This window comes from Anser anser (genome assembly GCF_964211835.1).
Source record: "Anser anser genome assembly, chromosome: 1".
Lineage (NCBI taxonomy): Eukaryota > Metazoa > Chordata > Aves > Anseriformes > Anatidae > Anser > Anser anser.
In genome coordinates this window covers 34,485,736-34,629,914 of record NC_139720.1, presented here as the reverse complement: position 1 = coordinate 34,629,914, position 144,179 = coordinate 34,485,736, and the positions used below count along the sequence as shown (strand labels likewise).

General features: G+C 37.8%; 2 protein-coding genes and 2 long non-coding RNA genes across 6 annotated transcripts in view; 2 read left to right on the top strand and 2 right to left on the bottom strand.

Moving 5' to 3' along the window:
• LOC310888586 overlaps positions 1–33,643 on the bottom strand; it is a 34,281-nt gene extending 638 nt beyond the window's left edge. Inside the window, exons 1-6 of one of the 2 annotated variants that reach the window (XR_014575949.1) lie at positions 30,120–33,643; positions 25,649–25,792; positions 22,249–22,311; positions 5,831–6,036; positions 3,540–3,642; positions 1–809 (exon numbers count right to left, since the gene is read on the bottom strand). The exon at positions 1–809 is cut by the window's left edge and continues 638 nt beyond it. This is a non-coding gene — a long non-coding RNA (uncharacterized lncRNA). Of the gene's footprint in view, positions 810–3,539; positions 3,643–5,830; positions 6,037–9,117; positions 11,341–22,248; positions 22,312–25,648; positions 25,793–30,119 lie in introns of those variants that run through there. The other variant, XR_014575950.1, reaches the window with a different exon arrangement.
• Positions 25,788–40,209, top strand: LOC310888587. The gene is made up of 2 exons (XR_014575951.1): positions 25,788–25,883; positions 36,754–40,209. It is a non-coding gene; the product is annotated as an uncharacterized lncRNA (long non-coding RNA).
• Positions 40,210–49,746: 9,537 nt separating this feature from the next.
• Positions 49,747–68,314, bottom strand: LOC310892793 (uncharacterized protein; the record flags this gene model as incomplete). The annotated part of the gene is made up of 6 exons (XM_083821028.1): positions 49,747–57,463; positions 65,159–65,245; positions 65,885–66,011; positions 67,588–67,646; positions 67,729–68,156; positions 68,280–68,314. The coding sequence occupies 6 exons, from the start codon at positions 68,312–68,314 to the stop codon at positions 57,303–57,305; spliced, it is 897 nt and encodes a 298-aa protein (XP_083677154.1). The 3' UTR covers positions 49,747–57,302.
• On the top strand, positions 68,079–111,698 carry LRIG3 (leucine rich repeats and immunoglobulin like domains 3). 2 transcript variants are annotated; one of them, XM_083815387.1, is made up of 19 exons: positions 68,079–68,512; positions 75,919–75,990; positions 76,223–76,297; positions 91,047–91,181; positions 91,817–91,960; positions 94,280–94,423; positions 94,733–94,876; positions 95,298–95,441; positions 96,886–96,966; positions 97,651–97,722; positions 98,102–98,173; positions 100,464–100,627; positions 103,872–104,192; positions 104,758–105,039; positions 105,652–106,104; positions 106,318–106,476; positions 107,545–107,688; positions 107,767–108,042; positions 110,960–111,698. In XM_083815387.1, exons 1-19 carry the CDS (start codon positions 68,313–68,315, stop codon positions 111,202–111,204), a joined length of 3,327 nt encoding a protein of 1,108 aa, XP_083671513.1. In that variant the 5' UTR covers positions 68,079–68,312; the 3' UTR covers positions 111,205–111,698. The 2 variants fall into 2 exon arrangements, with proteins under 2 accessions (XP_083671513.1, XP_083671514.1); XM_083815388.1 differs by lacking the exon at positions 68,079–68,512 and adding an exon at positions 68,694–69,342.
• The last annotated feature ends 32,481 nt before the right edge of the window (positions 111,699–144,179 follow it).

Sequence of the window (144,179 nt, the reverse complement as noted above, 5' to 3'; positions counted from 1 at the left end):
CTGACAAAAATCTTACCTGTAAGAGCTATGAATATTAATATTTTGGCTTTGGAGCAGGGAGTGTTTTAGATTCCTAAACAGGTAGTGAGCTTCCTGTTTAAGTTTTTCTTTTTTTGTATATATTTGTTGTTTTTTAAAAAAGATCCATTATTGTTTTTCCATGCCACAGATGAAGTGATAGTAAGAAATTCAGTAACATGTATTTAACAGCTAAATTTAATTTAAATAGGGGACTATAAAACTAAGTAACCAATGGGGGAAACAGATTGTATAAATATTATATGTTAGAGTTGCATAATGCAAATATATAATTCATGTGCCGTATGGGATGACATAATGTGAAAGCAGGATGGCTATTAAGTTGCTGACAGATTTAGTTTGTGTCCTAAAGAATGAATTAAAAAGTTCTTTGAAACTCTTAATATTACCAATATTTTCACAGCTTTCACATGCAGTGTATTACAATTTCTTCTTCCTTTTAATAAAATAATTGAGGTATCACATAAATACACAAGAAAAACACATTTCTAAGAGGGACTAGACATATAACTGCAAGACAGTCTGCAAGTTTTAAGACCAGTTGAGACCTTTATATCATGCATTCCAGCTTCCTGCATTTGCAACCCATTAAGTTTTACCCCGTTAGTTTATGCTAAGGCCAACAAACGGAGTTAAACAAAAACATTTTTACTTTTGAGAGCTGAAACAAGTGTGATCTCCCAGCAGTGAAAAGGAAAGATGCAGGTTCCACCAAGGCCTGAGGCTTCTGAACAGCAAGGAGCTCATTAAGTAAGGGATGTACAGATGATCTGATCGGGATGATTCATATCCCATGCCACAAAGGAAAGAAAATTACAAGTAAATAAACAACCTCTCCTCCTCAATAACAAACACAAAACCGTGAAACAGCAATAACAAAAACCAATAGGCCAATCTAGTCTGTAAAATCAGAATGTAGTACTGGTTCAAGTCAGGACAATCAGTTTGAGCTCTGACATATGGATGGACACCAGCATTGTCCAGCAAACTAGAAAGATTCCTTATACATTCTCTGAATTTTAATCTGACCTATCTTGCAGATTCAAACTAAAATGTGGCCTGACAAAGCAACTCAAAAATACAAGTAAAAAAAATGATGAATTTCCTCTTGCATATTACTGCCTGAAATACTGAAGCATGCTATGCTTGATCGTAATTATTGTCATGTGTTTTCTGTGGACAACGCCAACTGTATGTTCTCTTTTGACTGCTAGAAGAATGGAAAGAAGAAGGAAGTTCCCTGAAGTGCAAAATGAGATGTCAAGGCCAAAAGAACCATTGTGATCACCTCACTCCCCTAACCCCTCTGACTTTTCCTGACATAGATTTTCTTCAAGAAGTTTAACTTCTTGTCCTTAAAAACAAACTACAATCTTGTTCTAATGATTCCAAGTAATCTAGTGTCTGCAGCCTTTTTGCTGTAAGCTATTTCCATGTTTAACTACTGTTAGGAGGGCACCTTCCTTTGAAGTTCAGTTTGACTGAGCCTTACTTTGCTAATCCTTGTTACATTTTTCTTCTCTTTCAGTATCAAAGTTCTCCTCAGTATCACCTGAACACAGGGAATGTCTTCTATGAACTAAGAAGTTCACAGAAACTGTGCTCCTTTTAACTTATATTATAGACTTTATATTCTCAAGTTTCTCTTCAGGAGTGTTTGATATTTTTAATATATCTGCATTCTTCTAGATTCTGATAGCACTGATACACTAATCTAATATAACAGTGCTATACTAGAAGTAATATTGTTTGTCTGCTTCCACCTGGTACTCTCTCTTAAATAACCAAGAATCACATGGATCCTTTTTCGTCATAGTTTTTCATTAACAATTCACTCATACTGAGGGACATTAATTGCTCTGAATGCTCAATTCTTATGTGTTTCATTGCTTCCCAAGGCTGTTTCCTGTCCCGTTACGCTCATCTGCAATCTTGGTTCCCAAATACCCTCTATTGCATTTTGATACACAGAAAAGCTTTTGGCTGAAACACAAACATTTAAATTATACATAATTCTCTGTAATAGTAACTTGCCCTAGCTCCTCATTATTTTTCATCTTACAAACTCTTCTGCACCTACTGTTTACCATGAAAATTATGATTATCTTCTTGATAACCAAAATAATAAATAATAATGATAAATAATAATAATAAATAATAACGTAATAATAATAATAATAAATAATGCATGTCCTTTATACCAAGAGCTGATCCCTGCAATACCCACTACTTATTTCATTCAGTTAAATGATTTTGTGATAACCAAAGTTTGGATCCAATTGACTCCTTATTCTGTCTAAAATAATTCTAAAATCAATGTGTCAGTCAGAGTTCTACAAAGGCTTCTGTATTCAAAGTCAACCTTGGGTGAAAACACCCTAGATATTTACAATCTGAATCTGAATGTGTATCACCACCGACAGCCTGGAGTGATCTATAATTTCTGGTTCTGAATCATATTTGTACAAATCTAAAATAACTTCATAGACTTCAGTGACAAGTATGAGAATAGAATCTGGCACAAAGTATGTACATGGGCCTAGCTGTAACAATAAAACTTTGGGTAGAATACAGTCTAACCAATATTTCTGAAAATACACAGAGGGAAATACAGGCAAACATAATCAGGCCTGTCCAGATAGCAGTATAGTCTCATTAAGTGATACATTTGCATTTTCCAAAGAGACAAGTGGCAAGAAATAGGAAAAAGTAGGTAGGGACCCTATTTGGAGCCTAGTCTTAATAAACTGAATATCTACTGCAAACAGCATATTGGGGGCACCATCCAGCCTCTGCGTAATGTATGCTCAAAGCGTACACTCATGGGAGCAGGAGACTACAGTTTTTTTTCAGGCTGTTTATGTGGCATCTTGGACACATGCCAAAGAGATGATCAGGCCATGGAATGATCTGGCTCAGTGTTACTTCCAAGTGAACCAAGAAGCAGCTGAAATTGTGACAATCACAGCCTGAGCATCGGTTGTGAAACTCCACTCAGGTTCCTTCTCCATTTCCTTGAGTCTAAGTATCCCTATGGCTAGGAATTACAGTGAGTTCAAAAAAAAAAAACAAAAACAAAAAACAAAAACAAAACACAGCCTAAGCAGAGCCTAGAACTTCTTAGCCTTTCTGTGAGTGGTTTGATCTCTGCAGCATTTGCACTAATTCCTAGCAATTGGGTTAAGCAGTGGTGGCAGTAAGTGGACTAGATTTCTGTCTGGACCTTAGTTGGGCTGTATCTTGATATTTTAAGGAGATTGTAAATTTAATATACTTTAGCCCTGAAATCACATCTATCTCAAAACCAAGAGAATGAGCTGCATCACTTTATAAATACCCCACTCCCCCAGAGGCACAGATTAGGTTAGTGCCATAAACATCTTACCATCTAAGCCACTTTTAGTCACCTTCTTGTAAGTTTTTTCAGCAACAAATGTTTTCACCTGATAATTAGATTCTGCATAGCTATAATTTGCTACCCTATATTAAGTTGCACCTACCTGCATTTGGTACAACACCCACCGTAAACTTCTCAGTGCTCAGACTCAAATCCTTAGCACCTTTAAAATAGTGGGTAGATAAACCAAATATTACAGCTAAAACCTGTAAGGAAAAAAAAAATCTGTTAGGTTGTTCAAAGTATAGGCATGAAGGTGCCACAGATAATATAAAATTACTAAACCACTGCATTATAAGTAAAATAAGAAACATTTAGAGCTAATGCAAGGATTTTCTGTTCAATACACAAAAAATTGTGTAGTGTTCACTGTCCAGAAACCCACATTTTCTCCAATATAATCTAGTCTTCATGTGTTATGGGACTTGGTATTATACAGCACAGAATTACATAAACTAATAATTAAGTCTTAAGATTCATATGTAGAAAGTGAACTGTAATGAGGAAAAAGAAGACAAAAACATCAAGTTTATTCGGGATCCAAGTTCTATGTCAGCATCTGAATTTCACAATAATGATTGTTATCTCAAATATTCTGAATACACACCCTGAAATCCTCACATTTTTTAATAGGTTATTTTTCAAAATCCCCATCTGGCTTTGCCATTTTAAGGTCCTCTTTGTGGTAGTAGAAAAAATGATTGTAAAATTATGCTAGAATTTATTTCATATGCTGCACATGTTGTTTGTTTTTGCTTTATCTATAAATGTTTATGTATATCTTTCATCTCTTCAAAAAGGGAATGAGAAGATTTGACGAGCGTGCCTTGAACCCAACTGTCTCCTGGTACAATGAAATATGTTGCCAAGGTTTCCTGGGAATACACCACAGAAACAGATGAAGATAATGTGGTTGTGTATTATGTGATAATGATTATTCTGACTGAAGTATTCACCCCAAGGTATGCTTGAGCATCTGTTGTTTATTTTGGCAGGACATTGCATTTGTATTTTTAAGATATTTAAGTGGGTGAACATATTTCTCCTTAAAGACTATCAAATTGGAAAAAACTAACAAGCAGCACATGGGATTATATACCAGTGATGACAAGGAACATAAATCCAGGTGGGAGACTTACTTTAGTTCTAACACTGTTGATTGCCATAGGAACTTAGGAGGTACATTTGAGAAAGATATTAGTATTGACTTTGCAAAGCAATGAAACCACTTTAAGTGTGAGTCTTGTGGCTGTAAAGGCTTATTCAGTACTGTTCTTCTTTAACAGTAAGGCTGATAGATCACTAGTAAAGTATAGTAGGGTATTTCTATCATATGACTTCTTAAAATCTGATTTTGATAATTTTCCAAGGCATTGCATAAGAAATTTTATGCTATATGAAGTTGATTGCATGGTAAACTTTTTTGACCTGCATTATACAGAAATCAGACAAAGTGACAAAATGGCCCTTTTTTATCTGAAAATACAGGATGTCTGAACCATGTATGATTACAAGTCTACCAACTATACTAAACATAAATATAAAAATGGTAGGTTGAAAAAGCAGTTCATGACTGTAAGTGGTTTCTTCTCGTTGCTTGAATGACTACAAATGTAAACATTGTACTGCACAAGCATCACACTCACATCTAACTCTGATTTCCAAATCTCAGTGTCCTCAAAACTGTCCATTACCCTTGTGGGAAGAATTTTCTATGTCAGTCCAGTTTCACTTCAATCTTTTTATGGAGCTCAGCAAAGCCCTTCAAAGTAGACACTGGGAAAAATTACAGCCACACTGGCTACACTCCTTGGATTTTTTTATTACTTTATTTTCCCTGCTAGTTTTATCATTGGCAATGGACATTTTTACCAAAACGTTTTTCAAAATAAGAAATAATAATAATAATAATAATAATAAATTGAAGCAAAGACTAAGCATGATGTAACCAAGTCTGTTAGAGGATTTACATGTTCCATCAAATACAGGTTTCATAGGAATTGATCCAACCTTAGGGATGAGCTATAGGTAAAAATTTCTGAGTAGAAGGTGGCTTAGTTTGTCTTTAAGGATCTCCAGTGATGAAGATTTCACAGCTCCTCCAGACAATCTACTTCTGTACCTCAAGACAAAAGTGTCCCATTCACATCCCCTTGCCTCTATTCTAAATAGTTCTTGCTAAAATGAAAGTCTATATACCTACGCAGGTATGCAGAGAAATGTTGCTCTTCTTCCCTTTTGCAGCTGCGTTAAAAGATTTTCAAACATACACATGGGTACCTCCTTAATTTTTCAAACTAGAAAATTTACTTTGTTCAAATTTTCCTCTGAAACATGGGGAGAACTTTTGTGTTCTAACCCTCTAGTCATTCTTATTGGCTTCCTATCAGTTACCTCAAGCTGATATAAATTTTTACCCAAAGGCACACAGAACTGGAATAGGGTTGTCCACATTATACTTGTTGGGTTTTAGTTGCTTCCACTGCAATTCTTCGTGTGTCACAGGGTTTTGACCAGTCACCGCTGGTGGCTCTGTTCTCAGTAGTTTAAGATGTTATTGGTGCCAGTTGCCAGTCCCACTTTTCTTCCAGCAGTAACACCTGTAGCAGAATTGGCAGATGAGGATGTGTCTGCATCAACTACTCTTCAAAGATGTATGCTGAATTGGTGCATGGCTTTTAAATGAGCAAAAGAGGGTCCATGCACAAAAGCTGCTACCCATTATGAAAAATGTTTCCCCCCAAAACCACACAACTTAGATATAAAAACAAGTTTTATAAACAACTCTTTCAACAGACTAAATCATACCTAAATTCCACCTGATCTGCAATGCTGTGTCCAGCAAAGGTCAGTTGGGCTCCTGTGGTCTAACAAAAATGGCCTGATTGATGTTGCTCCCCCACAAATCCGTAAGACTCTCTTTCATCTTACTTTGTGGTTAGCTGTCTGCTATACCCATTTTCGTTCTCGGTTCTGTGGTCTCTTCCCCTGATTCTTGGGAAAAATTATAGTATTTTCAGAAAGATTTAGTTTTTATTTCCTTTTTCTGATGCTTCAGCTAGTAGAAGATACCAAGGGAAGACTAAAAGAAAAGGGAGATATACAGTGATACTTATCTCAAGGAGGGTATAATTCTTTTTAGAATGACAGTGGTTTTCACTTAGCATCTCTATAACTTCATTTACACATTAGTTGTTAAGTTTTCTTGACACTTGTTCACAAACATTTCACTTCCCCTTATTCCTTCTGTGATGCTCAAAGTAGCCTCAGCCATGATCGTTTGACTGCACCTGGTTTCTACAATTAAGAGAGGAAGCTGAGAAAGAAATTTTCAGGACCCTTGAAAATAGCAAGAGTGTATATGGAGGACAAGAGCAATAAACTCCAAAGAGCTTGGGATAGTGAAGACTATTTGGGAAGCTGGAGAAAACTAAGAACTATGAGGATGTTTGCACTTCGTTAATGGAAGAACAAAAATTGCTAATGGTCCCTACAGTGTAAGTTCTCCAAACTCAGCTGTAAGATCAATGCTTACAGCTTATGTAGGCTGAACCAATCACACTGGAAAAAAAAAGATATTTTGAGACCACTGTGCTGTGGGCAGTAAAAATTACTGAATCCCAGCTAAGTGAGAGACTATTTATTGTCTTGCTTCCACCGTTGTTCTTATTCAGCATATTTTGTCACATTATTAACTATGCACAGATGAAAGCTGTTCAGTGGTGCCTGGCAAAATCTCAAGCATCCATGCATCCAGAGCACTAAACACCTGACTCCTAGTATTTGCTGACACGTTGGGTTTTAATACCTTGGGGCATTTTGACTGTGTTTACAGATAGGTAAAGAGGCCAAGCACTTTCTGCAGGCCTGAATACACAGAAGCAAATGTTTCTTAAACTGAATGTCTTTTTTTTCCCTCCCCCACCCTGCCTTTTCAGACTCAGTTTTTCATTATGAGGTTATGTTTCAAGAAAATGAAGATTGCTTAACAGGATATGGGGAAAGTTTGTGGATATTTTAGTTTGGTTTATTATATTTTGGAAAACATAGAGATGTCATTTGTTTAGACTTTGTAAAAACAACAGAATTTCTTAAAAACTGAAAGGTATTTTTAGAACCAGTTTTCTGGACTGAATATCTACCCTGAAATCCTTTAAAAATATGCTTCAGAGTGATTAAGGAGTGACTAATCCTCTTACTGTCTATAGCATAAAAAGGTAAACATAATGAGGGTATACTGATTATTGATTAAAGTAGAGCAAACTCTTTTAGAGGTCATCACCATGATTTGTAATGTCACTGCAACAAACCACAGTTGGTGATTTTGGTTAGGTCTGTTCCTCTTTCATATGAAGGAGGTAATAGAAATCATGTCTCTGCTAGCCTGGTTTACCATACCACTTGAAAAAAATAATAATAATAATAAAAACGTACATGCAATATACAAGGTGGATAATATGACATAAATGAACACAATAAAATCCAGTCCAGATAAATAAAAACAGAATTGCCAAGGCTTAGCATGCCTAGGCATAGAAACTATACACTTATGCCTCAAGAGAGTTATTTTCAAGTTAAAATTTCAAGTTCATGCAAAGGCATGGAAGGAAGCCTAGTATTCAAAGTCAAAACTTATTTTTAATGAAGAAATTTCCCCCTCTTGTCAAAGACATCTTGAAGGTCGACATATCTATGAAACAGAAGTGATACTTACTGTCATGTACTCAAGACAAGCTCAACCTCTGCTTAGGATCAGTTTAAGTGGGCATTATATGAAAAGCTTAGGTCTTGGTAAGTCTTTTTGAAAGCCTGGTCAGTCGGAGTTTCTTGCTTCTTAACACTACTCAAAATCTTAACTGTAGTTAAGGTTAGGTAAGAGCCAAGCTCTTCTGAAAAGCTGATTTGAAGTGACTGAGAACTACCTTTATCATTCTGAGGATCTTATACACTTATTGACAGTATTCAGAACTTCGCTGCACGTTAGGTGTTTGCTGAATTTCTAAAGGACCTAGAACATGTGCACACCCCTTCTCACTCATGCAGGAAAGCTCTGAGACAATTGGGGAAATCTGAAGTAATATATGAATACCAGAAGTTAAGCCTCATTGTTATTTGCTTATCCACGAAAACACAATTGTCAACATTGTACAAGTTGCCTTTTTTTTTTTTTTCCCTGCAAACGCAGGTGATTCTTGAATTCTAAAAGCTGAGAATTTTGACTCATATGACCCTTACAGATAATTTCAGCCTTCTGACCCAAGCTGAAATTAGTGTAAACTTTAAAGCAAAAATAGGCAAAAGTCTCATGAGGGATCATTAATTAATTTCATACTTTTGAAAGTGCTTTGTGTTCATTACGAGATAGCAGTTAGAGGAACATAAAAATTAACAGTAGTTTCTGTAGCCAAAATAAGTGAGGGGCTGTAGCCAATAGTCTGAACCACACATTCCCATGCATGTTCATTGTAGTTTCAGAATGGAAAACAAGGACACTGTAATCAAGGAGGAGGAGGTTAAAGAGAAGTGTTTTAGTGGGAACAAGGGAAGATGGATGACAAGTGGATGAAAAAAGGTGAGTGAAGATTGAAGACATTTTGCAGTAAAGAATAGGAAAGATTCCTGCTGAATCACTCTGTTTACTTCTCTCTCAACACCTTCTTCAAATGCATTTGTTCACTTACCAGTTGCAACACACTTCTCCAGCTCATTTGTCGCTTTACTTAGCTCTCTTCGCATTTGGCTCTGATCAGCCAAGCTCCCTAGTCAAAACTTCCTGACTCACTTTCACACAGCAGCTTAGTTTCTATAGTGTAGGCACACCACAGAACAAAAGCCTAAATTGATAATCCCTCCTCTTCACACTTCTCCGTGAAGCTCTTCAGCTCTGAAACTAATGCCTTTCAACCTACATAAATGTCTATTTAAGATCATCATATATGTATGATCTACTTGACCTAAGAATCCCACCCCAATCTCAGAAACTCCAGATCACTGGGTGTTTACTGGTATTAGCCTCAGAAGTTTTAGCATGCTAGATATGAAAAAGCAGAAAGAGAGGATGGGCTCCTGCCGGGCACTGAAGTGAAATAACTTCATATTAGTGTAAGTTTCTTACATTGAAACCTACACATAGCAACAGTAGAAAACAATTTTTAATTAATTTTAAGTCTGCGCTCTTTGTGGTTAAAGAAGGAAGAGAGCACCTGTATCCCTCATTGAAGCTATAGTTTTCTACACCAGCTGCATTACATATTAGTTACATCATCTGTAACCACCATTTGTAAGGCTCTCATTTACTCTGGACTTTCTGGGTCATCTAAACAACTAACAAGCCTCAGCCCTGTCCTAGCAATCAATCACTTGTGATGTTAATGTCTGGTTATCATGTATGTAACACTCAAAATAGTTTCATATATAAAACAGCGCCAGCTTTATATAATCCCTTTTATGTAATTAGATACTTGTTTTCAACCACAGGCAAAAATTAATCTCCTCCCAGTAATCTGAAGTAACTGGTATAAATATGCCTAAAAGATCAATGAAACTTTGGGCATTTTGTGTTTATTTTCATTTCTTTTTGGATGAATCTTTTAAATTACTGATAACAGAACACTTCCTCTGAATGACTTTGCTAAACAAAACTTCAAAATCAGTCTGGCTTGTCCCAGCAGGAATGTTGGGAAAATGTCCACAGTAAGGGTTCAGAAGTATTAGGGAGGATATGGAGCACAAAGAGATATGTACTAGAAAAGAGTCAGAATATTTTTCCTTTACTGACAAACTCTTCAAAACCCTTTCAGGTAATCCTAGAGTTTCAATAAGCTCTATTGATTTAAGGAATGATTCACACTTGGACTGGAAATGAAGGAGCTTTTAAAGTGCAATCACCAAACCCATATGGTTTATTTCACAACATCTTACTGCTCAACTTTAAAACAAATATAACTCGAATCACAATACAATGATGATTGATGTTTTTCATCAACGCCCAATTATCATTCCATCATGGCACAAGACTTTAAAGCAGAGTGGTCTGAGCCAAGTAAAACACAAAGTGAGCATCTGAAAATCCAGATCTGTGCTCTTACAAAATAACTTACCAAATCACATTTATTATTTTCTAACATGTTAGGTCATGTTAGTTGTATATGGTTGTACAAGATGAGGCATTTATTTGAATCTTATGCTAAGGGTGCTCGTTTCACTAATTTCTGAGTGAGCATCATATCTGCAAATAGATTTTGGTTTTGTTTTAAACAGGGCTTGATCTAGAATTCTTCTAAGCATTGGTGGGATCTGTCCTCAGTTCTTTTTGATTCTGCTGGACTTGTCTTAATATTGAGCATTCAAGAAGTTATCTACATATGTTGGTGAATATTTCATGATCAAATCATTACAAGTCCAGTAAAACTCCCGTTAATGTGCAGAAAATATTAGAATATGTATTGTATATTAGATAGATGAAGAGAGAGAGAGAGACTAACACAAAACAGAGAAAGAGGCATCTCTTGCTGTTTCTCTGCAGTGTCTGACATGACTTGACATGATTTTAGTTGGAAATTAAATTCCATAATTCAGAAGTAGGTTGTTTGGGGCTGATTTTTTCAACATTGTGCAGTAATGGCAACAAAACGATGGCACGTTATGTGAATAGAAGGAAGTGGTTTATACATGCAAATATATATATATTTTAAATATAGGTCTTAAAAGACATACTAGTAATCTATGCAAATTGTTACACTATCGTAGGTTCTACGTTTCTTTTAAACAAGATAAATGCTACCACATTTTCAGGCTATGTGTTACTCAAACTTTACAGAGCACAGTATATATTTTGTCCTCAATGCTTGTAAAAGAACTAATATGCTGTTTACTTAATGAGCACTTCATATTCATCTATAATGCCATCAGTCACCTCAGGTGAACATAAAATCAATTACCTAATAATGATATTCAAAAATAATACATATTAATTTAGAAATAAATAATGTTTTATTCTTAAAAAAAAAAAAAGTGCAACTTAGCTAAACAGCTAAACGCGGAATAATAACCAAAGATGGAATTTATCTGACACACTTTGCCTGATACAGTTATCATAAAATGATGGCATTTTAAAATTTCACCTGCAAAAAGGATTTTGGTTTTGTGCTGCAGTGCAAATTATGGTATCTCTTGTACTGCACTTCCTAATTCTCAATTGCTGAGTTGAATTACAGATATTTGTTGGTTTATAGCTTTTTGTGAGAAGAAAAGAGAGAAACATTTTAATTGGGGGAGAAGGGAGGCATAATTTTAATGCATTTGATCTTTTGTGGGAATGAAAATTCTGAAATAAAATGTTTGCTTTCCAAAGGTGATTTTGTTTTTCTTAACAAAAAGCAAAATTCTTACAAACTCCAAAAAGGATATCATTTTTTTTTACTTAGTTCGCCATTTAAATCAAATATGAGTGATTTAGTAGTGATTTTTTTTTCAAAAGGCAGACTTATTTACTTCTCATTTTCATTGAATTTTCATTTTCATTGATATCTGTTTTAACACATTTTTTTATTCTAACCAGTTCTTACCGAAATAAGTAATTTTGCCTCTTGATCCGCTAGAAACTTTTCTTATAAGATTGAATGGATTCATATATTTAGATAAAATGTCTTCAGGTACATGCTCCGTAGTCATTAGAACATGTCATTACAGCATCAAAATAGACAATATGACACATACTTTCTGCATTTAGGCACTTGCTCTTCTCTGATAACCATTTACAGCAGAAAAGCAAATGCACTTTTCATGCAGAAGTTTACAGTGATGTTCTTGACTATGCACTTGGGTAACATTTTGTGTCCAAACCCATTTTGGTTTTGAATTTTGTTTGTGTTGTACTTCCTATACGTTACCTTGGGGAAGAGAAGATTAAAGATAATGCTTGTTAAGTTTGGCTTCATATCTTATGAAAACCAAAGTGAATATGATATATTTTCCCTTAGCAACTTTCGAGATTTCTTCAATGATTCCCAAACGCCCCTTAATACCAGTCTGGTAGTATAAAGTAGACTTAAAGCAGAGGCATATAGAATATTCATTCCCTTTAAATACAATTTGCATTGTTGGTGTCATACATAGTGTAAACAAGAAACATGTCCCAGACATCTTGTTTCCAACAGGACTGATTTTTGTTATTTGTTCAAAATTGAATACAAACAAAATTATCATTAGGAAAGATAATTTTTTGACCTAAAATAATCCTATAAGCTAACACTAATTGTTATGACTCCATTTGACTTATACATACACCTTACTAGATGTTTACTCATACTATTCACCCTGTTGAAAATAACTTCATTATGTACAGGTAACAATTCATCATTAGCCACCAACTAGAAATTCACGAGAGAGTGCGAAAACACTCTACATTCTGTCTGGTTGCTTGCAAGGTGAGGTTGCTTGCGGTATGAGGTCTATCTTAAAAAGAACAATTCAATGTCAGACTGAATTTTGTGCCGTGCTGCAGTCCTGAATTATAACAGTAACACATGCCAACCCCTGTTCTCTTGTTGCAAATACTAATTCTTCTCTTTGGACATATCATCACCATAAAGTGATGTTTCAGCTGGTAGCTCCCAAGCCAGAAGCTGTGGCACTTGCAAGTGTGAGACACTAATAGAAATTTGCTTTTTTCTGCTCTTATCTGGGATCATGAGCCTAGCAAATCATATGTTTGCTTTCCTGCCAGTGCCTGGTTTGAGATAGATGCAGAAGACAGCACCCCTCTGAGTGAAGCTCATAACTGTAACCAAAGGTGATATATCTTCAAAAAAGCGTGATCTGCTAATTAGCAGCAAAACAGACACAGACTGAGTAGTGAGTAGGAACAATTATCTGGTATTAAATTATTTGCAGGAAAATTGTTTTCACTGCCACTGAAAAAAATATATATATATTTATATATGCATTAGAGCTGTTACAGATATTAGTTCTCAACCCATGGTCAATAAACCATAGGTGAAAACACTAACCCTCCCACTCGCCCTTTTTTTTTGGTTAAAAGTTAAATGATGCACTGACACAAAATGATGAGAATTGTTTGGACTCATCTCTTATGCATGCAGTAGGAAATAAGATTAACCACCCACCTCTTCTTCCACGCTAAATACTAATGCTTATCAAGAATGGGGAAGAATGCAGACACCCCATATATTCACATGGGCTACAGTTCATCCAGAGCCCACAACATTCACAGGCAACAGTTTTGCCTACTTTCTTTCTGGGATTATTTGCTTTGTAGGCACCTCAGTTCATGTTCCTGGCCACTCAATTTCAGCTGCCATACATACCTATTGATGATGTACCCTATTTGGGTAGGACAGGCATACATCTCCTATCCAAGATTATTATTAACTAAAATGATCTAAATTTCTAATTATAATTTCTAATTACAATTTCTTGCAGTCTGCGATCAGGCAGGTGCTGAATTATGTAACGAATGCATATGAATACAAGCTAATTAGCGAATTTTCAGATATGTCCTTTCTCCAGCAGGTTGAATGTTGTGGCCCAGCAGACCATGGTTTGCAGTTAGTAGGCAAAGGGAATTTTGAGTGGTGTCATAATACACAGATGCCTCCTGGTACCACCACCACAGGTCAGCCTTTATCTGCTCTTTCTAAGGTGCTGCACTGTCTTGCATCTGCTCTTTGTGGAGCTCTATTGACACTGCAGTAACTGCAGCTTAGACTGCATCTACACAGGGCTCAGATAAAGACCCATATGAAAGCTATAGGCTGTTAAACTTTGTCTTGTATCTAAGTCACTGTAGTCTAAACCAGGTGTTTCAGTCAGTGTCAGGCAGATGTCTGCCTTCCTTAATTTTATCTGAACTGGCAAAGCTAGAGAATCTATTGGTCCTCATGTTGGTCTGAAGATATTTTCACTTAGGATATTTTCAGGACTAGTTTGAGTGCTAATTTTTCAGCAAATATTGATGTACACCTTTATATTTCTATTGCCACTACTTGGGCCAGATTTTTAAGAGGGGTTTACATTCAAAGATCAAGTCAATGGGTATGAGTGATAGCAAGATTACTATATAAAAAAGTGTAAAAAAGCTTCAATGCAGTCAGGCCATGTTCAGGATGTATGAGGAAACCCTATGCAATACAAATTTCACAATTTTGTACAAATACAAATCCAGTGAACTGTTGCCGTATAGCATGAGAAGGAACCGTCGTCCTAACTCCATGCTGCCCATTGCATGCCGCTGTTTATACAGTACATGATCTGAGGTGAGACATTAGCATATTAACACAGTTTATATTCTAGGGCACGTTTACAGAAAAACAAAAAGTAGGATGGAGAACTTTCAAACTGCTCAATGTGCCAATCTTGGCCACAATTTCCTAAGATTACTCAGTTCATAATTGCACATGATAATCAACACAAAATTAAATATCCATATTGCCTAATTACATGTATATACCATAATGGCATAATTAAGATACCCAATTTTACAATTAGAATGTGGCATACTTAGTAAACAGCTTTTCAAAGCTTTATTTCACTCATTTCAAATGACTTCCAGAAAATGCAAATTCGCACACAAGATACGGTACATTGCAAGAACATTAAAAAATGTTTAATAATGCATATTCACAAGGGGCAAAATTAAGACTTAATATGCATACTTGACTACCTTTGTCTCGGTTTTTGAAAACTTAGCAGTACAACTTTAATGTTCTGTTTTTACGGTTTATGTCTGGTTGCTTAAAATAAAGCTTTTGGCTTTGTTTTTTTCCATGCTTTACAATGGTGTAACCAGTCAGGGCTGCTTTTATATTTTCTAAGTGTAGACAGTATTATTTTTCATAAAAAACTGACTGACCTGAGAATTGTCACTTCTAAGCAGAGGTGAATTCATGTTAAGTACACAAACGCTTATCTTGCATATTGTTCAATCTTGTGTTCAGTGGATAACTTTCTACTTTCAAAGATGAATGATTTTTGCAACATGTAAAATCCTGTATCCAGGATTTTGTATATAAAGGACCAAATCTTGTATTTGATCTTGGAAATCTTGCCATTGATGTTACATATATATATAGGTGTATATACATATATATGTGTATATATATGTATATACACTACCAACAGCAGACTTCCACAATTAAAAGCAGCAGCATGCATCTCAAAGTTATTTTCTTCCAGATGCGAATAGGGGGTAAAAAAAGGCTGTTCTCACAGCACTATACCTCAAATTTTTAAAACTCAAAGACATAGCCAAATCAAAAAATAACACTCACATTGTCATCAATGTCCATTCTTTAATCATTTTTTTCAGTATCTAAGATAACCAATAATTCAAGAAATACTTATACTGCAGTAAATATCAATTTTCCAGTGTCTTCTCTTAGAAGTAGCTGAATGCTTTAAAAATAAAGAAAATAAATAATACTTTAGGGGAAAAAAGGTTTGGAAAGTGTTATCTAAAATAATAGATGTTTGAAACTGTGAGATTGACACAAGCACAGAACCCAACATATAGGTGCCACTAGTGGGTAAACTGTCACTAGAAGATTAATAACATATTGTGATTTTTCAATCTTTCTCCTATGTAGTTCATTGGACTGATTCCCACGAGATATCTTTATTTGAACTTCCACAATTATTTTAGAAAAATACCAAGTATTGATTTAAAAATATTGGTTGAAGAGTTGTTGACTGTGTACCTTGGGAAGTATCTCCAGTGACTAATTGTCCTCATTCTTAACTATTGTGTCTACAAATCTAATTTGATTTTACTTGGATTTAGCTTCCATACATGGGATTGTATTATAATATTTGTCTGAGATCACACAGTGTACAAGTGAATACAGGCCTAGGTAAGTGCCTAGTAAGAAGTGAGTCATATAAGGCCAAGGTATGATTCCTGAGGGATCTTGTTTCAGTACAGACAGACAAAGAACAAATTTATATTATACTTACTGTTTTAATCCATTGCACATACCCTATATTAATATTTTCTCATTCAAGTTTCTTAACAAAAATGTAATATTATGTGATACTGAGTGATATATCACAGAGGTCCAAAACTTCATAACATTTGTTTTGATTAAATTTATGACCTCATTAAAACAAATGGATTATGCTATTTTGACAAGATCAAATGATCCTCTTGATACTCTTTTGATTGTTTAATGATCAGTATTCATCATTGAACATTTTATTTAGTCTGTCAGATGTCTAGCTGCTTATTTAAGAATTAAGAGAACATAGCTAGAAACACCAACTTTATTGCAATTTCTGAAAAACTTCATGTTTTCTCAGACTTATTAGAAAGAAACAAGCAGACTATAGGTATCACTTGAAAAGATCTAAGATGCCAACTACCTATAACATTTTAATTGATAATTAAAAATCTATAATAGGACTTGTTTAATAATGTCTTTATATACAGCTGGAAATTAAAAGAATTTAATAATTATCATATGGAAGAAATATATGAACTGTTGCTTTTCCTTTTTTTTTTTTTTTTCCCCAAATGCGGAAAAGCAGTATTTGTCAAACATACTTTTCTGCTTATCAATTGCATAGTAATCAAAGGAAATAAATATTCCCCTTTCTTATCAAGTAAATTTACCATTATGGTCCAGATGAAAATTATATCCCAGTATGTGTCAGCAATGTAAATATCCTATTACTCTGCATCTGAAGGACTAGAAATTATGTAACTCCCAAGTGCTTTCAATATTAATGTAACTAAATGAACAGCTACTGATAGCAACTCTCAGTCCTGTTTTGTATCCTAATTTTATAGATGAACATAAGTAGTAATTTTTCTGGATTTAAAATATGGAATTCAGAAAGACTAGAGACAGAATTCCTGGTTAGCTGCTAGCAGTAACTGAAGCTTACAGAGAAAGGCATGTCTCCATGCGGCTGATATATTTCTTTCAGTAGCTGGTACAAGAATAAAAATAATGCAAATTCAGAATTGTGCAGGTTAAAAAAAAAAAAAAAAGTCTTCTTGTTAGGAGATGGATGATTTCTTCTTCCTTCATGTTCAGACAAGTCCCTGCTAGCTTCAGACTTACTTTAAATTCCTTGGAAATTATGTAATAATAGCTTTAGTTCCCACAACTGCAGTGCAGTTTTAACTAGAAGATCAGCTCAGCAAAGCTGCTAAAATGATTGTACAAAATTTGCTTGATTTGCCCCTAAGTGACCTGAACTTCACAGCTCTGTGTAATTATTATCATCAGGTTTTGGCATGAAGTTCCCACAGTGAAAACTGCTGATAGGCTTATATGTGATCTTAAACAGTGTTTTAATAGTGTGGAGTTTTCCTAAAGAAAGAATTAGCATTGGCTGTGCTTCAGCCTTTATCTATAAGGTAAGTTGCTTGAAAGGTCTTCTTTTTCAAACTGGCATCATGCCCAACTTGGAAGAAAGCATTTGAAGAGGCTTGGAAATTGTCATACAACCACGTTGTTGGCATTTGCGCATAAGCACATACATGCACGGTCACATGCACTGGTGTATTAGCACACCTCAACTGATCATTTGCTTTGTTGCTGATTGATTTGCTATTGATTTGCAGCATGCTGTATTTGTTATTTTATTGTTAGGGTTATACCAGAAATATACTATTTTCCAAAAACAAGTTGTATAAGGGTATATATCAGAATAACTGGGTCCTTCTCTATGCACTGGTAGAAAAACAGTATGATTTATTGGGTTATCCATGATACCCTGAAACAGATGATTAAATTGTGGATCATTTGTGGATTCTCTAAGAGAATGGGTAAATTAGAAAAGAATATGTATTTTCTTCACTACCTAACGAATGAGAAATAAACTGCTTGTGAAAAACGGTCTGAATTTAGACATTCTGGTCATTACAGATTCTGTGATGTTTGAGACCAAAGATGGAATGACTTCATATGATTTGCTGTTCCAGAAGATAGGTTCACTTGGCTGCCATGCTAAAATACAAAAAATGTCCTATTCCCCATGTCACAAATATATAAATAGCAGTGGATTATGTTTCAGAATTTAAGTTGCATTCCTGATCACATTTCAATCATCTTTCATTGATAAAATAGCAATTATCAAACTAAACAGACATTCTTCCAGAATATCCTGGCTACAGTCTGCTCATTGCTCTAAAGTAGAGTAGTTTTATATGTCAACACTATATTGCACTATGCCTTATGAACAACTATAAAACAGCTAAGTCCTGTCAGTTCATAGCTTGTAGATGTGCTATAGAAATAGATCCTAGCACTATGATATCCTGATCACAGCAGAGAAAGCAAAACAGCATTCATGGCAGCATTTCACTGCAAGGGAGCTGTCAGCCTTGGAATCACACACACTAATTTCTTCAAAACAGTTTGGTGGCAGGTTATCTTTTTTCTCCCTCTATCTGTCTCTTTCCAGCTGCTCATAACTCTCCCTTACTGCAGGAACTTCCTGTACTTTTTCTAGCCCTGATTTTTATCCCACTCCAATCAGGAAGATCTAGGTTAATTGGAGCAGGTTATATGGTGACTTGTGGGCAAGTTGGATCATCCTTGTCTCTAAATTGGAGAGACGTAGATTTGACAGATGGGATCACTTGGCAAATAAGGAATTGGCTGTGTGGTCATGCTCAAAGAATTTAAGTCAGTGGTTTGATGTCCAGGTGGAGACCAGTAACAAGTGGTGATCCTCAGGGGTCAACATTGGGACCAGCGCTGTTTAACATCTTTGTTGGTGACATGGACAGTGGGGTTGAGGGCACCCTCAGCAAGTTTGCCAATGACACCAAGCTGTGTGGTGCAGTCAACATGCTGGAGGGAAAGGATGCCATCCAGAGGGACCTGGACAGGCTTGAGATGTGGGCCTGTGCAATCCTCATGAAGTTCAACAAGGCCAAGTGTAAGGTCCTGTATCTGGGATGGGGCAATCCCAAGCACAAATACAGATTGAAAGCAGCCCTGAGGAGAAGGACCTGGAGGTGTTGGTTAATGAGAAGCTCAACATGAGTGAGAAATGTGCATTTGCATCCCAGAAAGCCAACAGTGTCCTGGGCTGCATCAAAAGTGTGGCCAGCAGGTCAAGGGAGGTGATTCTCCCCCTCTACTCTGATCTCATGAGACCCCACCTGCAGCCCTGCATTCAGCTCTGGGGCCCTCAGCACAAAAGGGACATGGATGTATTGGAACAGGTACAGAGGAGGGCCACGAGGATGCTCAGAGGGCTGGAGCACCTCTCCTATGAAGGCAGGCTGAGGGAGCTGGGATGGTTAAGCCTGGAGAAAAGAGGACTTGGGGGAGACCTTGTACCTAACTACCTTCTAGCACCTAAAGAGCACCTACAAGAAAACAGGAGAGGGAGTCAGGAAAAGCACACAATGTACAGAAAACTACATGTGGTCCTGCCATAACCATTGTAGTCTCTGTTGTGCCCTGGCCCCGGAGTTCCCAAAACAGAAGTTAATCCATGTTTTTTATAAGCAAGCAAGAACCACCTTTTCAAATTTCCTAACAATAAATACACTGAGAAGGCAAAAAATGGGTGAAAGATATATGGGTATTCAGACAAATTCAGGTTACAGCAAGGAAACCAGCACCTCACATACAGTCAGAGGGAGAAAAAGAAATTAAATAAATAAATAAATAAATAATAATTAAAAAAAAAAAAACCTACACAGAGATTTAAGTAGCCAATAGTTGAGTTACAGATTCCTACCTAAAAATAGATATGATACCAATGACTACAAGATGTCACATTCCACTATGGAAACAGTGCTCCACCATTGTGTTTACTTTAGTACATAATAGAGCCCTTATGAGTCATCTGAAATCGGAAATGAAATTAGTAAGAAAGGTAAACTGTCTTTTATCTTTTTATCTCCTTAACTCTTACTCTTATTTTTTGTTTGTTTGTTTTTTTCAAAACAATCCATTTAGTAGCTGGAACAGCCACTTTTTTTTTTTTTCCCTTCTAAGTAGTATTAGATTTTCACAAGTAATCCAAGCTCAAGAGTCCGAAGTCATGTACAAAGCTTTTGAAATTTGTTGTTCTTCAGGTTTTTTTGGGGGGGTTTCTTGGTTTGTTTGTTTACTCAAAGGCCTGATAATACTAGAGAAAAAAAGATAAATATTAAAAAACCTTGTTCTGTTAACATGATTAAGCAAAATTCAAAGCTGGCAGAAAACAAACAAAAAAAAGTCTCTTCTGACAGTTGCACATCCAAAGCAGATTATATCTCCCCCCCCTTTTTTTTTTTCCTCCAATCAGAGAAATTCTGGGGAGAATAAAAGCAACCAAACTCCTAGGCAACAACTTACTACTGGAAAAATGTGGTTAGATAGCATTAACAATTCAAGATCCCTGGCCTGTCTATTATGTTGGCCTGACCTGAAAAGGAATGAAGCCTAACCCTGAAGTAGTACTTATATTCTGTAGAATGGAGGAGTAGGGAGGAATAGAAGCACATTGAAAAATTCAGGACATGAAGTAAACTGGACATTCAATTACATTGAAGAAGACATGATTGGTGTGGTAATATGTTAGAAAAGACACATGCTTTTCCTGTACTACTGTTTTTTTTTGTTTTGTTTTGTTTTGTTTTGTTTTAAGAAATAGACTGATGTCACAATAATAGGATGATGCTCAAAGTCTATGAAGGACTACTGGAAAAAACAGAGAATGAGCTCTGGCTTAGGTTCTCCTCCTTGAGCTGTTCAACATTTACCTTAGCTGTCAATGGGGAAAACTGATAACTAGATTTTTTTAACATGTTTAAAGATATAAAAGGACAAATACATAAAATATACTCTGGAAATTAGACTAGCAGTTCCTCATATGGTTTGTATTTTCATGCTTCTGTGAACAAAATCAAAATGCCATGCCAGGTATTCATCCTCTTATCTTAAACATCAACAAAATATTATTCTGCTATTTCAGGATTGTATCATCGTTGCCAGTTACATTAATTAAAGCAAAGCACGGTTATTTTCTTCTGCATGGAAGCCTTTGAAATAGAATCAACTTCCTTAAGTCTCTTTTTTTTTTTTTTCTTTTTTCTCAATGGAAGAGTAGTATTTTTAGTAGTATTTTTAGTCCTAACATTTTCAGTTATAAAACCAGTGCACCACTGTACTTAGAGGTAGACTTACATATGTATTTAGACATTGAAAAGTGTGGGGTGAGCATATATAATGGGATTTTCAATGCAAAGCCCATTTCCCATCAGCTTGCTCCAGCATGTGGACACTAAAAATGCATATAGGGGCATTTTATAATCAGTGGAAAGGAAGATTTCTGTGGTTTTGCTAACACTCTCTACTGGCCATATGATGAGCTCGGGCACATCACCCAATCTTCTTAGATTCCTATTTTTAAAAAAGGCCTGAACCATCATCTGAGGTAAATACATGGGGAAGTACGGACCCAATTTGATTCTGTAAATCTCTCTCAGTCTGCATCTTTAGATGGCTGAATACTACCCACACTTGGCATGCTTGTTTGGAAAGTTCCTAAATGTATTTAGAAATGTATTACAGAAAAGTGAATTTGGAAATTACTTGGTATAATTTATTAGCAGGTCTTTTTTTTTTCCTCAGATCTTTTGACAGCATTTTTATTTTTTTTTTTTTTTTACTGAAATATATAATTGTGTGTGTTGGTTCACAGCAGGCACTCCAAGGCACCCACACCCTTGTGTGCACTGACACTCCCACTGCTAACCTGGCACATCTAGACACCAAAATACCCTGTAGCTTTTGTATGTTCCAGCACATTTTCAGGTGTAAGACACTTGATGAGTTACTGACCTGGATGTTTTATCTTTCGGTTCCTGCCTTTGTTGTTCTCTTGATGAATTGCTTGCTTAGTGTCTAGAAAACATAAAGCTATCAATATCAACAATGGTGCCAATGAACTGTGGCAAACTAAAGGATACAGCAGATTAACAATCATTACATGTCAGAGGTTTATGATATGATGATGATGATTATTGGCATACATGTTTACTTCTACAGAAAATAATACTGTAAATAATTAGAATAAATGGCAACTCTAAATTATGCACAGCCTGTTTAATCCTTAGAAGAGAATTACGAATACAATTATAGAAGGGAAGAATTATAAAAAAACAATTTATTTTAAAATTTATGTTACACATATACAAGGCAATATCTAAAAAACCTCACTGTGATATTCATAAGGAGCATGTATTCTAAATTATATTAAATCTGATGTATAGCATTATAAGGGCTTCTGCAAACCTCATGAGGTTTAACAAGGCCAAGTGCAAGGACCTGCACCAGGGCTGAGGCAAAATCCCAAGCACAAAAACAGGCTGGACAGAGAATGGATTGAGAACAGCCCTGAGGAGAAAGACCTTCAGGTGTCGGTTGATGAGAAGCTCAACATGAGCCAGCAATGTGCACCTGCAGTGCAGAAACCCAACCATATCCTGGGCTGCATCAAAAGCAACATGGCCAGCAGGACGAAGGAGGTGATTTTCCTCCTCTACTCTGCTCTCGTGAGACCCCATCTACAGTACAACCTTCATCTCTGGGGTCCCCAACATAAGAAGGACATGGACCTACTAGAATAAGTCCAGGGCCACAAGGATGATCAGAGGGCTGGAGCACCTCTCCTATGAAGACAGGCTGAGGGAGTTGGGGTTGTTCAGCCTGAAAAAGAGAAGGCTCCAGGTAGACCTTATAGCAGCCTTCTAGTACCTAAAGGGAACCTACAGAAAAGCTGGGGAGGGAATTTTTGTCAGGGAGTGACATTTTTGTCAGATAGGACAAGGGGGAATGGCTTTAAGCTAAAAAATGGTAGATTCAGATTAGATACATGGAAGAAATTCTTTATTGTGAGAGTGGTGAGGCACTGGAACAAGTTGCCCAGAAAAGCTGTGGATGCCCCATCCCTGGAAGTGTTCAAGGCCAGGCTGGATGGGGCTTTAGGCAACCTGGTCTTATGGAAGGTATCCCTGCCCATGGCAGGGGGGTTGGAACTAAATGGTCTTTAAGGTCCCTTCCAACCCAAACCATTCTATGAGTCTATCATAAGTATTTTATTCAACCCTGATTAAAGCCAAAATAATCTGAATAATATTTAAACAATATCAGGTTAAAGAAAATTTCTTGGGTTTACCAGTAAGATTATTTATTTAATTTGGGAGTTAATGGTACCCATATGCTACCAGGTTTTTAGAGGTAGACATACAGTAGTCTTTAAATCTAAAGAAAGTAGCCTCATTAATGTGATAAATACAGTTTTATTTCTACTGATGATATGAAGAGGGAAATTGTCTTTTTGCCAACTTTCACTCATTCAGTATACAAAAGATATTAAATGCTTTAAAGCTCTTTTCACATGGTTGCATAGTCACTTTCTAGTTAAATGAAAACCGAAGTCTAAAGCATGCGTTAGCTCTCTTCTGCCACACAGTAATTGGTCTAACCTCCCAAATGAAATTAAATTAAACTGTCTTTTGATGACTCCAGTCTGAAAGGAAATGAGCATACCTTAAAGCCCTATTTACCTTCTCCTTTGTTTTCTTAACAGAGATAATCTTGAGCTTTGTCCTAGCAATATAGATGCTAATTTTACTATCTGGGAAGATCACAGCCTGTGACTCTATCAGACCACATAGAAAACTTCACTCCTACTTTTTCATTGTTGATATCAAAGATAAATTTTTGTGAATATTTTTTCTCTCTTTCTCTCCTTCTCTTATAAGATTTATATTAGTAATGTCTTTCCTTCTTAGCACAGAATAGAAAAAAACATATGAAAGCTGAAATGACTTTAGCAATCTGGAAGAACAATTTTACCTCTACAAAATAAGTATATATCAGGTGCCCCCTAGTAAACATGCTAAGGAATCTTTATGTATAATTTTGATGAACTGTTTAACTTAGATGTTACAAAACCAAAAATACATCCTTAGAATTTACTCCAGTATAAGACCTTCTTCTGAAATAGCTTAATATTAGCAAGGTTTAGTTTCATGTCAGCAATGACCTTGTTGGCACACGAAGCCCCAGCTGACTTTCTCTTCTGGCCAAAGTTGATCTTGGTCAGAATTTATAACTCATTTTACTCTAAGCTCCACCTCCTCTTTTAATTGCACCCTTCAGATCTGCCAAGATAAAGTGCTAACAATTTATTTCTTACTCAGTTTGGTCAAAACAATTGGAGCCATGTGGTATTTAATCGGTTGAAACGGATGCCTGTCTGACCCAACTGGGTTAAGGAGCAGTTACACAAGAAGTTGTGCCAGAGGATCTAGGGTTGTGGTTCCATATCTGGCTGACTGCTGGCTGCTGCAGTCCTGATATAGACCAACCCATCCCCGTCCCTCTACTCTCCTCTTCGCAGGGGCCATGAGAGAACTTGTTGGAACTCCTAAATGTCCAGCAAATTGCCCAGTATGGGATTAGACAAAGACCTGAGCTGGTAAAAGGGAGGTGACAAAAAAAAGCAACCAGTACTGGGGAGAGAGGAGGTGAGGGTTAAGAAGCTAGGACCTCTTCATCCAGCCTGGTAGAATCCAGAATGACAGAAGAGATTACCCTGCATTGCTTAATCTTGTTGTTGCCATATTAAATGCATCTTGGTAATAGCTTTGAGGAAACCAGAACTGGACTCCAAGTGAGCAATAAACAGGGCATACTTGTAGAAAAACAAGATGAGGTAGTGGCTTAGGCCACAGAGGGATTTAGGAACATCTAGACCTTTTAAAACCATTTTGATAGAGTTTTCAGCATGGAAGTATGGAATAAAAGGAAGAACCTCCTGCCTGAAGTAATTTTAGCTTTGAACTGCTTCCTAAAGTTAGGGCAGAAGCAGATGTTTTCTCTTTTCCTGGCTGGAGAATCCTGCCCCAGCCCACCTGTGACTGAGTCAGTATGTGGGGCAACTCCCTAATTCACCCCAAGGAGATTCAGCCAGGCTCATGCCAACAATCTGCACTATTGAGCTAATCTCCTTTTATTGAGCCTGAAGCAAATTAGGGCATGCATGTGTTAATGCACAACCTGCAGAAAAAAAAAGGTATGAGGTAGGTATGAGCAACTACTGTGAACCAGAGCTGGCACTCCTGGATCCAGGAGAAAGTGTCTGTCCTTGATCACAGAACCCTATGCCAACCCCCTTCTCACAAAACACAGCATTCTCTCTCTTGCTCTATAGCGTAAGGATTAAAGCCTTTACCTCAGGCTGGAGAGACGGAGTTTTAACATTTTTCCTGCTCAAGGGAACTTGAATCCACATGCTCTGGATGTCCAGTTTTCAGATTACTTAGCATTTCAGAACTGGATACTTTGTTCTTCCAATAGGAGTCTTCTGCAATGAACTCTGAAATAAGATAACAGATGCTCTCATTACCTAGTGACACTCTTGCCTACAGATCATAGGATGAGAAAGATCAGGAGCCAAGGCTTCTCCGGTGAGTACTCCCCGTTTAGCTGAAACATGTGTCGTCTTATCCTATTGATTATCCCTCTTCGGTGTTTAAAATTTGCCTCCACATAACTGCTGTTGGACAAAGCTTCCTGTCAGAAGACACACCTGAGATAAGTGTACCATTTGACCAAGCAGAGGAGGAAATTAACTATACTATAATGACATTGCCAGAAAAGTAAAAGGGGCATTACACCGTCTGGCTGCACTTTAAATGAAGAGCAGAAATGAAGATCTCCTGTGAGTCTGCTGACTGGATTAGGCCCTGCCAGCCAGCCAGCCAGCCAGCTATCACAATGTCTAATTTATATACCCCAAATATGTTTGAAACCCAGATTAAAGATGCTCACATGATGATGTTTTGGCAACTCCAGCGTACGAACAGTTGCAAACATTTAGACATACAAAAAATTTAGTGACAGAAACTTCAGTACTTATAATAACCAGCCTCCCCAGAGTTAAGTGGCAGCCAAGTAGTCGTTTTGAGGCTATGTATTTTAGACTTAGCAAACTTGAATGGCACTCAGATACCTGAACCTATTTTGTATATTGAGGATATAATCCAGAAAGTCTCCCCTGGCCTACAGCATGGTTTCACTGCCTTAAAGGATGGTGGTTGCACAACAGTTGCCCTCTGGCAGGCGGACCGCCTGCACAGCTCCTGTCTGGCTTGGTCCTCTCCACCTCCATGGCCAGCGCTTGAAGGTGCAATGACCAGCACTAATCCCACCTTCTGGAGCTGGGGTTGTGTGTGAGCAGCTTGTTTACTAAACCTCCGATCCTGGCTTACTTTCCACTGCCAGGAGTTTGGGGCCTGCTTTCCACCAGCATTCATTAACTTTAAGTTATCATGCAATGTGCCAAGTTTCCATCAGCCCAGCAAAAACATTCTCAATTCCAAACCTTGTTTTCCCGATGGCAGCGCTCTGTGCTGTAGCCTTTCTGAGCTGTCTTGGCCAGAGGTATCTGTTTATGCAGTTAAATTTTCCTAAGACGCTGATGGGAGCACACACACACTTTAATAAGGCAGAAGATGATAGCAGCTAGTCCTTTCTAAAATCAAAACAATGGGGGGAAAAAACTCCCTACCATAAAAACACAGCCACAGGGAAAAAATAAAAATTTTAAAAAAAAAAAAGCTGTAAATATATATACAGTTTTGGTCCAAGATGACCAAAATTTCTGGCCTTATAAATCTAGATCCTAACTCTGTGATCCCAAAATTAGCTTGCTTTTCATAAGAATCAGTGAACCAAAACCCTTCAGGCCTTATTCAAAGGTGAAATAGGAATCAGTGGCAATAAACATGGCAAATAAAAATCTTGCCTGGCTGAAAACTGAATTTATTTTGGCAAACCTCAATCCTTCTCAACATAGTCTGTGAGCATGCAGGTATTCAACTCCCAGTACAATTATGCGAGTCCTTAATTCCTGTCCACTGAAGTAAACAGAAGTGAAGCCGTTGATTCAGCTGGGTTCTCAGCTTGCCTCAGTCTACAGATTGCAAGGATGTGACTGCAATGACTAACTGCATTACTAATACCTGTTTGTTTCAGTCATGAAGGGGAAACCGTTCAGTGGCTGTTCAGTGCAACAAGGTGTCCTAAGCAAAGCAGAATTTTGTGATCGTTTTTACTACAAAGAGGACATCTAGAAAACTGCATTCCGTTTTGAATTACACAGTTCACTTAAAAACGTATCCATGTTTGTGCAAAGCGTGCTGGAATCCCTTTATGAAACAGGGGAAGCTGACATTCGAAATGGTCTCAACAACATAGTAATGAGATATGATCTAAGGGATGAAGACTTTTAAAAATCTTCCAAGTGGGATTGAAAGAACTGCAGGCTAGGAAATCTTTTGTTCAAATTAGGAAAGCTGGTAGAAACTTGTAATAAAAATATCCCAGAATCAATCAAAATGTGATAAACATTTTCTAATAGGGAAGAGTGGATACTGCATTTGCACAGGAAAGTCATACCTTGCAAATTTACCAAAGTTTTTCAAAGGTACTCAAGAGTAGGCAGATGTGGGTAATCATGGTAGATTTTCAGTCCAATTTTCAATCAACATTCCTCTGGGGAGGAAAAAAAAAAAAAAAAAAAAAAGCTGCCATTGCAGCAGGGAAGATCCCTCAAAATTTCAGATCTGATCAAATTATAGAAACAAAAGGTAGAAATAATGAGCTGATTTACAAGAAAGAGAGTTCACTGGGGATCTGTGCTGAGGCTTGTGGTGTTCAATATAATAATAATAAATGACCTAGAAAAGGAAGCAGATTGTAAGGCAATGACATTCTCTAATAATTCAAGGTTTTAAAAATGAATATTCATGTTATTTACTGGTGTGCTAGTAAACTAGCAGGGGAAATCTAATGCTCCTAAATGCAGGATCATAAACAAAACCAGTCCTAACTAGATCTCTAAAATGGTAGCCTCAATATTGAGTATTAATTCTATGAAAAATATTTTTAAGTTAGTATGGTTAACTAAGTATTAAGTTAATATTTTTAAGTCCCCATAAAAATCCATTCAGTGCTCAATGCTAGTTAGAAAGGTAAAGAGAGAAAGTGTCAGAAAAGGAATAGAGAACAAAAGAGAAATCGCTGTTATTATGTCACTATTAAGCTATGACAGGTCCAGATTTTTAGTATTATTTGCTGTTCTGATGACATGCATGTCAAAAAATATGTCATCATATGAACAGGTGAATTATATGAACAATAGGTATTAATACACTTGATTTTTTTAGTTTGGAAGAGAGAAGACTCAAAAGATTATGCTAGAAATCACTGGTGTTAACCATAAGTGGTGGAAGATGAATAGGATATGATGATTCAGACGTTTGTGGTCAAAATTAAAGGACAACAAATGAAGTTATTAGACAATAATTCGAAAGCAAATAGAGAGAGGGGTGCAGTCATTTTATCTAATTAAATCATAGAATTCACTACAAAAAATGGTATAGAGGCCAAAATCTGAAATAGTTAAAAAGCAACATAAGCATTTATAGAAAAATAATGTATTTGGGGCTTTAAGTTACAAGGATACCACTCGGAGTTCAGGAAACCTATGGACTGCAGAATGCTGGAAGAAAAGGCAGAGGAAGGATCAAAGTATGGCTGTCTCTTCCTGAGGCACCCACTGCTCTCCCTGGTGAGAGACAAGGTATTTTAGTCTGACCTCCAAAGGCAAATATAGGTAGGCTTTGATGACAGAGTAAAAAGAAAAGACAAACAGAGATAAAGGAAATACTAGCTGTAATGAGGTCTCTGCATATGGATCTCATAAGGGATGTACACTGCAGCATATTGTTGAACAGATAAACAGTATAGCTATTTCCAAGAATCAAATTAGGCATTCCAGGGGATTGTCATCCAGGACAGCTTTACACTGTATGCAACAGCTGATGTATCAGACTCTTTTAAACAATACTCTGAGAATCTTTTGATTTTCATCATATTTCTTGGACTGAAGGAGACAGATGGTACTGCTAAAAGGCTGGACATGCTTGAGAAAGCTCTCCTTGGGGCCCTTTTAGAAGTCAGTGACAAAATTCTCATTGATTTCTGTGTGGTTAAATGTTGTTAAGTCGTTAAAAAGGGATGGGCTTTTTGACAATTGATTTAAAGACAGGGAACTGGAATATGCAGGTGCTTATACTTCACTGTTAGTTCTGAGCAACCATTATCATAACATTTTACTACATTGCTTTCTTATTACTAAGTGTGGGCAGAACTACATTGTGTCTCAAATGGTACAATGCTTTCCCACAAAAAATTAGCATTGCTCTTTTTCTCATCTGGGAGCTTTGCCACTTGTTATTGAGTTGATTACTCCACTGAAGACATTCTGTACACTGCTCTTATTAACAAAGGAGTAACATTTAAGCCAGGTTGTTTACTAGAGTTATTGCCACAGTCATACCGCCAGACTTATCAGATCTGCGTAGGTAAAGAGGCCACTCCATATGGATTCATTCTTACAACATATGTGTATGCAAGGAGACTATAGAGTTTCAGCATTAGCTTTCCCTTAGAAAAATCAGACTTCATGAGTTATACTATATAACCTCTATTTAATTTCCTACAAGTACAATATAAGACTTAACAGTAAAGAAAAATCATGCAAGCCCCCTCCCAAACAATCAAAAAAACAACACACAAAAAAACACCTTTCCTATAATTTGAGAGACAGCTGTCTACTCTCTAGTGCAGACTAATACCTTTCACGTTGACAACTGTGGAGAAAAATGTTGATCCAGTCTTGTCTTCAGGCCCTGTGACTGAGTGTCCATTGTGTGCTGTACTTTTCCTACCATCTCATGAGCCGAGCACCACTGCACAGCACTTCTTCAGGAACCCTGGAATCTCGTGTTCTGACCTACAAAGCACTTCACGCAGCAACATCTGAATCAGCTGACATCAGTAAGGGTAGTTGGTGTCTGTTTACCAAGGTATTGCTGTAAAGACTTCATGGGTAGTGTTGAAGGAGTTGGCCCTTTAAGTTCATATAAAACTTCTAAGAATTTTGGAATTTGTTATCTTGTAAGTGATCTATATCCTGTAAAAAAAAAAAATGGCTGAGAGTAACATATCCTATGACTTCTTGTATATTCTTATGGTAAATAAGATTTAGTAACAGTATACTCTACTGATTATCCCTTTTAGATGTAATAGACTTTACTTAGGTCCTTCGCCTTAGAGAGACAATTATCCTATGCAAAATTATAAAGCCACGCGAACTGTACAGGAGCTGCTAATATTACTGTACGGTGAATGTAGCCACTGCCTTATAACCTTACTGTAATTCTTCACAGATATACCAGTACTTTAACTGAATGCATCATAAGGAACAAAATGCATTCCAAACAGGGTAGGAAATACTTTATGACCCCTGAAAAGACACCTAATTCATCAGAAGTCCTGCTTTGTAAAATCTTATTAAACATAAAGCTATTTACAAAGCACTCTGTCATACATACTATACAAAGGCATGGTGATTTAGAAGACACTGAGGAATGCTCAGCTAAGACAATAATTCTCATTTGGCAAAAGTAATGGGAAATTCAGATTAGGGTTTCTCAAATATTATTCCTGCAGACATGCCAAACTCTGAATACTTTGCATCATATAAGCTAGTGAATATCCAAAAGCCATATGAATTGCAGAAGGGCAAACAGGGGAAGAGTGGGATAGTATTAGGGGTCAACAGCTTCTGGCAGTCCTAACTGCAGTCAGTTAAACCGTGGCTGTCAGCAGTCGTCTCCACTCCTCTGCTCGATGTTAAAATGGCTGTTTCTTGCTTGGATTGGGTTCTTACCCTAAACCCTTGCAGCTCTTTGTGTTTATAATCTAGCAGGCCTGACCAAATTCAGCAGGATTACTCCTGTTATTCTCCCATGGTATAGTGAGCGTATCGACCATGAGTAGCTTTCATGCTAGTCTCTTTTGGTTTAGGACAAACAAGTACAGAGAAGACAAGCCATAAGACAGTCAGCAATCTGCACACATCTTCAGTTTGCTGTTAGGTGTGCCAGAAGCTATAAACATAAGTTTATAAAACTGTTCTAGTCTGTGTCTTTGCGTGTCTATTGCACTCTAGGCTGGGGTCCTGCCTCCAGCCTGTCTCTTAAAAAAAAAAAAAAAAAAAAAACCCTCTGTGTTTATATGCCTTTTCGAACTAGCGCAACTTTCCCAGAGGGTGGTGCTTTCCCAGGCTTGTTTACCTGTCTGGGGAATTTGCATTAATCTCTCTCTCCAGTGAACTGGGAATATAATACATAATACAGCATTTTTTTTAAGCATTCCCTGTTCTAGCATCTAAGACATAAGACATCTCAGTATAATTGTTTTTGAAGTTTCCAGGCTTCCGAGACATCCTGCCTGTCATATGTTATTACCATTTATTATAGATTGTATAGAAACCCTGTAAGGCTGAGGAGAGTTCCTGTCTCACTAGTACCCGTTCTTTGGTGAGGAAGCAAGTGATACAGCCAGTGGACATAACTCACACATATGAAGGAGACCTAAAGCATTGGAGAAACTTCAGGAAGGAACAATATTTAAAAAGACCATGTTATTATGGCTATCATAAATTTGTAAATCTTGAGCTAAAAAATAAAAATAAAAAATATATAATTTTAATTTTTCCATTGATTGTCTTAGATCCAGTTTAAGCAAGTTCTGTCTAAAATGGGAAACAGGTGCCCAAATTTTCCCTCAGTCTCACAGAGCAATACAGTCTGTCCTACTTTCCAGGACTATCTCATGTATGGCTACATAAATTCATTAGGTAACTCCCTTCTTAGCTTGAAATCTTCTGAGGTATTTGCCTTTAGTCTCCCACATATACTCAGAAGTGGAAAGATGGGTGCTTATCTCCTTCCTACACTTCTCATTTAATGGGTTGCTTGGATGGGTACTTGAACTCAGTTAAAAGTCCCTGGAGAATACTGAATTGTTAATTGTGGCCAGGACTACAACTAAGCACGCCTGATGCTATGCACTAGGCATAATTGTTTAGTTGCTGGAATATTCACCCAGGAAGCGAGGTAACTGAAATTTAGGTCTTAACTGGCACAGAGAAGCAAACATGCATCTCCAGCACACTAGTGGCAAAGTACCAAGAGGGAGGATAAATCTGAGGAGACAACATCCCCTGGGGAAGATAAACTGCTGGGCAGGTGGGAATGGCAGGGCTAAGAGAAGAGCAGAGCAGAGGCTGCCCTGCTGCAGGCCGCAGGCCAAGGCCCTCAGCCTGTAGGGGCAGGGCTAGGCATCTAGCCCCCACTTCCAGCACTGTGTTTGTTCATCGGGCAGTGACAGATTAATATAAAACACCTACACGTTTCAGGATGCAGCTGCATAATACCTGATCTGGTCTGACTGCTGTTTTAGCACCAGGCTCTATGATTTCTTGTTTGTTCTCGGAAATAGGGAGACAAGGAAGCAAGGCCTGCATTACTTCCGCTGAATTCAGTGGCAGAGCTCCAACACCAGTAAGATCAGCAATTAAACTTAAATGATGAACTCAAACCCACAACAGAAATTAGTGACAAAAGTAAGATTAGAATGGAGGAGTTGGCAGGATTTAAAAATGGACATGTCAATCATGTTTCTGAGACGTAACTGCTTAAGTAAAGCTTAGATAGATTAAAATGACACAGGACAACTGGAAGAGCTAAAGCCATATTTCTAAAGTTTCTAAAAAAACATATTTTCTGAGTTTGGTAGAGGCCACAGAGGTAGAGGTAGAGGTTGAAACCTGGTTAGGATGCTTTAAAAAGAACTAAAGGTTCATTAATCCTGAAACACCAATGTCATTGTAAACAGTGGTGTTTTTTTTTTCACTTCTCATGTCTGACTGCAACTATCTCCTCTCACTAGTACATTTACCCGCTTAGATCGCTCCTCAGACAGCTCAGACAGGGAGCAGCATAACTGCTTTTACTGTGTCACAGGAATCTTTTGCACTATGTAAATGGCAAAAATAAATAAAATAAAATAGATTTAATACTTACATAATATTATCTGCTTTCAAAATATTTGACACACACATGAACACTCCTACAAACCATTGCATTTTACAGAGAGTGGTTTTCAGACCAAAAATTGGTTTCCTTTAGGAGCATAAGTTGTTCATCCATGTACTAGATCCAAGCACATGGATGCACAATTTATACTCCTAAAGAAACTTCAGGGGAGAATAGGCCACATCAATCCAAACCACCAGATCCCAGAACTCACTGCAGCAGCAGCCTCTATAGAAATAAAGAAAACGACGTACTTGACAGGAAGACATTCACTTGATGAGCATCCTTGATCACAGGACAGGGGAGAATAGGATCTGTTATTCTAGATGGAAAAGTTTTGAAACTAGGCATCTTTGAGCATGAGGGTCCTGGGAAGCCTAAGATTAGCTGCAGAGTCACAGCTCCCTCCCTCATGCAGGACTCCATGAAACAAGCTCTTATCTGCAGTGAAAATGAAGCTGCAGTATCAGTGCTGGCACTGACCTGTGAACATCTCAGCCATAAGCACTGTGGCTGGAAGTGGGGAGGCAGGGTTGGATACACACTTATACGGACAGTGTAAGTCTTGTTATTTAGTATAAGATAGAGGAGTCAAAATCCAGGGTGCCTCTTTTCCATGTGAGTGATTAACTACTGGACTATAAAGGCAGGTTAGGGTGGCTCACTGACTTGTGAAATTGCATGGTCTGGCTCCAACAGGAGGCTCGGTGAGCACTTTGTGCACCTTCTTGCTGCCCCACTCTTCATCCTCCACCAGCGTGTGGCTGAGGGCTCGCATTTCCCTCAGAGGTGGCAGATGTGCACGTGAATTTTCAGGCAGAGAGCAAAATTAATTGAGTGCTTCCTTTGCAACTGCTGTAATCCCCAGGCTGTTGTACAAAAAAAAAAAAAAAAAAAAAAAAAAAGGTCCTTGTCCAGTCAACAACTTTCAGAAGAAAAGCATGAACCCTGCTCCATTACTTCAGAGGATGGTTTCAAGTTTCTGCCGCTGGGGGAAGGGGATCAAGAGCCAGACCTTGAAAAGACAGAAGCAAGTTTTGGCAGACGTGCATTGAGCACCTCAAAGTATGTGGGCTTAATATGTATACCTGACTTCTCTACAGACCTTGAGCAGATGTCTGCACAGCTTAGAGGATTCATGTAATGTGTCTGTTTGCCCAGGCCTGTAGAGGAAGCACAAGAAATAATGCAAAACTTTTGGATTTCACTCTAAAGTTTTGACACAGAACAGTTAATGCTGTAGTGCCTCATTTATAAATAAATACCTACTTTCTTGAACTCTGTCCTCTTCTAGTGGATATCTAGTGTTTGAAACATTGGTATTTCAGAGAATCAGGACAGAGCTAAGAATATAAGTCACAGCAATTAATTTGATGGAGTTGGCCACTCTCTCACTTCGTGAGATACAGGGAGGAAAAAAATAAAGCCAGATGATTTGAACTGTCAGTGCCAGCAATGTCCTCCAAAACAGAGGCAAGTTCAAGGGAAGTCGTATAAGCCTCAATGATTCAGTCATCTGTAGGTATAAAGCCATCCTTGGCATTGTTTGTGAACCGCATATTTAAAAAGCGGGTAGCCTTAAATAATGCTATAAATACATTGAAATACATTGTCGCGACAAATCTTTTCATTAAATTCAGGCTGTTGTTTGATGTTACAGTAAATCCAGATTATGGATTTCAGTAGTTTGTCCTAAAAATATCTTGGCCACAGAATAAAAATTAAAATAAATAATATTAAAACAGAACAAAACACAACTCTAATATAGCCTGAGCTCATTCCAATGCAAACTTGTTGAAAAACAATAACCTGGGGTTCTTTTTGTGTTGTTAGGCCTTATGCAGGACCAGATATTGTCTTTCACCCCACTCTAACTTTGTGCCAGATCAGGTAGCATCTGCAGCACTTGCAGCTGCTGGAAAACCAGCACAGAAACAGAAAGCCAACATAATTGTTCTGTTGTGTGCTCTGGGTAATTCAGCATAAATGTGTTCATCTGCCCGTATATAATCTGTATAGTATTTGTACTGTTGAATCACCTGGTATAGCAGAGACTCTGTAAAAGCAATCAAGAAAGCAAAATCTTATTTGCCTAGAAAGGGAATGGAGAGGAAATACAATGGAGTTTAACTAAAACAGAAAATAATTATATAAAGTTCAGGAGCTTAAGGATACTAGGCACATCTTTACAAATATGTTCACTCAATGCGATTGCACTTAATATATGTCTGGTACATACATAGCCTAACCACCATCTACATGCACAGAGGGTCCAAAGCGCCAGTCTTGCTGTGCCATGACTGTCTGACTCAGCTTGTCTGGCAGTGGACTACCACATGCTGACTCTGAGGATCATCTCAGAACAGGAGCACAGGCCTTTGCACCCTGGAGTTACCACTTGCACAGAGCACTGTGTGATATGCCTGCAAGATTTATTTGCTCTTCACATGCTCTTCGCATGGGTGGATAGGCATGTGTTATTTCACTAGCTACAAGCTGGAAGAAAAATACCCCTTCCTCCCTTAAAAAAGAGGGGATAATGAGGAGGGAGAGGGGAATTCATAGTTATCCTTTTAGTATTGACTCTACACTGGCAGAATGAATGTTTTTCCTTACTCTATGTAGCTTTTTTTTTTTTTTTTTGTAAATTCTTTAGAGTCTTGGTCCATTTGTTCAGAAAATCCCCTTATTTTCTCAGCAGGCTTCTCACAGTGGTAGGACAATACCTCATCTCCTTCCTCTCTTTCGTCCTCTCTCCACACAAATACATTCTAGGACCTTTCTTATGATTCGGGAAGCCAATGCATATTCCAGTACTGTGGTGTAATTTCTAATATGCACAACTTGGAAAGTGCCTTAGGCTGGTGCACCACTGGATCTGCTCCATTCTAGATGAAGCTAATCAAAGTGAGACAAACTTCAAGGCCCTACTGCTGTGGGTTCTGACCACTTCTGTATTTGCAGAAAAGACTAAATACACCAAACGTTGCTTGTGGGTAAACTGAGCAGAGAATATGTATTGAAGGACATGAGCGAAGCCAGTAAAAGCAACCCACTCACAGAAAATAGTTAGATTTTTTTCCAGTGAGCTGTATTCATTTGAGGTTAGTGGTTAAATACAGATTTATATCAGATTTTCCACCTAATAAAAGAATCTGTGTGGATGATTTCTGTTTAGTTACTGTTAGTAGGGATTTTCAAAATGTAATTTTCAAAAAAACAGCAGGATATCTTACTGAGAACATTATCAAAAGTTCATGAAATCAGGGGGTGTTGATTGTGATAAAACATAAATGACATTCTTGATTTCTTATGTTTTTTCTAGGCTGGAAGAGGAATGTATTGTTGGAGAAGCTGATACATTTGCTGTTCCAAGAGCACAAATAGAGTTTGTGACCTGAATATGCTGTGCATGTAGAAAATATGAAGCTATATAATCTGATCCAATGGTAGATGTGATAACTTACAGTAAATATGAAACTGAAGAAATCTTTATGGTTATTCTGTAATCATAGAATCATAGAATCACAGAATAGTTTGGGATGGAAGTGACCTTAAAGACCACCCAGTTCCAGCCCCCTGCCATGGGCAGGGACACCTCCCACCAGACCAGGTTGCCCAAAGCCCCATCCAGCCTGGCCTTGAGCACCTCCAGGGATGGGGCATCCACAACTTCTCTGGGCAACTTGTTGCAGTGCCTCACCACCCTCATAGTACAGAATTTCTTCCTTATATCTAATCTAAACCTACCGTCTTTCAGTTTAAAACCATTCCCCCTTGTCCTGTCACTACACTCCCTGACAAAAAGTCCCTCCCCAGCTTTCCTGCAGGCCCCCTTTAGGTAGCAGAAGGCTGCTTATAAGGTCTCCCTGGAGCCTTCTCTTTTTCAGCCTGAGCAACCCCAACTCCCTCAGCCTGTCTTCATAGGAGAGGTGCTCCTGCCCTCTGGTCATCCTTGTGGCCCTGGACTTCTTCTAACAGGCCCATGTCTTCCTTATGTTGGGGACCCCAGAGCTGAAGAGCTGAACTCTTTCCTTGCTCTCTATAGAAAAAATGCCAAGCGGTAATCTGTCTGCAAGGGAGATTAATCATTTAATAGCAAGTGAAATTATAGATTTGATAAATGTAACCATGTAAATGAAGCAAATATCTTTTGGCAGGACACCACGCAATAAACTAAAATGATGTAAAGTCAACAGGACCCACACTGAATGGATTAGATACTAGCTAACTGGCATGTCTCAAAATGCCAACTATAAATACAGAGTAATTCTTGAGTAAAGTTCTGAAAGGGCTAATCTTTGACCCTAATATTACTTGACATTTTAATTAATGAATTAAAGGGGAAAAAAAAAAACAACACACCGCAGACATCACCATAGCTTGCTTGTATCACAAATTTGAGAAGAGTGCTGAGGAAAAAAGAAAAAAAGAAAACAAAAACAAACAACAAAAAAAACCCAAAGGCTTATATACTGACATTGTTTTATCTTGGTTGCTTAGGTAATGATACAACTTTTGTCATGATCGGAAGTCATGTACTTTATCACAAAGACTAAGGACCATTCTACCAAGACTGAGGAACGTGAACCAAGACAAGGGGACTTGCACTGGGTCTCAGAGTCCCTGGTGGATTAGACTTCGCAAAATGATGGTGGTACTGAAAAGGATAGTGCAGCTCACTGAAGTGTAAACAGGGTGATAATAGTTTGAAGTGGGAAGATTTCTCAGTGGTATGCTGAAGTTGAATCAGAGATATCTGACTTGATATTAATAATACAGCAAATCAGTTGCCTTTGTTATGTATGAGGTCAGATGAACAGTCCCTTCTGCTCTTAAAATATATTAATTTATGTATGGGAAAAAAATTACCCTCACTAAAGCTTTATCCATCCCGAGAGGATCAGTGGAGCATACAAGGAATAGTAATCAAGTTTCTGGTTATTATTTTAACAAAAAAAAAAATGCAAACAACTCTCAACAATTCTTCAGATAATTCAAGGTTTCCCAAACCAGACATTTCAAAATGTCATCTTTTTAAAACTTTGCATTCCCTTGTTTTCCCTTACCCCCTCCAATCGCCAGTGAATAGTGTTCACTCCGTTTGAAGTCTTTTTTTTTTTTTTTTTCCCCTCCCTCTCTGTTATTCTCAGGAATTCCTCAGGCTTGAAAACGTTACGGAGTTATTAAAAGAAAACTGATGGTCTCCCCTCTGGCAGGCACTGGCTGTTTTCTCCCAGCAACTCCATTTCACCATCTGCCAAGACCCACATGGGGTAATGGCCAGCGAGTGGCAGCCAGACACCCACAGTCTCACCAACACCTTCTCCCTCCCCTCTGCACCCTCTCTGCTGGTGGCCGGGGGGGAGCTCAGCTCGCGAGCTCCTCCTGCAACCCACCACCACCTGCAGTTTTCCCCAAGGAAGACAGATCTGGAAGTTTTATGGGGTGATTCAAAGTGGCCAGAGACGTTTGGAAAATCAGGACATTTGCATTGCCCTCCTTTTCCCTGTCTTCAATGAAGTGTTACATTGTAAATGTAAATTGTCTCGAGCAAAAAATAAAAAATAGGAACATTGCAGATGTACATAGAATGAAATCCAGACTGCCTGATGAAAGGGCTAGCAATTAATTAAAAGATTATTACAAATCAGGACTTAATCATGTTCTCACGGGTTACAGTGTTGCCTTTAGACAGTTTGCTGATATTCAGTATGGAAAGTTTTTCTTTAGAGTTGTTCCAGCAAAGAGGGTGGAGGGGTTGCAAAGTTTACCATTAGAGACATCGAGAAGTAGTTTTATCAACTGCTGGATTGCAAATCTGTGACAGAAAAATCACTCCAATCTTTTCAAATTGCTATGTACTTAATAGAAGACCAATCCTTTAAATGGAGAAAAGATACCATAGAAAGAGTTTTCTTAAACTAGTACAATCTGGGGTTGAGGAATTTGGAAGGTGTTTTATACGGATTTTTGTGGTTTTTAGCTGGGTGGCCAAAGTATACTACATTAATTTTAAGTCTGCTCTTGCAGACTGCAGCAGAGTGGAGAGTAAACAATTAGGTTTGTTTGCTCTCTGAATTGTGATACTTTGGGTCTTTCATTGATTTAAAGGTATGTTGATATTACTTTACACTTTGACAGCACCTGCCAATACAAGATCTCAAATGCTTTACAATAATTTATCAGTGAAACCCACAGATGCTCAGCAAGCCAAATACATTAATGATGAAAATGCAAATATTTGATACATAACAATGAAAAAAATATTTTAAAAATAAGAAACGTTCTCTTTGATAGGTAAGTGTTATGAATCCTGTTTTGTATACGGGGGAATAGAACAGCCAAGAAGTTGATAGTCATGGCCAGCTAGCAGCAATACAGCACAAAAAAGGTACATCCACTGAAGCAAGCATCACAAATGGGACCAGTATTTTGAGAGGCGCCCAGTACCCCGTAACTCCCATGCCTGTCCACATAAAACCAGCTGGAGTTGTAGTTCATACAAATAACTGTCTTTCAGCTTAAATCGTCAGCTCCCAAACAAGGTTCCTCCTGGTCAGAGATTACAGGATATGAAAGGTTTGTTTCTGCTGTTACGGTAATGGGAAAATGTGGTAAGGATAGGCTGAGAGAGAGCATATGCTGCTCCAGGCAATGCTAATGAAGGGGCCACTCATTAGCACAGTAGCCTTCTCTGCCATAAATCTGCCCCTGATTTGTTAATGTTTGCTAATATGTAGTTTACTGTAATAAATTAAAATAAATTGTACTAGCTAAATTGCCTGTGAAGTTGCAGTTTTCCTTTGCAAGACTGGAGCTGCCTATTTGGTTCATTTGCTTGTTCCGCTCTGTCCTGCTCTGCTCTGTGTGGCTTCCTGAGTCTCCAGTCCCCAGCTCCACGTTACAGATTCAAATGTGCCCAGGAGTTCTAAGCAAAACAAAACAGAAACCATTGAGTTTCACTTGGTTTCATGCTGAAATCATGCAAAACCAGACATTATTTTTAGAGCAGGTAATGAATCAAATTACACAATGAGGTTTATAAGAAGTTTCCAGTCAACCTGAGTTGAGATAGGAGTACATAGGTCCAGACCATGGTGTTAGACCAAGACAGCACTGATCCCAAGCACCTCATGGACTTTTACCAGTGCATATGGTAAAATGCTGATACTCATTTGCTAGATCCATATGCTGCCCTCAGTACTGTTGACCACACAGAATCTAGACAGATGCACAGAATAATCACACAGAATACCTCTGTAAGAGGAATTCAAGGGGTATGCTAAGGTGCTAAATTAGTGTCATTGTCCCTAAAAATAATTTTAAAACTTTTCTTTTTTAAATCTGTTCTTGACTGCAGAAGTCTCATGTAGTTGGCAGAAAAATATTAGAAGCTTTTGTTTTTTGAAAACAAGACTCACAAAAAAATACTTTCTCTGGCAAACAAATTTAATGTAAATGCACTATTATTTGGTTAATGGTAAAATATTATAAATGTTGGCCTAGACCATAACGATATCTACACCAGTCACTGTTTCTGAGGTCATTTATGAAGTAGGATAGAACACAGGACAACTATCATTGGAGGTTAAGATATTTACTGTATTGAATAGCAATCACCTTGCAATGTACTGTAGAGATTTAGTTTTGCTACACTACAGTATTATTTTTTCATGTAATAAGTAGTTCCTGGTTTGTCTGAAACTCTTGTAACTTTTTGCACATGAAAGAAGTATATGTAGTGGGAGAAAGGAGAAATTATGGATGATCTTCAGAGGGGTTTTGATAGGATACAGATTCAGCTTCCTTTTAATCATCTGGATGTCATCTGGATAATCATCTGCTTCTTCACAAAAGAAAACAAACACTAGACATTTTTGGCACAAGATTTAAGTTGGCTGGTATTAACCAGCAGCTGTAGATCAAGTCCCCCCATAGTAACTCTCCCCCTCAATAGAGATTCTAATTTTAAATATTTAGGTTTCCATGTAGATGAGACTGTGTACTTCTGGAGACACACTCAGGCGTTTGTTTATAGGGAAGGGGTTGAGAAGAAATTAGGTGTGTTTTATTATTTAAAGACTTGTTATACTTTGCCTGTCAGGAGAAGTTTAGCACTATAATTAATGTTTCCATGAATTAAACATGGGGGTCTAGTATGTACAGTATTTTAAGTAAAATATATGGTTATTCTATCATCTGTTTAACAGACTTTGCCAGTTCATATTTCAGTATTCATTTTCAATATTAGTGAATCTTTGTTTCTTCTTCCTTTATATATACATACGTACATGTTTATTGTATTGCATTGGAAAGAAATGTAAATCTTCATTACTATAAAAACAATAAAATATTTTCAATCTTCTACAAGTGCTCAGAATATTTGACATGCAGTCTAGACTCCGATATGAATCTAGGGTTGAACCTATAAGTGTAACTTTCTGGTCCTGGAAATAATTCCAAACATTGAAAACACTAAGCATTGAAATGTTGCTTTATGCATTATATTTCCCTTCAAAAGAATGCAAACTATTTAAAATATTTTTGCTAGTTTACAAAGATATATGACATGTCCATATGCCAACAGCCATATGAACAAATATGCCTTACTGGAAGATCTTATTTCAGATTTTAAAAATCGTAAGGCTCTGAGAGGAAGATAAAAGGTTCTCAAGATAGGTTAGTGCCTACCCGTTGTCATTATCATCAGTAAGGTCTTTGGCATGTGGAAATCTTTAATAATCCAGGTACTTCTATACACTCTGAAATGAGAAGTGCTAGATGTGAAAATCCATCTGATATAGTGAATGATCTTTCAATCCAGTTTCTTATGCCAGTGTGTGCTAATCAAAAGGATAAATCCAGCCTATTTTATTCTCACTTAATGTTCCATTAACTATCTGTGAATGGGATTGGCAATGTTTAGTTCCTGAAGAACTTGTGACTTAAGTGCTGCTCTGAGATTGGATCTGGAGAAACAAGGAAACTCCACTTACTACTTTTTTTTTTTTTTCCCCAAGTGAAGAGGGCTGGAATGAGACATTATCTTTCAATATTCTGAAAGAAAACAGCACAGTCAGTAGCTGAAACCAAAAAGAATGCAAGGGAGCCCACAAGCAGCATCTTGTATGAAATGCGTACAGAGAATGTCTTAAGAGGTTCCACCCTTCGGAAGCTAACCACAGTGCTATTTTCTTGATGGAAGTAAAGAAGCATAGTAATGGCATGCAGAGATATGGTCATGCTTTGAGTGGGAGATGGATTTTAGGAGAGATCAGGGCAGGGGAAATTTGGTAGATTGCAGGCTAGAAATTAAGAGGCAAAGACAATACAGAATTACTTCTGGTTAACAAGTGAGGAGAAGTATTTTATTTTACCTTTTTCATATTTTTTTTTCTAGTGGTTTCCAGTTTCCTTTTCTCCAGTTCACAATGCAGAGCCCCCAAAGCATTTCAATGGCAGAGCTGACTCTACCTCATCACAACTATAATGCTTCCTGAGATGGAGAATATGGGAATAGCCTCACAGACCATTTTCTTAGGCCTGTTCCAAACAAAGAATGTTCAGAGATTAAAATTAAGTCTACTTTAATTCAGACAGCAGGAACTACTAGGTCTGGGGAGTGGGGGTAGTGGTGGGGGTGGGGGTGTTAAAGTTTTCATTTTCAGAAAAAATGACTTGAGTGACACAAGAACAATTTAAGGTAAGAGGAACTGTGTATCTAAATCCAGTTACCAAAAGTATTCATGGCTTCACATTAACCATTTTTGCCTTGTATATTTCTCTCCTTTTTCACCATTGAAACTACTAACTAATTATAAGTACATTAAATTAAAAAGCTATATAGGATTAATAAATGATTTATTTTGCAGTATACAAAGCTTATGCGAGCTTAAATTGACCATATGTTTTGACCTAGAGAGGAACTTGCTTGTTTTGTTTACCTGTAACCATACAAAATCCAGGTGGTAAGAGTGCCACATAAATGAAATGAGGAAATGAAGAGGACAGTCTAAATGATGAATGTGGACTTGGATGTTTGTGACTTTCTATTATATCAGTGGGAGCTATATAGGTTCATCAGAGGTATGCAGTCAAGTCAACTCATTCCAGGAAAAAAAGTAGCTTTGAAAACTGGAAAATATTAAATAGGGAAATGTACAAAGATTTCAGAAGAGATAATTGAAATAACATCTTTTCATAATTTTCTACCTAAATTCTTCTTCATTCTACATTCTAATCACTTTTCAAGGCTAGTGATTTAACCCTTCCATTTTAATCAAGAGAAATTCCATAGCTCTATGATGAAACAAATGCATTTGGTAGGTATTTACCTCTTTGGCATTCCTTCCAATGGATCTTCTATGTCAAAATAATGCATTTCTTGAATTGCTGACTAGCTTTCCTTAAGTAGCCCACAGGGGTATTTGGTATTCACAAAATATTACTCACACAGTTTGCAATTTAATCTCTAACACAACAGAATTTTCCAAGGAATAGTTTATAAACATCAGCCATTTTATTGTTATTCCAAGGGCAAAGAAACAGATTTTGCTCAAAATTGCATTGGCAGCTCTTTTCCTCTTTTGAAACACGCAGAGTTGTTACACGTTTGCACCAGAAAACCTAAAGATAGGGCTTTTCCCACTGTCACGTATAAATCAAATTACAGTATGGACATAATCCATGAGTCACACGTTGAAGATAGTATACTTGCAGGTATAGAGCACAGAGCTGCCACTGCCCCTTCTGATATACCCTTACAATCACGTTGCCAGGGACAGCAGCTAACAGGAAACACTTGGGTAACCCATGCCTGGATAGTGCAAGACTTGTAAACATATACATAGAGAACTATTCACCTCCATGTCCTTCACAGAAAGCAGAGAAAGTCCAGGTCACCTTTTTTTTTTCAAGAGCCTAAACGTTCAACTCAATGAAAATTTAGTTTGGGACTAAGAAAGTAGGGACTGAGTAAATCTGTCTTCAGCTGCTTGGAAGGGAATGGACTTTAGGAGCCAGATGGTCCTTCCCAGTCATGTTCCTTGTATGAGAATGGAGTCTAATATAAGTGATTTGAATAACTCTTTTAAGATGTTATTTTAACTGTAACAGATTTAGACTTCTACTTTCAGTTATTCTGAATCACACCCAAGTTAGATATTTCAAACAGTCAAAAATCAGCTCTGCAGACACCCCCAGGATTTCTTTTCCAATGGAAGAGATAACAAATCTCAGACTTTTTATGGTGGAAATGTCTCCACGTCATAACCAAAGACTGTTGACACTCTTAATAATTTGTTTTGATTCTGTTGCTGTACCAATAGTGTTAGAATTATAATAAATTGATCTCAATTTTGTTACCATTAAATTTATTTAGACACAAGGGGGTGGCTAAAATCTTTGTAATCAGATTACATTAACATACTCTCTGTTGCTATAGCAAGAGCAGCAGAGCAATGGAAAATGGGAAAATACCCCAATACTGAGAGTTTGCCCATAATTTATTTGCCTGATGCTAAGTAAAATGAATACTGCAGTGAATTTTTACACATTGTTCTAAGTTCACACTACATCAGCAAGTAGCATGGACCAGTGGATGCAACCTACTTGGTGCTGTACATATTTCAGATGTGTTTATTTTGGACTACTTCTAGTCTGGTCCTGTGGACTGAATGCCCATTAAACAGTTGGAGACTCCCAAGTGCATTCCTGGAATATATCTGCATTCATGATCTCTGAGACTACTCAACAATGTGAGCTAAAGCAGGGAAAAAGGGGCCAAAATGCCCTCCTTATGACTACTGGGGATCTAGTCAATAAAATTGATGGAATCTAGTTCCGTAAGTGCTTATGTTTCTCTGTTGACTGTAGTGAGAGCTTGACATGATGAGCTTATTATAACTCTCTACACTGTGGAAAACAAATGACACATTGTCCATCCCAGAAGAAGAGAATGCTGCGTGAATAGGACATTTCTAACAGCATGACCTTATGTGAGTTCTTACATATCTACTAAATGTAAACTACTCTCTCAACCCACTCTTCACTCCACGCAGCATGTTCCCTCTCCTCCTCTTCTATCTATTTTCTGGTAATTGGTAGCACATAACCTGCTGGTTCTCTGTCTCAGTTAAAACTGGTAGTAGATTCCAAAATGACGGGGCATGACCTGACAGTCATGAATGCTGAAACACTGTTCACTCCTATACACTTAATTTCTTTAGGAAGAAAAAAAAAAAGTCTGAAACATTGAAAACATTAACAAAATCACACCAGAAGACTCAAAAACCTGCCACTTCATATAAAAAAAGGAGCCAATACTTTATAAGCTTTGCAGTCAAAGTAGGGCTGCCTTACCCAGTGTGTGAGAGCAATGCAACACTGCAGATTTTTTAGCTGGAGCCACTAGCTGTTAAGCAAATATCTTTCTTACAAACCATTCACTTCCATTTTGGTTTTAAGTTACACTGGGCAAACAGAGCTAAAAGAACAGAGCTGAAGCAAAGAGTCACTGAAATTCTGCAAAGGAACAAACCAGAAAAAGGCATTCCTTCTTTTTCTCATATTTGTAGAAATGGAAATCTGAAAAGTGAAAAACTATTGGTATGTTGAAAGTTCTGAGTATCTTGGGCTGTTTAAACCCTTATAGATTACTGCAGAGAAAAAGATATTTCCACAGAGTTATTCTCTGCCAGTATCAGAAATTCCCCTTTATTAAACAAGTTCAAATAACAGCTCAGTTTTTCCAAACTTAAAGAAAATGCGAAGTGTAATGTTTTCCACAGAGAAAATGAGACAATATTTTCTTTTCTGGAATAAGTCATTTTACATTAAATGAAACAACAAAACCAGAAAAATAAATAAAAAAAATCTAATTGTCATGAAAGTGCAGCTCCATCTGAGAACAGCAGCTGCCCCCGGAGAAAGCGAAGTCCTGGAAACTGAAACATATTTGGTATGGAAAATAGAATCATTACTGTTGTATGTTACAATTTTGTATACTACTTTTCTCATATACTACTTTTCATACTAAAAGTATGAAAAACAGAACTCTGCTATTACTCAATTGTACATTAAAAATTTAGAAATCAGCAATGCATCCAGCAATGAGGACATTGATAGACATCATCTGGAATTTTAGATCTAACATTTTTCTATCAGAAAATATCATACAGTTTCAGGTCTTCCTTGAGATTGAAAATGAAGATCTAATGAATAGCTTTTAATGAGGGGATTTTCAACACAGAGTTTTTGATCAAAATAAGCATAAAAAAGATTGCAGAGCAGCCAGCAGCTGAGAGAGGTGTGTATGGAATAAGAGGATGGATGTAGGTTCCTGAATTGCTTATACAAATTTGAGCAGCTGCACCATGAGGAGCTGAGAGGTGTGACTGAGTACTCGGTGATCTTGTGGTTAAGACATCCACTGGGTTGTGCAAAGAACTAGTTGTGCAAAGCATGGATATGAATGATATTCTTCCACATTGCTGCATTAACTGCCAGACTGTTCTGTGGTGGGTCTCTTGCCTTTGGTTTTGACCAGACATTCCACCTGGTCAACACATAACAGTTTCCACATTTCCCAATAAAGCAAGTTTCACTGGAAAATTCCCAACCAGCTTTCATCAAGAATGGGCTCTTTTTTGTCGGGCCCAATGAGACATCCCACCACCTGACAACCTTTCCCACACTTTTTGGCAGGTAGCACTTGATACAAATGCCAACGGGCATCATCCTGAGGCCAGAATGTGTTCACTGTAAACTGAAGCAGGCACTAAGGGGACTCCCATGAATCAAGACAGAAGCTGGAAACATTTTCATTCCTGGATAACAAGAGATCTGGAGAGAAGCAGCCCATTATGACAGCCCATGATCAAGCTGCAGCACATGCCTACACAGGTGCTAAGACAGGAATATTGAGCTGAAAGCAGACTGGGGTAAAATTAGTGTTCTCTATTTAGAAATCAGATTCCAGTTAGACAGTGAGACACTGAAAGCCATGAATCATAGAATCATAGAATGAGTGTACTGACCAGAAGAAAAAAATGAAAGGAGACTGTGGTGATATACCTTTTCAGATGCTGTGAGAAACTGATGCATCCTTCAGGCAATTAATTATGCAGTATAAAAGCACCTAGAGACACAAGAAGAGAACATAAGGAAAAGTATTAGTCCCAAGGTGCATGATACCTACAGAACAGCTAGAACTGCACTGTCCAGAGCAGCACTAACACCTAATGAAACTCCCAGGCCATGTTCTCTAGAAAAGAATGAGTTAGTGGGATGTGGTGCCTCACTGCAAGCACTGGTAACCATTTCAAAGAAAACACTGCATGCTGCAAGACTAAGCACAGTTCATATTACTCAGGCACTATTGTACTGCAAGGATAAGGAAGAATTCAGTAACAGCATTGCTAGTGACAGAGATACACATCAAAGCATGCCTTCTGGAGGTAAGTATTCTGCCAGCTCTATGAAACAGAAAATATATGCAAAATGCAATTTCCTTTTTTCTCTTTTGAGAGTACTGAGGATGGCAGACAGTAGAAAAGTTCATACTCCAGAGCTAGCCATATATCAAGGAGAAAATGTCTCAGGAAGTTAGTCCCTATTATAGGCAAAGCTACAAGATGGACTTCTGTTTGAAAGGCAGGGATAAAGCAGCAGTTCCAGAGGATTTGGCAGTTGGCAAAAATACATTCATCACATGTGGAGGAAGGGATGTTTGAGATGAGCTGGAGGAACAGCTACTTCACAAGCAGAAATGCTAAATCAGTAGCATACATGGTTCTGTAAAAAATATTCATAGTCCATCAGTCAACAACAACAAAAAATGAGATCTGTAATACATTTTTTCATTATAAAAAAAAATACAGAAATTAAAAGATAGCAACAGATTAGCACTCCATTTACTAGGAAGTGGGCTGAATGGAAGGCAAAGCTAAGGTCACAGCCAAAATGTCTGTGGTGCCTATAAAGCCTGTCAACAAGTTGCTCTGATTGTGCTGGGACTGCTAACATCATGCTGACCAAGAGCTTCTTATTGCTTCTTTGCACTACTCTATCACCATTTCTACTTGTGTGCACGGATTCTCAGCTTACACGTAAATTCACGCAGGGACTCCCTTTTTGATCTTTGGAAGATGTGTGGCAAACCCGACTTGTTGAGACAACAGGCCTCCATGCCCTGCAGTAGAACACAAATCAGTCTGTGTCAATTGGGAACTTAAGCACAAGTTATCATGGAATAAGTGCTTTGAAAGCAGATGAAGACAGAGCTGCAAGACATCCTTGAGTGTCACAGTAGTTATCAACCATACAAGAAGGGGCCTTAAAAAAGGATGCATCAGAGAACAATGTTTCTGTTTCACACTCTAACAGAAGAATGAATGACAGAACAAAAAAGCAGTAAATGATAGGGCACAATAACGATCTGAAGATCCAAAGCCAATATACACAGGTCAGCAGATCTGGGTACAGCTCTCAAGAACTGGGAAAATGCAAGAGCCCTGCAATAGGCTGACAAGCACTGGAGAGTTGCCAGTGATTGGTCCTAATTTATGTAGATAAGCTGAGGCCAGTATCTGGACTAAATAAGAATCTGGACCATCAGTGACACCAAACACTTCCGATTTTCCCGCAGGACTTGCAAACATCAGATAATAGCAAGCAACATCAGGAGCAAGCTGGAGGAAAATGCAGTAAAAGCTACATGAACTAGAAAGCAAACAGGAACGCAGAAAAACACTAGCAAATCCATGATGACATGAAAGGAAAGAAGAGGTTCATCAAACATCTGCACACTACTGTCTGGCCCCAGTAAGTCAAGAAAAGCTTTCACTGAGCACACACAAAAGTTATGGCACAGCTGTTAAAGAACTGTATGCCCACCATGTAAGTGCTAAGCTCATACTCAGTGGGGATAAGCTATAAACTGTTTGAAATGAGGACTGTCTCTGAAAAAAAGGATCACAATTAAGATGTGTTTTCTCCAAAAACACCATCTCAAAAGCACCTCCAATCCAGAGCTCATGCTCTGCGCTACCGCTAAGAGAGGATTTTCTCTGGGTCTGCCATGAAAATCTCTAGACAGTTCTGATGGCTATGTTCAGAGGGAGCTGAAGGCAGTCACTACCTTTTCCATCCAGAAGTGACAACAAACAGTGTGAGAGCACCATTATTAATTTTATAATAATAATAATTTAAAAAAAAAAGTTAATATTAGGATTTACCTTACATTGAAGCAGATTTACAGCAACCAAATGAGGAAATCAGTGAAGGGAGTGCTGATTGCTGCAGTGAAATGGTTAAGAAAATCATCACAAGTTTTTTTTTTCAAATGCTGGCTGCAGATGTTAAGTCTACAAATAACCATGTTCTTTAAAAATCTATGAATCCGTGCTTGGTTAGTGAACTGCTTGGAAAATAAGTAAGAGCTCTTAGCATGCAGTTCCTGGCAGTATGCAGTGCACACTGTGCAGTGTGCCCTAGGGAGCTCCAGCAACCAACACAGAGACAGGATTTTGATAATTGCAGTCTTGGAATCAGGAATTTATTTTTAACCAGAACCTGACTGCTTCCATGGGCCAAAGTCACTTATTCAAATGTGCATTGGGAGTCAATGGCAGAGTTGGAAACTGAGTTTTGCCTTATATGCCAGAACTCTGGAACAGCACAGGGAGAGCACTCTTACTGCCACTTCCAACAGCTCACAAGGAACCCGCTCACAAGCAGCTCCACTCATGGTATCTGCCCAGCAGAAAACTATGTCCTCTGTGTACCCTGTGGCCTCTCCAGCCACAAGAAGTGATGCAGATGCCCAGACAGAGCTCCCAAGGGAACACATGGCCATCTAGGTCTCAGGCTGTAGAGTGTGCCTGAGCTTTCCGCCAGTGTCTGATGGCAGCAGCAAGCACACCTGTAGGATGTGTGCACAGGTAGAAGAACTACTCAGCATGGTCACAGAGCTTTGGGAAGAGGTTGGCAGGCTGAGGAGCATCAGTGAGTCTGAGAAGGGGATCGACTGGTAGAATCATACTCTAGTGTCCTTGAAACTGATGTGCCAGCCAGGCACAACACAAGACATAAAGTATCCCCTACCCTCTTGCCACCAGGCAGTAGATGGGGACCTAAGAGACGGGGGAATGGAAACAGGTTTCTGCTCAGGGCAGGAGGCAAACCCCATCCCTGCCCACCTCACCTTCCCAAGTGCCCTTACACAACAGATATGCGGATCTGGAACTTGATGGACAAGCAAATGGTGATGTGGATGAAGGTCCATCCAGGCTGGAGTGTTGCTTAGGGCAAGTCAGCCTACTCCTGTTATCATGAGCACCTCCATCACACACACACACACACACAATATATATATATATATATATATAATAATAAAAAATAATAGTAATAACAAAAGAATGGTTGTCATAGGGGACTCCCTTCTGAGGGGAACTGAGGGCCTGACATGCCGACCAGACCCCACACACAGGGAAGTCTGCTGCCTCCCCGGGCCTGGGTGAGAGATGTTACTAGAAAACTCACTAGCCTCATACTGCCCTCTGATTATTATCCATTATTGGTTCATCATATTGGCAGTGATGAAGCAGCAAAGAAAAGTCCAAGGGCAATCAAAAGGAACTTCAGGGTCTTGTGGCAATTGGTTCAAGGATCAGAGGCACAGGTAGTGCTGCCCCCTGTCCTTCCAGTAGCAGAGAACAATATTGAAAGGAACAGGCAGACCCAGATGATCAATACATGTCTCCAAAGCTGGTGTCACTGGCAGAATTTGGGGTTTCTTGATTGTAAGATGGTCTGCACAACATCAAGCTCAGGAGAAAAGGATTTTTTGTGCAAGACTTAGCAGGGCTGGTCGATACAGCTTCAAACTAGATTCAAAGGGTAAAGGTATAAAACCAGGTTCACCAGTAATAAGTTATGAGATAGCATGTCAAAATGTGAGGGTCTGTGTGCTAGTGAGATCCTTCGGTCTGCTCCATGAGGTGCTGGGTACAATGAAGCACATTGAAATGTTTCTATACCAATGAATACAGCATGAGGAACAAGCAAGAGGAGCTAGAAGCCTTGGGTCAGTCCCAGAGCTACAACATCATTGGTGTAAGAAAAACATGGTAGGATGAGTTCTGTGACTGGTCTGTTACAATGGATAGTTATAGGCTCTTCAGGAGGGATAGGCAGGGAAGGCGAGGAGGGGCTGGACTGTATGGAGCTCGCAGTTGGTAATGACACAGTTGAGAGACGCTGGATAAGGATTAAGGAACAAGCAAATAAAGGGGATGTCGCTTTGAGAGTCTACTGTAGACTACTCAGCCAGGATGACAACACTAATGAATTATTCTTTAAGGAACTAAGAACAAGCTTTAGATCAGCCACCCTTGTCCTTATGTGTGACTTCAACTTGCCGTATGTTAACTGGGAATATCACACAGCTGATACAAACAGGTCCAGGAGATTCCTAAAACATCTTGATGATATAACTACTTGGTATAGATACTAAGGGAGATGAGGAAAGGTGTCTTACTGATTTGTTGCTTGTAAACAGAGAGGATCTTGTGGGTCCAACAGTCCCCTGTTGGATCCTGATGCTGTTCGCCATTTTAGGGAGAAAATTTGTGTGGCCAAAGCTCAATTAGAGGTGAAGCTGGCCAACACTGTGGGGGACAATACTTTATTTGTTTATTTATTTATTAACAGCAAAAGGGGGACCAGAGATGACATTGGTCCGTTACTCGATGAGGATGATCACCTCACAAATAGGGACATAGATAAAGCAGAGAAGTTTAATGCCTTCATTGCCTCTGTCTTCAACACTGATGAAGACAATGTTGAAGACAGCTCTGGGATCCCTGGGGCCCTGAGTTGAAGGAATGTTACTGCGGTAATGATAACTCCCAGTCAACCCCAAACTTGTGCAGGATTTGCTGCTCCACCTGGATGCATATAGTTTTATGGGGCCTGACAGGATTCATCCCAAGGTACTCAGAGCTGGCTGATATCGCAAGACCTCTCTCAATTATTTTTCAACAGTTGTGGGAATCTGAAGAGGTCCCAAGTGGGCTGGAAGCTGGCAAACATTGTTACAATTTTCAAGAAGGGCAAGAAAGAAAACCCTGGTAATAACAGGCCTGTCAGTCGCACTTCAGTGCTTGGTAAAATTATGGAGAAAATTATTTTGGGAGTTATTGAAAAACACCTAAAAGACAATGCAGTCACTGGTGACAACCAACATGGGGGTCACAAGGGGAAAGTCCTGTTTAACAAACTTAATTTCCTTTTATGACAAGGTCACCCACCTGATTGACCAGCGGAAGACAGTTGATGTAATCTTTTGGATTTCAGCAAATATTTTGATACTGCTTCTCCCAGTACGCTTCTGGACAAAATGTCCCGCATACAGCTAGACAATGCATAATACTATGGGTAAACAATTGGCTGATGGATTGGGCTCAAAGGATTACAGTAAATGGGGTTACATCACGCTGGCGGCCCGTCACTAGTGGGGTTCTGCAGGGCTCCATTTTAGGGCCAGATCAATTTAATGTTTCCATAAATGACTTGGATGCAGGACTTGAAGGTATACTATGTAAGCTTGAGGATGACACTAAATTGTTAGAAGCTGTTGACACTCTTGGGGGTAGAGGAACATTGCGGAGAGATCTTGACAAATTACAGGGCTGAGCAATCACCAAAAACATGAAGTTTAACAAGAGCAAGTGCCGGATTCTGCACCTGGGACAGGGCAACCCTAGATATACGTACAGTCTGGGGTACGAAAGGCTGGAGAGCATCCCCACAGTAAGGGATCTGGGGGTTCTGGTCGACAGCAAGCTGAACATGAGCCAGCAGTGTGCCTGGGCAGCCAAAAGGGCCAACCATATCCTAGGGTGCATCAAGAACAACATTGCTAGCTGGTCAAGGGAAGTGACTGTCCCACTCTGCTCTGTGCTTGTGAGGCCTTACCTCAAGTACTGTGTGCAGTTTGAGACACCACAGCATAAGAAGGACATAAAACTATCAGAGAGTGTCCAAAGGAGGGCTACAAAGATGGTGAAGGATCTGGAGGGCAAGACATATGAGGAGCAGCTGAGGTCCCTTGGTTTGCTGAGCCCAGAGCAGAGGAGGCTGAGGGGAGGCCTCATGGCGGCCTGCAGCTCCCTCACGAGGGGAGCGGAGGGGCAGGCGCTGAGCTCTGCTCTCTGGGGACAGCGACAGGACCCGAGGGAACGGCATGGGGCTGGGACAGGGGAGGGTCAGGCTGGGTGTTAGGGAAAGGTTCTGCACCCAGAGGGTGGTCGGGCACTGGGACAGGCTGCCCAGGACAGTGGTCATGGCACCGAGCCTGCTGGCGTTCAAGAAACATTTGGACAACACTCTCAGACATACGGCCTGATTTTTGGGTGGTCCTTTGCAGAGCCAGGAGTTGGACTCAATGATCTTTGTGGGCCCCTTCCAACTCAGGATATTCTATGATTTTATGAACTCTGTGCTGAGGCTACTCTTATGTGACTGGATAGAAGCTGTATTTACCAGGTTCATAATCAAGAAAATATATGTGGAGCACTATCCTTGCTCATTTAAAATCAAAGCAGAGATAAACTTTTTTTTTTTTTTCCTGAGATGAAGGAAATTTAAGTATGGACTTGAATTTATTTTATTTTGGGTGGAGGGGGGCAGGAGGGATGATGACATTGGCAGTTTCCTTAAAAAAAAAACAACTGCAAATATAGATTTTCATTTTTTCTACAGAGAAGTTTGATAAACTTTTAACACACATTTTGCCCAAGGCTAAGACAGTCTTCATTGCTTATGTAAGGGAGAGAATGGAGACCTATTGGACCTGTCTACAGATATCTCGAGTCTCTCCAGCACCTTATGACTCTTCACTCTGTGGAAGCTGCTGGCTTTGGATAACACATTTAAGAGATGGAAAGCAAAAGGTGAGGGAGCCCATCTGCTAGCCACAGGAACTTCCCCTGCTATCCCCATGTATTTCCCAATGGAGATCCAAGCAAGAGTTAGCACCTGCTGTAAAGCCTGAGGCACAAATAGCTTCCCCCCTGTCCTACCTGGCTGTAGCTGAGAGCTGCTGGGGGCCTTGGCTCCTGGCAGCCACCTTGGGTGGTCACACTGCAGGGACTGCACTGGGCACATTAAAGAACAGGCTCTAAACTGGACCCTAGCTTTCCTCATGTCTGTGAATCCAAGAATCACAAAATACCCACCTACATTTAGGGAGGAACAAAGCACAGACTTCTGTTGTTACTGAAATTTAACAAAATTATTCCAGAAATAACCTCACACCTCCACAGGCTACGTGATTCCCAGAAAGTGCCATCATTCACTGAACTGAAACACCTGATTTATTATACACAGGTGTGAGCTAATTATTACATATTTATTACTTATTATTTTACTATGTGTTTATTTTGGAGAGGCAATAGACTTTCAGTAATTAGGCCTGCACCCATTATGAAGCCCTATTTTAAGCTGCTTTGTACCTTTGACTTGCCTTAGCTTGAAATTTACCACATTTATTCTGTAGGCGGTGGGGAAAGGGTCTTGTTTAGTTTGAAAAATGAGTATGACCTACTGCTTCAGTTACTGGATTTCAATTCAGAAACAGCAAAGTTATTTTTCTTGCATATTTCATTAAAAAGGTGAAGGGTATGTTTGATGGAGGAATTACATCTATTTTGTTCGACTTTGACAAGTTCATTATGAAACTGCTGTCTCTAAAGCACATGGGCCTTAGTCCTGCCATGAGTTCCAGCTTTTCACTAGTCTGATCAGTCTGAACATCCACAAAAACTGAGTGAGTAAAGCAAACAGGTGTCCACCTAATCACAATTCATCCTCCAGATTCAGGAGTTTATGATCTGTTTTCCATTTTTCCCATGCATCATCCTCTGTCAGATCAATAGCATATTTGGTCATGAGACAAGGAAATAAACTACCTTCAGTTTGAATTGAAAAATTTTAAGTCCCTTACTGGTACCTATTGTTGCATTTAAGCAGTTTTGTGTGGTGTGTGTGTTTTTTTTTTTTTTTTTAATAATAGATTCTATTACCGAAAGCGCCCTCTTTTCTCATTATTTAAACACAAATCTGTGTCCCCCTAAACAAGGTCCTCCCCTTTTAGTGGTAGAACGGAGGAAAGTAAACCATGCAACAGTAGGTTCCCACCATTGCGACCAGGGATAGGATTGCTTTTTGTAACAATAGTATTTTCCCTCAATAATTCTTGCTTCCCTTTAAACCAATCAGGGTCAAGCCCTTGTAGTCCTCAAGTACAATTGTTTTAATCATGCTTCCCTCTCTTCAGCAAGTAAGTGGTTTTCACTCAATTTTGCTCTATTCCTTATGGAGAAAAAAAAAGTTTCTTAAAAAATTTAACACTTTTATAAATTTTAACAGAGAAAATCATTCTATTGTTGTTGGAATTTCTCTGGGTTCAATTTCCTCATTCTATTTGCTTTAAATATTTTATAGTTGCAACTACACCGTTACATAGTTTATAGTTATAAAAAAATTATTTAAAGCGGAAATAACTTCTAAAGAGACAAAACAAATTGTTAAATTACATTTTTTAATACAATAAACAGCTTTAGACTTCACATCGAGTCTCTCCTTTGTTTAGCTAACATCTTTAACATCTTTGTGACCTCTTTCAGCTGATGCCCAAAAGGTGCAAACTTTTCAGCAGACTAAAGGCTTTTTCGTGTGAAGCAAAGCTGTCAGCGATGGGCTGACAAAGTAATTACCAAAGGGCTTTCTATAAGGATTAGAACCCTTTAATATGCTGATTAATCAGCTTTTAAATAATGAATACCCTTGAGTAAGCCTTTCCAAGTAAATGAAATGTCTTTACTTGCTGGTATATGATAATGCTATTTGAAAAATCAATAGTGATTAATACCTGAAATGCATTAAGTGTACAAATATAATTATTTTCAGAAAGGAAAAAGTGTTTAGTAACATATTTACTGTTTATTTGTACTGCCTGGCTGATGCTTTATTCAGGGAATTTCTTTTTCTTCCAGGAGTAGGCAACAAGCATCCCGCTGACTTCAAGCCCTGCCAGGTAGCTGATTGTCTCAGACTCCATCCACAGTTATTCTACACATCGTGAGGGCTGCTTTGTGTTTGCACTTGGATCCTCTTAACTCCACCAGCTCAATAATGGACCTAAACAACTAGTTATTGAGGGCATTCAGCATCTCAAATTACTTGGCACTTTGAGAAAGTAAGTGATAACAGTCCTGCTCTTTCGAGCTCTAATTAGTGCTATGCATTGTAAATGGCTTCTGAAAGCTACTTATGATCTCCCAGGCAAAGGTAACCTCAAAAAGCAAATAAATAGCAGATGATTATTTTTTTAAAGACCAGTTATAATTATTATTCAATGTAATGTAGGAATATTCTACCGCTTCTTTACAAGGAAACATAATCACTTGTAAAGACTTCTAAACTTTTAAGTAGCAGGCCACTCCCACCCACATCTTTGCAAGTATTTACCAAGAGGAAAATGTCAAATGTTCTGGGTGAACCAGGACTGAGTCTTTTGTCTGTGCTTCCTGGTAAGCTCAGAAATATACTTACTTGATCTTTCACTTTTAAACCTACTTTTGTGTTAACTTTCCCGCCTTCCAATTATTCTCCTTTACTGCAATCTACATTTCAGGGTACAATTCTCTATTTATATCGATTTGGCTATTTAGATTAATTTTCTTCTGAAAACAAACCCAAAGCTCTTATGTCTGCCTTTGGAATTAAAATATCATTCACACGTCTAAAATTAAGTATGCGCATAACTGTTTGCAGAACAGAGCCTGAAATTACCTCCTGTCTCTGTTTCTAATATCTCCAGGCTGCGTTTATTATTTGCTGTCCTCTAATTTTTGTCCATTCTTTGAGATCACCAGTGAGAACAATAAATGTAAGCCTTGACATCCTACAGGACATTTCTCTCTGGTGTCTCCAGTCCCTTTGTTGTTCTTTTCTGAAGTTTCCAGCTGCTGCGACAGATCAATTACAAAACAGATCAAATCAACAGATCAATTACAAAACAAAACAAAAAATTAGATTTCATGGCACATATGTATTGACTGTTCTACTTTGCTCCCAGAATAGACCAAATACAGAACAATTCACCGAATTTAAGGCAGCAGTAGGACTGTTTTTAAAGTCACTGCTAGATACGATATCACTGTACTGTTAACTATGGGACACAACAGCATCATTCTCACTAGCTCCCTTACCTACAAACTTGGACTTTATATAAACATTCTTTTAGAATAAAATTTATAAAAGCCGATGGTTTAGCAACCTTGGGGAGAAATGTCAGCCTCTTTAAAGCCAGGTAATAAAACTCCCATCAGTTTCAGTTTCATACCCCTTATTTGAAGCTCGTTTGGTCTGTGTGTGGCAATAACATATTTCAAGTTTAGCATCAAAAAGACTGAAAATTCAGTTGTGTAACGATTTAGTGAGTTTAAAAGAGTGAAGGAAAGGTTCCTTCTTTGGGAACTTCTAACGCCCCAGCAGAGATGGTGTTTCTATCAGTCACAGAAACCTGTGGGATGCAGCAGGATTTTCAGGTTTTCCTGCCAGGCTGTTGAGCCTGAGGCTGCTATACAGTCTCAGCTGAAGGCTGCACTACCTGTGCTGGGAACTGACTGTGCTCCTTCTTCTAACAAAAACACACGCAGCGTATGAAGTTAAATATGTGTGATCACATGTGCAGAAAGTTTAAGTACATATAAAACATATTTGTATATGTATATAAATATGTGTGTTATATATGAATTTACAGGTATAATATACAAACGGGGGTCTGAGCTTTTATCTGCATATAATTCAAGTCAAGAAAGTAGGATTAAAAATGTGCCTTAGAGAACTGTAGCATACATGCAAACTTTGTGGCTTAGACAAGCTTCTGCAACACTAGAAATGGAAGAAGAACTTACAGTACAAGCACTGATGTACGTTGTCTGGACTCTTTTCAACTATTTTGCAGTTTTTGAGCCCCTATACGTTTTTTGCTGGCAATATGAATGCCTATCAGGTTTATGAAAATGAGCTTGTTTTTCTTGTAATTCTGGTTCCATGATCAGTAATACCCGACCTCTGCATTTCTGGAGTAAATGGAAGTGCACAACGGAACCAGATCAGGTGTGACCATGTAATTGTGTTCTGCAAAACTGGACAATATACTGTTTAATGCTATCTTTAGGATTTTATGCTAGATTTGTGTAAGCTATGGATAGATCAGACGTGATCCAGCACTAAGTTAAACCAATGGAGGGGGACAATATCTGAGCCAGCACCTTTTCAAGGGCAATGATACTCATGGAAAGAAATTGAATGCATTTAAGAAGCAGAGTGAGCTTTGTAGCTTAAAAGGACTATGCTGTTTCTAATCTCAGACTCGGTGCCCAAAACCTGGATTTACCACCATAATAAATCAGATTCTTCAGGCCACAGTTGATTTGATATGCTGTTTTCAGCAGTAACAACAGCCTAAGGTACACCCAGGACCCCTTGCCACTGGCTCCCTGTTCCATATCACAGTGCCTGGCACTTTTTGTGGCGCCACATGACAAGCTACATGAATGAACAGAGCCAGGTTAAAAATAACTTCAGAAAAAAAAAAAAAAAAAAGCAATATCTGGCTTCCTGCAAGGCACCACAGGCAGCTGTGCTCACACCGTGGAAAGGGTGGCAGGGGCAGGTCTGAGCAGGCAGTGGTGCTGAATGGGAAAATCTGCAGCCACAACTGCTTGAGAAAATGGTTATGAGGAACTGCTCACAGGGATACTCTGTTTGCACAGCATTCCCGCATCCTCCCAACTTGAAAAGTTGTCCATGGATGTAGAAAAGTCCTCTGGTGTATCAGATGTGCAATTTGCTGGAGAAGAGATGCTGGAGACAGCTTCGGACTTCCCATGCTTACTGAACAGCTGCAGCTATGATCATTTTCCTGTCAACTGTAGTCAGGTCTATTCCGCCAGAAATCTGCATGCTTAGATCCTAGTTCATGAAAGAGTTCTGGTAAGGAGGCATGCTCACCATCCATCCCAACAGGCTTTCAGTTTTGTATCCAAGACTCATTCTTAAATACATGCTCAAATCCTTTTCTGAATCAGGGTTTTTTACAATAGTCTGGAACTCAGACAGCTCTGGGGATCAGTGTGTGCCATTAAATAACGACAGCAAAAAAGTTTTTTTTGCATTTGCAAAGTAGTCAGTAATGGCTTCTTTGGTAGAATTATTCATTTGTGTGAGCTTCTCTAACACATTTTAAAATTAAGTAGATATATATAATTCATTTTTTAAAAATCTGTTTAAGAAAGTGAATTAGAGAATGAAGTATTTGAAAAGCATTGCAGTAAGTTTAAGAGACATAAAATGCAAAAAAAGTCAGACAGCTATACTTAAAAATTAAAAAAAAAAAATCCTACCACTTAATCTTTAACTGTTGCCCTTTTTTAAAATAACAACATACATTCAAAAGCTGTGCAAGAGATTATGGGTTTAGTCTTAACTCTGAATACCCTTTTTTGTTGATTGCATTTTAACATAATTTATGGTTTATTTTTTATGACACGTAGCCATATATATGGGTATAAAGCATACATTTATAATTTAAGAGATTAATTTATATACGAGCTGAAATATACACAAGACTAAGTTTCTTGGCTAGATCTCTTTTGATACTATTTTAAAGTTGTATTATTTTACTAATAATATGCAAGTCCAAAGGTTTAACATTGCCTCAGGAGAATTAGTCTCTGAGGAACACATTGCTCGCAGCTGCAGTGAAATATCCATCATTGAAAATTTCAGCACTTCTAATTCCATCTCAGTGACATCAGTCGGATAACTGAAATATTACTCACATGTGGTATTCAGGGAGTGTGTGTATGAAATTATCAAAATTCTAGGAAGGTAATTTTGTGTTTATCCTTAGCAGTCGTTTTCCAACAACAAAAAATCAGAATGAAAAATAATAGCGCAGTGGATTTTTTACATTATGATTAAAATAAGATGTAATTTTCCCTACGTTTAAAATGATCAGCAAGCCTCTTCCTGTTTACTTTTGTTTTTAGCTTTTGTTTCACAAAAATGAGAAAATTGTACTGTAGAATTAACTTAGCCAAGCTTAAGAAGACATTTTTTGATTTATAAATCATTGAAAGGATAACTCAATTATAGAGTATCTGCAATTCAATAAAAGCCAAAGCCATGGTTTCTTCAACACTGTTGCCTGATTTATGCCCAGCCTGATCAGATGTTAGAATCGCTTTGATTTTGACATGGCACACGTTGGCAAAGGCACCTAAAAACCTGTATTGTGTCTTCTTTTCCACTTAGGATGTGGTAGGATGCTGTTGTTTTTTCTCTGGAAGGTTGCTTTTTCTACTGCTCAGGTCAGGTACAGTCCAAAAAGAACAGTCCAGTAAGACACTGACCTATTTGGCTTGTAACACTGCTAAAGTATTGCACCCTTTTAGGCTATTTAGTTCTTCTCCATAGCCAGCAACAGCCACAGATGACAAAACTGCACAGACAGTCCCTGAACCAGAAGTTTCTTGTCTGGCAATGACAGCACATAACCAGAAAAGGACTTTGAGATTCAACATGTGCAACTCTCCGCACTCCTAAATATTTCCTTTGATAGATCAGAGAGTACAAAGAGGCCTAGGAAAGGGAACAGTGAGTGAGAGGAGCTGCCTAGGCTGCAGACCTAGGATGGAAAACAAAGGCAAAATTCACAACAGAAAACATTTATGTAAATGTTTGGTAACTGTTCTCTTTGCTTGCCCTGGAAGAAAACCCATCTGAGAATGTCACAGAGGGCCCAAGCCAAGAGAAGTGCCATGGCCATTAGTCAGTGCAGTGCACCTAGGATTGGAAAGCTGACAGCTAGCATGGCTATTTGGAAGGTATCATCTGCATTTCAGAAGAGTCTCAAACCATGTTGCCCTAATGTGAGAGATGTCAAAGAGGTCATAGAAAGTTTTGCTTGTGTAAGATTCATAAAAGGTGTCAGAGTGATGAAAATGGTATCCTTTGCAGTTTCTCCCCATTTAATACTAAGAAGATCAACACAAAGAGAGTTTTGCAGATGGTTGTTCACCAATCTGGCCAGCTGGTGCACAGTGCTGGTGTTTTCTGCAGCTCCTGCTGGGCTCTAGCTGGCGTCTGGCCCGTGCAGATCAGCACGCAGTATTTGCTGCTGTCTGATCCAGCCTGCTCTTTGATGCTCTGGCTCACAAAGCCAGACTTTATTGGTAAACATGGCTATTGCAAGTAACTGCTTGAGCATCTGAGTAAGTGGTGCAATGTCTGCTTGGCCTACTTCTTACCAGGTCAATGCTTGCTTATTTTGCTTTATCTAATAATTGCAAAGCAACAGGCAGCAGACAGCAGAAAGGGGGGAGCAAGGCCAGATGACACACAGTCTGCTATAACTCACCAGCTTCCCAGTGATAGCAACGGGATAGCTGTGCAAAATCTCAAGTGCTACTTGCTGTGCTGCAACACTGGGTATTCATTTTTTGAGAGCTTTAAACCATGTCCTCCTGAGCCTGTTATCAGCTTTCTGTAGCCCTCTCCAGTCCACTCCTTTTCTTTCCTTTCCTCCCCTCCCCTTATATCTGACCCCAAATGGCGTATGATACTTCACCTCAGCCCTCACCAGCCCAGCTGTCATTATTTAGTTCCCTCACATAGAAAACTCCAACTGATATATCCTAAATGCCTTCTGTGATGTTTCATTGTCGACACATACTTGTTTAGTTTGTGATACGTGACTAGATCCTTTTCACAGGGTGCCCATTTTGTATTTTGTTGATACTTCTCTTAAGTATAGCACTGCCCCCTAGTTTTACTAAATCTCATTTGATTTAATGTTAATAAATCCTTAATAGAACTTGTTACATCAGTAGACAACAAGCAAACTATTATATGGGTATAAAAAAATTGAAAACTACACCAATTCATATTTGTGAGAAATTTTGCTTGTTACTATTATAATGACACTTAAGATACCTACAATTTAAAAGGTTTAAGAAATATATATACATATTAGTCTATTTAGCTATTTAATTTTTATGTGTAAATGCATACAATGGGAATCATCTAAAAATACAGTATCTAATCTCAGCTAGTCATAAGGCTCTTTCCACTCAGTGGAGAGGGAGAGAAACCTCCAGGGGCTGATTCATTCAAAATGCCTTGATTGCTCATTTTAGAAAGGTAGTAATCACTCTCTGGAGGTGTCTTCCTCTATCCGCTGACTACAGAAGGAGCCAAGACAACTGCTTTAGAATAGATACCAAACTTCTAAATTGCTAAAATTACACAAGATGAATCCCAGCTGCAGCTCATTCCCTCTGGAACAGTCAATTAAATCTAAATTCTTCAAAGATTTAGGCCTTAAGTCCCACTGATTTCACACTGTGAAATTCTTACAGCCACTGACTTCAATGAGAGTCACACACCTAAACACAGTGCATACTTAATTTTGGAGGCCTCAGAACACTGACAAGAATCGTACCAAATCTGCCCATGATGATTTAAACAAATACTGCCTTCAAACATCCATGCATCTCCTCTGGCAGACGTTTCCATCCCCACTGCAGAAGGGAACGCATTAGTGCTTCAGCTGCAGTAACCCACTCACTGTAAGGAGGGGAGGAGAGAAGAACTGGAGGTGGTTGTATCTTGGAGAGCCACAGCTACAGTTGACTCAACGTGTCTTTCAGATTCCCCTTTTGGCCACTTCTTGATCTTTCTTACCACAAAACGTTTATTTATTTTAAAAGATTATTAAAAAAAAACCCAACGTACTAAAACAACTAGTAGAACAGACCTGGCAGGTGTTTTACTACAGTAGCACTATCCTGAAATTACTTCTACTTATTTTTATTCAAATTGACAACATCTCAACTTGAGTGCTCCTTAATGACATAAAACTAACTCTTCTTTTTTCCTCTTTGAAGTCACATCATTGTAGATGTTGATTGTTTAATTGTCCTTCCAATCATGCACTTAACTTCCCACTTAGCCCCATGCAGGACATGACTTGAAGACATTAACAATCGTCACTAATGTGGATTGCCTTAGGATGTTTAAGTTTATTTGTAATGGAGGCAAACAGTGTTTGGATGAATTCTATAAATGTTGAACATTTTCTGCCTTAGGCAAAGTTTTCAGTAAGAGTTCATACGGTTTTTCTGGTTGTAATCAGTACATTCAAATTATGCATAATTTGGTTTTCATGGTTTCAGTGTTGGATCACATAAAGTCAAGTTTAATTACTACCAAAAATAAATTCCTTTATGCACCTTGGGATATTCACTGTGGACTTATGATGCACTAGTAGGAGATTCACAATTGCTAGGAAATTATTTAAGAACAGTGTATTGCTTTTCCGCAAATGCAAGTGAAACTGCAGTGGTTAATCAGAGGAATTGAAATAAATGGTCATAAAGTTTTAATGCTATTATTAACTAAAAGTAATATCAATTCCTATACCAAATTGGCAGACGAAAAGGAGGGTGGGAAACCTCTGTATTTAGAAACATTTCCATGAAAAATATCACATGATGTGGGGTGAGATTCTTGTTTATATACACAAAGGGAAAAAGTGAAAAAGGTCTTCTGCTCCAACAGGGGAGGGACTCTTCGTGGGACTCTCTAGCAACTTCCAGACAGGTGCCTGCGGCAAAACCTTCTATTGCCTATTGCAAGCTATTTCATGTATGCAAGCAGTCTTCACAAAAAAAAAAAAAAAAAAAAACAAACTGTGTTCTGCTCTACTTTTTTTTTCTTTTTTTTTCAAAGCAGTTCGATCTCAACAGTCAATCTCTCCCTCCAGCTGTGGCCTTAGAAAAAGTTTTACTAGCCTTATGATTTCATTTATTTTTTTAAAATGGGTTAAGTAGGGGGAACCTGCAACAGAGAGTGGTGATTGTCTGAGGATGAATTCTTACTTCCTTCTCCCAAATAGTCAGTCATAAACATCTTCAGCTAGAAATAAAATGTCACTAGGAAGATTTAGGAATGAATAGACAGGACGTTAATTCTGCCAGTACTCCTGCAGGGGCATTTATGGATAGGAAGGTGGATAGATGGGCCACTGATTTCTATCTCACTTTATCTGAACTGAGATGTGTCAAAGCATAAGTAATGTTGTTCTGTTTTGCTTCTGCTTCTTGCTGCTGAATACTACCTAACTCACTTTATCTACCCATGAAAAGTAGAAAATCTGAAACAAATAGTAGACACAGTTTTGGATTACCTGGTAATCAAGGAGTACACAAGGACACTATGATGTCCTTAATGGACACAATCATTTAGTGGATGTAACCACTCACTCCTTTTGACCTTCTGACATAAATTCTGCAAATTTAACTGCATATAACCAAATAGAACTATATGTAATTGTCTCTTGAAGTGGCTTGACTCCTTTGAAAACTGACTAAACAAACTGAATTTAGATTAATCACATTGTTAAAGTTCCTAGTACTAGTAAAAGACATTCTAACTTTAAGACATAACAGAAAATGTATAGGATCTTAGTTGGTTTTACTTTCAGTCATCTGCTAAGCCAGCCTGATTTGAGGCAGACTTCTTCCAGAGGTAGGTTACTTGAAAGCAGTGCTTATTTTCAATGTGTTAATGATATGTAAAAAAAATCATACTTAGCTTATGGGTGTGTCTTTTGCCTGAAGTTAATGCATCTTTTAAACAAAGCATGTTTGGACTTGAATCTGTAAACGCTCGTTTATCTGATTTAAAATAATCAAGGAAAGAAAAAGACACCATTAGTCTCATCCCGTAACACCCATAACATCCCAATGAACGGTCTACAGTTCACTGTGTAACTTCCTTTCCTCCACTCCCAACTCACTCAGGCTACCACGCTGGTAGTCTTGTGGAGAAAACAGATCTCATTAGCCAAACAGAGAGCTTGAGGGTCTAGTTTTACAAGATTTTTTCTCTGCAGCCATGCTTCCCCTTTTTCAGCATTGTCCCCTCAGGCTGATCTATATTCTGGCTGCCAGGGAGAGGGCCTGTCTTTGCCTAAACAACCATCACCACTGATAAGCTTCCATGTACAGTTACATGGAAAACTGGAAGAAGGAATTATTCCAGCTCAGAATGAAAAGTGGTGGAGGTGGGAGATTGTTTTTTTTTTTTTGATGGGTTTGTAGCCAAATCATTCTCTTTGTCATGTTGACTTTGCAGTTACACTAATGCCAATGACAAACAAGGGTCGCTAGGAAGCCTTGTTACACGTAGAGGTAACAGGGTGAGGGAATGTGAGACCTTTCATTTTGATAGAAGCTTACTTAGGGCAGATATAGTCCAGCCAAACCCATGAAGAAGACATATGGGAAGTCTCCCATTAGTATTTACTTACGTACAATCATGGTGCACTCTCAGCCTAAAAGTAATGATGAAGAGACCCCTGGGTTTGGGGGCTGCCACCCTTGCAGCGTTCATATCAGTTGCAGAATTGGTTCCTGAGATTTCTGGAGAGAACAAATCTCCCTGTGGGAAGAAAGACTTCCTCTCATGGGCTCTGAAGGCATACAGGCATTTCAAAATTCATAATATAATCAGTTTTAAAATGCTTTTCTGAGTATTCAGAGAAAAGAAGCTGCAAAGACAAATGTGTTAATTTTCTGAATTGATTTACCTTTCTTAATTTAAAACAGCTTCATATATTACTAGCACTAAATATGCATTAGGTTGTGTGTTATAAGGGCACGGTATTCCATGAATGCATGAATGGTTTTCAAAATAACAAAACAGTTCTTGCCCTTTTCAGTATTTTCACTTTTTCCCCCGCTTTTTCTCTGATTTTTTCTTGTTCCATACTTCACATATATACCAGATATATTATTCACTGCTATCATAAACTAAGTACAGAATGCTTTGCTTGTATTTTTTCTTACCCTTGTATGTTAAAACTGACAGTTTAATGGCCCTGTTGCCACTTACCAGTGAATCACTGCCCTTGCCAACACTCAAGATAAGACAAGCTCGCTTTTCCCAAGTAAGAGGCACTTTGCTGTGTACTCCGGGAACTGTAGTACAGAGCTTGGTTACTTTAAATCAATTTTAATTTTAGTAAGGTGTGCAATAATTCTCTGGTGCGACATAAGGATCATCATCTTGAATTTTGATTACTCTGCAGAACTAGCAAATACAGCCTATTTTGCCTAAGCAATGAATGCAACACGTTCAAGTGTCTCCTGTATAATGGTGTGAGACAACTGCACAGCTAGAACAAATGCTAGCACTTTTGAAACAGAAGATTGCTAATGATGTATAGTTTTGAAAATCTGAATTTGGCACTGTACACATTTTTCCTACTGGATATGGAACAGCTCACTGTTTCACAGGCTTTGTTAATCTAATGTCAACCTAATGGCTTTGAAGGGAAGAAAAAGGCTTTAAAAAGAATGAATAATTATGGCATGCCAAACTTCCCAAGATAGTTTTCATTTGCGAGAAATAAGAGTAACTTGCAAATATACACTAGTTTTTGTCCTATGTTTCATTTGTTTGCTTGTTTGCTTTTACGTGTAGAAAAATGTTTATTTCTGCAGTGTTTGTTTGCTTTTCTGCAGTGATTTCCTTAAGGACCACCAGTGGTCAACTGATCAGAGGCTGAGAAAATACCACATCACTCTGTAAACCCTGTGCACCTGAAACAGTTGCGTTGACAGCGGCACGTGAGTGTTCTTAGTTATGGCATGCCTGCTTGGTTTGCAAATTCGGGATTTGTGATTTAAAATAAAACGTAGTTTCGTTTCTGTAATCTAACCTGTTCCCTGGGATACATATGGGAACAATAAAAAAGTTTCAGCCTTACATATCTCAGTAATGGAGGGAAGGGTCTCTCAGTGCTGCAGGACACGAGTGCCCAGGCCATCTCCCACCTCTTAGGTGAAATGTACATATGTAAAGGTGGGACACAAAGTGCTGGATCCATGCACTTTGATGCTCTGCTGCCGCTGAGCAGGGGCATGTGACGTCTCCAATAACTGCATCCACTCCAGGGTCTGGGCTTCCATATGGAACTTGAACAATAGGTATTTACTTAAATTACATAGATTACCTCAGAGATGTGGAATCTGTACGCCCTGCCTACTTCCCTGAACCTCTGGAGCTGGGATCCTGTGGGGAACATAATGGGCTTAATTACTGTGTCTGGACTAGCCGCGCAGGACCCGGAAGGCAGGAGTTAACCTCACCTCACCTTTTACATGCCAGTGACCCCAGCCTTGGCTGGGAACCTGCCGGGGCCTCCGGAGCAGCTCCGGGACCGCTCCGACCGGCGCTAAGCGGGCTCGCTGGGAATCCCGGGCGCAGCACGGCCCCGCCGCGCTCGCCCTCAGGCCCCGGGGCCCGCCGCGCTGCCAGGCCCGGCCCTCAGCCGCCTCCCGGGGCTGGAAGCGGGGCCCGGGCACCCCCGGCGGGACCCGCCTGCCCCCGCCGCCCGGAGCCGGGGCGAGGCCGGGGGGCGGCCCGGGGCTGTTGCTGTCACACGGCAGGGGGAGGGGGCTGCGGGCGGGGCGGGCCGCGCCGTGCTCGGGGCTCCCCCGGCCGGGCGGAGGCGGGCTGAGGCGCTGCAAAGTTTGCCGAGTGGCTGGCGGCGCTGCGTGCCCCCCACTCCCCCCTTCTTCCCTTCACTTTTTTTTTTTCTTTTTTTCTTCTTCTTTCTACCCTCACTGCCTTCCCTCCCTCGGCGGTGGCTCCGGGGCATGCACCCGCGCTGAGAGGCTGTGTCAGCCGGGCTGCTCGACGGACGGGAGCAGCGCGGGCAGCGGCTCCGAGCCCGCCATGCCCCGCCGGCACCGCGCCGCGCCCGCCGCCCTCTTCCTCCTCCTCCTCTTCCTCGTCCTCCTCCTGCTGCCGGTGCTGGGGGGCAGCCCCGCCGCCCGCTGTCCCGTGCCCTGCCGCTGCGCCGGGCACCTCGTCGCCTGCAGCCGCCTGGAGCTGAGCCGAGTGCCCGAGCGGCTGCCGCGGGGGGCGGTGCAGCTGTGAGTATGGGGGGCTCGGTGCTGGGGTGGGGGGGTGCCCGTCCGCCATCTTCTGCCCCTCGGGGTGCCTCGGTCCGCGGCCGAGGAGGGCAGGGGGTCGGGGGGGAAATGTCGGGTTTGTGGCCGAGCGGGGCGAGTGTGGGGAGGGATGGATGGAGGGAGGGAGGGAGGGAAGGAGGGGGCCGGCTGTCAGCGAGCACCGAGCAGCGCGAGCCCTCCGCGCCTGGCCGACGGCGCTCGCCCTGGACCCCGTGAAGGAGGGGGAGCAAAGTTGTTTTACTGACTTTCTCGGGGAACGTGCAAAAATCGCCAAGTTAAATCGATTTCTGAGTCAGGAAATAAAAACCAAACTTTCATATTGGCCTGGGTTTTATTTGTGCAGCTCTTGGGCTTCGTTCACTGATGGTTTTGGTTTAAACAACTTTACTAGGGCTGGACCTCGCCAAGTTTGGTTCGGTGACACGGGTTTATGAAACTTACTAGCACGTAGTGAAATGCCATGTGTAGAAAACTTACCTGCAGTGACAAACTTTTATGGACAAAGCATAAATCACGAAAGCTTTCTAAAAGCTTGAAAAGTGCTGAGGGACTTCGCACATTTGTTTTTAATCTCTTGTCACTCTGGTATCTTCTATACTAGTTGTATTAATTTTCTATTACATTTCCAAAGCAGATCGAGATAAGGACTTTAAAGTAAACAGGAAGACTTTCAATTAGCTGTGGCTAATTCTGTTCAATTGCCTCGTCTGGAGGTCATGCTGCTTTACTCATGAAATGTGGATGGCTGTATTGACACCATATGGAACTGAACATACGAATGACTCCAGGAGGTGAATATTTCCATGAGCAGTGTAGGAAAGTGTGAGGGGAAAGAAACTTTTTTTTTTTCCCTTTTGGCTTATGTGTTTGAAGCATATGAATCAAATACCGGATCTGCTTTACATTCAACAACTGGTTTTGCTTCTTATTAAATTTCATCCCTCCTGTTCTTTTGAACTATTTCAGTTACCTAACGTAACTGAGTTAAACTAAAAACTGACGTTTTTAAAAAAAAAGCAAATGGAAAAATCACAGAACTTTCATTTGTAGAGCTGTTTTAAAAAGTATTTTGCATTAGCAGTAATTAAATTTGTCTATTCCACTTACTTTACCGAGAGACAATAAAACACATTGCAGAGCTTTTTTGTTAGCACAAGGGAGGTTTTTCTAATTAGAATTCCCTTGGTAGTGTAAATTGTCCTTATGTAAGTTCACATTCCTTTAAAAGTGTGAGAAAATAAGTTCCACTTGTATAAATAAGCTTTGGTCTGTTGTAAGAAACCCCGCTGTGATTACTCATTGGACAGCTGTGTCACTTGGTCTTAAACTCACAGGAGTACATCTTTGTAGGTGTCACCAAGCCATGTGGTCTGGCTGCTTTTGTGGTTTTTGTTTGTGTCAAATGCCTTAGAAGTACCCTGCTCTTTCTTCCTTCCCCTCTTCTGAATAAGGGGACCAGGGGGAGCGTGGCGTTGTCTGTTACCTCCAGCTACTCAGCTGCTTGGAGCTTTGATTGCACAATGTGTACAGTTATAACGCTCTTCTTTTTTACATACGCAAAAAAGGTTTGAATAGCCTGGATTATTGTTGCAACAAACTATGCATTTACAAATTGTAAAAGACTGTTTATGAATTTTATTGGTATATGGTGACTGTGTTTTCCATGGGAGTCCATAGCATTTATAGCCAAAGGCTAGTAGTTTAATTGCATTATTTCCAATACTCTTCAGAAAACAACTCTTACACCATGTTCTCAGCACAGGCAGACAAGGTCTCCCAGGCAGAGTAGTGAAAGCTCTTGTGCTTGAAAAGGTGTAGGCCCATGTTGGGCTTAACACCTTCCTCTGACCAGCTGTCTACACATCCAGACAGAAAGTACATCTGATGAAGTCGGCTTTTGAAGCAAGCTCTGTTTGAATCTCCCCTTCCTTTTGTATTCATAACCTCTGGTGAAATAAACCAAGAGTTTATGATGTGGAAAATGCTGTGTGACATTCTAGTGGGTGAAGGGGGAAATCAGGAGATGAACCTGAATACTGAGTTATGTTCCCCGTTTTCATAGCAAATGTGAGACTACTGCTTTCTACATAAATGGCTTTATGAAATGGGGTGTAAACAGGGTATAATTGCCAGCTTTGCTGTGACTTTAGCCGTAAATACCATCTTTTGTAATGCGGCCTTCACAGATGATAACAATCCACAGATAAATATTTGTAGTGACTTTGTGTACAAATGGTTTTAAAGTCAGATTTCAATTTACTTCTAGTATGTGTGTCCCGAGATGGAGAGAACGTTTTGCTGTGTTAGAGCTGCTGATGTTTCATAGCCAGAAGTGGAGGGAGGAAGAGAGTTTGAACACTGGCCAGTGTCCTCAATGTTTGCAAATTCTCAGAGGCATTGTCGAGTATGCCTTGCCAGGTTCACCTAGGAATGCTAAAAACTGTCAGCAAGACAGAAGGGAAAATCTGAAAGATGGCTTTCACTTGTGTTTGTATTACATCTTTAGTATTTACATTTTATAAATCCTCTAGTTCTTTACCAGAATTGCCAGAAAAAAGGGCCGTATGGTTTTCACAGCTGTTTTTCAATATTTTCCAGACTAAAACTTGAACATAGCAAGCTGATTTATGAGTCACTTTGGATCAGTGTCTTAAAACAGCTACAGCCTGGCTTTTTGTTTTTCAGCTCTCCTGATTTCTGCTGAATTAGCAGCTCTATAGGCCCCAGTGGGACTGATTAAGAAGCTGTTGCTGGATTTGCATTTTAAAATTTGACTTGGGGCTCAGGTTTCGGAGTTCTCTAAGGAAGAAGATGATAATCGTAACTAAGTGTTGTAAATTAAGTTAGTCTAAAAGTTATATTTATAAAATGTGTGAAGAAACACTCACCCTCTCCCTTTATGCATTAGGCCTTCCTTTCCGTTTTTTATCATATAAAGATTGATGTTCAGAGTTATGTTTTAGTTTTTGAATGCAGAAACTGAGTTGTGAAAGGTGTTCATATGAAAGGAATGACGTATAGAAAATATTTTCTTTCATTAAACAGGTTCTTAAAGGGCCTCAAACTGTGGCATTCTTTTTAAAGTAGGTAGAATCCCTTAAAAGCTTGATCACTTTCATTAGAATCTGAGGTGAAGAACAAGCATACATTTTTTTATTGTTATAAAGAATTTCTTAATAAAAATATAGTTTCTGAGGGTATTCACTATTACATCTGTAATGGCTTTTGAAATTCTAGAAGTAGAAGAAATCACGGAGGAGGTTTTCTCCTCACTTGTAATGTGGTTTCAACAGACAAGGAAAATTCAGAAATGGAAAATGCGTGGTAATAATCTTAGTACTTTGTCAGTGTTCATTTCTAAGCAAGGGAAAAATACTGATTCATTTTCAAATCTTTTCCTTGTATGTGTTTTAAGGCACATGGAGAAATGCATTGAATTGAAATGCACTTGTAGCTTTGGACAGGGATGCTAGAGTTTTATATTTTAAAAATGCCTCAGATCCATTGTTTGTAAGTCTCAGAAACTTCTTTAGGCTTCAGCTTCACTTATAATACATGTCTTTTACTAATGTTCTAACTCTTGGTTCACTTTCAGCCTTTCTGATTTAACTTACAAATGTAACTTGCAAGGCTTTTTTTTTTTTTTCCTGAAGCTTCTCATGTCAGCAGTACTGAAATAATATTTACAAAAATACATCCAATTCATACTTTATGCAACAATTCGTAGACAAACATGTATACAGCTATGTGAAACACGAAGTTCAGTATTGTCTGGAGTTTGTTGTTACCGTTTTGCTTTGGCCTTTTTTTGGGTGCAGTTTGTGTTTGACAACCTGTTGTGAGTAAACCAGGAATAAGAATTTGTATGGATGTGTTTTTTAAAGTAGGTGCTACATGGAAAATCTGAGAGTGTTAAAATCTTTAGTGTTAAAAGGCAAACACAAAAGAATAGTTTGAAACCTAGTGCAAGTTGTTACGCTCACGGTTGCCTTGATAGACTCCAGATGGATGTGAGCTTGAGCTATGAGTGAAAGTGTCTGGCTCCAGTGTGGTGATCATGCACAGCAGTGGTTGTAATTGCAGGATTTTTATAGTTTAAGGACTCTGCCAGATTTTTTTTCTTTTTTTAAACATGTTATAACTCCAGCAGAACAAATCTACTCACGTCTGTTACTGTCTGGTGGGTCCTTTAGGCAAACGTTTTAAATAAACCTTTTGCAGGGTTTTTAGATGAAATGAAGAAATGCAGGTTTTTAGCACTAATGTTGAAAGCTCTTTGTTGAAATAATTACTGATCCCGAAGTCTTGTCTAAAGTATGAAGAGCAGTAACAAATTAGGCACTAACAGCCATGGCTTCACTAAATTTTGGCTGTTTATTTGCATAGTTCTTATAATCCGTACAGTCTAAAGCCAAATACCGAGTTAAGTTTAAGGGTAAAAATTGTCTCTGCTTTGTCTGCTTTAAAGGAACAAGTTAGATTCCCATCGCTGTTACAACCTAGATCTTTTGTAACAGAGTATTTTTTCAGTATTTACATGTAAGAAGGCAGTATGAGAATATCAAACCTGTACAGCTGATGTGTTCAAATGTTAAACAAATGGATTTTTCTCAAGTCTATGGCCAGACAAATGTTTGCACTAGACTTTTAAGCAGTGAAAGATGCAGTCCTCTAACTCAAGTGTGGTTAACCTCATTTACAGGAGAACTCAAAATCATAGTGATGAAACTAACATTTGTGGCTTTTTTGAAAACGTTTAACACTATATTGGTTTTCCATTTTTTTAAGAGGAAAATCTTGAGGGTTTTAGACACCTGGAAGAAGAAGACACAGGTGTATTTTAGGTGTGTGAGTCCAGAGCTGCATCGCAGAAGACATCCTTCCGTGGCCACCTGAATGCGGTGAAGGGTGTGCCTCTTCTCTAGGTGGCTCCCCCCGGCACCTGCCCCACTTTGTTTGTGCTGAAAAATCGCTTACACACCTGCAGCTCTGCCCTGTGTGCATTTCTGAAGTGCCCCAACTGGGGAAAGGTGACGTTCATCTCCTCCCTGTGCCCGACAGAGTCAGGCTGGGGTGGCTGCACCCCGGCCCTCTGGGCCTGATCCGTTGCTGCACTGAGTGGCTGAGTGCTGGGGTACCCTTGGTAATGTGTGCATGTGGCCGGGATGGTTTGTAATGCTGGGGGTTGTTGAGTGTAATTTTTTTTTTTTTTAACTTAGTATGGTTCAAAAAGGGGGGGACGGGTGACATTGCCTGTCCTTTGCTTGGTGACCCGAGTCCTCCCTTGTGCTGGGGTTTCGGTGGGCAGTCACTGAGCCTCCTGCTGGGGCTGTGCTGGTGCTGCAGGTGAAGACTGGGGTGGCTGGGTGGCTGCCTGTATGCTGTGCATAGCAGGGAAGATACTGTTTAAGAGTCTTGTAAAGCAGATACTTAGTCCTGGCAACACTGGAAAAGTACTGTGTAAAGCAGCAAACGGGAGAGGCTAAAGCACGGTTGTGCTGTCCCCCTGCACAGTTTAAGAAGCATAAGTGCCTGGCTGGGTCTCAGGACTTCTCCTCTGTGTCCAAGGACCTGTGGTATTGGGTGAAGAGAAACCCATTCTGTAGATCCACGGTTGCTCAGGGCTTAGTTGTATAGCACACCTAGCACAAACTGTAAAACTGACTTGATTTAAGCCAGTTTTGATCCATGTGCAGCATGGATATGCTGGTTATCAGGAATCATCACTTTGAAGACTATAGAAGGAGAACAGACACGTCTGTGACAGTCACAAACCTGTGCCTGGCGTGCTTAGTGTAGGTGACCATGTACTGAATTATATTCTCCAGAAAAAGTATGGACTACGGGAGTTTACTCAAGAATCAAATGGAAATATGCTTCACTTCTACATGGCCTGATGAGCATCTGTCTTGGTATTGGCCTAGGCATTGACTTCCAGGCCCTTCTAGTGATGCTCAGCACCCTCATTTCCAAGCCCTTTCCAGTTTTATCACAACCAGGCGTGTTGCTGAGTGCTCCAGATGCAGTGCTCAGTTAGCACAGGGGAAAAGTGTGCTGATGCAATTCTTTGAGGGTCTCACTGAAGTGAGGTTAAGAACTCCTTCAGAATAGTGAAACTTTTGTTTCCTGGCTTGTGTTAAAAACTGAGTGTTACGATGTACAGCAAGCACTTTGCAGACAGCTCTATCAGTGCAGATAAGGTAATGACAGGCTGTAGTATGGGAGCAGGAACTTGCAGGTTGTGGGAATGGATGACTAAAAAGAGGGAGGTCTTCAAGCAGGGCTAGCAGTGGTAACATGGCCAGATGTAAATCTTGTACTGCTTGTGCAGATCTCTATAGACTTGCAAGTTTGAATTTCTGTAGTTAACTTTTCTGTCTTCTACTGTATAGCCATTCTTTTATATCTGTGATGTTTCCAGTACTTCTGAGACCACAACAAATGTTTCTTAGGACTGTGTTTTATGATGGTTTTCAAATGGTCAAGAGGCCATATGGTGAAGAATTCCCTACATGTCTGTAGGGAAGATAATTTCCTGACAATGGTCAAGAAGGTGTGTTGCACTCTTAGTACCCTAGCCTGTTTAACAGCAAACACTGTTGTTTGCAAAGGCTCTAACATGGGCTCTCGTAAAACTGCATCAATTTGTATTTTGGGATCTTCAGTGTGGAGTGGCACAAGCTGAGCTCGAGCTACTTCAAGGGCAAGTAAGGCGATGATAATGTGAATAGTGCAGAGACATCTTAAAATTCAAGATAGAGTTAGGCCTTCCTGTATATATTTTCTTGTTTAAGGTCCCAACTGAATTTGGTTATGTAAGAATAGAGCCCTGAATTGTGTGAAAGCATGAAAATGGAACTGAGATTTATGTACAGTCCTCACTATGTACTGAAGATTTGTGAGTTGCTTTGCAGAAGCAAGTGAGGAGAGTAGATGGTGCAAGTATGATAATTGACTCAAGGTTGAAATGGCAATGAGTTTTTATGAATTTTCCTTGTAGCCAACAGGTTGCTTTAGCCAGATATTTTGCTGGGAAGAGAGGGTTTTTTGATGTGTATAAGTCAACATTTTGAGGTGTTTTTTCATGTGTCTTTGATACATAGACACGCAGGCACACACAGAACACAAAATGAGCAATTCTTTTAAATGGTTCAGGAAATTCTTTGACACTGTCGGCAGTGATCAAGCTGTTAGCACTTATATACCTTGTAAAGTTAAATGCGTTTCTATTCTAGTTCTACTAACATAAAACATAACTTTTTATGTACTTGGAAACAAATGATAACATATTTTCAATTGTAATTGTCTTGCTTTATGCAATATTTCATGGCAAAACTGACAGGTTGTTTATTTTTGTAACCTCATAGGGACTTAAGTCACAACAAATTATCTTCAATCAAGACCAGTTTCTTGGATCACCTCCATAGTCTTCGGGAAGTGTAAGTCAGTTTGTCTTTATTTTTTTTTTTAAAGTGGTTTGTATATGTTAATTGTATCACTGGGATATCAGTAACTTGGGATAATAGGTTGACAGTTATGTTCTGATATTTTACATTAAGTGAAACTGGAATTAATTTCAAATTTTGGGTTGACACCAGCAATTTAATAAATCCAATGTATATACTTCTGATTTACGTTAAAGCTAACTCTCAATTTTTTAAATATTAATAGGAAGTTGAACAACAATGAACTGGAGATGATTCCAAATTTGGGGCCAGTATCTGCAAATATAACTCTTCTGTCTTTGTAAGTAGATCTATCTCTTGTCCCTGCTTAGTGGAACTAACTCTGTAGGGTTAGTGGAAATATGTGCATTGCAGAGATTAAAGTAAAATAATTGGAAATAGAGCGGCTTGTGGTTAGGAAGTTGATTATGTCATATTATTTAGCAGGTTGCTTAAAATGTGTATAATTGAGCTTAATCCTTGTAGTTTTTATGCTTCCCTCAGATACAAAGACTGCATTAGAATAAATTTATGTTGTGGTAGTGCCCAGAAGCCTCAGCCCTGTTGTGCTAGGCACTGAACAAACATTAGTAAATGTTACGTAAACTCATACAATGCAGACTTTAAAACAAGAGTTACACTCTATTATTACACGTCTTGGCTGAAATCCCAGTTGCGTTAAATCATGGCAGAAATCCATTAATTTCAGTGGGCAGTGTGGGGAAATCCCCTTGACACGCAGCTTTAGGACAAATATCTAGGTTAGAAGATGTTGTGTCAATGTCTTTAAAATGTCTTTCTGCGACCATTTTTATGTGTGGCATAAAATTTTTCCAGTTGTGGTTAATACATACGGTTGTGACACAATTATGTACACGTTCATTGCTTCGTTTGAAAAAAATAATAGGTTACCTGATGTGGTATCTATCATACAGGCATAAAATTGTAAAAGGTAAATAGGACCCCAAACCAAATTTCCTGATTTTAGAGGAAATCTTATTCCTGAGCATTTCACCTGAAATAAGTTCAATTGTTTTTCTTGTGTTCTAATTTCTCCAAAATGTTGAGGGTAATGCTTAAAAAAGAAGTTTGTATCCTACTGTTAAGTGGAGAAAAAAAGCCAACGTGTTTTCATGTGTGGGGTTTGAGTTTTATCAATGGGAATCTAAAGTGTTTAAGCCTAGTAATATGTAGCCCTCTGGCCAAATCCCACTCATGAATACAAATTGCAAGTTACCTTTTTTGAAGAAGCCTGAAGGGTTAAAACAATACAGTAAACTTCAGAAAGCTGTTCAGCTAATTAAATTGATCACTATTCAATTGCTTACATCTGGTGATTTATAGGGGTTTGTTTTTACTCTAGGCCCAGGTCAGCTAAGTCAGCTGGTGCAGCCGCTGTGTCTGGACTGCTCTGTTTGAATAAGAACTAAGTGACATTTGATACTGATGTGGTTTCTTACAGATCAGAATCAGAAAAGAATGAAAGAAAAAGCAGATGGTGTCTGACAAATAACTATTGAATTTAAGCATATCATCTATTTCAATTTTGCATTAGTGTTGACGTTATTTTTACACTGGCATAGCATTCTGTAGTTTAAGCATTTCATTGATCTAAAGAATGTATTTCTGTTTATTTTTTTTACCTTGTTAAGGTTCTTTTTACCACAAGGTTGGAAATATTAACTTAATAAAGTTTTATACTGTCTTGCCTTACTTGTGATGAATACAAACTTGAGAATTTGTCTTAACATCACCTCTAGTCCTTTTCATAGAAACTTAACTAGTTTAGATGAACCTAAAATCACCCTTCTGAAGCTGTGCAAAGATTTTTGTTTTCCTCTGAGAGAATGAAAATCAGGTGCTGCTGGATTGGTTGTTCCATATCCATAGGTTACTAGCTTGGTTCTTTTGCCCAGGTGGTAAAACATGGAAAAAAAAAAAACAACAAACTTTATTAGATCTGTTTTCTGTACTATGACACGTACAAGGGGGGAGGGGAAGATTCTAAAAGTTGTTTTCATACAACCAGTGCGGTTAAAGTTGGTCTGGTTGGGTGATAGCTTGTTCTTATTCTAGTTTCAATTACTTCTGTATGGTTTTGAGAGAATATAGGTATGCCCAAGCTGAGATTTAATACCAGTTGTATGACCACTGTAAAGATTCATTGAGATTAAGTACTTAAAGAACTATTTCAACCACATTAAAGTTTTACATTGACTAACAACTGTCAGTATGTAATAGTTAAAAACAATTGCTTGTTCTTTCTACATACGCTTGCATATGGCATGGATAATTAGAGCATTTATAATAAAAATAAAAAATAAAGCATTTTGTTCATTTAGCAAAGGTTTCTTTTTCAAACTTCTTACAGGTTAAAAATTATTCCTGTAGAAAGATGGTAAGTCTCATTTTACAAAAAAGGGTATAAGTAAAGAAGAATAAGTATGCAGCAGTTGTCTGGCATAAAAATACCTGTAATAAACCAGTTTCATAAATCTGCAAATGTTTCTAATACTTTTTTTAGAGGTTTAAAAAAAAATGTATTCAGTTATGGGAGGGGTTGTATCAAACTGAGTTAATATGATACCTAATTCAAGCGAAGGAAACGCATAGGGAACAATTAGAATATAATTTTTATGCTCTTCAAAGAATAACTGCTTGAAATATACTTCTGATGACTTTCTGCAGTTTTCAACTTTAAAAATGAAAGGAGCTTGTGGAACCTTTCCAAAACAAAGCACTGTTTCTTTGCTGAGTCTTTGTTCCCGCTTCACCTAGTAGTGGAAAAGAGGTGGTTAGTCTTCTGAAATTTGATTTGATTATGTTTCTTATAAGATACATATAAGTCCATACATTACTGTCAGTGAAAAGCCAGCTGTTCCTTCCAAGGAGTCCTCAAGGAATGCTGTGAAAGTGGTGCCTTCCTTTCTGGCCAAAATCTTTACTGGTCAAGAAACTTTCTTCTATGAAGCGGATAAAATTCTTCCAAGTACTTGTCAACTCAACAGTGGAGACTTAATTTTACCTGTTCTGCAAGAATTTTTTTGCCTTGCAGAAGGGATTGCACTCATGGTATGTCTACAGTGAATGATTCTGCAGGTATCTCCATACAGCGCTGAATGTCTGAATTCTTTTAGCAGTATCAACAAGCATGAGTGGATTATCATGTTAGTGTAGTTTCTATTTCTGGAGCTACCTCATTTCTAGCTATCTAATTGATATTTATCTAGCTCAGATATTTTCATACTGCTGAATTATGCAGGGTAAACATACCTGGAGCAATAGATGTTCCCAGTCTCATGGTCAAAGTCTGTTGGTAATATTAAACATTGATGCCAACATCTCGTTTTGTATGGATGCCAACTGGGAGTTGAACAAGGTATTGGGCACGCACACCCCCACCACTTCCCTGGAAAGACCATATGTCTGTGTGAAGGAATATACAAGCAAATGCAGGTAGGCTCATTATATGGCTGGAGGTGCATCTAACATACTCATCGCATAGATAAAATGTGATGAATATGTATCATATCAAACTTCATAGGAGAGCTGCTGAGCCTTCTGGGAATCTGGAAACTCTTGTGAACTAAATGGGTGGTACTTAGAGCTAAATCTGTTCTGGAGGCCTTTGGCTGTGAAGCTGTCATGGTTTCCCAGACATTAATAGATGTAATATCTGCTGGACAGAGCAAAGAGTAGGACTTATCTTCTCTATCCTAAATTCCTGAGAGTTCAACACGGTAAGGATGAGTTGGGAGCTGTAGATCCTCTTCAGAATGAATGGAGAAAACTGCTCTTCCTGAAGTCTTTTCTAAGTTCAGATGACTTGTCCACTAAAGCCCATCCAGGTATCTACTTTAAACTACTTTTTAGGTGTCTGAAATTAGGTTCCTTTTGAAACATCTAGCAAATGTACTTAGGCATTGCCTGTTTTACAGTGATTGTTACTTGTAACAGTCTGATAACATCTTTCAGCATGATTGACCACTTAAGTCAATTATTTGAAACTGAAATGTCAGGCTTTCTTTCTGCCTAGACACCAAGCCTTTCACTATCTTCTGGCAGAGAAGGCAGAAGGAGAGAAGTTGAGCCATTTGCTTCCATGGACTTCCAGCTCCCCAGTCAGAACAGTAGCTGCTAGGTCGCTCCAAGTGCTGGTCAACACCAGGTTTTGGAGAGAATACTAGATTTGCTAACTGATTACCACAAATATATAGAGTATGGATGCCATCCACAGTAATGTAGCTGTATTAATGTAGCCATACTTACCTATAGAACCTGAAATATGTTAGATGTTTCCTAATTTGCATTCCTGAAGTGCTTTTAAAATTGGTTAAATTGATATAGAAATTGTTCTGAATCATAGAATGGCTCGGGTTAGAAGGGACCTTAAAGATCATCTAGTTCCACCCCCCCCCGCCATGGGCACGGAGTCAGATTTGAAAATTCTGTACTTACAGGAGAATAAATGAGTTATTCTCCATTATTTCTGGATAGGTGGATCTCTTTAGTGCCCATTCCTCTAACAGACACAGATATTCTAGTTCTAGGAAAACAAGCAAAATTCTCAAGTAGTTTCCTATTCTAATGGTATTCCTTAACCAAGATATACTAGTCCTGTCCTATTGATCATGAAAACCTGCTAGAATTCATGACATTGATACGTGGGAAGAAAACCTTGCCTCTTAGGTCTGTCATTGCTGTAAAGTTTTGAACCTAGTTTGAATCCAGATTCCTTACATTCATACTCTGAAGAGTGGAAGTGATTTTTTTATTATTTTTTTTATTTCAGATGTCCATTATATGTACTGGTATAAAGGTAGTATATACTAAAATCAAGTATGTTTCAGCACGACTGCTTTGGTTGTAAGCTAGTAATGTTCAAAAGTTCTTACCAGAACTTTTCCATAGTGTCTCTATAGTATAGATAAGCTCTTTCACGATTCCCTGGAGAGAAAAAACAAACAAACAAAAAAACCATGCTAGCACACAGGATCTGAGCTTATTATAGTAGACTTGACGCCTTCTCCAAGTACTGAAGAAGTCTTGATTCCACTTTTGGGAAGAGATATTTAACCCACATAAGTAAAACAAACAAATGTTGTTTGAGTGTGACTTTTATCCTTCAACTTTGATTAATTTGAAATACGTAATGCTGTTACTACATACCAGAATCAAGGTATGATTTCATGCAAGGTTGAGGCTTTGTTCAGTGTTGTCATCTTTGTGTATGCATGCATAAGCATAATGTATGTCATACAAAAAACGCCTGTAGGTCTAGCATATGTTGTCGTGGTGTGTTAAGAGCTCAAGAAATTATTTGGATTAATAAAAGATTACTTGGAATTAAATTGGGTTACATTCAGAATAATTGGGAATTTCCCAACAGTCAGCGACGAAGGGCATTTAAAGATGCTTTGGGTTGTGATTTAACCTAAGGGCAAAGCAGTGCAACTAAAGCTGAAGATATTGATTGAAACTGAGTAAAATAAGTACACCCTCCTTATATGAAAGTCCTGTATGGCATTTAACTGCCAACTATCATTTGTCTGCAGAGTCCAGTTAATACCTTCTGAAGATTTTTAGTTTATGGATTTATGCTTTGTGAAGAAGGAAGAACACCCACTGGTTTGCAAATTCTACAACATTGTTTAAGATTTTGTTTAAGGATATACAGTTTCAGTGGTAAATTCATGCTCCTTCACATGTGGAACTTAAAAAAAAAATAAAAATAAATAATAAAAAAAAATTGTGAACATCATCCAGCATTGTCAATGTACTGTATTTTGAGTGATTTGGAAAATGGAAGACAGCAGTCAGTGACTTCAGAGAGATGGACTAACTTCAAGCATTAGAGAATTCTGCCTCCCCAAATAAATTTTATTGTTCTTATCAAAATATAAGAACTAGAATTAATATTTTATAAAAGCATGTTTCTTATTACCTACACCCAGGTTATGCTGTGTGATAATCATCTCAGCAATAGGAACTTGAAAAGACGTACATGCCAAAGTCTCTATTGTGTTGTCCGTGGCTGTGTGGTGCTTAGCTGTCGACTGGGTTAAGCCACAACACGTGTATAGGGAAATTCTGACATTAGGCTAGCATTAAATGAAATGTTTTAAATAATCAAGAGATTTTCCATCTTGATGAACAGATTTTGTTTTTGATTTAAAAGCACTAATATATGTGGAACAGGTGATTTAGATAGAAGTATTCTTGTAGTTTATGTTGTAAAAACTGATCATATTAATCTAGAACATAAATAGTTTTAGTAAGCCATAGTAGAAAATACAAAGTTCATGATGCAGAACAAAAGGAACAATGATTAAACAGTATTTTTTGAAGTTTTACACTAATACCTAAAAAGAGGCGTATAGAATATGCAATATTGTAGATGTTTTTTTTTTTTTTCCTGCTACCTGGGAGGATTCTTCAAACCAATCTGCACGGGAAGCCTTAAGGGCAGTTGAAACAAGGAACCACATGGCTGTTCAGTTTCGAGTTCTAAGATGATAAAAACATTGACAGTATCTTGAAATGTGAGGTTTCTTGAAATGTGTACACTTGTCTGTTAGGTGGTAGACTGAATCCATGGGTTGGTTTTCAGTAGACTTTGTACAGCATTCAGTTTGTAACATCGTTTTGTTGGTATATGCTGAGTTTAAATGCTCTGAAGACACATGAAGTTTTATATCCTGGATGCTTAAAAAGTAAATGACCAAAAAAATTAAAATATTGGTCAGGAGATAAAATGGGCCCAAAGGACTAGGAAGTAGGCAGTCAGTTAACTGTAGGGGTCACAGGTTTTCATAGTAAGCAAAGTTATTCCAACTTTAAATGTAGTTTTCTTATCAGCCACTCTAAAATGACTGATTATTCAATTTTTAATTTCAAGCCTTTGGTGTTCAAGGAGCACTTCTGAAAAGCAAAGCTAAAAGTCACTTGTTATATTGAAAAAGTGCCAGGTCATCATGTTTAAACGGAAAATAAATCAGCAAAGTTATCTAAGTCAAGAACAAAGATTTGAAGAAAAAAAGGTTGTTTCGCTTTTTTTAGTGACCAAAAACAACAAAACAAAGTTTAAAAAAAAAAAAAGGCAACAGGGAATGCCTAGAAAGTTTTTTCAGGTGCAGACTGGTGTTTGCTCTGAAAGGCTGGTTCTGCTTGTTGCTCATCTAATCTGTGCAGAGGCTGCGGTGAACTTACTGCAGAAGATCTGCAAGTTTAATATACTAGGTTGCATAAACAAGCTCTGAAATTTTAAAGCTATATTATCTCAATACCCTAGCTTTATCTTTGTGTCTTACTATATTAGCTTCTTCCCTTTATCTTGCTTAGTTGCTCATTAATCATGATTTCAGTCGTCAGTAAAATTTCCTCTGTGGACAGCACACTTTGCTCCAGTTACAACATGGTTGTTCCCTGAGATTGGTAAAGCCTTATGCTTTCAGGCAGTGGAGGCAGAGCTAACTCCGTTGTGTTACAAACCTTTACTTTGTGTAGCTTATGGTATTGCAATGTCAGGTTCTTACAGTAAATAAGTAATAAAAATGGGAGTGTTCCGTACCACTTAACATTTTCAGACTACGTATCTGAGTTTTCTTTTTCACTCTTACAAGTAACTAAACTAACTCTTAAGTTGAAAGTGGCTTCTCACAGATCTTTGCTAAATAAGATGGTGAACTATGATGAAAGATTTGTAAATTCATCTGTATTTTTGGCATCTTCCTGTTTTCTTCCATTCTTTTTATACCATGAGAAGAAGAGGGTATTGCACCCAATTTTTTGGGGGGGGGCAGTACTTGAACATGTACTGATCACTGTTTTTCATTCTTAATATGTGTGCTATCTCATCCTAGTTTGATTAATCAACGTGCAGCAAAAATACCTATCTAATTTTATGCACAAATGTAGTTACTGGAAAAAATGGTGATTAATCCTTTGTACTATTCAGAAGTGATCTTATTTTAATCATAGAATCATTAAGGTTGGAAAAGACCTTCAAGATCATTTGGTCCAACCATCATCCTACTAGCAATGTCACCTGCTAATCCATGTCCCTAAGCACCACATCCAACCTTTCCTTAAACACCCCCCAGTGACAGTGACTCCACCACTTCCCTGGGCAATATTGTGTGCCCTTTTCCGTTTAAAATAAGGAAATGTATATCTAAATATTGGCATTTCAGATCATGCTTCAAACAGTCATTTTGAGAAGTAGAATTCAATTAGCTGAAGCAAATATGTAAAATAGTTTATACATCTGCTCAACTGGCAATGTGGAAATAAGAGTGATAATTTTCACTGTTTGGCAGTATCTCAGTAAGGAAAGTTTTTGCAAAGTGCCTTCAGTAAAGACATATTTTTTCATAGTCCTTGTTTGCAGGATTATTTGGAATAAGAGTAGGAATGACAAATCTGACTGCCATTTTGCAGTAGGCTGAGAAAGGCAGCTGTATGTGCAATCCAGAAGAATGCTATCTCAGTTCATATTTAGAAAGCTGCAGTCACAAGAAAGAAGTTTAGATGCAAGTCTTGAAAATGAAAGCTTGCATTCAGTAGGAGTGGATGCCTTTCCCTTCTATGCTTGCCAGAGAAAGTGGTATTGTGTGTTTATAAATCTAGCATACTGAACTGAAGTCTGGCTCCCAATATTAAGAAAATTTTGGTCAAATATTTTACATCCTTGTCATCTCTTCAGTTACCACTTTATTATGGGAAGGATTAAGATTTAGATGTTGCCTGGAAGAGTTTGTTTTGAAGAAGGATTGAAAAAAAGGATAGAGGAATGCCAGACTGGGCTTCAGGCATAAGGCAACTTGGAGGAAGTCCCAAAAATGAGAGTGGTGGTAAACCATGTGTGACTTGGGCTGAAGTTGTGAGCAAAAAGCTAGAGCAAAGAAACTTACTGGAATTAGTTTTTGCAGTCTTTGACATTTGGTGTGGAGACTAAGAGGAAGTAAATGAAAGAATTTGAAAAGGAACCTGTCTTAGTCAGACCTGCAGACATGGAAACTAGATTTTTATGACAGCAATTAGATTGAATGATGGGAAAGGGAAGAAGAATCTAGAAACCCAGAGTTTGCTGTAGCAGAAATATAAAGTAGTGAGAGCCTAGACGAATGCTTTTGCAATGAGAATGGAAAAGAATGCAAATTTTATGAGCTATTTGCAGTGGAAAAACTGGCATGATTTTCTGATAAACAGCGTTAAAGAAAAAGATGAATTAAAAAGAATAATGGATCAGAAAAACAGAGAACGCTATTCTCATGTGACAAAATGGAAGAATGGCAGGAAATTTTACCATGAAAAGTTGGAATGAACTGAGATGCCAAGAGTAAGTAGTGGGTTTATATCATAGAGATGTGGTAGATGGTTATTGCAAGGAAGAGTGGTATGTGGTGACTCAGTGCCTTGAGTGAAATAGAAGTAGACAAGGAGAAGGTCCCTCAACAGTTGAGATTTGGGGTAGACCTAGAAGGGCACCCAATCTGAAGTGCCTACGCTTCAGTCTGCACTCTACGAAAGGGAGAATAGTCTCTGAAAGTAAAGGATAGATGTTTTTCTTAATGAGCCCATAAATCAGATTAAGAATGTGATTTATAACATTGGAGGGTGTTACGCTGGGTTTAATCTAGGTCATACTTAGAGCTGTGTAAGATTTTAGCATTAATTAACAATCATGGAGTGCAGCGAGTCTGCAATGGGTTATTATTTCTGTTGTCAGCTCCTGCTGAAATAGCTGTGTTTTCATTGCTTTTGTTTACCTTCATTAAAATAAAGTGATGAGCTTATGCATTCATTTGGCTATCACATGCTAAGTAACATGGTTATTTTGGAAAGGCCAAGAAGTGGAATGGGAAGAGTCCAGTGTATCAAGAGAAGAGTTTGGAAGGAAACTTTCATTATGTACTGATATTATGACTGGAATCAGGAGAGAATTGCTGTGAAGTATCAAGTGTTTGGAAGTTTGTATTTGCTTCTGTTTTCTTTTTGATGATGAAATCATCTCTGAATCCCAGAGCAGTTTCATTCTGCATCTTTCTCTACCCCTTTTCTCAATTTGGTTTGGGAATTAGTAAACCTTTGGTATCAAGTTTGGCACAGGGAATCAATAGGCTTCTGAGTTTTGGTTTTATCCTATAAAGCTATGACTACATACCAGAAAAAGCACAAAAAAATAAGACCAGAGACTTGTGGACATCTGACGTGAAACAATGACAGACAAGGAATGTGGAATGAAGGAGGCCTTCAGAAGAAAGACCTGCTTGCTTCAAGGAACATGTGGAGCCTGTGCGTCAACTGGGCAGCAGACTTGTAGACTTAAAAGTAGGACTGGAAGTGAGCCAGCTCCTGGCTCTATTTCTGGCATCATCGTCTCAGAAATATTTCACGTGAAACCTTTTTTTCACCATTTCTAACTGTTGCAAAGATTTTAAAAAATGAAGGGTCTTAATTCAATGCAATTAATCGGATATCTGATGATGAGAAGTTTGTAGTCCCATTCACTCACATCAGGAAATTTTTGTAAGGGGGGTGTTAAGCTTGAAATTATAACTATGATATTATAAGTAATGCAATTGTTCATTAAGTTCTAGCTAATTTTATTAGTCAACTGTGTAGAAATCAGAGGAAAAATTTAATCTTTTCTCTCTCTTTCTTCTTGTAGGAGAGTTACTGAGACTTTTTTTGTGGTATGCGTTCCTTAAAGTTTTCCAACCTCATTCTAAAAGCCACAAAACATGAATCTTCCAGCACTTTCTAAGGAAGTTTATTACAATCTTGATCTTTCATCTTTACAAGATGAAGTAGTAGAAGATTATTTTTTATCTTTTGGCTAAGTTTTCTTCCACTCATTGTCTTCACATCGTTGTTTCTTGTGAGAGCTCCAAAAGTCTGGAGGAGCTTGGGGGAAAAAAAGTGCAGGAAACAATAGATGTGACAGCAGTTGTGTGACATCAGTGGGTGAATTGAAGGAAGACAGGTTGGAGCAACCACAAAGATTTAAAGAAATGTGAAAAAGGAGGCTTTGTGCTGTAATGTAATGGAGACCACCCTGTACGTGCTCGGATGTGGACAGTCATGTCTGCTTTGCCTGTGCTGACATGGCTGCCTCCAAGCCAGATGTAGTTTGGAAGCTGTGTAAACACAAGATCGTCAAACTAAACATCTATGAACCCCAGTGTCTTGGCTTCAGCAATGTTCAGAAAGACATATCTAGTCCTAGCAGAACATTCTTTTTCTCTTTATATATGCTCTTAGTCTTTAACAAGAGACTCCAGCATCATTGCATTTGCATGTTCCTAAGGCAAATTTAATATATCCTTTCAGCCAGGGATTAGTGGGGGGGCAGGAGTTAAGACGTCTTAGTCCAGAATTATAAAGGTGTTAAAACAGAGTTGTTTTACACCTAACAACTTTGGAAAACAGACTGCATAGACACAGCTCTCCAAAATTATTGTTCTAGACAATTGCAGTTTTACCAGTTTGCTCCACCTCCAGACTCACACACTTGCTCCTTGTCAGGATCGTGGTGTAGGATAAGAAGTCTAAGAGATTCTCAGAACACAGCAGGTCAAGATCTACCTGGAAGAAAGGTATGGTTGAGCAGGAAGTGCAGGAATATATATATATATATATATATATGTGATATATACATATGAATATATATAAATATATATATGAATAAATGTATAAATATATATTAAAATATATATATATATATTTGTGCTGAGGTTTTGTTTAGAAAGAAAAGATAGGGCTTCAGGTCTTAATCTATTTCAGAGTTGCAGCTTCCATGTTATAGAGTGAGAGCAACGAGCAGTCTCATTTGTAGGCTTACATAGTTACTTCGCTGAAATAGAACACATTGGATTTTGACAATCTTTATCAAAAGATACTTAGTCATACTATCTCAGATCTTAATTTTTTTTTCAGCAAATAAGAACTGTGTTGAAGTAGTGTTAACTAGATCCTTAACAAAATGGATACAGCAGTTGCTGTCTTGCTTTATATTTCCCTAGAGACAAGGAAAGTACAAGTCAATATGTCAAATGTGTTGTAGCTGTTGTTTATATGGAATGAATCTTGAGATCATGATTGATAGGGCTGTTATAAATGTTTTGGCCTAGTGGTATGGCTAAAGTCATGAATGCAGAGAGGAAAAGCTAGGGTTTCTCATATCCCTAATGAAAAACTGATATTCTGTCTTAAGATGCTATTCACATGGACTTGTGTGAAAATAATTAAATCAGTCTGCATGCACTTATTTTTTTCTCCTGGAAGTTGGAGTGTAGACACTCAAATGTCGAGACATATATCCAAATTCATGCAGGTATGTTGGTGGTTTTGTCTGTATTCCTCAGTGCTCCTGCCTCTTCGTCAGAATCAGGAAAAGTTGTAAGGAAGTTGCAGCATGTTGTTGTTCCTTGTGCATATGAAGAAACTGATCTGACTGCCACAGGCATGCTTCCGTGAGAACTTGGTGCACTGGTTTGCTTGTTGGAGGGGGATCTCTGTCTGCTCTCATCTTCCCTTGAGGATCTGAAAAATGAAACCAGTGCAGTATGTGCAGCTCCTTTTGTCTGAGCACAGTAGTTACAGCAACTGGAAATTTCACTGGAAATTTTTTGTAGGGTGAGCAAACATGTACATCATTGTGACAAGACAGGAGGATACTGTTTGGTTGTGTTGTGACAATTAAACATGCTTGCATTTTCAAACATGTCCTTCTTGACTAATTTTGACATTTATTTGGCACTGATGAGGGAGCTGATACAAATTTTATTTGATTTACTTAAATGATGTTGTGAAGAAAAATTAAATTAGAATTAAATTCTCATTTTAACTAAAGTTGGACCTTAAGGTAGAACTGCCTTGGATGTGTTCAGTGCTGGGTAATCTCCTAAGTGTGAATTAGGGTGTTTGAATTTTTTTCAAGAGAAAACAGGCAGGGGCAATAAGAAGTGAAGCACTTAGATATTTTGCATTTTAGTATCTTTTACTAGTGGGGTACAGTGGGGGCTCATTGGATTTTCACTGTGAGATGGACAAGAACTTTGATGTGTAGCTCTGTTTCGGTGAACAAAATAAGTTACTTTTTCCTCATGATATGACCTTGTCATCACTGATAAAGAACATTCCCTGAAACAAATAAGCTGTATTTTTTTGTTTTGTTTTGTTTATTTTTGTTGTAACCTGGCCTGTGTCAGGTAATTTGCCAGTTAGTTTAAGTGCTAATCTGAAGGCTGTATAAGAGTTTTATTCAGTTCCATTAGGTCCAACTAAACTTTGTAATACAGGGGCTATTATCCTGCCAGCTGTAAGGAATTTCTGTTTTATGAAGCAATGCTGACACAAAGACAGCACTGTGTAAGCCATGTCTATAACTGAACACTTTCACACTGCAATTTAGGAGGCGTGCAGTTCAGGAAATTGCTGGCTTCTGCTGGAGCACACTTTTACTGCAAGGAAAATTTTATTCGTCACTCAAGTAATTGGCAGTTTTAATACCTTGTTAGTAATTACCTTATAAACAAACTAATGCATAAAGGCAACTCTCTATGACCTGTTATCTAGCTCACAGTCTCATTTGGCCAGTGGAACTGACACATGGTGGTGGTGTTTGTTGTTTTTTATTAAAGTAATTTGTTTCCATTTATTATAAATACTTTCAGTTAAGAGTTAAAAAAAAAAAAGCTAAAAGAAAAAAAAAAAAAGGGTAGCTCTACCAGACAGCCTGAGGAATGAAACACGATACAAGGGCAGCATTGGAGGGGCTGCAAGATCACTTACCCATTCCCACATGTGGTCAGAAGGCCCATTAATCTAACTTATGGTTTAATTTTTGAGTCAGGATTTTTTTGTCTTAAGTAGTAATCCCTCCCTTGCATGTGTGAGGATTGTCCATGCTATCCTAAATGTGTGGCTTACTATTTGATCCAGAGCAATTATTTCCAATAAAGGCACTTTCCAGAATCAATGTTTTTGTTGATAATTTAACCTGAAATTGCATTCGCCTGTGATCTCTAGAAGCTGGGGAGAGTGCCTAAATTTTGGTCATTCATTATACTAGGTACAGAGTGTACTGCAGCCAGAACTGACTTGAACTTACAAGGTAACAAGGATCATTTTGGGTTATGTTCGCTTAATTAATCATGATTACTTTTCCTCTATGTACCATTAACCCCAAACGAGTAACCCTGTTCACGTTGCTGATGTATGCATACAATTCTGCACATTATGCAACTGGAACGAAAAGCCTGGTAGTTGCTGTGTATGAACACAAAACAGGATTGCTGGAAAAAGTACATTTTATTGGAAGTAAAAGTAGGCGTGTTCCTTATAGTAGACCAGGATACCCATGTCTTTAAGTAGTTGCAGTTTTTGTTGTGGAATTGGGTGTGATGCTTTGCTGAAGCCTGACCAGACATGAAGTCCAGACCCTCTGTGAAGAGCTGTGAGAAGCACAAATTTTATTCTTTGCTAACACTAGAAGAAATTGCAGGATGAAATACTAGGTCTATTTGCAAAATTGTAGAATGTCTTTCGGGGGGGGGGGGCACGCTGTCATTCATCTCATCTAGTTCTATTTTTATGGAAATTCAGACTGATTTTCATGCTGTAGGAATTTTCAGAACAAAGAAGGAGAATATATGGCTCCTGTGATGTTAGTTTGGTTAAAAAAAAACGTAATCTAATTTCATTGCAATATTGTGACATATTGTTCAGTGCAAATACCAGATATTTCTGCATAGTTCAGAAATAAGTGATCATAAAGTTTCATGTCTTGTTTTAAAAGTTGTGAAATGCAGTAATTGGATGAAAGTACATTTTACATCCAGTTTCCTGGGAATATATTTTAAGAACTGTTGATGAACACATTTATTTATACCATTCTGGTTTGGAATTTGGGATGACTAGAAATTAATGGTCTGCTTAGAGAACAACCAGGGAAATTAAATACCAACTTTTGTAAGTGGTGCATAGTTAACAAGTTTTACTCTGGAAATGAAAAGAGATTTTCAACTACTGTCCTTAAATTTCAGGACCAGTAACAAGATTGCCAACATTTTATCTGAACATCTGAAGCCATTTCAGAGTCTAGAAACTTTGGATTTGAGCAACAACAACATATCAGAGCTAAAGATATCTTCATTTCCTTCTTTACAGCTCAAGTATCTGTAAGTAAAACCTAGTATTGCATTTTTTCTTTTCAGGTTACTTTCAAAAAAAACTTGATAGAAATTTTTGGCTGTATTTTGAGGCACTAAATATTTTTTAATTAGATACCCACTAAATATTCCTACTTTCACGCACTGATCTTACTATCAGTTGCAAATTCGAATACATCTGTTGGTGCATGAAGTGTTCTAGTCCATAGTGAAGGTCGTTATCTTAAGATGAAACAAATAGATGTGTCTGGAGAGAGAAAAATAATTATGTAGCAAAGTGAACTTAAGTTGTGGGGGCTGGTCAAGTCTTGAGTTACATGGGGTCTTATCGACTCTTTGAATTCATGTTAATGCTTTTTATAGTAATGCAGCAAAGCCAAAGCTATGCTGAGAATAAAGTAATGCGGTTGCAACATAATATATTTTGGCAACATGTTATCTTCTGCCAATAATACACTCTTGCAGAGTGGAGCAAAAATATTGGTGGTGAAATACTATTTGACTGTGGATTAAGTTGTCAAGAGCTCTGATTAATGAAATTTCATTTATCGTGGAATAGGTAGTGTAAGAGCTTTGTGTTTCACTACTAGATATTAAAAAATTAAATACCTGTAAATTTAACCTTCTAGACATTGTTTCAACAGGTACATTAACAGTAACCGAATAACCTCCCTGGAGCCTGGTACCTTTGACAATTTGTCTACCACACTTCAAGTATTGAAACTGAACAGGAACAAAATTTCAGCAATCCCTCAAAAGATGTTTAAACTCTCCCATCTGCAGCACCTGTAAGTGCAACCTACAATTGGCTAATTGTTTTCAGATTTTCCAAAGCACTGGCAGTGCTTGAACTTTAGCCTTTAATTTAACCAGATGCAGAGTGAGACAGACACAGAAAACATATTACTACAACCCTTGCTAACCACAGCTTTGTACTGAACAAAACTAGTCTTATATATTGGTGAGATGTGAATAGTCTTTGTGTTAAAATTGTTTTTGCCTATTAAAAGAAAAAAAAAAGGTGAGACAAAATGGAGAAAGGGTAATAGCAGTACTTTCGTAAGAAAACATTGGAAAAATAGTAAGTGAAATAAACTTATTTCATTCACTACATCAGTCTGTTTGTATTTTTATAGAAACATTTAGAATTGTAGGATCATTTAGGTTGAAAAAGACATTTAAGATCATCAAGTCCAACCATTATGGTTAAATGGAGGGAATTAGTTTGCTTTCAGAAAGTAGGACAATAAGCAATATGCTCGAGCAAATAGACCTCCGTCAATTTCACTGATATAACGCTCTATATAAATATTTTACTTAATAAATAACAGATAAATCTATTGAATATGAAAGAGGCTGGGAAAACTTTTTTTTCCATTTTTCGAAAACCTGAATGCAGTAAGTTGACGAGGATGGGCTAGAACTGTGCTTTGTTAAATCCTGAATTATTATTTTCCATATAAGATAGTCAAGAGTTGAAAATTATAAACTCTGTTAGTTTATAATAAGTTTGAAAGTAAAAGGTCACGAGAACGGTGAATTGTTAGGATGCTTGACAAAACTGGAAACTGTGACTGCATTTGCACCCAGGAAAGACACAGTCAAATTTTTTTTTAAAGTTAAAGTTTTGTTTGACTTAAGCTTCTGAAGAAGTGTGTGAAAACAGTCCTGAAAAGCTCATGATATGTTAATGATCTCAGTAGAACTTCTGATGTTCAGATTCAACTGAAATGTTGTAAGTTGGTAATGTTCTTACTTCCAAAACTTCTACTCATTCACAATTCAGTCAGTAGGCAGACCTAGTTATCTCAGGTAGCTAATTTGCAATGAAGGCAGAAAAAGTATATTATCACCTGAAAGAGGTATTCAGAGGAGGAGCCGGGAAGAGCTGAAGGCTATTCTTACTGAATGTTCTTTACAGCTTATGGACAGTCAGACACAGAGGAGTAGGGTTTTATATTGGGTATTTGTTATCAGAGAGAGCTTGTATATACATGAGAGGAAAGTTGAATTATTCCAGGACTGAGACTCTGCAAAATAGCTGTGTAATAATATAGTTATATAATAAAATAACTGTATAGTAACTGTATAATGATAAGTATATAGAGAGAATTATTGAGGTCTTCATGTCCTGGAGGGAAGAAGAGGATTCTTCTTGGTTTGATGGGATGCAGGTTGATAGATCAAAGACTATCTTGAAGAGGCAAATGATCACTCACTACTATATGAGGGCCTTTTCTTAGTATTGTACAGTCCTGTCTCTTCATATATCAATTGCTGCTAAGAAAAAAAGAATCACAAAAAAACCTGTTAATTTGGCAAAGAGTAGCTAGTTTAAAATTCACCATCATAAGAGTAGTTAATGTTGTTCTCTGTGATTGCACAGGGGTGGATTTCCTTTTTGATGTAGCTCAGATACCTGCTTGGGGTTGGTGCAGGTGTTTTGGTTGAAAAGGACCAAAACCAAGAAAATGTTGTGAAGAGCAGGAAAATGGAAAATACAGAGTGCTACCGTCACTGCAGCTAGTTCTCCAGCTAGTTATGACTTATAACTAACTTGGGTACATTTACGTCCCCGTCTCTGACTTAAAAGTGGTGTGTGTATAGTGGTGTCAGGGTGAGTGCCAAAACCACTGGGAAAGAGGGAAGCAACTGTCCATAACTAGTTGTGGAGAGTGAGGGAAGAATGCTTGACTCCAGATTAAGAGTGAGAAAAATTGTGCAGCGTATTTAATTCTGTGTAGGTTGGATTATTGATTGCAATTACAAGCCCAAATTTACAACTCTACTCCTGGATAGACACCGGGAACTTACTTTCACTTTTGAGAAGAGGATTAATCATGACATTCTACATCTACAAGTACTCTTTATATCTGAACATCAAGGACCTATCAAGTACTTGTCCTCAGTATCAGAAAGGTAGAACGGTATTAAAATAGTTAAACACAACCTATTACAGTAACATGTTCGATTTTTATTGCATCTTGTTTCTGTTGTTTTATGTGCAAGACATGTATTTAAATAAGCTTTGTTTCCAAGGAGGCAGGAAAGGTTGTTGGTATGCAGGTAAACTTACTCTGCTGTAACTGTAAAATTTATTGATGCAGGGAGCTGAATCGCAACAAAATTAAAAAAATAGATGGACTTACTTTCCAAGGACTTCCAGCTTTGAAGTCATTAAAACTACAGAGAAATGGTGTTACTAGGCTCATGGATGGTGCTTTCTGGGGATTAACCAACATGGAAGTCTTGTAAGTACCAACTTTCATAGATTGTGCTGATAACATATTAAGCAGAATAGCACATAAAGAACAGAATTGCTTGCTAAGATTTAAAGATGTTTTTGAAATAAACTGTTCTGGTGTGGTTTGAAAAGCAGCTAGTATTAATCACTACGTGTATAAAATAACATATTCTGAATGCATGCATACAACTCTAAATGTAAACAGAGCCTACAGCTATCTAGCTGGTGTCATGAAGTCAGATGTGGACCCATGGCAAAGCACGCACAGCACTGAGTTTCTGAATCTTAGGACTTCTGTCTGTTTGTGTGTGTACAGGCAGCTGGACCATAACAACTTAACAGAGGTAACCAAAGGCTGGCTTTACGGCTTGCTGATGCTGCAGCAGCTCCATCTCAGCCAAAATGCCATCAGCAGGATCAGTCCTGATGCCTGGGAATTTTGCCAAAAACTCAGTGAGCTGTGAGTAGCTTTTATTCTATTCCAGTTTTGAAACCTGGGTGCATGCCAAAGCATGAGCTTCTTACCACTGATCTGTGAATTTTTCATAACAAAGTTTCCAAGGTGACAGCAACTTTTTTGTGTGTAAGACAGTTACATTTTGTTGGAAGAAATTGAAGCCAGCCATGACTGCTTCATTTCACTGTGGCAGTTGTATGAAAGCTGTAACACACTCATTTTCAAATAAAAGAAATTCATCCTGCAGTAATTTGTGAATAATCAGAAACGCTACATAAGCTGTATGGTCAAAAATAGTGTAGTGGATTTTGTGATAGTTGTAAGGGAAAGAACATTTTCCCTGCCTGAAAAAATCACCTGGGTTGAACTGAGTAATAAGTACTGCAACATGAACATTAAAGTCCATTTTTCCTTGAACTTGCAGAGATTTGACGTTCAATCACTTAGCAAGGTTAGATGATTCAAGCTTTGTTGGCTTAAGCGTGCTGGTTGGACTATATATTGGAAACAACAAAGTAAACTACATTGCTGATTGTGCCTTCCGGGGACTTTCCAGTCTACAGACTTTGTAAGTTGACAGACTTGATTTTTGATGTAAAAACAAACAAACAAACAAAATGAAAAGGAAACAAACAGATAAAAAAAAAAACAGTGCACAGAAGGGTTTGGTTGTTTTGTTTTTTGTGTGTTTTTTAATGAAAATATGCACAAACTTTTTCTTAATTTTCCTAGGTAAGCATATTTTCCTAGGTAAGCATTTTTCTTTCAGTAAGTTATTCTTTTCAGAGTAGTTGTGAAAGGGAAGACTTCTTTCTTTCAGGTTGTGCACAATGGATGCTGGTAATTATAAGACAAACTTCCTGTGGCATTGTTAGGTTAAAGGCAAATTCAAAGGCAGCAGGCAGCACTGCTACCCACAGCTTTTGGGATCTGGGTCACAGTTGTGTCATAACTGGATCAAAGTTTTCCATCGTGGTAGAATTAGGATGACACAACTCAACACTGCTTATGTTGATGCTTATACTGATTGAGCAATTGTTTTAGCATTTGATCTTTTTTTTTTTTTTGAAATAGCTTTTTTTAAAGGAAGGAGAATAAAGAAGTAAATTAATCTAAAAATATTCTACTTCATTAGATTCTTCCAATTCTGTATCACCAATTCATCTGTTACCTAGATGAATGAAATAGTTACTGTTCCCTCTAGGCTTTGAAATAGTTGTTAACATTCAGAGGTATATTCATTCCTTAGACATTTGGTGTATGCTATGTTTTTTTGTTGTTGTTTCTTTTTTTTAAGTATGTGGAGAGTTATGGGTCATAAAAAGAGGAAGTCAGAGATTTGTCAGTTGCCTACATTTACATGGTAGGAATTAGGTGGTAGACTTCTCCTAGACTTGTTCTCCTGTAGCTCTACCCTGTTGATTCTTTGCTGAGACACCATCTTTTCACAAATCTCTCTAAATCTTTGTGCTTCATAGATAATTTAACTACTACTGTGGACATTACAGGATATAAAAATGATTGACTTATTAATAAATCTCTGTGTGTTCTCTGTGTGTTAATGTTATGAACTTACAAAGGCGCAAATGTGTTTTCATTCAAAGGGGCAACAGTTGATCCCTCCCTCTGATGTTCCTTCTGTGATAGTCCTGTATCTGAAAAACCTTGCAGGGGAATGGGGGAATGTGGGTTTGTTTTCTGACAGTTCTCAAACCTTTGTTTTTGTGATCTTTCTAATTCTCAGTGGAAAAAGACATAACTGATAGTTCTCAAAGTCTCCCAGTTAAAAAATAAATAAATAAATAAATATATATATATATATATATAAAAGTAAGCAAGTAAATAAATAGAATTAAGAAGCTATGAAGTAGCTAATGGGGAAGGGGGGGGGTAGTGCTACCAGACAGCTATTTTAGAAACCGTTTTAAATAATATGCTTAAGAGCATACCTTGTTCTTCCTAATAGCTCTTGTGGTTTGATTTCTCTCCCTACACCCTTTCCCTTTAAACAGGGATCTGAAAAACAATGAAATATCATGGACTATTGAAGATATGAATGGTGCCTTCTCTGGTCTGGATAAACTTACGAAGCTGTGAGTACTGCTACAATATTTTGTCTGATTCCTTAAAAAAAATATTAGCTTATATTAGCTTATATTATGCCTGTTTCAAGAGGCCAGTCCAACATGATGTTATATTTTCCATAGCTGAGATGATTTTTCTCCCTTAGCATTTTGTTTGCTGTAAAATATTCCTTTCTATAAACAGAACTTTCAGACTTTTCAAGTCAAATTAATCTGAAATATGCATTCAGATTTTAAATGTGGTTCTATTGATAGAAACCTTTTAGAAAGAATGAGGGTATCCTATAATACAGGAAGTGATAAGTGTATTATCAAATATTACAGAGGCATAGTGATAGGAATAGTCTTTGATAAAGTAATGCAGCATCCAATGGAAAAGGCTTCCATGCAGAAAAGATATAATTTGCAAATGCACATCTAGAAAAAAAAAAAAAAGATGCTTATGTGTATACATTTAAGTAATCCACATCACTGAATTCTATACTTTTAACATATTTTAAAATCATTGTAAGATTGAGATGTTGATTCAAGTACAATAAATGGGTATATTTTAAGGGTGAGACATTTGCCTGCATTGGGGAAGATTGAATGGTGATTATTAGTCCAAGTTTAGAAGCAAATGCTACAAATGCAATTGTTTAGCTCCAAAAATGCTCCCATCTTTTTTTGCATTATATTCTTAATATTTTTCAGGGTACTGCAAGGAAACAGGATTAGATCCATTACGAAGAAAGCATTTTCTGGCTTGGATGCACTTGAACACCTGTAAGTAGTAGAAATTCACATTTAAGCCAACATTGGAAAAAAATGAATTTTGATACTAATTGAAACAACAATAGGACTGACAAGCTTTACTCATAACTTTGAATGGAACACTCTTACCCTGGATGATGGAGTATTCTTAAGAGGGTTCTTCTAATTTGGAAATCTGCTGAATATGAGCTTTGGTATTAATGCAGAAAGTGTTACGTGTATTAAGCATGCTATAAAACTCTTCAATATTATTGCTTTGGTTTTTGAGCTAGGGAATCATTTGTATATCAGTAATGTAGCAAACTATTCCTGGAGTCATCATGCTAAATACATTCAATTTAATAAATTACTCTTTCCTCCCCTAATGATTTTTACTTTTTTTTTTTTGTAGAGATCTAAGTAACAATGCAATTATGTCAGTTCAAGGAAATGCATTCTCACAAATGAAGAAACTCAAAGAACTGTAAGTTTCTGTCCAAAAATGTCACCTCTATTAAATGTGTATATCCATATAAATACATAAATAAGAGCCTTGTGAGATGTTGCCTGATGCAGTGATAAACTCTCGTTTTAACATCTCTGAAGGTGTCAAAGTTTTCTTACTTTTTACTTTTTAAGTGATGAGTGTATTTAAGTAAGATAGCGTAGGGTAGGAAATGTTCATTTTCTGCTACATTTGGTGTCTGGGGTCCTGATTTTAAATTGACTGATCTCTAATAGATATTAGGTAAGGGAGACTTTGATGTAATGTGCTATAACATCAGCAATGCTATCGTTGAGCTGAAGCTTACTGGACCAGTGAAATGAAGTAACGTAATTCTTTTGTAAAGACCTGGTTGTCAGTGCTTATAATTGGGTCCTTCTATCCTGTAGTAGCAAAGGGACAGATCTTCACAAAAGTTGTGAAGCGGTCAATGGGAAGAATGTATTTTTTTTTAGTGAGCTTTTATTTTTCCTCTCTTTTTCTCTTGATTGGGGCATTAGATTTTATAGCTGCATTTTGCTGAAGAGAAAAATTTAGTCATTGTTCCTGGTGTTTTGAGCACAGTTAATACTTCCTTATTTCTCCTCTATTCTTATCTGTCTTCTGTAGTCAGATCTGTTGTTCTGAGTTTCTCTATTGTGTAGTGCAACAACAAACTAAAGAATAGCAAAAAGATACAGCTCTTATTTTGAGTACTTGGAGCTTCTCACTTGTGTTCTCCAGTATTACCGTGTTGGGCTCAGTAGGGAGGGTATCAAGAAACCATACATATTTGATTCATTTAAAGTTCAGTTTGACCCATATTCTGGCATAGCTGTAGAAAGCAGCAGCCATGTTCCTACACATAGCCAGCCATTTTCTGCCTTTCCACTTCCTTAGTTTGGATCTGGTTGTATTACTTGATTAGTTTGCTGAACTCAGCCAGCCAGTTGCAGGGCAATTGCTAGATTTGGCAAAAGAGAAGCTGTGGGAGCCCAGGACTGACAGGTTTTGATAGAGATGATTTGAAGAGTGATCAGATGTGATGGAATGACAGGCTAAAACACTACTCCAGGAGATGTAAGATGCTACAAGATACCAGTCCAAGAACACTTCAGTGAAGTAACTACTCAGAAGTTGCTGTTTTTTCTCTACTTCTCCTGAAACATGTAGTACACCTCCGTTATGTTGAACAAGATGTAGGCAGGTGTCTACAGGTGTCTATGTTTACTTTCCCAGAAGTAAAATTATTTAATAAAAATTCCCATCTAGTTGTTTTATTCTAAGGCCCCTAGAGAGTAAATTTGAAAACAATATGATGTATCCTGTGCATCAGGGTAGCTAAAACTGCTGTGCTTTTGCTGCCTCCTAAGAAAAACAAGAATGCCCTTAGAACTTCAGTGAAATATGACCTGTTTCATTTAGATGTGAAATGGTCAGCTGCCATCCCTGGATTTTTATCTCTGCACTGTTAGGGTGAAAAGATAGCACAGGGCTTCTTCCTTTTCAAGAAAAATTCAAGAATTTTTATGCTAATTAGTATGTCTCCATTTACCTTTAAAGTTATTTTTCTCACTGGATCCATAAATTACTTTTCCTTTTTCTCCAAGAGTAGGTAATATTGCCAACTTTGATAAGAGTTTCATTACTGACTGTTTTTTAATTATTTTTTTGAAAAGGTGATTCTAAATTTTCAGCCAAAACTGAAACTCTTCCTACTTCACCTATTGACTGTATATACACAGAATATACCTTTGGCTTATTCTTTTATTTTTTTCTTTATGAATGTAGCTATTCACATAAGTTAGGTAAGCTGCTAATCATTCTTACACTTGTTATTGCACCACTGACTATTCTTCATCACCACGCTTCTCTTTTTAACCATCCTTCCCCAAGGTAAATTTTGACTAAAATGGAAAATGAGGGAATTGTCTCAGATTTTTTTTTGATGTTAGCTTTCAGAGAGCCTTCTGGACTGTTGTCCTAAGTGCCCATTCTGTGTCTTCCACTGCTGATGGTAGTTTTGTACCTGGGACACTAGAAATATGCCTAATTGCCTGGAATCATGTATGTAGCAGAAACAAGGAGTTGAGGATAACATGTCTGCTTTGTAAAATATAGAAGTCCTGACAATACTGTCATCAGATTTGAACTAAATAGTATTGGTGTCTTTCTCGTATAATGTATGTATTTAGGTTGAAGCTTAGCTTTGTTACTGACTTGTGTTCATAAGGATCTGTTTAAAAGAAAAAAAGGCAAACTATCTTTGAATGGAATTGCTTTTTCTTAGGCACTTAAACACATCGAGTCTCTTGTGTGACTGCCAGTTAAAATGGCTACCACAGTGGTTATCAGAGAACAACTTTCAGAGCTTTGTAAATGCCAGTTGTGCCCATCCTCAGCTGCTAAAAGGGAGAAGTATTTTTGCTGTCAGCCTTGATGGATTTGTCTGTGGTGAGTCTATTCTCTACTCCTCATTTCATAGAAAAAAATTTTGCTGAATGAATTGATTTTTTGTTGTGGTTTCTCTGATATGTTTTTATTCCACTAGTAAAATGGAAAGGGTTTAATATTTGTTAACATTTTCTTCTATGTTCCCAAACTTTGATGTAGAAAAAAAGTTTGTGGCTTTCTACAAGATGGGAACTGACATTTTTCTGACTTTTGTTTCATGTACAGCTTATATAGTACATAGCATAGTATGCAAGCGAAAGCTCAACAGTTTGTGGTGGTAAATGTATATGCTTCTAGATTTAAAGGATTTATATTGTTTAAATAACTATCATTTTTAAGTGAGACGTATTTTGGCAAACTTAAGATGCTGTTTGTGGTTCTGTTTATTTGTAAATTACTTTCATACTTCATCAGATTTGATGTTATTCCAAAGCTGAGAAAATTTGAAGGTAAAATAGACATATTCTGACCTTGTTTTGTGTGTGCTTGAAGTCTACTTTAAAAATGTTTGGGATCACCAAGTTGTTGTTTGTATTTCAACTGTATTTTGAAACATCCAATTTCCACAGTTGTGCTACTAATATTTTGTATTTCATTATGCCAGATAGTGAATGCTAATAAAATATCCTTACTTTACAGCGTGAGAATTTGAGGTGATAGCATTTGCCTTAAAATAACATCTCTCTTCATGTGTTTAGTAGCATTCATTATCACCTTGATGTACGTGAGGGAGAATAGTGAACATACACTAGGAGTTCAGAGCAAAGATGCAAGTGTATTTGAGTACTCTTACACGTTAAGTGAGAACTTGGAAAATCACAGGAAATTGAAAGCTAACAGGATGTCATATTTTTTTGTTGTGCGCATTTGATTTTTCTCTTAATAAAGCAATTCAAACTTTATATTCTTTGGAGACAACAGTTGTCATATTTGTCTTCTCAATAACTTTCATTTTGTTGCAAACTGGATTGCTTAATTTTTACTGTTTTTAATCATATCCTGTTTTCAGTGGCAAAGCAGGCACTGAATATAAAATAACACGTAAAAAAATTTATCCCTTCATGTTAGCAGTCAAATGTTTTAATATATTAATGTTAAATAATGAGTAGATGGTGCATAATTTAGCTAGTGCTGAAAAGTAGAAGTTGACATAGTGCAGGAAATTACTGATTGTTCGATAGCTAATGAAGTACATATGAATAATATATCATTATTTGTGAGAAACTCAGGCAATATATTCAGTTGGGGGATTTAAATATATATCTCTTATTTGTTAAACCACAGGGGACAGTGATCTTTCTTTTAGCTGCTGAATGCCATTTGTAATGAATTCATTTTAAAACATTTAAAATGTGTTGACAAAAAGGGATGTATTAAGAGTAAGTATATACATTTAACACATAAAGTAACTGATGCAGAAGTAACTAGAATCTGTTAATGAAATCAGTGGGTGTTTCACTGCTTGCTTTATTAAAACTTTAAAAGTGTGCTATCATTAGACCTTTGGATATACATGCATACCTTGCCTTATAAGTTTAAAATGATCACTTTTGCTTTTATAGAATTTTCAGGAGGAACAGATTATGCCTTATCTGAAACTAAAATAAATAATCTATTACATATTATTTGTGTAAGTGTATAAATTCTTCAAACCATGTGAAGTTACACTTTCGAAAACAGGAGACAGGAGGGAGTCACCCTGTATTTGTTAAAGGAAGGCACATGTTAGACAAGCTTCTGTGAAGCTAAAAAGTAGGAAATCCATATAATTTAAGTTTTCTAAAAGCATGTATTTCAAGCTGAAACAAATCATGAAACATTTCTGTACCAAAGATACCTGTGGAAGAAAAGTAGAAGAGATGCTTTTGTGACCTGAATTAATTCAGTTTAACATAATGTTGCTAAAAGAGTATAGCCTAGGCGAGGAATCGTTTTCCATTATGTAATAGTCAAGTGGCTTCTATAAAGTAAGAAATATATTCCTCAAAAGTGAGAGTGTGTGTGTGTCTCTATGTTTGTGATACGTCTGTGTATCTATGTGTTTGTGTGATACATGTACTCAAATAAACATGCTGTACTGAAAAAAAAAACAGGTTTGCTGGTTTTATCCGGAGACGTTCTTTTGTATTCTGTAATATCTGCTTATTTGAGTGACTTTCTCACAGCTTCCCCCAAATAATTGCCACATTAAAGTATGTTGTTATTCCATTGATAATACAACTGAAACAGAGTGAAATATGTCCTGCTATCGTTTCATGTGGCTCATTTAAGTATATACTATGTTTTCTTAGTTATCTTTGGGCAAAGTCAATGCAAGTATCAACTGTTCTTGCAAACGCTATAATCGGTCTTGGAGGACTTAATACACGGATATGAAGGAGGTAAAACTAAGTGGCCTGAGTTTGGATTCAGGAAGGCTTTTCCTTCAGTACATGCAAAGTTTGGGCTTGAGCCTTTGTCGGTAGGTAGGAGACATCATGAGAGCTGGGAATACTCTAAGCTTTCTGCTTCTGGGAGACCAAGCATTTAATTGCCTACTCCTTTTGTACACGCAGTCTACATGCATTTGACAAAATAACTAGTTCAGAAGGCGACTAACCATGTGAAGTAACAGTCTTGTTAGGGTAACTTACAGTGAAAGGACCTCCAGAAAATAACCGCTTGATATTTTTGTGTGGTGTCTTCTTAAGGGATTCAGCACTGCTGCATTTGCAAGGTGTACCAAACAGCTGCAAATAATTTGAAAAATTACTTTTGTACGTGATTTTTTTTGTGTGTATGGGTTTGGGGAAAACCCTGGACTTTTAACTTGCTGTTTCTGATAGCAGAACTATGCTTTCAATAAAGAAAAAATCATAGCAACCTCAGGCGTTGTAAAGATGAAGGGTAGGCTTCATGACTGACATTTGGAATAGTTCTTACAGATATCAAGGGGTAATTCTTTTCAGTGCTTCTGTTGAACAAACTGTACATGCAGTCTGCTTTTAAATGTGCTTTCTCTTCAATAAGAGATGACTTGGCACAAAAAAAATCATAAATATGGCATCTTTAAATGCCCTAAGGCTGACAAAACTTAAAACGAAAGCATTGTGTATCCATTTTATAAATACTTATTTGACTCTTCTCTCAAACCTATAAAAACAAGTCTTACAAACTCTTTCTAAAAAGAGTCCTCAGGGCTCACATATATTTTTCTCTTCCTCAGTGTTACCTTTTGTTTTTCTCCCTTCTCCCCTCTGTGCAGATGATTTTCCTAAGCCGCAGATAACTGTCCAGCCAGAAACCCAGTCAGCAATTAAAGGCTCCAATTTGAGTTTTGTATGTTCGGCAGCCAGCAGTAGTGATTCCCCAATGACTTTTGCATGGAAGAAAGACAATGAATTACTGCATGATGCTGAAATGGAGAATTATGCACACCTCCGGGCACAGGGTGGTGAAGTGATGGAGTATACTACCATCCTTCGGCTACGCAACGTTGAATTCAGCAATGAAGGGAAATACCAGTGTGTTATTTCAAATCACTTTGGTTCATCCTACTCTGTTAAAGCCAAACTTACAGTAAACAGTAAGTATGTTACTTGTTGCTTGTGGATTTGAAGTATAATCATTTTAATCAAGATATGTAAACATATTTCTTTCCATTCTCATCATCTGCATCTTTTAGAAGATCCCTTAATAAGCTGAGATTTCTTCTTGAAATGTATCTGGTTCCAGGATCACCGTCCAGTTTTACATCTGGCCCCACTGTGCTGAACTAGTATAGCGAAAAAAAACAAACCAAATTTTTAGTAAATGTGACAAAGTCTGTGCAACACAACAGGAAAATACTAATCTAAATACTAATCTTTTCTTCACAGGGGGTAAGTCTATACTGTTTAAAGACAGTTTCTGTGGCAAGGTCATGAAGGAAGCTGTTAGCAGAAATTAGATTTTGATCTTGGTAGTCTTGCAGACTTCATATCTCCCTCCTTTTCTGTTAGCTGTCTATTGATAAATTCAGGTTGTATGGGTTTTAGTGCATTTTTAGGCCTAAGAAGAGTGTTAAAATAATGAATACGCTGTGCTAAAAAATAAATCTGTCTTTCATATATGATTTTTTATTCATTTTGGTATCACTAATTTTCCTTTAGTGCTGCCTTCGTTTACGAAGATTCCCATGGACTTAACTATTCGTGCTGGGGCAATGGCACGTTTGGAATGTGCTGCAGTTGGGCATCCTGTCCCCCAGATTGCTTGGCAGAAAGATGGTGGAACAGATTTTCCTGCAGCACGCAAGAGGCGTATGCATGTCATGCCTGAAGATGACGTATTCTTTATTGTTGATGTGAAAATCGAGGACACAGGCGTTTATAGCTGTACAGCTCAAAACACTGCTGGAAGCATTTCAGCTAATGCAACGTTAACAGTACTAGGTAAAAAATTGGCAATCCTTAATGACATAAATCTTCTTGAAGATCAGAACTATTGCTGAGCAGTTTTAAAATCATATGCTGACTAAAAATAGCATTATTTTCAAAGTGCTGAATAGTAATTATAATATTCTGAAATATTATGTATTGGCAACTAATTATAGATTAGAAATATGTATTCCAGCACACAGTCACTATTATAATGCACAGTAATAAAGGATAGTTATGCTTCATTTCTCAGGTGTAGATGAAACAACTTTAATACGTCGAAAAAGAAAAATGGGCTGATGTCTTTCTTTACAGATAGGAATTTTTTTTAACTTTTAATTTCCTGATGTTTTGTTAAACATCTTTGACCTTTTTCTTTACACTCTTAAGTGTGTGTGATTCGGCCTTTTATCTTAGTAAGGAAAGCAAGCATCTAAATCTGATCAACTAACAAGCAAACTGCAGGCTCTTAGTTCAAATTCCTTGAAAGTGTTTTCTCTGAGAACGACAGTAGGCTTCATTAGGCCTTACTGATGCATTTAATTTAGCTTTTCCTCTTGAGCTGTGAAGGAAAGGAGCATATTCCCATTCTTTCAAGGTCATATAAAGCCTATTCTTTCTTTTCAGAAACACCATCGTTTTTGCGGCCTTTGCTGGATCGAACTGTAACAAAAGGTGAAACTGCAGTCTTGCAGTGTATTGCTGGTGGTAGCCCTCCACCCCGACTGAACTGGACTAAGGATGACAGCCCTCTCGTGGTAACAGAAAGACATTTCTTTGCTGCAAGCAATCAGTTACTGATTATTGTAGATACAGATGTAGAAGATGCTGGGAAGTACACTTGTGAAATGTCTAATACACTTGGAACAGAACGAGGCAACATTCGTCTTAACGTAATTCCTACTCCCACCTGTGATTCTCCTCAAAACATCGCTCCATCACTTGATGATGATGGATGGGCCACGGTTGGCATTGTGATCATAGCTGTGGTTTGCTGCGTGGTGGGCACTTCCTTGGTGTGGGTGGTCATCATCTACCACACCAGAAGGAGAAATGAAGATTGCAGCATCACAAATACAGGTGTGTAAACTGAAGGTTAGCCTTGGAAGAGAAAAAAAAAAAAATGTTTGTGGTTACTTTCCAATGGCTTTCTTGTAGGAACATCTATGTGCTTTTACTCATTCAGAAGAATAAATTGCTTGTTACTTTCAGCACTGTGCTGACAAATTTAAAAATGCTCTACAAACCCTGAAGTATGCTGATGCCTTTTGTGCATGTTTTGCTTCACCACAGATGAAACAAATTTGCCTGCTGACATTCCAAGTTACCTGTCATCCCAGGGCACGCTGGCTGAAAGGCAGGATGGATATGGTTCATCTGAAAATGGCAGTCATCATCAGTTTCTCACCTCTTCTGTGGGAGGGTATTTCTTACAGCAGAGGGACAGTAATGGTAGGTATGAAATGTAAAGCAGATTTTCCAGTTCAATTGAGTAGCTACAGTTTGGCTATTGTCTTTCTAATTTATTGAAATAGCACTAGTGAAACATCTTCACTAAAGTTGAAGAGAGGGCATAAGATTTATTGCATGTGATTGCATCAACAAGCTAATTGCAGAAACTTGGTTCTGTGCATCCAAATGACACTATGGCTTTGCTTAAATCTTTTTCTGTAGTCTCAAGGGTAACTTTAAACTGATGATCACATTTCCAAAACAAGCGTGTCCAAAAAGAATTGTGTCTTCCTCTGATGTAGCTTGAAAAGGATGCTTATAATGCAATGTACAGATGGGTGCTAATACCAGAGTAACTTTAGTATAATATAACTGATAAAGTTTCCTGTTAGAAAAGTTGTTAGGGTCAAAGTCAATAAACAATTTAAGGTGAGTGCAGATTTAAAGCTGCAGTATTTTTACATATTTGGCCCCTAAGAATCCAAAACACACCTCAGTTTGGGAGGAAAATACATCTTACTGGGAAGGAGTTAAGAATGGAGATGCCGTCAGCATCTGGGGCTGATGTCAATGGAGCAGTCGTGAGAAAGTCCTGCAGTTGTGAGGTAGCGAGAGGAGCTGCCTCTTTGCAGAGCAAGGACCATGGAGCAAGTCCATAGCTTTCAGGTGCTGCTAAGCTGAAAGTCAGAAGAGCTGTTTGAGCAGCCAGTGACTCCCTCTGACTTTTCCACCCATAAATTTCTCATTACCTCTCTCTGCTCCAAAAGGAGCAGTGCGCTCTGCTATGCAACGGAAAATGAGCCTGGCTTCCAGTACTTTAGAGGAAACAAGTCCTTGGTTCTGATCATATAATGAAGCAAAGTGTGACACGTTCTCAGTCAAGCTAATTAGTTGAATGCTTTCTAGAATTAGCCTTTTCATCAAAAGGTTAGGTTAAGCTTAAGCAAGCTCTGAATATACTGTGAAATTTAATTGAAAAGACCAGGTTTTTAGCGGAATTTACTCAAAAAAGCATAAATTGAAGCTTAATAAAAGACCATATGCTGACATATCGATTATATTTTTAAGGTATTTGCCACCTAGATAACGGCAGTGAAACAGACATGGAGGGTGTTGCAGATCCATTCCTATGCCACTATCTGGGGACTTCAGGGACTTTGTATTTAAAAGGAAACACATGTGGTTCTGAGGCCTTTGAAGCCTGCAGCACAAGTAAGTTGGAAAAAAAAATTCTAATTCAATTTTACGTGATGATAAATCTATATAAAAACAATTTGTCATCTTCTTTAGGTTGCAGCCCTGACCAAAGAACAGTAAGCCTGGACCCATATGAGTCTGGATATTTAAAGAAAAAGGAATGTTATCAATACTCTCCTCCGCTGGAAGATCCCTTTGACCAATGTGTAGGCATTGTTGGAATGCAGGCTACAAATAGCAAATTGATTACCTCCATTTACACTCAAAATGAAGGAACTGGACTAAAAAGCAGAAGTCTTAACTCAGACAAATTTGATTTAAACAGAAGTTTGGAACCCTCATCTATTATCAGTAACAGCACTTTCATGGGTATGTTTCTCACTGTTTTTACTCAAGCTGTTGGTGTCCTTATTGTCTGCCATTGCGTATTTGCAATACTAAACAAATCTGATTTCTCAGCTTTTTGTTTCCCCCTCCTACAATAAGTAACTCTTTAACAGTGTTTTGTTCATATAACTAGTGTTGTGAATAAATGGTTTTGTTCAATGTTGTTTGGGTTTCTTTCAGCAGGTGTCAGTGAATTCAGTAAGATAATACAGCATGTGGAATACAAGTACTATTGAAAGGAGGAGAGGAGAGATGGGAAGTAGCTGAAGAAGGGCAGCTGGAGAGTTGTACTTGACGTTTTGCATGTGTTCTTGTGTCCTCCCCCCTTCCTTCCCAAGTAATTTATGATATGGCAGTGTCTATTTTTAAGGCATGCCCAACACGATGAGATACAGAACTGTATGTATAATCTGTATCTCCACGGCAGTGCACCAGGACAGTTGGATGCTCCCGAACTGGGTGTGCCCTCTGGATCGGACTGGGGGTTAGGCAGGATATGGGCCCTCTTCTGTGTTACACAGAGCACGGCTCGGGGCTTATTCAGAAGCAGAATTGACCTGCATCAAAGAAGTCCTCAGATACATGGACTTGTACCACGGACGTGGTAGCCCAGAGAGGTGATTCACCCCTGGGTGTAACCCTCTCCTAAGGAGCGTTAGGTACAGCAAAGTGAACGTTTGAAGCTCGGGAACAGAAAACTGATCGCAGTAAAACTGCGTAATGAGCAGATTTTAGATTACCAGAAGGTCTTAATAGCTCACATTTACACATCTCTTCAGCGGTGTGATTTTTATCTTAACGTAGCTGGCAGATTTCCATAAACGCTAGGGTTCTTAAGTACATCTTCTCAAACTTCAGGCATACCAGAAGTTTTGCCTACCAGGCAAAAGGTGCACGGGAGGGCTGGGGCAGGTGAGGAGACTGACTCTACTGTATGAGGATATATGGTAACGCTGTCAGCCACAACTATTTACTGTTCAAAGTACGGCACTGTAGAAAAATGCTCTGTCCACCCCTCCTGTCTCTTCTTTTTTCTTGGTGTGAATGACAGAAGAATTCCTGAAGGGGAAAACGGTTGCTATAATTTTGAAGCTCACTAATTTTTTGGGTTGGTTTGGTTGGCTTATTTAAAATGCATATAAACACACGTACTGCTTTCATGCCTGTGATATCTGAGTGCCAAGTGCACTCAGATACTGTTGACTCTTTCCTGACTCGTGTGTCAGCAGACTTGTTCAGGGCCTGGATCTGCCTGCTGAGGCGAGGGAACCTGTGGGAATGTCTATCACTGGGCTCTTTGTTCTCCAGGGGTAGGGAAGGAGGTAGAAGTTCTGAAGCTTTACCCCTTCAAAAGCCAGATGTTCAGAACATAAAACATTGCAGATGCCACAACATCTGGCAGAGGCCCTGGGACTGCACACAGCCTCCTGGCTGCCTGCCACTGTTGCAGTGGTAGGACTGTGCAGATAGGGCTTTACCACACGTCTCCTGCAGAAAGAAAGTGGCTCTGCTGTGAGAGGATACAGCCTTGAGGGTTCATACTCCCCTTTCTGCCCTAAAAACCTACGCAGAGCTGCTTACTTGTCAGTTTTCTCAGCTACTTCCAACCCAAGTTGCATTATCACTGTCTTGGACATTAATTGTCATTAGAACTCTTGACTCAGAAGAGCCTGTGGTTAGATCCTGGAGATGGATGCGGAAGAGATCTTGATACTTTTCCTGCCTTTAGGTTTGGACTTGCTTCTTTCAGCATTATTGTCTTCAAATCCAGCCCCCTTTTTGCCCCTACAATCACAATGAAGAAAGGCAGTTGGCATTAACATCACTGCTGATGTGTGAGGCAGAAAGTTCACAGCTTGCATTTTTTTTTTGAAGACAGCTGGTTCATTTGTGGCTTTGGTGCTGAGGCACAGCCTTTTATGTTGTATTAGGAGCAAAATTGCTTGGCAAATCATTGATACAAATACGGATCTTGTCCAAATCCATTTTTAGTAACATCTCAAATTACAATTTTAGTTGAAACTTTTGCTTTTAGCAAATAGCCAAAACTAGAAGTATGGCTTCAAAAATGAGCCTGTAACACATTCTCCTCAGAAAGTGTTTCAAGTATCACAGATACTACACTTTGTGTCAGCTGTATCAGGGCATCAGAGAAAGCCCTTCTTGTGTTAACACTAGCACCTCACCAATAGTGAAGAGTGAGGGGAACACCGATTATTTTCTGGCTAGTGAATACAGATATTTATAAATAGACGTTCAACTAAAATGCCACATTCTCCTGTGGTTTATATTTGTTCTAGCCAGTTGCAGGCAGAGAAATGAACAGGTGCGAATGAAAGCATAGTTTGGCTGACAGGACCTTTATTACTAATAGGAAATGTTAGCCAGAAGAAAGACTGTTTTAGCATTCAGATTGCACAGTGGTGGGTGTTGTATAACCATATTCTAATTATTCTTTTAATTTGTGCTGAACTGCATTGCAGATTTCATGTGTCATTGGCTCACTGAAGAACAGGACAGAGTGACTGTTCTGACTTAGAACAGTTCTGCATTAGAACAGGTCTTGTGATTTGTTTATAGTTTGGTCTCTGCCCTTCCCCAAAGAAAACAGGCATGGGAGTAGTCATGAAAACAAAGGTAATGAAGTTATGTCATGTGTGGCTGTCAAGCCATTTACGTTGGAAATGTTTATAATGTCTCAGGTGGCAGAATCTTGCCATATAGCTGTGATCACACTTAGGTTTTCTTTTAACAGGAAGAATAATAGTTACGTAAAATCTCACCTTTGTGAACTTTTGCTTGTGTCAGTCCTTGGCTTTCATTCTAATGTGAAGCCCTCAGTGAAACACAAATCCGTCTGCATCAATATTTCTGTACTTACACATTTGCTATCTTTCAGGAACATTTGGAAAGCCTTTATGGAGGCCTCAGCTGGACTCTCTTTCAAGTCGTAGACAGCCAGCAAGTCGCCAACCAAAAACCTCCCATAATAATCCTCATGCCTCATTGGACTTTGATTCAGAGGCAGATGAAGATGGAAAGGAAAGGACAGTTTCTAGAGGAGAAGATAACATTTATACTTACAAACAGTGCTTTGAAAACTTCAGGACTTCTACTTTTCAATCCTGTGATTTGGATACATAGCTCCTTTCGGACCTGCCATTGATTTCTGGAACCAAAGAAATACTTTGACATACTACTACCTCAGTGTGGAATTTTATTTAAAAAGGGAATAAGGAAAGGAAGAAGGGAAGAAAGAAACCACATGATGCTATGAACTCAGAACAAATAAATGCATTTTTATTCAAATAAAACAAAATTGCCAAAATGCTCTAAGTTTTTATACAGGGAAAGCATTCCTTATAAAAAAATACTATATTTCTAATTATTTTATAGCTTTGTTTTATGCAAATAATATCTTGTAAATTAATGGTGTAAATAATACAGCATATGTATTTCTATGTCAGACTTCATTTTATTGAAATGAGTAGTAAGCATTCTAATTTTGTACTGTTACTTGTACCTTTTTTTATAAATGGAAACTCCATGCTGTTTGCAGGTATCATGCATCTTATTTGCACATTACTTTTAATAAACTATGCTGCCATGTGGTCTCTGACCATGCATTACTGTATGAAGAATGAGGAGTGTGAATTGTGTTTGTAGATAGAGAAAAGGAGTATTGCATCTGTAGGTACCTTCTGTTGCATGTTTTCACCTTGATTTGCCTGAAACTTGTGTTTCTGGATTTACTGTGTTAAATGTGTTCAGCTTCTAAGAGTGGGTGTGGTCCTGCCACAATTCCTGGTGGTTGGTAAGATAGCTTCAATCTATTTGTGCCAAAATAAATATGCAAATCTTCCACTTTCTGCATTCCCACAATCAACTATGTATGCACACATTCTCAGTTTTCATGCACACAAGACTGTAACACTGTCTGCCTGTGCCTGCAGCTAGCGTGCATGCATCTGGTGGAGGATACGCACAAATCCATGTCAAGCTACTTAGAAGAAAAAAAAAAAAGAGGAAAGGTGCTGGAAGTCTGCCTGGTACCATCACTCTTTTCTAAGTGGTGTACTGTTAAATGTTTGCCAAATACGCAGTGCATGTCTGAGTCTTTGCTTTCCCATACCCTTTCTCCCTATTTTTTGCTTCTGCTACCACTTCCATGCCCAACATGAAAAGGTAATCCAAGTACAAGATAATGTTTTCTTTGGTTTAACTCATGCTTCTGTTCCTTATTCAACAGCCCTTTTCTGGTTATAGATGGGATCTGTGCTTCATTCAATTGCTCAGTCAAGTTGAGCAATTGTAAATTGTTGCTGGATTAAATTTGCAGTAATGAACCCAATGCCTTTAACTATACGAAGTCAGAGAAAGAGGTTGCTTACTCTAAAAAGGTAATTAAAACTAAGTGAAAACACTATTTTGGATTTCTATTTACAGATGCCTACTATTTAAAAAAGCTGTGAATCCTGTTGTCATCACTGCATTAAAACAGCGAGACTCCAAAATGTTTAATATTACAGGACACTGGCTTTTTAAATCTATCTACTTTGAAGGTGCAAACTTACATGGTTGCCAAATCACTTCTTTTAAACTAAATTAAAAGCAGCTGTTAGAGGAGACCATCACAGACATAGCTAAAGCTAGAGCAAAGGTTTCACTGCCTAGTGTAGCTGAGCTAAGGGCTTTTTGTTGTTTGCAGCCAGAAACCTGGTACCCAGATTGCGATGCAATTTTCCTTTAATTTAGGCGCCAGTATTAGAGACAGGAAGTTAATCCATCCTTAGTCACTGGTGGTCTAAGTGGAGAGAATGGATTTTGCGTGCCTTAGTTTATCATATTGCCAGATTTTCTGACTGTTATTGTTAATTTGTCTTCATTGCTGCCAGATGTGCTGATGTGGTGACATACGTTGACATGGGTATTTGATTATAATTAAGTGCATTTTGAAAGAGATTAATTTTTCCCAAGTTAAGCACAAAGCTGTAAGTCAATAAGGCAAGAAATCTTAAATTTGATTCAGTCAGTAACTCAAGATCATTTCTTCCCACCACTGATCCCAGTTTTTTTTTTGTTTTTTTTTTTTTTTTAAGGGGAGGAGAGCTGGAGGGGTGCGTGTTTGCTTTGCTTTTTGACATATCTAAAAAAAAAAAGTTTTAAAAAGTAAGCACATCTTTCAGCATTAATGTTTATACTTATGACTCCATGTTAAAGGTCCATCATGAAAAACAAGCTTTAAGTTTGTTTTATGTAGCCAGGGTAAGGTTGGGAACGGAGACAGTGTCACTTGTTTATCCCTCTTTCATCTTCCCCCTTAAATACTTTCTTTTTGGACTTTATGTTAGAGAGTATAAAGATCCTGATTTTCCAGGGATGTGGATCCCTGTACCCAAGTAGAGGTTCAGGGTCAATGCTTGAATTTTAGACCCTTCCCATCAGATTTCTTTTAGCAGCCTAAAAATACAAATGACTGCAATTTTATTTGATGCCTTAAATACTCAGGAATGAATGCTCATAAGTCATTTTGCTAGTTTGACTTTTCATGTTTATTGTGCTTAAATACAGTGGTAATTGTAAACTGCAAGATAGCTGTGATGACTTACTAGTTCTTTTAAAAGAACTGTTGATATAACCAAACATCTGTTTTTAAAAACTGGGAAGTGTTACCTTCATTCTCTTTCCTCTGAAGATCCAGAGGTTAGGGAGCTGGTAGATTGGTGTTTACACAGCTGAAAGCTAAATCATAAGCTGATGTGATAGGAAAATAAATTGCAGCCAACACTGAATAAAGCTTACACTGAATCTTAGAAGAGCCTTAGAATGAGAAGTGTTGCTGAATGACAGAACAGACATTTTGCAGCTTTTTCACCAGCAGTAACTGAAATTTTGTCACATAATACCTGTAAAATGCTCTTTAGGGGCAGTATGCTCTTAATATATTACACAAAATGTTCTACCCAATAAACTCATACAAACAATTGATGAGGTATAGATTTCTGCAAGCTCTGAATAATCACTTTAAAGAGAGAACTGGAATGATCTGTTTACTGGAATCTCTCTGGAGCAAGCATTTCGTAACTAAACAAATCTAATGAGTCCACAATTAGAAAAGCAGCCATATTGTTCAGAAGAAAGTTTGGGCCTAACTAGTTTTCATTGTGGCACTGTCACGATCCATTTAGAGTTGACTACAGAAACAAAAAAAAAAAATTAAGCCACAGCATTGTGTCCTGAATTACTGTAGAGTTTCTTAAGGTTTTATATGTTCAAAATTGTAGCATCCAGCCTTCGGTTCAGAAGCTATGCAAACTCTTATTGCAGAGAATGTGTCTGACTAATTTAATATTTTTATTAAGTAGCTGTATGACATTTCTTTATCTGAAAAGTGGTGGGGAGAGCCTAAGTCTCTTTAGTGAAGAGAGGAAATCCATGTACTACAAGGTGCACTTCTTGTACATACAGTTTTACTTAGAAGAGGTGCTTACCAGATACCTTCCTTTATTATATTTTGTGGAAGTATTACACCTGGGAACTAAAGCCATATAGTGTCTTTGTGCAGTTATGTGTGGCAAAAAGTGCTTATGAGGGTGGTTGTGCCTAAGGATTAGGACTCAGTTTTTCCACTGACACAGGATATGGTCCTATCCTATCTTACTGAAAGATACAGGAGGTCTCTCCAATTTCCCAGGCTGCCTTTTCTTCTGCAGTTCAGTACTGCTTGCATGTCCTTCAGGGACCCTCTTTGATAACCCACACTACTCTGTTTCCATTTTCTTGTCTTGCCCTGTCACTGTGGTTGCAAGCTAGGGCAAATGTATTCGGTTTACAGAGCACAGTGTAGTTCAAGGCAAGAAGTCAGCAGTGCTGAGGAGACAAGAGGAAGCATGGGGAGGCAGGCTAGTCACAGCTTTAGAAAACTTTTTGTCTGAATATGCAGTAAATGCATAATTGAAGAGACAGAATATAAAATATTTATAATATAATGCATGCATTTCCTTATTCTTTACACTACTTTTTGTGTATTTAGTTCTACTCATTCTCTGTGCTCTAAAATGCCAAAGGCAGCTATGTACCAAAGGGCGTGTCATCTGGAGAGTTATGTCTTACTGCATCTAAATTCTCCTTTTCTGGTCCACAAGAAACACGATCCATTTGTTATTCCCTCTGTGTGTGTGTGTTCGAGACTAAATATTGCTGGTGCAATGCATAGTTTCCCAGAGTCATGTGCTCCGTGGGGTCCACTGACTGATGGTCAATATGTCTAAAGAATGTCATGGAATAACAGGACCTGAAAGTAAAATCGGTAGTAATTTAAGTTCACTGCTTGTAAAACAAATTTAGGCATTGTGACTCAACTCCAGGATTTTATTTCCCACACAACAGAGAACAGAAGCACAAATTATTCTAGGTTATAGACTTCAGTTACAGTACTTCAGTTTTCCACAGACATCAGTACAGTCACTTCAAAGCGCTTGCTTGTTATATCCATTCAGCTTGATTGTTGACTGTGGGCTCTTCACCAACAAATGCAATGCAGGAGCTTGCAGTCCGAACACCTGTATAAACTATGTTCTGAAATGGATGGTGAATAACTTTAAGCCCTGCAAATTTCAAATGTGAATTTTTCACACTGGAAATTAGGATTTTACTTGCTTGACCAAGGTAATCAGATCACCTGAATATAAATCATGCTTTGAGATTGTGTAGGCTGTGATGCTATTACTCTGAAAGACTTGTATGCAGCATGGTCTGAAGAGCCCCTTGTTTGCCATAGCAATATATAATCCACCTTAATTATTGTCAGCTCTTCCTTTGTCGATGTGCATGTAGAAGCTGTGATTTATGTTCTGGGTCCACTGCTGGATAATCAAAATTCAGGTGTTGATTATACAGCCATTTGAAGCAATATAAAATAGAAAGAACGGTTTCATTTGGAAGGGACCTAGAAAGATCATTGAGTCCAACTGAACGTCTCCTCAAACAGTGAGGCTTTGGCTTCATTTGAAGCAAAAGCATGCAAAAACATAAGTTCCTATATAGTTAAAGAAACTACCTTTGGCTCTAATCCTGGTGTCCAGTCTGCTTATTTTAGAAACTACTGAAAAAGACTGTAACGGAGGAATGGACATTGATGTTCAGGTTTTGTTTATGCTTCTGTCTTCAAGTTTGCATTACTATAACATGGAGAATTCAGGGTCCCATCCTCCATTCATCAACAGTGGTGGGGTTTTATGCTCATTTTTGTAGGTGCTCACAGTAGTATCTAATTCTGCCCTGCCGCCAATGTGTTGGCATGCCACAGTGCTGTAAGTCAGATCTACAGAGATCTACAGTGAATGTAGGAGAGGAATACATGTTCCTGTTGTATCATGAAGTGGTTTTGAATAATCCTTTTATTCCAAGGGAATAATTTATGCAGATTTTACCATTCATTCCCTCAAAACAGAGTTCAATACGTTTATCAAGAAGCTAGAGCTGCTCTGTCAGCTATTGAACAGGGCAACTATATCATTTTCTGCAGGACACAGAATATGTTTGAGCTGGAGATACTTGGTGAGAACCTTTTCTGATGCTTAGTCCACATATGGCAGAATGGCTGGTGACAAAAGGCCCTCCAGATGGAAGGGAGAATTGCATATGAAGAGAGATGCACACCTTTTCCAGACAGGTTAGGAGTTTTTGATACTGCTTTTCAATCTCATTTTGATTTTATACTCTTACAAATAACCAGGAAGACCTATTCCTTCATTTTGTATCAAGAGTTCCCTCACTCTGCTCGTGGCTTACCTGACTACAAGCAGAAAGATATTGTGAACTATTGACTGACAAAGCTGAAAACCAGAGAGCCAGCACAAAAAAGAACTTGGTCCACTGGTACCGCATAATAATTTTAACACATCTCCCAAGAAGACTATTGATCAGTAGCTTTGTACAGCTGGGGGTCACTAGTGCAGCTATGAAGAAGCAACTGCTTGAGTAAGTGGTAGAAGACATAAACAAGCCAGCTCTTATAACTGAAGCTAGTTCCTCTGCTGGCTTAAAACACGGTGTACTTGTACTGCTACCTGCTGTGGGTTTGTATGCCAGCAGCATTTAGAGAGCATCAGTGCTACGGCAGCCAACTGCCCAGAGCCTGGCTTCTGCCACGCACTGATCGTATTCTTTATTAGCGTAAACTTCTTTCTGCTATTAACCTTCCCTCAGGAAAGGGGAAGCATGGCCCTCATCATAATTAGCTCACACAGCCCTCTGTGTAAGCTGAAGAATGGAAAGTGTCAGGGGCACTCGCAGCGGCTTCGCAGGTATTTGCTGTAAGCAGGGAAAAGTTAATCTGCTTGCGGATTTTGGCACGAGGACAAAACCTATGTGTAAAATAGTACTTAGGATGAATTAAATTTCACATAACTGTGACCACACAGTAGGTAGAGTAGTAAAATGATGGCAATGATGGAAAATATGACTAATCAGAAAGCTGTATTAACTTAATGAATAAAATTATGCTTTAATGTGAACGAAGGTTCTGAAGTGCCTCATTTTAAAAATGTGTTTGTTTATTGCTCTGTAGCTTGTAACAACTCTGCTTCTTTCACCTACCAGCACACTGTAGCAATTTCATAAGAAATAGCATTTTCACTCAAAAAAGTAAGGTTTTTTTTTTCTTTAGAAAAAGGGATGAAATTGAAAAGAGAAACTCTGTGACACTGAGCCACAGAACTCTTTTTGCTAAATTGATTAAATCAGAGCATGAAAAAAGTTCTGGAAAATGGAAATGCTTTGACTTTTCACTTTGAAATTACTTGCTGTTGCAAAATTATTTTTATTTTTAAATTCCTAAGAAGCTCTCACCTTTCCGTACAGAACACAGAGCCCTGCAGGTTATCGGCACAGCACAGTGCAGGTGCAGTGCTTCTGTGGGCAGAGCTGTCACCTGTTTTTTCCCCACTACACATCCCTCTTTCCAAATCCATTTGATCTGACTTTGGCAGGTCCCTGTGGATTGATTCTCTTTGCTGCCAGAGCATGTTTCTTGTCCTGATTTCTTCCTAACAGTTCTGACTCAACAAGTTTCTATGGCCGTAGAGTCAGGCTTAATATTTTTCTGTGCGATTAGAATTATTTTCAGTCTCCATACGTCTGGAGAATTGCAGAAAGGTAGTACCTGATCTTCCTGTGTAACCTAGCATGGTTTTACTCCCAGCACCAAGTGGCCTCTCTGGACACATCACCACCCCTGCTTGTCTTGCTGCAGCAAACCCCCAGCAGCATTTAGCAGCATTCAGGAGCTGCATGAGCACTGCCCACATCAGCACTCCCATTAAAGTGAAGTGCAAACAAGAGGCTGCATCACACAGGTCTCCCTCCTGCAATGATTCTGGGCAAACTTTCTAAAGTCTATGACATTTGATCAACCTTTTTTTTTTTTTTTTTCGTTAAGTATCACTGTATTGCAGGATGATGGAAATCATATCCAGTATTCCTAAATATTATCAACTGTCTTCCCTGTTTTCTTTACTATCTCACAGAAGAAATGTTTGATAAGCAAACAGAAAAATTATTTTAGGCACAGAGGCTGGGAAGAGTGATCAGGGAAAGGCACTCCTCCTTCCAACCCAACCTTTCCAACTCTCCAGTAGCGTTGGACCTCTTTCCTCCTCACAAAACATTCTAAAATAGAAAAGCAGAGATTTGTTCATATAGTTCATAGCAATTACAAAATGACTATTATATAAATTTGGCGGATTTTTTTTTTATGTATATATTTTCTTTTAATGAGGTCTTTCACAAAGGAGTTTTGAGCCTATGTGGGCTTCCTGTTTAAGCCTCAAATTTTCCTCAGGGAAAAAAAAAAAAAAAAAAAAATGGTCTGCATTTTTAGGGCCAGGTGTTTTATATAGCTAAGTTAAAACATGCCTAGAACAGCTGTGGTTATTCTTCTGTCTGAAAAGTAATGCATTTTTTTATTTCTTGTAACATTTAGCATATACATTTTTAAACGTTTTTTATTTCTAGTGTTTTCTGTTTGTTTGTGAATCTCCTACCATCATTAGTTTCACTGAAAGACTGAATTCAAGTGTGCACATTAGTTGCCTCCTCTTCTTCGAATGTTCTTACAGATGTTGCTGTAAATCAATTATGGGGCTGACATAGCATTTGGCTGGGTGACAAATGTTCCATAATAATGCAGCTCAGTAAAATGTGGAATTCATGAGGTTACTGCTTGTAACATTTTCAATGTCGTTGTAAATTCCCAGCCATGTCAGCGCAGGTGGAAACAAAGTCATAAATAAAGTGTGTGTGTGTGTACACACGTGTATGTGGGGAGGGTGGGCAGTGGAGGTTCTCACGTACTCATTCTTCCTAAAGAGTTCCCTGGGTGTTTCACCGCATCCATGATTTAATTCAGCTACTTGAACCAAATTAGAAAAGAAATCCCTTCATTAAAATCAAAATAATCTTGCTAAGTAAGTTTCAGTGAGAATTAAGTGCAAATTGAAGCAAGCAGGCTGCTGCAGCCATGGTAGGAGCCAGCCCTGGTGAGCCATGCCAGGCTTCATGGCATTGATTCAAGTAGCGACAAAAGAACCTTTCCAGTAACCCACTGAGAGCAGCTGCTTCTCCAAGGGCTGAGCCAAGCCACCCCTGATTATCTTCAAGAGCAACCAGCAGTGAGCTGGAGATCTATCCTGATGGTCTGCAGTGCCCCACAAGGGTTGGCATATGCCTTATCCAAACATCTTTTTCTTTCCTGTTTCCTTGCGGGATCAAGTCCCAGAAGCAAGACGTTTGGCAGTTTCCTCCTTGTCCAAGTTAATCAGCTTCTAATCCCACATCCTTTTAGGCCACTTCAAGGTATGGTTGTATTTAGGAATATGGCTCATCTGCTTGAGTGGCCTGTGCTGAGGAGGTGGCCCCGTCCGGGCTCCCTGAGCATGCCCTTTCTTCTGCCTTTCCTGCAGGAGCTGGCCTTCACCTGAACATGTGCTGAGCCTATCAAGGAGTCAGACAATCCTTCTGCCCAAAATAAGTAGTTTCTGGCTGTTCCATTTGAATTCACGTGCGCAGGACTACTCCAGAGTTGTCACACAATAGCTGAGGGTGAAACATTGAGATACCTTAGAATTTGATGAGCTGTTTCTGCTGTGCTCTAAGAACATTGATTCTATGAATATCACCTCTCTTACAATCACTGCCAGAAAATATTATTGCTTAACAATCAAATAATAAGCTCAGCCTAAGAACCTCTTTCTTAGCTATTATTTCAGTCATCACTACAGAAACATGATTTAGAACAAAACACCAAGTTACAGTACACAATAACATCTATAGTCCACAGATATCGTGACTAACAGATCTGCATGCAAAACTGGTGTTAAAAGAATGTTTTTTTTTTTTTTTTCAAAGCTGTAGTCTTTAAAATCAGATGGTATTACTAAAGTTAAACAAGAGTATTTAACCTTTTCAATATCTTCATGTGCTTTCTGTCTTCAGCTGCCTGGAAACACGCAATTTCTTAGATATGGTGATATATGAATACTGTATTTTCACTACTTAAATTTATTTCAGATATAATCTACCTACTAATGTGTAATAGGGTTGTGAACCAAGAAGGATTATTAAACTGTAAAGTTTTCATAATAAATCAACTAAATTAGAAATACGAACAGTAAGTTTTTTTCTTCTTTTTTTTTTTTTCTGTTATCTACTCTTGTAAAGTTATCAGTATTTATACCAGCATTTCCCAAATAGAGCATACTTAAACCTAAAGTCCTCGTAGCCAGCAAAATGTTTGATTTAAGGGAACATTCATGATTTTATTCTCAGCATGCTTCAAAATCAGTCTATGTGCAAAAATTATAACTACCCTGCATATTGCAAAATAGCATACCTAAATGTATGCCCTGCACAACTGAAAAAGAACTGGTCAAAAAGGTGACCCAAAAGAGTTGATTTTCCCTTTAAGCAGTAGCTGCTTGTTACTGTTGCTGTTCCTGGTCAGTGCCAAGGAGCCACACCAGGCTAGCTCCCACTTGGCAAGGTTCCTCCTTGAGCAGACCTCCAGCCTGCACAGAGATGGCAAGGGCTAAAATATAGGAGTGGTCCTGTGTGATGGCTCATTTTTGTCAGGAGGTTATGGTGGGAAGACTCAATAACTGTCAAGAGGAAATATATGAGAAGAGAAAGAAAATATCCAGGGAGGAGTGTGTGTGGGAGGAATATAAAAACTGGGCAGTATAATTGTTCATGGGCTGGGAGGAATGAGGATGATCAGCTACCAAAAAATCCCAGGAAAGTCCAAACAAAACAGCAAGAGGAATCTGGCTGGCTCCTCCCTGCAGCTGTCCCTGTAGGCTGGAGGTTGGGGTGGAGGGAAGGAGACTGGAAATTTGGACTTTTGTCTTACTGTCTCAAAGAAGAGGGACTACTCTACGCATTTTGAACTCTGTTGAATGAAATGAAATCAAACTGTTCTGCCATAGGTTGTTATGAAGAATACTTTCATTGTCTTTTATGACAGAGTTGTACGTTCGGCATCTTCACCACCCAGCCCTGAAAGATCTGTATTTCCTCACGTGCACTCTGAAGAGCCCACACTGTGAAGCCTGATGACTTTGGTGGAGGTTTTAACTCTTGCAGGTAGTAGTTAGGGCTGGGATTCTTCCCACTTCATTTTAGATGACCAAAAGACAGGCCTCCAGCCTCGAATTACATCTGGAATCAGCAGGTAAGTGTATCCCTTCTCTAAAGGAATGAAAGGGCTAAAGGGGCAAAGAAGGCAAACTTCTGTATTTACCTTTGAATATGGCTTACTTTCCCTTAATCAATTTAGCATCCATTTCTGGCATCACCTTCTTCTAAACCCATCCAACCAAGGATAAATCAACAATGGCAATTATGAACAATTACCTTTATTTTGAAAATTGAGTTAAATATTGAAGCACCTTTAGTAGAAGAACAAAAAAATTTAATCTTTAAGTGTATCCTTTATGTTTAATTAAACCACCCTTCTGGAGTCCACAAAACTTATAGTACAACCCTAACAAAACCGCAGATCTTCAAGAACTGGGATAGTCAAAGGAAGTAAAAAAAAAAAAAGAATTTCTGTTGAGCAGAATCATGAAAAGATATTTTCTTGTTCTGAGGCCAGTTCTGTTACAACTGAGTACCAGCTGGCCTTGTTTGAAGTCAGTGATAATATTCCCATTAAGATTATTTTAGTGTTCTAACAGTTAAGTACAGAACTACTGGAAGGGCTTGTAACAGCGAAATGGAACACTGGGTTTAGATCTTTCTATTAAAATGATCTAATTTCTCATTAATACAGCCAGCAATTAATTGGCACCAACAAGTGATGGAAATAAATCAATTGAATCAATGTTCAAAATGTGTCATTTCTCAGAAACCTGAATTTTAATGAAAAGTAATAACATACTCTGACACTTGAACTTGTCTGATCTCCATTCTATTCACACTGAATATGTTAGTTCTTTAAAACACGTGTATAATTTTAATTACACTGTACCATTTTAATATTCTAGCCTTAAACCTGAAACAGTGTATGTAGGAGAAGGCACTGAAAGAAAAACAAGAGAAGCTTTAACTTCTCCCAGAACATAATAAATTAAATAAATTCATATTCAGACCACCTACATGTCCAAAGTTGTTGTTGCAGTAACTCCTGCATCTCAGCTCAGGAATGTAACAAAACACTTGTACTGCAGACAATCCAGAGGTGCAGGAACCTTTATCTCCATACAAGTAATATATGGCTGGATGACATTTCTGACCCTAAACTTGCCGGTTGTTGGAAGTTACCTCATGGTGCTTCCATCGCCTAAAAGTAAGGCATCTTTGTAATCATCCAGCCTTTCCTGGAGGCAAAGAAGGAATCATTGGTATGGTCCTTGACAATTCCCAGAAACAGCATTTCCAGGAGGAGATGTGACTGATCAGTCTCTCTCTCTTCATAGGGAACCTCCATAGAGACCACAGAGAGCAGGTGTTTAACTGTTAGATGGCAAAACTGGGTGAAACAAATTCCCAGACAGGTGGTAGACAGTTGAAAAAGCCCTGAAATTAGTACATACTGCTTATGGCTTGAGAGATGCATTAGCCTGAGTCCTAGTTTTGTTTGGAAAAAAAGGATTTTTTTTTTCAACATATATACACAGAGATAAAGTACCTTCAAAGCCTAGTGGTCTTGTTTTTCATATTTATCTCCTTTTCACCTTCATCTGAGATTCATAAATATATGGATACGTATTTATAAGATAAGCATGATCTTTTCTCCGATATTATAATCATCTGGGTTATAAACCTCAAGTGGAAATGGTTACCACTTTGCCATGCTCGGATATTTGTATTCTAATATAAGCAGGCAAAAGCAAGTCATTCTTTGAAAGGGTCATTCCTTTGAAAAGAAGAGGCAGCTCCACATCTGCCTGCAGAGCATTCCTCAGCTCCCGGTTATTTCAAACCTGAGGTCCACCTTTGTGCACCAGATATCTCATATTTCTGTTTTCCTCACACTCATCATAATTTCATACACAAGGTAGTTGGCTTTGCTCTGCAGCTGGCTGATTAATCTTAATTAATAAGTTAATTAGTACTTAATAGGTGTTTACTTTCAACTTTTGAGTTTGGTTTCCCTGTTTAGTTTTGTGTATTTGGTGAAGGGTATTGAGGGTATTGTCCTTCCAGGTTGTCATCTAAAAAGAATCAGTTTTCTTACAACAGAATGATTTGTATCTCTTATTAATACTTCCTAAATTGAAAAGATCATTCAAGTCCCTTGTTAGCTGAGCACACAAAACCACCTAGAGATAAAAGAAATTGTACAGATCAAGAATGAAAATTTTATTTTATTTTTTTAAAATTCATCTTATCACTCTTGAAACGTGATCAGAGTGCTTTAAGGGAAGCATGGCCATCCTTGCCTTGCAGAGGCTGGCTGATCACATCAGGACCAGGTAGCCTTCTGGAAGTGCCTGTGTTTCATCAAATACAACGCAGTATACTTGGGGAAGATGGATAGGATCGAGGGAAACAACCTGCGTTAGCAAGAATCATGCCTATGATTTTGCTTTGCCTTGCTTTTTCCACATGTGATGGAGAGACTATCACTAACACACACACATTCAGAAATGTTATATTTTTACACATGAGGTTATAACAACTAGCTATTCATCATTAAATTGAATGGAACTACAAACTTTTAATAAATACATAAATGTGAAACCAGGCACAGTTTTTATCTCATGCTCCCCAAAGACCTAATATATCCACTCTGGTTATGAATCCTGAGAGATGGGTCCAAGGAACATGGAGGAGTATTATATTTAATTTACTGTTTTGTTATAAAATGTTGCATTATGTAAGTATTTATTTTGTAAGTCTGAATAGTAAATATACATTTCTCTGATGGAAATTCTTAAAATTTAATACCACCACCCAGATACGTAAACAAAGGATAAGGTGAGTCTCAAGATACAGAATGAAAATAGAGATTAAAACGTATATATATATATATATATATTTTAGGGAAAGGAAGGGAAGGGAAGGGAAGGGAAGGGAAGGGAAGGGAAGGGAAGGGAAGGGAAGGGAAGGGAAGGGAAGGGAAGGGAAGGGAAGGAAAGGAAAGGAAAGGAAAGGAAAGGAAAGGAAAGGAAAGGAAAGGAAAGGAAAGGAAAGGAAAGGAAAGGAAAGGAAAGGAAAGGAAAGGAAAGGAAAGGAAAGGAAAGGAAAGGAAAGGAAAGGAAAGGAAAGGAAAGGAAAGGAAAGGAAAGGAAAGGAAAGGAAAGGAAAGGAAAGGAAAGGAAAGGAAAGGAAAGGAAAGAGAAAGAAGGAAGGAAGGAAGGAAGGAAGGAAGGAAGGAAGGAAGGAAGGAAGGAAGGAAGGAAGGAAGGAAGGAAGGGAGAGAAAGAGAGAGAGAGAGAGAAAGACAGAAAGAAAGAAAGAAAGAAAGAAAGAAAGAAAGAAAGAAAGAAAGAAAGAAAGAAAAAAGAAAGAAAAAGAGAGAAAGAGAGAAAGAGAGAAAGAGAGAGAGAGAGAGAGAGAGAGAAAGAGAGAAAGAGAGAAAGAGAAATAAATAAATAAAGAAAGAAAGAAAGAAAGAAAGAAAGAAAGAAAGAAAGGAAGGAAGGAAGGAAGGAAGGAAGGAAGGAAGAATCTCCAGATCAAAGGAGAAGTCATGTTCTGACTTGTATAGTATTTCTACAGCATCCTGGGGATCACAGGGATATTTTTGGAATGCTTTCCTATTCAATTCCATCAGAATTGAATTACTTCTGATATTTTGGCCACTTTGGATACTTATGATACTCTTGGCCAGATATGCTGGATCCTTAATGCTTCATGTTTTGGTGGATAAATGGCAATGTGAGATCACAAATGGGGAATATTGCCAGATTTACCTGCTGCCATCCTTTTCTGGATATTTCCAAAGTGTCGTTCCTGTTTTATTCAATTGCATTTCTAAATTATTTGTAAGATATGTAATACGATGCCTTGCTCTTGCTGTAATCAACTAGCTTTAGAGAGGTCAGGATTTAATCCAGAAACTAAGTCAAAGAATAAAATACCTTAAAGTATAGAAAAGATTTTTGCAGGTAAACTTATAAACTTTTAGTCAGATTCAATGACTTTACATAATGAGTACCATGTGATTTAGGAAAGCAAATGTACTAGCTTGAGTTTTGAATTTCAATACTTTTAAAATTTGCAAAAATTTTTGCAGAAGAAAAATAAATTTACAGAAAAGCAAAGTTCATAACCCGAAAATTTGGAAAGCAGCCATAAAAACATCTAAGCAGCAATCTACCAGGAAACAATTATTCAAGATGAAATACAATGGATTCACTGAACTATCATCTTCAGTAAATAATTTGACCAGATCTCCAGGTAATCTGACACTAATTAAAAAAAAAAAAAAACAAAAAAACTAAATCATGCTTGTTGTAAAATCTTCTATTTTATTTACTCTTCCTTGTTAAAATGTTCACAGATAATTTTCATTGGTAGCAATTTGGTGTTAGTAGATAACCTACAATTTATTACTAGGCTCATGCCATATTGCTTTTCCGGCTTGCAGAAACCTATTTCTTTCATGCATAACACTTTTTCACTTATCACCTCTTGAGACTGCTTAAGCAACTGTGATTCAATTAAACCCATGTTCAATGGCTGTTCCAATGTTTTGCACTTGGCTGATAAAAGAAAAAGATGGGATACATTACTGTTATCTACTGACTTTTTTTTTTTTAATTTATGGTTTTAACCTGTAAGTCTTTAACAATCACCTTAATTTTGTGTGTATACGTGGAAAGTGCTGAGCTGATAAAAGAAAGATACAAGTGCAATCTATATTGAGATACGAGTTTTAAAAAGCTTTAACATTTTATCTGTTTATGTTAGTGAATTTATGGTTTGTGACTTTGTCAATTCTGGAGAACAATGTTCCCTCCTTATATGCATAGTAGGGATGTGATGAGCACTGGTAAAACAATCTTCCCTAAACTGGAATAGCCCCCAATGCTGTTTTAAGGGATTTTTATAACAATTCAGTCTCATGCATTTCCGCTGCTTTGCCAAATTCCTGTGACAGGCTTTCTGGCAATAACGTAATTTCAGTTCATGATATCAACACATCAGAGAAAAAAAAAAAAGTCTTTAAAATTTGTGATGGTGGGAAAAATAAATTAGTCAACTGTGTGCTGAGTTGTCCAAGGTCATGTAGAAAGTCAGAGCCAGAAACCCCAAGAATCTTCTTTCTTTCTCTGTATTGGGATAGGCTGGATTTGAATACAGAGGGGAGTGCGCAGAATTTCACTGTAACATAATCCAGCTGAGGGGAATGAATAACAAAAAGACAGATTAAAATGATTCTCTAAGATACAAAAGGCATTAAAAATAGCATGATTGCATTATTTTCACTCCCTATTTAATATGCTGGATGACACTCATGCTTTGAAATAGGGAGAGAAACTCAGAAGACAAAGTAGAAGTGTAGACAATGAAAAGTACCTGAGTGCTTACTGTGCTGTGTATTTCCTGGGTTCATCTGAATGATAGCTCTTGAAGCTGTTATTTTTCAGGGGCTCACAGGAATAAGGCAAAGCAATGCTTGTTTTCAGCTTTTTATTAATTAATTTGTGCAAAAGCCTGTCTTCAGGCCTTTATCAAAAGCATGGCTATCAAGATATCTCCTTGGAATCAAAACTCTAAAGCTTCCTGACATGAACAGTGCTGTATGAGGCTCCTGTACACACAAAATCCTCCCTCACAACCCGTAGAAATGGTAAGGTGAATTTACAGAGAGCAGAACGTTCTTGGAAAGAGAAGTATAAAGTACTCACTGAAACAATAAGTTAGAGCTGTTGGATATTTTTCCTCCAAAACTTTATTTGGAGTAGAACATATTTTAACACAGTTTATATTCTCTCTCTCTCTCTCTCTCTCTGTTCAGAAACTACAATTTTTCCTATTTCCCCCCCTTTTAAAGACATTTTTTTTCTAAAAGTAGAAGAGAATTTTGTAGGCTTCATGTAAGTTTTGTTTTTAAGGATGAAAATTCTGTTTCCTTAACAACTTCAAAATTCTGGCTAGAAGACTGCCAAATAGTGCTTGGTTAAAGACATAATATGGATAGTCTGTTTTGGGGTCATTACTCAAACTGGCATCTGAGTAGAATGAGGAGACCCCAAGAAGCTCATTCTTCAAGGTACTTTCAGGAAAAGCTACTTCCCTTCCAAGCTCCTCCCTGTCAACAGCTGCCCACAGCAATGCCCAGTGTACAGGCAGGACTTCTCAACTCTCACAGGAATGCCCAGCACCAAAATCTGTTGTTCATTAACATTCAGAACAAAGATAGACCTCTACTCCAGGTGGACCAGAAAATTTTCGACCCTGCATAAATAGACTGTATATATGCTTTCATCAGCTTTCTGTAGGACTGATGGCGGAAGAGAGCTGCTATTAATCAAAGTGGAAACTAAACCAAAACTTGAGACAAAGCCCTTTCTGTAAGTCTCAGTGTATCTGTATTGACCTGAAATGTTCCGTCTTTGCTCTTTCAGGCTACAGTAATTTATATGATACTATTGTAGCCTATTTATCGTATTTTTAATCTACTACAGAGTAGATGATAAGTAATATTTTACTATCTCTACCTAACCCTAGTTATCTCCACTGTCAAATTATGCTATACAGTATTCAGAATCTGTGATGTGCTGCCTTGTAACCTTTACCAGGAGCCACCATCTAGCAGCTGCCACACAGGAGGTGAAATTCTCATCCTACACATGAACCTGGCTTCAGTTCCTAGACATGACTTGACAGTGTGTTCAGCAGGTAGTGTTGATATAGCAGGGACACCTGAGCAATCAAGTGAAGGAGGGAACCAGCAGGACTGCAGTGAAGTTCCAGTATTCTAGAGACTTTTGTTAGGAATTTCTCCTGAGGCTGACATGAGAATTAACCACCGAAATACAAACATTCTTTCTTTCTTTCTTTCTTTTTTTTTTCTTTTCTCAAATCCATTTTAACAATCTTTGTCATCACTGATGACAGCCAAGGAAAGGTGAGGACTTCCTTCCTTCCTTCCTTCCTTCCTTCCTTCCTTCCTTCCTTCCTTCCTTCCTTCCTTCCTTCCTTCCTTCCTTCCTTCCTTCCTTCCTTCCTTCCTTCCTTCCTTCCTTCCATTTTATTATTGTTTTGTTTTGTTTTGTTTATTTTATTATTTTATTTTTATTTTATTTTATTTTATTTTATTATTTTATTTTATTTTATTTTATTTTATTTTATTTATTTTATTTTATTTTATTTTATTTTATTTTATTTTATTTTAATTTTTTACCTAGGCCTCTCTTCTGTGTTGTTGCAGCTCATCTTCTCCTTGTTTTCCTGGTTTATTTTAGCCAGCTATTTGGATATTCTTTATGTTTTACTTTGTACTGAGCTATTGCTTTCTGGCTGGGGCTCCCACCTCTAACTTTGTATATAATGAACAAAATAGAAGAAAAACAAACATAATAGTAAAATATGTCATTATCCTTTGCATATTTTCTATGCTTTTTGCTGATCATATATGCATCATTTGTAGTGCTGCCAAGAACATCTGAGCCTCAGTAAACTACCTTTGGGATTGTAATTCCTTTATGATCTATTTTCCTTTTTCATTTTGATCTGAATAGTTTAGTTCTGCACCTTGGAAAAGATACAGGCAAAGGTCTTTGGACTAAGTTTCTGTTCAATTAACATCAAGCATTTCACATACCATTGGGTACTGGCATAACACATTTTGAGCTGGCAATTGGCCTTCAGAACATAAATCTAATTAACTTATTTTCTTTTTCAGCTCCTATCTTACTCGGGCAGCAAACACTATTATCAGAAGTCAATGCTATACTAACAATAGATTATGCTCGAAGGAGGGTAATAGATGCATCAAGTTCATTCATCTATCTATCTAGCCATTTATCCTACATGTATTACTAGAACACCTCTACTAAGCAAAATTCACTATACATAGTTTTCTTACCTTTAGTCCTTGCATATGGAGATATAGTCATATTTTTTGTTGGTGGTGGTTGGTTGGTTTTTGTTTTTGTATTTTTCATGAGAAGAAGAAAGAGGGATGTGATCTGCATTATTCATAAGGGAAAAGTATGGACAAGAGGTGGGTTTGGTGAATTGAAGGAAATCACTGGGAAAATCAGTAATTAAACTTAACAACATGCAGTATGTACATAAGAGTTCAGTATGTCTCTCTCTGAAGGGCTGTATTTCAAAAGAGGCTGTCACGGTCAAAGACAACAATGCTAGCTTTTAAAATCTCTCCAGTGTAGATAGATATCTGTACTGTAGAAAACTGTACCTAACAGCATATTCCTTTCTCCTTTTGCAGAATGCTGTAAGAAGCAGCTGCTCATAGAAAGCATCTCTTCTCATCCTGAGGAACAGGTTTAAAATTAATCAGATCAAATGTGATTTAGTAATGCTTTTTTTTTTTTTTTTTCTCTCCAACAACAGTAAAAAGAATCTGGCTGAGTATCTAAGATGATACTGTTGGCCGCTGCGTCAATGCTTAAAAGTTCACTGAGATGAATCCCACTGATGATCTTATTGAAGCTGGAGTATTACACTATTTTTGATGTTTTGATAGAGTTGTGTTTCAAGACATGACATGCCTCATGCTGAAACTGGTGCACATGTTTTATATTCAGGATCTTTAACAACTCTGCAGTGGATAAAAATCAAATACTGACCAGTATGCTTCAATACAAATATGAGATTTAATGATATATTTGAGTATACCAAATATCAAATATTTAAGTGAATCAATGAAGATTATGAATAAAGGTAGCAAGATATAAAAATGATTTCAAAGAAAAAATACCTTTTTTTTTATAATGGAGTCAAAAATAATAGCTAATGTATTTATATATGTACATGTGCGTGTATCTTAGATACGGACTTAGAGCTGTAAATCAGTAGGTGAAGAGAACATTGTCAATTGCTGAGAAATGTCAAGAGTTACTTGTATTGATCCTGACCATTTCAACTGTTGAATTAGAATTCACTTAACTAAAATAATAATATTTAAAATATTGAGCTGAAAATCCCTGAAGTCCGTCCAGATGTGGAATTTCTAAATAAAAGAAGCAGTTAAGGTAGTAAAAACATAAAGAAGTATAATATAAATCCATCACTGTTGGGAACTGAGATTAGAGCAGATAGTACAGCAAATCTCTTTGCCATCTGCTCCTGCAGTATCTTGACCAGGTTGCAAGGCAGACAGCATCCTCCCTTTTGTCCTATTAAAAGTGACATGTGCTGTCTTCTGCATCAAGGTATTTGATACAGTCCAAGCTTCACACATTCTGAATCTAAATTAAATAGAACAAACTTGGACTGAGCCATAGGAAGTTATTCTTCAAAGGTTGTCCATTGAACCATTGAACTCAATAAAGTTAGACTCAGAGAAGGCAGGGAACTACAGGAACTAGTCCTAAATGAGTTAATTTGTGCATTGGAAGACAGTGATGTGGGCTTTTTCCCATAGTTTTTGATGCCAATAAAGAAACTACTATGTTCCAAGTCTCTAAGGTAGTTGATTTAAAGTTAACGTGGGTATTTCTACATGCCTTTTTCTGCTGAAGTGTAGCCATGTCTTCAGAAGACTTATGCAAACTGTAGTAGAGGATGTTTACATACATGTAAAAACACTGCAACAGAAATATATTCTGTGGGGAGAAAAAAAAAAAAAGTAAAAAGACAAGCAAAATAATTTATCTGCACACATCTTGCTATTTTTAACCTGACCTCCTCTAACAAAATTAAAAAGCTTGCTGACGTTGTTTTTTAAGTGAATTTTCTTGGTATTTCTGTATACACTCAAGATATCTATATGCATCACTTGAAAATACCCTTTCCTTAACAAGAGTCATTACTGAAATATTTTAAAATGTTTTCTTAAAATAATACGAAATTATATTTATTTATTTATCTATTTATTCAGAATTTACAGAGCTCTATCAGGGACCAAACATCACTTCATTATCGGGTTTTTAGTGCTAAAGATTACAGTCTCAGAACAAAGGTTCTCATATCTTGGCACTTAACATTTTGGGAACTGTGTCTTTAACAAACCTGTGTTGTTACATACCTGAGAAAACATTTAAGAAATATTTAAAAAGTAACATTATTTAAACAAATCTCCATTTTATTTAATGGATATCAGCAAAAGGAAGGTGCTTTGCGAAACCCATTTGCCCAACAGATGGTCTTTCAGTGTTTTTTTTTCTTTTTCTTTCTTTTTTTTTTTTCCCCATTGTCTTTTCGAATTGACAAATACAAATACCCTGTCTAAAGAACAGTGAAGGAGGTGTGAAGAGATGAAGCATACAAGTGTACTTATCACTGTCTGAGTGCTATATTAAGAAGGCAAAAAGAAATCAGAGAACCTTCGCTACACAAAGGCGAGTTCAAGGGATGACGTTCTGTTAACAGAAAGAACAGAAGTGAACGAGCAAATCTCACCCATGAAAGAGCGGAGACTAAAGGTGAGGGCTAAATGAGCATCTGAAATACAAGGTCTACATCAAATAGATGGAAATAACTCTGCTGTAAGTACTTCATAGGCTCCTATATCATTTTACCATTTTCTTTGTTTCTTAATTGTGCTTCTCCTTCCTGAGAAAACCTCAGCTTCTTTCCTTACTAGAATGCCACTGTTTCTGTGTGCTTTTGTTTTTGTTTTTAATTTCATGTTACATTATGAGACTTTATTTTTAATTTACAAAACAGAGCAAAAAAAATCAATATGAGGCTACAGAATCTCCCATGGCAGAGTCTGTACATACTGGATGGTTATTTCTTAACATCAATAAATCAAAAAAGGTTGAAAATCTCTGATGCAGGAGAAATGATAAGTCTATAAAATACTTCCAGGAAGAAAAATCAAAATCAGCTAGTGCACTATTTAATTAACTACTCCCAAAAGCTGTTATTAGCTGCAGATGTCCCTTGATGAGGTGTACTTTTGAGGTGGCAATGCTTTACCTTGCTGTCTCATTCCTCTTGATGCTAGCAGCATTACCGCTTTCTGACCTTGTAGGGCAGGATTTCCAGCTGGTAAAATGTAGTCAGCCTTTCTGACTCTTAATTGTCTCTGTAAAGAAATCAGCCAGCATAATTACTTTTGTATTCTAAAGGCACTTTCACCTTGGCTTCCCCTTTCGAACTGTGTAATTCAGCATTGGGCAAACAAAGTAAAGTTAGCAATGCATTGTTAGAAAGTAACTCTTCTGCTGCTGTGCAGTGGTGTAGGTTCTTGGGGAAAGAGTAATTTGTATTTCCTTTATATTTAAGGATGGGATGCAGCTAAAGAATGAGCCTTTTTTTTTTTTTTTTTTTTGTTCAACATTAAAACAAAGGAGGAGGAAAACAAAGAGTTAATGAATCACAGAGAGCAAAGCTCAGTCCTGCTGTAATTCCACTAGAATTTCTGGCCAAGATGCATGTTTTTTGTCAAAGACACCAAAGGTACTGCTAGAACCTACTATATGGTATATGATGTCAGATTCTTTTCTATGCCAAAAAAACACATTGCCTTTTTTTCAGGTGACCATTTCCTAAGGCCTCATACAATACCCAGAAATACAGAACACTTATTACAGTCATTATATGTCATGGGTTTTTCATTATAGTCTTTCTGCCTATTGTCTGGTCCTTGCAGTAACACAAAGCCCATAATTTTTATCATTTTATCATTTAAATATTTTATTTTTTATTATCAGGTGTTGGAAACTGATTTTCATTTGCTGAACTGTCAATGAGTATATGTATGGAGAGACCACTTCCAGCTCAATAAACGCAGCTGGGTGTATGTGCATGTGTATACCAGAATGAAGTAAACCCATTCTCTATGTACGCAAGTCACTGGGGCTTTTGAACCAAGCCAGTGAAAGACGACAGCTGGGAAGGCCTTGTGGCAGCCAACCCTGGAAAAGTTAACAGAAACAGCTAATGAAAGTCTGGCCAAGTCAGCAACAACACTATCCCAGTTGCGACCATAGTGCTACGTACTGCCAGCAGAGTAGATTACAGTGCTTGGTTTATGAGCTCCTTGGCTGCCAGGCAGGCTTTGTGTGTGGCCACATACCTAGCAAGGAGTCTTTGGTGAAGAAGGGAGGGGTACTGATGCTAATGTGCAATGCAGGAACAAACAGATGAGAATCTTCAAAATTGGGGTGTTTCCCTTAGATACCGCTGCCTGTTTCTCAGAAGCGGCACAGCAAGGCTGATCTTCTGCTCAGTGTGGTCAGAGTTTCAGTTGTACGCATTGGTCAATGAGCTCTGTAATTAATGTGGCTACATTAAAAAAAGCAGCTGTTGGATCCACATTTTGCCCTCAGATGCATGTGTGTGGCTTCCGTGCTTCAATGGGAACAGTGCACGCATAGCTGGGGAGAGAATCTGGCTGCATGTGTGTACACATATGCGTACATATGCCTCTCTGTATATATAGTGCTAATAAAGAGAAAGAGAAATATTTTTTTCCTGAATGATAGTTTCCATTAATTTCCCATTTCCATACCGTACAAAATGTTCTTATTTCTCAGTTTCTCTGCAGAACCCTGGGCTTTGGTGTATAGCAGTCTTCTTCAGGAAGCATGTAGGGCACTTGGTGATTGTTCTGGCCAAAGCTGTGGGATTGTTCCCATCTTTTGTCCTAACCTCTAACTGAACCACAGCCTAAACTGTGTGGAAATGTTGAAAGTAAATTGTGAAAGAGAAAGGGAGACAGAAAGGAAGTCAGGAAAGCAGGAAGAGAAGAGAGGAGAAAGAAAAAGACCAAATGTTCTGTTTGTGTCTGAGACAGGAAACAGCAATACCAAAATATCCCAGAAAGGCTATTCTTGCTGTACTACTGACCCAGCCAAAACCAAGTACTTCTGGAAATCTTTCAAGAAATTCTGTTTGAGTTATTTCCAGTCATGCTTCCAGACCAGAGAGGCTTGGATAAGGCATTCAAAAGTCTGAACACTTATCAGCTGCTTCTTGCTTTGGTCTCTCCTCACCTCTGTGAGAGCCTCATCTTCAACTCTCTGTAGATGTGGCACTTTCTTCTGCAGGGATCTCTGACTGGTTCTCTACTTATACAGGTCAGGCAGCTGAAAGAAATGAGTTTAGTCAACCATGTTTTAGCTTGGTTCACTATGTTTTAGTTTTTCTAACTGTAAAGCAAAGTGTGTTAAGTAAAGCAATATGTTAAGCAGTGCCCTATAACTGAGCAAGCACTGATGGTGATATTTTCCTTCCTCCCCTTGTTCCTTTTTGTGCACTGCAACATTTTTAAAATCAATATGTACCCTCTTTGACATGGGGATCACAGCTTTTTGAGTAATATAACTAGGTAATTTTCTGTTGTTGCAGAAGTGGTGTTGCATTTTTCTTCTCTCTGAAGTTCCCTCTGTATATCTGCTTGCAGCTGTACTTGTAGTTTAGGAAGTAGCTGATTGTTATTTTTTTATTTTTTTATTTTTTTCTCCAGATTAGAACTAATAATATGAATAACTTCTTCTCTTTAAACTAAGGGAGCATTTTCCCTAACCTCACTCTTCACATGGTCATTCATGTTTGGTTAGCATCTGGGACAGAGTGTGGTTCATTTCATATGTTAACTGAACTGCTTTTCTCAACCCTAATTATCTTAAAGGCTTAACTTAAAAAAAAAAAAAAAAGTGAGTTTGATTAAAACCAGAAATGAACACTGTATCTCTTTATCTCTTTCATGGATATTTTTCTGTTTCAAGAAAAAAAATAAAGAGCTTAATCCTTTGCACTATATATTTGAGGTATGGAATCCATAACTAAGAAAAATTATTTCCATAATCTAACAAATGGTTCAGTTTTCATTCTTTCTTGGTAAGTCCTATCACAGTCAAGATAAGTTGTTTAAGATACAATCTCTTACAGAAGTCTGTCTCAGCAACGTAGCCATATATAACCTTACTTCAAATTATTCAAATCCAACTTGTAATTCTGCTTGGTCTGAAACGAACAGTTGTATATGAGTCATAGATTACATGCTCAGAAAGGACCACTGCGGCTAACTACCTTGACCTGTGACACAGGACATAGGGCTAGGCTGAATTAGACCTTACTGAAGATGGACCATGACTGATAGACTAACCCTTTTAAATACTTTTTTTCCTCGCATAGGCATATGTACACTAAGATCAACTCATACCTTCATTTTATCTTTGTTAAAGTGATTAAGATGTCTGGATTTATTTCATTTAATTATATCTTATTTTACTTTGTTTTGTTTATTATATATTTATAAGTTATATCTTAAAAACTAATTATCCTTACAAATCATCTCTGCACTCTATCAATCTTTCTTGAACTACAAGCATAGGAATTTGATTGAGTATTCCAGTAATGTTTACTTTGGGACAAGTACAAAAGTGATATTGACTCTTTACACTTTCCCAGAATCCCCCTGTTACTAAATTCAAGGGTCATCTTAGCCTTTTCAAACAGAATCTCACATGAATCCATTTAGAGCAAGACCATGACCCTGGATCTTTCCAGAATTACTGTTTCCCATGTTAACATCTCCTCTCCTGTTAGTATGGTTTGTGTCCTTTATTCCTTATTCTCTCTCTCACTTGATTTTTTCGCTTGTTCATATCAAAACACATGCTGTTTATAAGCTTCTAGTTTATTAAGCAATCAAGTTTGCCCTTTGTCAGAAACATTTCTTTGTTATATGCCAAGCTCTAACTCTTCCTGATATCTGCAAACTTTGTTAATGATGTTTTTATGTTGTCTTCCAGGTCATTGATAAAAACTCATTAAAATATATTACCAATGCATTACCTATGGGATCACACTAAAAGCACACCTGCTTGATGATGATTTCCCTGACATCTGTCACTTAGCTAATGGATAATATATGTACTGTTCACTGTGTTAACGCTGTAGCATTATATACTCTTAATTAAAATGTCCTGATATACAAAGTCAAAGGCTTTACTGAAGTTTAATCATATACTCTAATATTAGTATCTTTGTCAACTTGTAATTTCAATTTGTAATCTAACCGAAAAAAAAAAAAAAAGAAAAAAAAAGGAAACAATGAAAGAAATATTCCACTAGTTTCACAAAATTTATTTTCCAGAAGACTGTTCTGAGTGGCACTAATATTATTTTATTATTTAACAATGCATTCTTTCACAATCTGTTCTACTACTTTTTTTAAGATCAAGATAAAGCTGACAGAGTATCTTTAGGCAGGTCAGCTTGTTTATCCCTTTTAAATATTGGTGCAAAGTTAATTTTCGTACAGTTTCTGGAATTCATCCAGTCTTCCTAGAATTGTTGAAAATAGTAATAACAGATTAGAGATCCTTTCAGTCAGCTCATGGGATTTATATTTTTTACAGTGCTCAAGTCATAGTTCATGTATGTATGTATGCTCTAGAAAACGTTACCTACAAGATCTGGTATGTCTGAGATGGCAAAAATTACAAGTTGTGTAGGTGTTATTAATAGAGAAAAATAAGGTATTTTTTTTTCTCCTATTTCACTAAATCATTCTAATATTTTTACTCCTTTCTTCTTCCTTAATAGGACAAACCTGCCATCTTCTGACATCTTTAAAAGAGAAGGGATCAGTGGTTCGGGCAATTATTCTTGGATTGTAAAAAAAAAAAAAAAAAAATATATAAACTTTTAACTAAGTCTCCTAAATTTCTGGTTCCAACATGATTAATATTCTCTATGTGTTTTTCAGTGTAAAAGCTTGTATAAATAATTATGAATATGTTAGCTAACATTAACTTAAACATGACATCCTCTTCCCAGCTCTCATCTGACCAAGATGATTACTTTTGCTCTCTCTTGCTGGATTTATTCTGCTGCTTTCATAAGCTATTTTTGCTTTTTACCTGGTTTCACTGGGAGCCAATTCAGTTAAACAAAATGGTGTAACATGGACCAGATCATGATTCTAGGGAAGTGAGAAAAGGCAGAGAATGAGAAGGGTGCTGTTCAGGAGAAGTCAGGAAAAAAGGTGGAGGTATGGCAAAGCAGAACAAATGAGAGCTACTCTAATTGGGAATCAGCTGCTATATGCACTCAAGCTATTAAAAATATGTACATATCCATAACAACATATTTTATAACAGAATAGATGGAAGAAAAGGGGAAACAAGACAAAAGACAAGACAAGAACATACTAGCTGGTTTTGAATGCATATTTTACTGTTTTCATAACATCTGTACCATCATTTATTAACTACAGATTAGACTTAGACCAAAGATGAACTTCAGGTTATGTACTAAATACATGTTTTAACATATTTTCTTTGCTCATTAGTTATAAGTAGAATGGACAATATTCTACCTATTACCAGTTGCAATTAAAAAAATAATAATTTAGTAAGAATTATAATATGCAACAATATTGCACATATCAGCATCAATATGAAGTGCAAGAGCTACAAAATAGACAACAAATGTCTTAATGGCTAAATGAAATGCCTGGAAGAATAACAGAAATAAATCAATGAATTCAAAATGAAAATTTCATTGTCCTTTGCCACACAGTGAAGTTGTCCTTCATCAACACAATTACAGCACAGATAAATCATAGAGCTAAATATGCTTATAATAAAGAAGTGTTCAGTTTGAGAATTGGGCTCAATTAGAATAATGTTTCCAAAAAGCCGCAAATAATGTATTTGTTAAAAAGTATTAAAGACAGCAATGTGTAGTACACTGTATACATATCGCAGTGCCAAAACAAACATGACCACATAAATGTAAGACTAATTTGGAGAAGCAGTTTCTAGACTGTAATCCTGATGGTGAAACCTGTGATTATGGGTGCAATCCTGCAATCCCCAGCAAACGTACTAGATTTATTCAAGCCAGTAATCAAGTCAGGCATTGCCACATTCTGTCTGTTGCTAAATCCTTCTGACTTACTGCACATAAAATGGCTCAGCTCGGTGCTTTCTACTTTCTTCACAAGACCATTTCTATTGCTTGTTCTTTCCTTGCCTGTTAACGAGTAAAAGAGTGAACATCCAGCATATTGTTTCATCTTAAATTCATCACCTTTCCGGCATTTCTATTTCTTTTCCTTATATTTTCATTCTTTCTCAAGGTTTCTGAACTCATATTGCCAATACTGACTTCTAATGCCCTTTACAGTTCCACTTTTCTGCTTCCTGTAAGTTTTGATTCTGGTCTCTGATCTTTCACCATGACCACTTAACAGAGACCATAATGTGTCATACCAACCTTGACTTTCTCTTCCATGTTTTCTGTTTTTCTTGTCCTTTCCTTCTTCTCCAGTAGATAAAAAACATTGTATCTATGAAAAACAACTTCTGACAAGATAATGCCAACAAAACCAGCAGGCTTTAATTGATATCTATACATACTTATATTTATACATGTCCTGATTAGGCTGAGCACTTATTTGGTCCCTCAAGACTAATATGTAATATCTTCCTGTTTGTAATTCTCAATCACTCCAATAATCCAATAGACTTAAAAAAATTATAATAATCTCAAAACCACTGCCTGTGACACCATGTTCAGGTCCCAGAGTTTGTAGACATTTAGAAACCATGTCATAAAAAAATTTCAAACACAAGTCAACAAGAAGGACACAACCTCTGTCTTAGGTCACTGTTGTGACAGAAATTTCAGCTGTTGAAAATAGTTCAAAATATTTCTTGCTACAGAGAAAGAAAAACATTCTAAAGATCTCTGTCCATCTGTCTCTCTCTATAATGATTGGTTCTAGAATGATTCTGGATGCTCGAGAAAAGCTTCAAAGAGTTACTCAAAAAAGCAAGGTAGAGTCCATGTCACCTAAGGTTAATCCTTTGAAAAACAAATAAAATAAAATAAAAAAGGAGTCTATCTGATTATCTAGACTCCTGTGAAAGTCTGCCTTTCTGTCTTATAAATACTCTCAAAGCATGATTCTTCAAAACAAAATAAATTTGAAAAAAAGGAATGAATCATGTTCTGCTTCTCTCCACTGGCCTCTCCACTGATCTCATCAGTCTATATGATTAAGTTAAAGAAGATACGTAAACATGAAAATGTTAGGTAAGAGTCACATGATTCTAACAGTTACAATGACTTTTTGTTGAGGGAGTAAGTTTCAGGCACTTTTTGTCACTAGAATTAGCATGTTCCATGTGTTCATGTTATGCTGGTTATTTCATATTCACTATATTATATATATATGTACTCTTATATACTATGTTTACTATGAATATAAGAGTACAATAGTACTCTTACTGAAGATATGAGTATAAAGACAAACAAAGGTATTTTCTTAGAGGTTAGGGAATTAGATTAAATTTGTAGGAGTTTTCCACACAACTGGTGAAAGTGTATTCAACATGGACTAAGAAAGAAATAGAAAGCAAAATTTATATTTGTACTTCCTTGAGTAATTGTTAGTCAAGCCTACCTTTTTTGACAGCAGTGGCAAAACTGTCAGTGACAAGTGAGCATGAGGGCTTGTGGTGTTTTGTTCTTTTATTTTTTTATTTATTTTTTAATGATTGATAGAGATATCAAAAAGTTATTAAGTATTTAGGGCTTGCTGATTCAATTTCTTGAGAGATTGAAAGGGAAAGAAAAAGGATTATTCTTTTATTCTTTTTCTGATATTTGTGAGACAAATACCCAAGGGAGGGCAGTTGCATCAGATCATCAAGAAAGTGAAAAACAAGAAAAAAAATGCACAAACTCACCAACTGCCTTTCTCTTTAATTCCCTTTCAGTGACTCCACAGTTGAAAATTTAGGAAGTAAATTGAAAATATAAAAATTAGCTTAATGAGCTTTAGAATTAAGGCAACATAGTAAAGAAAACAGCAACTAATCTGATTTACAGAAAAAAGAGGAAAAATAAAATAAAAGAAAAAGAAATCCCCAAAATAATCTTTAAAAATGGATATAGTCTTATTTTGCAAAACTAAGGTCCATATTTTTATCCCACATTTTGACAGCTGCTTGCTGGAAGAATTGTTACTGTGGCTTTATTTTCACTTTTATTTTTTTCTTTGAGACTCATGAATGTACAGATAGTTGAGCAAGTTGTGATTTTTGTGACAAAACTAACATGTTTCTCTTTATATCAATAGTAATTAAATAAACCAATATCTAGCTTAAATTATTGTTTGATCATTTTTCTTCCTCTCTGTGATTGTACAGATATTTCCCAGCACAGGTGGGTTGCTACCATTTTCTGAAATCAGATAGAAGTGATTGATTTTATTAAAACAGAAAAACCAATACACAAACCTATAACAGACAAAAACCCTGGGTTCATGTGATGTAAGGTAATTTATCTGTGTAATGTAATCTCCAAGTGAGGGTTTACAGTCAGTTTGTTCAAGGACAGGTAAATTACTTTAAGAACTTGAAGTCTCTAGAAGACTTTTTATCACATTTTTCACTCTGTGCTGGATAAATTTTAAAGTCCACACGCTCTTCTTCTTGATGTTAAGTGCAAAGTAAGGTGAGTGGCACCAAAATATCAGAAAGAGGTTTTTTAATATGAGCTATTAAATTTTCACCTGCCATATCAAAGACTGGGTGAGTGACAAAGTGTGGAGTTAGCAATAACTGTGGAACTTTGTTTCAGAGAATTTGGGAAAAACTGTTAAGTGTTTTTGTTATTAAAATTCATTTTTCTAGATGTTTCTTATGCTAGTATTAGAACTATCAGTGACCTTGGTTATTTTCATAAGTTCAGGTAAACAAAGCTTTAGCAGTTCACTGCTATATTCAGGCAGTGGAAATCTGTTTCAGGCAAGGAATGATTTTGCATTATTGAATTTCAAGTAACCAAGATTTAACTGCATTTTTTTTAGTTCTAAAGTAAATCAAAATAGGAGAAGAGGTCCTGCTACGGAGAAATCAAGTTAGGCTGTTTGGAACGCTTGATTTGGATGGTGCTCAAGAGATGAGGTGCTTGGTAGAAAATATACTTGAAAATAAAGCCACTGAATTGCTTCACTAACTTCTTAGTTGCCATATAGAAGATATGTCAGTAATTTATTGCATTTTCTCTCATTTACTTTTTCTCCCCTATGTCTATTTTGGGTGCTACTCTTACAGTTTGACTTTAGTTGTGACTGTACTGTCAAACTACTGACAACCAGTTCTAGAGTAATAACTGGGAAAGGGACTTCTAGATCTAAGCGAGTACAATGCATCGTGATGAGCACAGGAAAAGTAGGTTACATGCTTAAGAAGGTGAATCATAATAGCTAGGTTTACCAAAAAGAGGCCTCTGCCTTATCCTTAACTGCCTGGTAAGAATAGGTATGTTGTGGTTTTGTGTCTCCAGAGCCCCTATACAAATGCAAATGTAATGAGCTAATAAGAAGTAAAAGTCCTCTTTTGCTAATTGCTTGAACATTTCTGGAGCTTTAAATCAGACTGAAAACAATGTGGTACTGTGGAAAGAAAAAAAAATCATCTAATTCTAATGGAAGAAATATGCATACAAAGTAAGATTTTCTGTGCCATATAACATATGTGCTGGACAGAATTCATACATGTTATACATTAATTTTAATTTGGAGAGACTTTCAAAAGACGAAAGAGTAAAAAGAATAAAAAGAGAAAATAGCAAATGCTTTCTTTTCCTTCAGCTCTTAAAGTATTCCTTAAATGCAACTTAGTGCAGAATATCCATCATTGTTCAGAACAGAGTATAAAGCAGCTCCTTGGCTCTTTCTACTGTACTGTAACTTATCTTTGCCAGGAATTGTCACCCCCATAACATCTTAAAGTTTTCCCTTGGCTACATTCTCATGAACAGTAGCCAGGGAAAATGATTTACTGTGTCTGCAGAGGCAACACCAGAGGAAGAGGTCTCTGTTACAGCAACGCTGTGACGAGTGTGACATGCTGATTTTGCAGTGCGTTTTGCCAGCACGAAGTACCTACTCTCCAGAGCCCAGTTTGCTGGTGGAGTGGCTGCAGCACTACAAATATTGTTCAGGAGTCTAGGGACAGTAATGCTATTGAAAGAGACTTCGACGTGCATTGAATGTGCTTTTATGGATCCTGATCTGCTTTTCTTAGTACTGTAGAAGTATGACTGTGTCTGGGGCATTGCTGGTGAGGTCATTTAATAGCCATGACATTTAATTTCATCAGCTTTATTCTATGACCATGGTCCTTGGGGTTGTCAGGGCCCTGCGGGAACCCTCCTCTTGGGCCTTCCTCCACCCCAACCAAGGCCCAGGACCCCATATAGATTGAAGTTTCAGAGTTTGCTTAGTTGCCTAGTTGCCTTTCCCGTCTGGCATGGACGACAGATTTGTGCCTTTACTACTTGTCTGGTACTTTATTTCTGGATGAAATTTTCCTACTCTGCGATTTGTGATATACTTGCATCTAGGGACTTCTGCAACCTGAGGTCAATTTCCCTCTGGTGTGGTGTTGGTACGCTCTTTGCATCTAGAATGGACAATGAGCTGTAGAAATGCCCCAACCTGTTTCAAAGACTGAAGTAGGGAGGATTCCTTAAAGAAAAATCCATCCATCAGTAAGAAACTTAAACCATTATCTAAACATCAATTCATGAGCTTTTTCAGCAACTAGAAATTGTCTTTTCCAAGTATCTTTTCGTTTGTTATTTTTCATAGAATATGTTTTCCCAGATTACTGCTTTCTATATTCCTGATCTTGATTTATTGTTTGGATAAAAAAGAGCACTTCAAAAGATTTTCAGTGTCTGACAACAATTTAGTCTGCAATTATGCAAACAACAAAGAACCATCTGGATTATTCGTGTGAGAGCATAATTACGATCAACTAGTAACAAGTTTGGGTTGATGTCCATAAACTTAAACTTGATATCATTACCCATGAATTTTGGACTTTGCCAACACTATAGGAGCCAAAATTGTAGGCCCATTGTTTCTCATTCCATATATGAAACGCTTGTTTACATCATTAAAATGACTGACCAGAAAGAACAAACTGGTTAAGTATTGCTCTTTGCAAGTTTGAGGAAGGTAGAAAGCATGTCTCAGCATACAGTTCAACACTTACTCATTCCTAATTCTTTTAACAAAATTCTTTATTCACAGGCAACATCATAAACTCAAAACAAGAAAAAGGTTTCAATTTATTTTAATATGGGAAACAGAAGCAAAAGAAAGAAGGCAGGAGTGTTCTGACCTTTGAATATCAGCCTTTTCCTGACAGGAAATGGAGCCACTGTAGGGCTCCAAGCGAGAAAGCAGCAAGGATTACCCCAAATTCTTTCGAGGGATATTATTCTGCATTTGAATTAAGGATCAATTCCCAGGTTAGGAAGCAGAAGAAATTGGTACAGAAACAGCTATTAGCAGCTATATGAGGCTGAACTGTCTCCAGCACAGCTCAGGAACACTGGACCTGGTGTTCTTCATGGAGGAGCTGGAAATGAGAGAAGAAACCTTCAGAAGTAAAAAACAAACAAACAAACAACAACAAAACATAATAACAAGCTAATGGATCAATCATGAAAATAAGGAAATTCTCTCTCTCTTCCTCTCTTTTTTTTTT

Coding starts and splice junctions, on each gene's coding strand:
- LRIG3 (XM_083815387.1), top strand. CDS start 68,313: ATGCCCCGCCGGCACCGCGCCGCGCCCGCCGCCCTCTTCCTCCTCCTC. Junction 94,877..95,297: donor TGCCAAAAACTCAGTGAGCT/GTGAGTAGCTTT, acceptor TTGAACTTGCAG/AGATTTGACGTTCAATCACT. Junction 100,628..103,871: donor CCTTGATGGATTTGTCTGTG/GTGAGTCTATTC, acceptor CCCTCTGTGCAG/ATGATTTTCCTAAGCCGCAG.